General features: G+C 50.9%; 1 protein-coding gene across 8 annotated transcripts; it reads right to left on the reverse strand.

Annotated features, from left to right (window-relative positions):
• Window positions 1–752: 752 nt before the first annotated feature.
• On the reverse strand, window positions 753–117918 carry FHAD1 (forkhead associated phosphopeptide binding domain 1). 8 transcript variants are annotated; one of them, XM_037045173.1, is made up of 35 exons: window positions 117785–117918; window positions 115837–115943; window positions 95592–95798; window positions 87237–87495; window positions 79747–79856; window positions 76647–76880; window positions 71808–71931; window positions 70178–70308; window positions 67564–67653; window positions 66401–66505; window positions 63358–63465; window positions 60364–60447; window positions 59470–59616; window positions 58420–58615; window positions 48721–48791; window positions 46357–46509; window positions 42549–42656; window positions 42200–42307; window positions 38915–39019; window positions 35351–35458; window positions 30762–30935; window positions 29534–29759; window positions 27864–27948; window positions 25797–25903; window positions 24739–24898; window positions 23267–23399; window positions 20406–20535; window positions 19435–19559; window positions 16861–16944; window positions 16220–16440; window positions 15536–15701; window positions 12242–12322; window positions 9783–9836; window positions 5820–5969; window positions 753–928 (listed from the first exon to the last, which is right to left on the reverse strand). In XM_037045173.1, the coding sequence occupies exons 2-34, from the start codon at window positions 115927–115929 to the stop codon at window positions 5853–5855; spliced, it is 4404 nt and encodes a 1467-aa protein (XP_036901068.1). In that variant the 5' UTR covers window positions 115930–115943; window positions 117785–117918; the 3' UTR covers window positions 753–928; window positions 5820–5852. The 8 variants fall into 8 exon arrangements, with proteins under 8 accessions (XP_036901068.1, XP_036901069.1, XP_036901073.1 ...); XM_037045174.1 differs by having other exon boundaries at window positions 753–933; XM_037045178.1 differs by lacking the exon at window positions 63358–63465.
• Window positions 117919–121144: the final 3226 nt, after the last annotated feature.

Below are 121144 nucleotides of genomic sequence, written 5' to 3' on the forward strand. Positions count from 1 at the left end.
CCAAGGGCAGACATTGGAACTGGCTTTCCCAAGGAAAAACACCTAGGAGCCAGAAAGTGATCAGGATCAGCCGGACTGCATTCAGTTGCAAATACAGGGGCGTGGGTAGATTGTAAAACTTTGGTGCCCCTCCCACACAGACTCTGGCCACGTGACTTGCTCTGTCTGATGGGATAGTAACAAACCTGAGGCAAAACAGAAGTGTCTGTGCTTTGGGGCTCCATCTCTCCTGCTGTGTGGAGGAACCTGTGCCCCGCCCGCAGGAAAGAGCCTGGTCTCTAGGCAGCTGGGTGATGAGAGGCCGCGCCAAGCAGGGACAGACTGTCCCCGGTGATGCCCCTGCAGACTGGGGTTTCTCACTCTTGCTACTGCTGACATTTTGGATCACATAAGTCTTTGTTGTGGGGAGCACGGTGCACCGTGGGGTGCTCAGCAGCATCCCTGGCCCCTACTCATAGATGATAGTAGCACCTCCTTGCACCCCTCTCCCAAATGTGACAACAAACGCTGTGTCCAGAAGTTGCCAGATGTCCCCTGGGGGGCAAAATCGCCCCTGACTGAGAACCTCTGACCTACCAGTGACCAGGCATGGAGAGGAGGCCATCCTTACAGCCTGGCCCAGCCAAGCTAGCCCAGCCTAGACAAGTGCCCAGCATGGCCCACGCAATCATGAGAGATCATTGGATCATTTTCAGTCACTAGGTTTTGAGTAGTTCATCCGGAAGCACAGACAGGTTCACCGGACTATAGTGACTTAAACAGGAAGAAATTTATTTGTCTTCCACAACAAGAAGTACAGAGGTAGGCAGTTCAGGCACGGTGCCGGGCACAGGCCCTTCTCATCTTTCCATTCCATTGTCCTTGGAGGTGGGCTTTGGCCTCTGGCATGTGGCCTGGTGATCCCCGAATGGCTGCTCCAGCTCCAACTCTGAGCTCCAGGAGACAGAAAAGAGACAAGGTAATGGGACAAAGGGCAAAAAGCTCTCTCTAGCAACGACTTGCCTTTTACTGTAGAAGAGAAGCCCTCCTCGGGGGCCTTCACTCACATATTATTGGTCAGAACTGAACATCATAGCCAGCTCTAGCTGCAAGGGAGGCTGGAAAATCAACGTGGTCAGCTTATATAATAGAAGGAGACAATGACTAAGGGGCTGGTGGGGAGTATCTGCTGTACTCTGCTGTACTTAGTCTCTCTGGGAGTCTTGGTTTCTTGTCTCTCCTTGTTGCATATCTACCCCAGCCTTCTCTCTCTGAAGACTGGCTTTGTTTCTCCAAACACAAGGTAGGTAGTGCCCACCCAGCTTTGGAACTGTATCAGACTCTGAGCTCCAGCACCACTAGTGACTGGTGTGGCATCCCAGAGCCTACTTCCAAACACTAAAAATACAGATGCTGATTGGCTCAGTTTCAGTTAGAAGAGAAACCTGATTGGTCTGGCTTGGGTAGGATATCTATCACTTGGCCAACCAGCTATGGTTAAGAGAGAAGCATTAGGTCGGGCTAACCTGATGTGGGGGGAGATGGGGAGATGCATTCTCAGGGAAAGGGGTGGGTGGCCGTGGAGACACCCCAAAAGCTACCTAGTTGAGAGAATGCAGAAATGAAATTGCCAACATGGATTGCAATGTTCATATGATAAAAGTTAACGCATCCTGACTTTTGGCCAACATGGAGGCATAGGTGGAAACACTGTGCCCCCTCCCACAACTAAATTTAAAGACAGTGAAGTTTTAGAAACAAAAATGCAGCCAAAACAGTGAAAATTGAACTGTACAGAAGTCCGACAACAATGAACCACTCAGTCAGACCGGTAAGAGGGGCGGAGTCAGCAGCGGAGCAGGGTCGGGCTGAAAAGTTCCTTTGGTCCAACCGACCCAGGAGCGGAGGTGGAGGTGGTTGGTGGATCCCAGGTGTGGGGTGGGGATGGGCAGACCCAGTGAGGGTGCAAGGCAGCTGGCTGACCATGGTGCAGCCAGCCGCCCTGCATACATTCGCGTGCAGATAAACCAAGAGAAGGAGCGAACAGTGAGACAGACCACTCAGGCTAGGGCCCCAGCGATGGGAATTAGAGCCTGAAAGCACCAACTGGAAAGACTTTCTTGGGGTCAAGGGGCCAGGAGAGGCTCCCAGGCTGACAGAGAGTTTGTTGGAGAGACCCACAGGGTCCTGGAGAGTACATGGGCCCCCACACCCTGGGAACTAGCACCAGAGGGGCCCAATCTGCTTGTGGGAAGCCGCAGAGGGGACAGAAATCTAAGAGAGAGCAGAGCAAAGCAAAGTGCCATTTTTTCCCTCTCTGACCCCGCCCCCACATACAGCATCACAACCCAGGGACCTGGGTGGCCCCACCCTGGTGAACACCTAAGGCTCTGTCCCTCATACATAACAGGTGCAAACAGACCAAAATATGGCTCAAGAACAGCTCAAAGCCCCAGAGCCTATAATTCTAAGTAACCAAGAAATAGCCAACCTTTCAGATGCACAGTTCAAAATACTGGTGATCAGTATGCTCACTGAACAAATTAGAGGAACATATGAAGGCTAAACTGATTGAAATGAAGGGAAACGCACAGGAAACCAATAGTGATGGAAGGGAAACTGGGACTCAAATCACGGGAGTGGACCAGAAGGAAAAAGAAATAACCAAACAAAAGAATGAAGAAACAAGAATTCAAAAAAAATGAGGAGAGGCTTAGGAACCTCCAGGACATCTTTAAACGTTCCAACATCCAAATTATAGGGATACCAGAAGGGGAAGAGGAACAGCCACAAGTAGAACACTTATTTGAACAAATAATAAAGGAGAACTTCTCCAGTCTGGCAAAGGCCATAGACTTCCAGGAAATCCAGGAAGCTCAGAGAGTCCCAAAGAAGTGGGACCCAAGAAGGAACACACCAAGGCACATCATCATTACATTAGCCAAGATGAAAATGAAGGAGAGAATGCTAGAAGCAGCAAGAGATAAGGGGACAGTCACCTACAAAGGAGTGCCCATCAGACTGTCAGCTGATTTCTCAAAAGAGACCTTCCAGGCAAGAAGGGGCTGGAAAGAAGTATTCCAAGTCATGAAATCCAAAGATCTACAGCCAAGATTGCTCTATCCAGCAAAGCTTTCATTTAGAATGGAAGGACGGATAAAGTGCTTCTCAGATAAGGTCAAATTCAAGGAGTTCATCATCACCAAGCCCTTATTATATGAAATATTAAAGGGACTTATATAAGAAAAAAGAAGATGAAAAATATGAATGGTGAAAGGACAGCAAATTCACAGTTATTAACAACCACACCTAAAACAAAAGCAAACCAAGAGGACAGCTAGATCAGGAGTGGAACCATAGAAATGAAGAACACATGAGGGGTTAGCAATATGGGAGTGGGAGGAGGAGAAGGAGGGAGAAGATACAGAAAATAGCATAGACAGTAGGTAGAAAATAGACAGGGGGGAGGGCAAGAATAGTAGGGGAAATTTAGAATCTAAAGAACTTGAGCCCTGGCTGGTGTAGCTCAGTGGATTGAGTGCGGGCCTGCGAACCACATGATCGCGGTTCGATTCCCAGTCAGGGCACATGCCTGGGTTGCAGGCCAGTTCCCAGCAGGGGACACATGAGAGGCAACCATACATTGATATTTCACTCCTTCCCTCCCCCTCTAAAGATAAATAAATAAAATATTTAAAAAAAAGAACTTGAGACATGTGGTCATAAACTAAAGGGGGAGAATGGTGGGGGAGGGGGTGTGAAGGGTGGAGAGGAATGAAGGGGGGAATAGAACAACTATAATGGTATAATCAATAAAATATATCTAAAAATAATTTTTAAAATTAAAAAAATAGAATGGAAGGGCAGATAAAGTGCTTCTCAGATAAGGTCAAATTGAAGGAGTTCATCATCACCAAGCCCTTATTATATGAAATGTTAAAGGGACTTATCTAAGAAAAAGAAGATGGAAGTATGAACAGTGAAAGGACAGCAAATTCACATTATTAACAACCACATCTAAGGATACATGGACAACTAAGAAGGGTGGAAATGGGAGGGAGGAGGGGAGCATGGGGGTGGGTGGGATGGGATGGGAGTAATAGACAGAAAACTGTACTTGAAAAATAATTAAATAAATTAAAAAATGCACATTAAAAAAAAACCCACCTAAAACAAAAGCAAACTAAAAGGACAGCTTAGTTTGGGGGCGGAACCATAGAAATGGAGATCACATGGAGGGTTAGCAACAGGGGAGTGGGAGGAGGAGAAGGGGGGAAAAGGCACAGAAAATAGCATAGACGGTAGGTAGAAAACAGATGGGGGGAGGGCAGGAATACTATGGGAAATACAGAATCTAAAGAACTTGTGACACGTGGACATGAATGAAAGCGGGGGAGAGGTGGGGGAGGGGTGTGGAGGGGAATGAAGGAGGGGAATGGGACAACTGTAATGGCATAATCAATAAAATATATTAAAAACAAAACAAAACAAGAAAAAAGTTAACACATCCTTTGAAAGACCTAAAACATAGCGGAGTCATACAGACATTACATTTAACTTACATAAATTCAAATATACATGTTCAACCAACAAACAACATTTTTTCCCCACAAGATTTCGCTCCCACACATGAGCTAGCTGCTTGAATGCCTTACTGCCTAACCAAGTGACCTCTGATGCTGCAGAAAAAACTTGTTGTTTTGGACTTTTAGGATGTGGTACAGAATGAACAATATGGTAGAAAAAAATTCCCGGAATCTTCAAGAGTATTTTTAAGATCCGGTAATGCTCACCTTTCTCACTGACTTCAGGTCCTCACCCCTGTGTAGGATGGCCCTTCAGTGGAAGGTCGCACGAAGAAAATCTATTTCCTTCTCATTTTAATCAGTATAAAGAATGTGTTTGTCTTTGAACTATGGAAATATTTTTATTGTGGCTTTTGAAAGAGAAAAAAGAAAATGATATTCTGGATCTTCTTCCCATTTTGCTTGGTGGTCCTGGCCATACCAGAGAGGCAGTGAGAACACAGCTGGCCGGAGAGAGGGCAGAACACGGGAGATGAGGGCCTCCCTACACCCCATGAAAGGGGGGTGTCTGCCTGGGCAGCGTGTGCTCTTTGGTGACGGGGCACTTGGTCTGTCCTGATGGCCTGGGTCTTGTGCTCCTGGGCCAGCGTGGTGTAGCAGAATGGGCAGTGTGAAATGCAAGTCGAAACCTGCGTTCCAGACCCAACTCTCGAATTTGCCAGCTGTTTGATTTTAGACAGGCCACTTACCCTCTCTGGGCCTCAGCTTCCTCATCTGTTAAACAGAGAACATAGCACTCTGCACCCCCCAGGGCTTGGGCGAGGGTTAGATGAGGGGTGTTTTGGAGACTGCAGAGTGCCACGTAAGGGCTAATCATTATGATGGAAGTGATAAACCTGATTGGCGCTCTAGGTGTGTTATCACGATCTCAGGTAGAGGTGCACTGCTCCATAGACCCACCATCGCTGAGGTTACCATTCTGTCCTGTGGCCCCGGGGATCAGTGTTGGGTTTTCTTAACTGTGGGTTTCTTGGGGCTCCTTGGTGGTGACAGTGGGTATGGCATGACTCAAATGTGGAACCACGTAAATGTATCTACCAGACCCAGGAGTCTGCATCTCAAACCTGCACTCTTCCTGTGGCCAAGTCTGTATACATTATTAAGTATTTTTTTAAAAGAACCCCTCAGGCCCCACAATCCAAAATACAGCGCCGTGCAAAACCTTAGTCTAGGAGCACCATGCTGGGGTGACAGCCTTGCGAGTCCTACAAAAGCATCTCAGGATTTTGACACAGAGGAGTCACACTGACTCACAGTGGATCGTGCAAGGCCGGCGGGATGACCTTGCTAGCTCCTTCCACCAGGCTTAGAGAGCAGAAGATTCTGGCTGGATTTGCTGGAAGGATCTCTCTTCAGCGTCTGTCCTTCTTGGTCCATCTTCGGGGTGGCCTTTCTGGCTGCCACCTGCAACGAGCAAGGGAAACAAATGTACAAACTCTACAATGGCAGTGGAATCCCCAGACATTCCACTCAAACGTTTTTTTAACTCCAAATAAAACTTTTCTTGAAAAAAGTATAGTATTGTAGAGATAGACATCGATATAAGCAAAAGGAAGCTCACATGATCCACCGTTATCACACTCCCCAAGGTACTCATTGTGGAGATTTTTAGGGTCCACCCTTCCAGACACAAAATCTTCCTTTCTTATATTTGTGTCTTTGGAACCAGGGGCTTCTTAGAATGGGCACATTCTTTGTGATAGAGTATGTTTCTCTTGAAAAGCCGTTACCGAACTGCATGTGTCTTATGTCTCTGATGTCATGGGAGGGAAAATGCAGGGTATTGGAGGGGGTCTGTCTGTCCCACCCCCGCCTCCTGGAAGCCATGTGTGCAACCCTAGCCCTGGTCTAGTTGATTGGACCCTTGGCACAAGCTAGGCTTTTAAGATGACCACTCCCAGCATTTGGAGTTAATGGGCTCTGAGCGGTTACTCCCTTCCTGGGCTGGCCCTTTGAACCGGGTGACCTTCATGTCACCCCTTCCTGTCACAAAACTGGAGAGAGATCAGCAGAGGTACAGAGAGGGACAGACAGGAGATGTACAATGTGTGCGTGTAAAAGCCATGATGCCTGGGGTCCCACAGCTTACCCCTTCCCTCTGGAGGCCAGACTCCCTCTCTGCTCTGCGTTTCTGTGAGATACTCACTCTGGTGTCCTTATAAAAGCCCCCTCCCTCTGTGCGAATAGGTTTGTATTAATTGCAACCCAAGCATCTCTGTCGCTCCCAGTTCTGCACCTACTGCAGGTAGATTGTAACTTGCAAGTTTCACAACAGGCTTCAAATTCCAGCCCTGCTTCCACAGGTTTTGACTCCAAGGTGAGGATGGCGAGGACGCACACCCTGGGGGAAGAGGGCTACGGGGAGTCGAATTTCAGCTCTGCCACACGCTAACCACATGACCTCAGGTTCCTTATCTGTCGAATAGAGCCCAGGATATCTCCTGTCTTCCTCCACTGCCCCCCAAGAGGAGGTTCCGGTGGATTTCAATGGATGGGCTGTTGGACCGTCTCGTGGTTTCAAACATCCCTTCCTGAGGTCTGGGCAGGAGCCTTGCAAGTGTCTTGAGATGGCCTTCAAAGTCATTCCAGGGTGAGAGGGCAAACGCCTCTGCACCAGCCCACAAAGTGTACCTTGGTCGGAGTGCCAGGGAAAATGAAAACAGACAGCAAATGCTGGAAACCTTGCCCCCCCCCCCCCGAAACCACCCCTCCTTTTTAGCCCTTTCGATTTGGTTTTCNACCCCCCCCCCCCGAAATCGCCCCTCCTTTTTAGCCCTTTCGATTTGGTTTTCAATGAAATTGCTGGCTGTGGGTGGTTCCCCAATGCCAGGGCCCTGACTGGGTGTGCGGCTGGCTGTCGGAATCAGAGGCAGGGAGTTAGTTAAGCTAAGACTCCTCAGTCCAGGTTCCCCGATCCCAGATCTGCCAGGAGCCTGGAGGTTTGGTCTGCTTTATGAAGTGACAAGGGCGGGGCCGCAGAAGGCAGTCAGGATGGGTGACCAGGAAGAGGAAGAGAAGTAAAACATTTGAAAATGCAAATGAGGGCTGGAAGGACAGGGAAAAGGTGACTGGGTCTAGCTTGGGGGGTTTGGAGGCATGTGGCTCACCCTTAGAATGAAAAGGCGTGGATGGAAGCCAGTCATTTACACAGCGACACCCAGGTGGACATTAGCTCAGCACCCTGGAGGGGGACTCCAGGCGGCTTCCAGCACTGGGCTCTGGAGAGACCCCAGGCTGTCCCACGCCAGCTCAGGTCTCCAGTCCAACGGCCCTCCTTCTGGGCGGCCTCTCCCGGCCCCCGGACTGGGCGGGTCCCCGTGGATACACTCAGTCTGCTGGCCCTTGCCCTTCAAACATTTTGTACAAAGTAATTATTTCATCATTACTTTTTTTTAAAGTGACCCAAGAATATAAGCCAGAAAGGCAGGCAGTTTTGTGTGTCTTCATTGGTCTATCTTGGGGTGTCTCACGCCCTTTTTTCCCCATTATGGTCCTTCCTTAAACAGCCTTAGACATTTTTGCCTCATCGTTCCCACACCCATGAGATGTTAACATCACAGACGGCACAGTATGTATGTCTATGCTTGACACATTTTTATAAAGGCGTTTTTGCCCCCCTCAGGCGTGACACTGCCCCCGCTGGGAATTCGTGATTGAATCCCAGCACCTTGGGCAGCACCTGACAACGTGTCCGTGTAAATGGTTGTGGGATGAATGGGGGCTGGGAGAGTATCTCTTTGTTTGCTTTTCCATCCCCAGGGCCCCCGCACAGCGTGGGGCCTGCACCAGGTACTCAATGAATATCTGTTAACTGGAAGATTTTCCTCATTAGCCTACAACTGACACATCATTATAAAAGACTGTTAGCGGCAAGGAAAATAACACGAATGAATGGCATTATGGAGGGCAGAAAAGCAAACCGCACAGGACCTTAAAAAGGAAGGAGCTGCCAGTTCCGAAGCTGGCTGGCATGGAGACTGCTTTATGGATGGGCAGGACCAAAAGATCAGATTTCACATGCCACGTCGTTTTCAAGGTGGCCACGGTGACTTCATGCCCATAAGGACTCAAGGCACGCTGAGGGGGGAGGAGACCCCAAGCCACACTTGCAAGGAATCTGGAGGAAAACCTTGCTGTCCCGAAGGGGTTCTAGACGCCAAGTCCCTAAGTGTGGGCTGGAGGGTTGGAAGAAGGGGGAGCTCAGTCTTTGCTCTAAGCTGAAGCGCCACTATCTATCCTCATGGTCTACCCATGTTCTGTTAAGCCCAGAGGTGGCCTGAAACTCCAGGAGGCTTCACATTGCAGAGAAGTACATGTTCCAACAAGGTCCGAGGTATCGGCCCATTCCAATGTCACCTCGGTCGTGTCACATCCCCAGGCGGTCCTGGAGGGCGGTTTCTGCCTCCTCCGGCTTCACCATACACATGCGTGAGTATAAGTGACTACGCTCCCTCTCTTCCCACTTTGCAGGGTGGCAAAGGTCTCAGATGTAGGGGGACCCTCGGGATGCTCTCTGTCCTCCTAACCTCCTGCTCTGGGTAGTAACCACCCTCTAGTCCTAAAACCAGGGTCAAGAAGAGGCTTTTGTTTTCCAAAAATGTCCCTTACTTAGAATCTTTTTTTCCCAACGATCATTTTGTTTCAGAATAATTGTGGCCTTTTATCAAACTCAAATATATCTTCTCTCTCTTATCCAACTAAAACACGCTTGCATTGAAGCTTCCTGAGCTCGTGCTTCTAGGCTCCTCAAAGTGGGAAAGTGGGCTGGGTCGATTCCAGTTCCTGGGCTGAACTGTGAATGGCAATGTTTCAGCACGTTTAAGATTTCAGAGTCTTGATTCTCAACTCAAGAGTGTTCTAGAGGGTGCTTCCTTGAAATTCAAGAGAAATGCCACCTGAAATGTACCAGGTTTATTACCTGGACGTTTCTTATCTCAAAGAGAGCAAGCAGCGCTCACTTGGGTGTTTGTTGGCATTGAGTTCCGGCTCTCCTCCTTAGCTGTGTGGCTCTGGACAAATTACTTCAGTCTCTGAGCCTTAGCCACCTCATGTGATAACTGGGGATAATAATAACACCCAGTGCATAGGGTTGTGGTAGGGATTAAGCGAGCCGACCTTTAGTTCTGTGCCTGGCACGTACGGAGGGCTCAGGACAGCACTGACACCCGGGTTCCCTGCTGACCTCCTCCTGATTCCCCTCTGCTCCTGCCGGCTCACCTGGGAGTTCGAGGTCTGCATCTTGTTCTTCACCGTCTCCACAAATATTCGTCTCTTAAACACAGAAAGAACAGTGGTACCATTTAGCTTATGTCCTTCTTTGACTTCTGCGTCAAAGAAAAACGGATTTTTCTCAACATTCGGCTGCCACCCATTTGGATGGAATGTTGGGCGTTCCCAGGGACAGGTCTGGGGAAGGGGATGTGGCTTTGGGGAGTGCTGCACTGCCTGCTGCGTCCCTTAGGGACCTGTGTTCCAGATTCCGGAGGGGGGGGGCCGGGGGCGCGCGGGGGGGGGGGGGAGGCTGGTCAGCCGAGGGTCAGCCAGCTGAGGGCCCTGGGGAAACCAGTCTGCTTTAGCTAGAAGCAGAGCCTCTCAGATCCTAGGAAGTGGCTGCAGACGTACAGTGGATTTCCACCCAGGTGTCCCAGGACCCAAACAGGGCCACGGCAGCCTTCTTCCTGTCGGGGACAAACCTGGAGCTTCCCCTGGGGTGTGATTATTATCGCTGGCCCTCGTCTCCTCAAGAACCCCAAATCTCAGGGACAGTTCGCTGAGGAAAAGGCATCCCCTAGGTGCTGGGGCTCAACAGTGAGAGAGAGCTGGGGCCTTCCTCCCAGCATGACAATCCAGCAGATGACTCTGCAGGGGCACTGGGAAATGGGACGGGGGATGTTCTCAGAGAGCCCTGAGCATGCACTGGGGTGCCTGACCTGCTGCCTACGGGGGCCAGGGTTCGAAGTGAAGTGAGCTGGGTGGGGATGTCTGCCAACCCCCACGCCCAGCACTTTTCTAAGGGGCCCAGAAGGTGGTGGCCGTGGCACCATGGGCCTCAAGTTGCCACATCTTCCAAGTTTCCCAGAGAATTCCAAAATTCAGGGTATTCCATGAAAGTGCTGCATTTTGCAATGTTACTTAAAAAAAAAAAACATCCCACGAATTAAAGGAAACAATCTGTGGGCTGCCATCTCTCAGCATCTACTTCAGAGCCCACCCCCTCGAAGGCTGGTCGGTGAGCAGTAAAGATTTGCAGGTGCCCAGTTCAATCTGAATTTTGGAATGAAACCAAAGAATTGTTTTGGCCTAGGTAGGTCCTGGGCAATATTTGGATTATTTGTTTGAAATGCAGATTTTGCTGGGCATCCTGTTTTGTTTTAATTCTGGCAGCCCTATTAGACGTCCACAAAACTCAAGGAGGAAGGCAGGCCACCCTTTGGGATGGGGCACAGCTTCCACTCTCAGGGAAGGGTGCAAACTCCGCCCTCTGAGCCACCTTCTCTGCAAGCTGAAGGGCCTGCATTTAACTGACGGTTGCCCTCCAGGCATTTTTGTGGCGAAGGCCTTGAGCCTGCTGCCACTCAGTGTTTATCACAAACTTAGGTGAGAGGAACTAAGCCCAGAAGACAGCCACCAGCCAAATTCCCAGATATTATAAAGCAGTACTTGTAAACCTGTAACCTTCTTCCCTCCTCTTTTGTGTTTTTGGCAGGAGAACTCTTCACCCAAGCAAAATCTCTTGAAGAACATGGCATATAAAACAGATGATGCAGAGCTTCTCTCGTGGAAGCGAGGTGTGTGGGTGTGTGCGTGTGAAACCACATCCTACCATGGAACCCACCAGCCCCAGGGAACCCCGGTTGGAACATCGCTCCAAAACATCTCCCTGGATTAGAGCTGATCGGCGGACAGCTGAGGGCGGAAGAGCAGAGTCTGGCCCCCGCACAGCTGCTTCTCCTGGACTCCCTGGGACGTGCGATGACATCAGTCTGTCTCCAAAGCTGTTCTCAGACAGGGCTCGGCCAATGTTTCACTGCTATTCTTAGGGATGTTGTTCATTCTGTCACACAATGTCCTCTCTGGGGAAAAGCTGGTATTGTCTTTGTTCTAGGACACTTTTGAGCATCACATCTGTCCTATCTCATGGATACAGTGACCTCTGGACCGTGCTGGGTTTCCCATTTCCCATTGGCCACCAGAAAGCCCACCGTTGAATGAGGCTTGCCCTTTGCCAGGTGATGAGGTGGTAACAGTGGGCACTTTCATCTTTATTCCTGGCTTTTTTGTACCCACTTCTTCCTTCCTTTCAACCACTTCATTCTGCGGGCAGGGGCTCCCGGGGCTCCCCACTCTTCTTCTCTTACGATCTTGACTCCAAGTGTCCAGATCACTTAGAGAGTAAAATGGTTGTCCCGCCAGCCAAAACCACACTTGCACTTCCCCTCTGTCTCTGTCCCCCGCCAGAAACTGGGTTAGATGGTTGCTTGTCTCTCAGGTCACTCGTTCAGGTAGCCGGCAGGGGTGGGGCGGGGTCTGGGCTGGGGGAAGGGGAGGGAGAGGAGGTGTGTCGCTGCTCCTTGGGCAGCAGGTACACACTGGCACCGACACCCCATAAGCTCTCACCCGTGAAAACACTACATTGACTTTGAGTCTGGCCGCAAGGTCAGAAAATCCCTCCGTACCTGCCTCTCTTTCTCTTTGAAGGGACAGTTGCAAAGTGTTGATTCTTTGGCATTTTTCTGTTCACGGTCCTCTAAACGTTCCTGGGTGAAAATACCGGGTGGACGAGAGAGTGTTTAGTGTGTCCTAACCTGCCCCATTCTGGGACCTACCTCTGAGACTTCTAGGAGATGGCGGGGATTCAAGAGTGGGTGGGCAGGGTCTTTTTCTTCATCTTCTACCCACACACTGGGCCACCCTAAGCACGTCTTACTTTTCCAGTGTGGGCCAGAGGGCACCACTGCCAACCCCTCCCCCGTCCCATTCTCATCCTACCAATTCCTGCTCCGTGGTCAACAACACACGAGTGGCACCGAGGGAACCAGGATCTGGCGACTGCCTAGGCCCAAGAAAATCTCGGGAAACAGTTGAGTAAAAGAATAGTGATGACAGTGAGGACGGTACGACAGCATCTATCGGGTGGTCAGTTCTGTGCTAAGGGTTATGGACACACGCTCTCACGGAATTGAATGCTATGCGTTAAGTGCCATTTTAATTTTCATTTTAAAGATGAGGAAGCTGAGCTAATCAAGCGGAGGAAAAATTAGGGCCTCCGGAGTCACGGAGACCACCTGGTGAGGCATGTGGGCACGCCCCTTGGCCAGGATTTGATTGGCTGGAGATTTGATTGGCAGGCGAGCGGAGCCGAAGCAGCCAGTGCCCTTGAGCCTCTCTCATGGGAGCCCGAATGAACAAGGCTGGCGTGCTTCCCGAATGGCCACTTCTGTGCATTTCAAATTTCCTGATTAAAAATTCCAGCCTCAACCTAAGTCACAAAAAGTATCTGGGCCTTTCCTTGGCCGTAGCCCTAGCTGTATTCACCAAATAGAAAAAGAGGTTCACAAAAGAGCTGCCGGCTTTGGCGGGGCGGGAAAGCTGGAAAGGGGCTCCAGGCCTGCGGAGCAGACAGCGAGCAGGAAGCTCTCTGGGGGGAAGACAGGGCCCCACCCCCCTACCAGGTGTTAGTTGCCTTTTCTCTCCCAGGTGGTCACCGCGCATCCAATCATTGAACCCACCCAGTGTCCCCGAAGTCGATTCTGCTACCGTTTTGGGTTGTTTTTGTTGGCGACCCTGAAACACAGACTTAAGCCACTTACTCAGGGGTCACTCAGGGGTCACTCAGGGGCAGAGGTGGGGCTTGAACCCTCTTTGTTTGACCCCAAAGTCCACCTGCGAACGCTGACACACACTGCCACCTTCTCTAGTGATGTGGGGCGTGGACTAGACTGAGTGAAGCCTGGGCCACTGTCGTTGTCACTCGGTCCCCTGGATGGAGCTGAAGGCCCAGGGCATTCTAGAAGCATCTGGAGGCCAGTGACCACAGGGCTGTCCGGGAATGCCCCCCACTGAGGTTTCCTCAGTGTTTTATATCAAGTGTCATTTTCACAAAGGCGTTAGTATAGAAGCATGACTTGGCTCTGGACTTTCGATGCCTCTGGAAAGTTCTGCTTGGTGAAGAGATGCTCAAACATCAAAGCTACAAACAACATTTGGGGGGAGACGAGGGTGGTAGTTCTGAAGCTCAGGGTGAGTAATTCATTTCATTTCCCAGTGCTTCGACTAGGCCACTTCTCTGAATGGGTGAAATTTTATACAGGGGACCGAAAAAAATATGACTCTCTGTGGAAATATTAGGAGTTAAAGCTTACGACAAAAAGGAATTCTATGCTCCTGTAATTTCCATATTAAAAATGAATACATACTCCTTGGAAGAAACCGATGTCAAGATGGATGTCTACAAGTTCCCTTCAGAATCCAGCAAAACTTCAAACATTTATTATTATTTTTTCCTGACAAACAGGAATTCCCGACAACATATTAGTAGCCAACCTTAAGTGCAAAGCCAAGCGCTGGCGTGAAAGCCCAGGAGCAGCGGTCAGTGAGTGGAGGGTGAGGGGGTGCCCTGGGGGGGTGGGTGGGGAGGAATGAGTGGGGTAAAGTGACCTGGGCTGGGGAGGGCAGCCGGTGTGCCTGGGAGCCCTGTCTCTCTCTGCGCTGAGCGGCCAGGTGACGGGACCCTCTGCTGTCCCAGTGTGCCCTTCTCAGACGGGCTGACACCTGCCAGTGTTCCGTGCAGGGCTGATGGGACACAGGAAGCATGTGCCATGCGGAGCGGTGACTGCCACTCCGTAAGCGCTCGATACATAATGCCACCAGTGTCGCTGCCACGCTCACGGCTCTAGTTCTTAGACATCTTCCCCTAGGCTGTGAAGGCCATAAACTTGAAAGTTCCCATACACTAACTCTTCTGGGGTCCAAGTCACGGGGTCAACTTGGCCATTTCAGATCCTTCTCCACGGACGGATGTCTAATGCCCAGCAGGTGGGCACAGCCCCTGCATTTGTGTATGAACGGGCAGCACATGAATAATGCATGTGAAGCCTGATTATGTAAATCCTCAGGCTTTCTTACACTTTCAGCCAGTACATGACAATGGCCTTCTTTGGGCCCTCTGCTGTCCCACTCTGTGGTCTGGTGTCTCCAATTTGGGGCCTAGCCTGCCATGCCTTGGTGGGGGTGGGGGGGTTCGCCTCAGAAGGGGTGAGCTCTCCAGAGGGCGCATTAAAGGACAAGTCAGAGCTCTGTCGCTGGCTCAGCTCTCCCTGGCATTGCTTGGTGTGACGCATGCAGACAGGGGTCTGTGAGGCTTAACTCAAGAGTGGTGAACGCTAGAAACGCCTCACTGGTGCTCCCTGAGAGCAGGGCGCCCCATTCCTTCCTGGGGCTACCAGCCAGGGAGCCTGCAGGTTTGGGGGACAGAGGGCAGACTCCTGCCGGGCACTCATCTGAGTCAGCTCTTTACCTGTGTGCTCTGCACGAAAGAATATGTTCTTCAGGGACATCCATCCGTCCCCATCGACCTGTCCATCCATCCTTACATCCTTCCACCAAATACATATATAAATATGTATATTTATACATATACATGTTTATATACATACAGGAGACATGAGTGTTTCCGCTGTTCTGGGCGATCAGCATAGTGAAACCAAATCTTTTATTCTCTGGGAGCTTACTCATCTATGCATCCCCAAGACTTGGCAGAATAATAAAAATATGAGTAAGAGCCACCATTAAGAAAAACATAGATGAGTTTCTGAGGGGTTAAGAAACCCGAGATCACACGGCGATAGGCAGAGCGAGCGTCTAAACGTGGCTCTGTCTGATGTAAAAACTGTTCTGCCGCCTTCCAGGGCCCGGCTTCCCCCAGGCGTGGAGGGGCGGCCTGGAGCCCTGCTCGGAGCCGGGCCTCTCACCTTGTGCTGCCTCATGGCCCGGTTGAGCCTCTTCTCCTGGTGCAGCTGCCGCTCCGTGCGCTCCAGGGCCTCCTTCAGCAGCGCCCTCTCTTCGGTCCCCTTGTACACGTCGTCCTCCAGCTTTGTCACCTGGGACTGGTACATCTGAACGGACACTTTGCCCTGCCTGAGCGTGTGAGAGACACAAAGCCTCTTTTCCCCTCATCCTTCTCACTCACCGTCAATGTCCCCGACCCGGGAGGTTCTGCAAACCCTCCCCGATACCGCTAACTTAGTGTTTTCATTACACGCAGGAGAGCACAGGGCAGGACAAATAGCAAACCAGCTGAATCAGGGAAGTGTGAGGAGGGCAAAGGCTGTGTGGCCGGCCCCTCCCAACTTCCCAGAGCAGGTTGGGAGACCAGCGGCCACTGAAAATGCAATGGAGCTACCGAAAGTTCGCAAGGGCTGAAACGCAGGACAAATCCATAAAAGGTGCAGCGTATTCATTGGCGGAGAGGAGTGAATGGAGGGCCCTGCGCTCTTCCTTCCCCGGCTGCTGTCTCACTGAGAGACTTGTCACTACCAGCTCTGGTCAATGTCCTCGTATTTTTGTTATTCCACACCCCAGTCTGTGTCCCCCTGCCCTGAGGCTTAGCCGGGGGAGTGGAGGTCAGGGCCTTTCTGCGGGCACACGGGTGATACCTGAGCTGCTCAATGTCCTTTTCATATCCTCTCAAAAGCTCCTCCTTCCTCTCCAGCCGGCTCTTGAGTTGGGTGATCTTATCGAACACCAGGTCGAGGTCCCTCTGTCGAAGCTGGTTGACCCTCTCCCTCTCTTTGGGTGAGAGGTGTTTCATGGACACGTGACCTGCCATGTCCTTGATGTTCATCAGACTCCCGAGCGTTTTGCTCATATCCATGTACTACAAGGAAGGTGTTGTGCAGGTAAGAGGCCTGGCCTGAGGCCAATGGTGGCAACTTTGCGGAGGCAAATGCCTAATTCTGATGCATTCGTGTTTGGCACTTGCCATGGTAAACACAGGTTTTGAAAAGGAGTGCAATCGGCATTTTTGGTGTAATGTTCATCTCCCCACACACATTTCTACAGTGCCTTTTTGAGAATCGGGCTGGGGGGATGACAACAGAAATAAACATTCATTCTTACTCTGCAGCCTTTCGAGGAGGCTGGTTATGCCGCGCCTGACCCATGCTGGGGCAGTAGACGGGTCTTGCAGAGCCATTGTGACAACCAAATCCGTATGTGGGGGCGGTGTTTAGACTACCCTGCGGTTCACACTGACTGCCGGGAACCCACGCTGGGACGGGAGGCTGTCTGTACATACCAGCTTTTCACTGAGGTCCAAAGCCTCCACCACGTCCATTTTCCCCGGCTTCTCGGTGGCCGGGTTGGCAAGGCCATTCTGAGCCTGACATAAAAAGAGAACGAAGAACTCTTGGTGTTCCACGGTGAATTTCTGCATCCAGAAGTTAGAACGCTGTGCAGTTACCAAAGACTAACTCGGGAGAGCTGGTTTTCATTTCAGTTCCTGACCTGCTGGTCTGATTCCTTTGTCAGCTGCTTTCTTGTACCTGTGTCCCTACCTTGCAGAGGGCGCCTCTCTTTGAAATGACACATCACTTGTCTTATTCTTTGTTCACCGTCTTTCGTCTAGACCAGCCCTCATCCCTCCCCTAGATGTTTAGCCTGGGCACATTGGGTTGTTGAGACTGGGGGTGGTGGGTACTATTGGCATCCAGTGGGTAGAGGGCAGGGGCGCTGCTGCACATTCCACAGTGCGCAGGACGGCCCCCCGAACAGAGAATTATCTGGCCCAAAATATCGGTAGCACTGAGTCGGGGAGCCCTGGTCTGGATGGCACGCTCCCCAAACACGGAAACCACGTTGCTTTTGCTCATTATCCTGCTTCTTGTGCCTACCATGGCACCGGGCACAGAGTGGCATGGGCTGGGCATGTTTGCTGAATGAATAAATAAAGGTTAAATAGAAAATAGCCCCCCTTTTTATGAAAGGAATCTGATTTTTTGTGCAGTGGAGACTGCACCCTCACAAAATTCGGCCCGACCTTCTCCCAGTTCTAGACCCTGGTGGGTGAGCGTCCCCCAGACCCTTCCCAGAGACGCCGCAGGACGGTGTTTAGAGCTGGGCACTTGCTAAGACCCAGAGCAGCCAGCTGGCTGCTGAATGTCCCCGCCGACCGCATGGAAAAGCCACCAGACCGATCAGGAAATCCGAAGGACCGCAAACGGCCAATAAATCTCTTTAAAAACTCAGTCGGGCTTTCAGGGCTTGCTGTGTAGCGCCCCTTAACCCACAGCACTTGTGGGCACTATGCTGTGAACCTCCGAGATGTAAACAAAAACCCAAACCCCAAAGTGCAGAGGCCCCGAAAGTGACTGTGATCTATGAGTGGACATTTGTTATACACTTACAGAGATGAGACTAAGAGAGGTTATTTGAACATGACAATGAACTGGGCAGATCTGCCACCCAAAAACCCTGAAATGCGTCTCAGTGTCTTCACCTCCCAGAGCTGTGTCCTCTGTACCCCTCTTTTCCCAAGGGAGGGTCACCTAAGGAAGGGTCTGCGCTACAGGGTTCAATTTCATAGGCCCCAGCCCCTTTTTTGCAGGGTAGCAGGGCGCTAAACACAGCCTTCCAGGGATGCAGTCTTGGCTCTATAACTTATTATTCTGTGACCTTGAGTGAGGCACTTGACCTCTGGGAGGCTTCAGTTTCCTTCTCTGTAAGCCAAGGATCATAATAGCAACTAGACACAGGCTGCTGTGAGGATTAAGTGAGATAATGTGTGTAGAGGGCTTAGCTCAATGGCCGGCACAAGTCAGCACTTAACAGATGCCAGCCATTCTTCCTCCTGCTCCTTCTCTTCCTTTAAGTACTGCCAACCTCGAAGGGCTGAGGCCTTCTGAGAGAGTTGGGAGGTTTGGTGTGCTGTGGTGTCAGCGGTGGGCTCAGGGGTCATTGCCAAAGGGAAGGAAAATCTCAGAAGCAGGGTCAGGGTATGACATCCAGCTGAACTTCCCACCTGGAGACGGTCCCCCAACTCCCAGCTGCAGCTGCAAGCCCCGCCCAGTGGCTCCTGTGATTGCCCCTGACCTGAGCTCTCCATTGTCATGGGTCAATTAAACATCCAATCAAACATCTATTTAGGGTACAGAGTACCTTCCACTGAACCATTGAAGTACTTCTGAAAATCCTGCTGGATAAAACTATGCCCCCGAACAAAGGAAGGCTTTCTTGACTAATGCTATTTAAATATTACTTAATAATAATAACAGCTATCATTTACTAAGTGTTCACTGCGAGTGAGGTGCTGGGGTAAGAACTTTACACAATTATCTCCTTCAATTTTTTCATCATCATTTTCCAACTGAGCCACAGAGTCCCAGGAAGGTGACAGCCTCCCCTAAAGTCATGAGGCTTTCAGTGCTCGGCTGCCAACACAGGTCTCCCTGCCTCCAGAACTGGTGTCCCCTTAACCGTGGCTGCCACTGCTGCCCTTCACATGTTCGTGTGTTTCAGTTTACAGCAAAAAGCGAACTTGAGGCCAACTCATGGCGTAATGTTATCAGGTAGTCTGTTGAGTATTTTCTGCACAATATAACCCCTGGTGTGCAAAGGAGGGTCCACCAGCGGTTGACCTGGCCCAACGTCAATGCAAAGATGTATCACACTGTGCACAAATGGAAGGCCACCCTTCTCTGGAACCCCTGGACCACAAGGCACTGACCAGTCAGTAAGGACAACAGCCCCTCCGGTAGGGCTGGGCCCTGAACCACTGGTGCGCACGGCCATGCCAAGGCACACAGCTAGTGTCTGCCCTCGGGCCCGCCCTCTCCACCTGTCAGTCATGCAGAGACGAACTAGATTTGGCTACCTCTTGGATCTCTAGTCTTGAGAGAGTTGGCCAAACGGGTTTTGCCTTCAATATTCTCTGGACGTTTTTCTCCATTCTGAGAGCCTTCACATCTAGACATGACTTATCCAGGTGGTCCTTATGATCTAGAAAAGAAATAACTTAGATTCGAAAGAATGGCTCAGGAAGAAGTTCCTGCACGTCATAATCACAGCGACTACTTACTGGGCCTGCGCAAGGTTCCATAGCTAATGTGAGGCTGCAGGAACGGGGACGGGACTTGAACCTGGGCTGCTGGGTCCTGGCCCAGTGCTCCACCAGCAGTGAGCTCAGTGCCCGGAGAGCGTAACCCCCTACACCGGTACCCAAGGGGGTTCCCCAAGGCGGACCCTTGCAGAGTGTTGCTCCATGAGAAACTTTCCACCAGACCACAGCGGAATAAGAAAAAGTAGGACAAAGTATGGGGTTTTCACGAAATCCTATTTATTTAATAGCAAGTTCTGCACTTGACTACCCATATTTTTTTTTTTGGTGCTACAACATCCTCTTGGTTGTGAAATTAGAGGAGGAGCAGTCGGTGGTCCTGGCAAAGCGGTCTGTTCCCACAGTGAACCCCAGAGTCGGAGGCCGACTGGGAAGGAGNCCTGGCCCAGTGCTCCACCAGCAGTGAGCTCAGTGCCCGGAGAGGGTAACCCCCTACACCGGTACCCAAGGGGGTTCCCCAAGGCGGACCCTTGCAGAGTGTTGCTCCATGAGAAACTTTCCACCAGACCACATCGGAATAAGAAAAAGTAGGACAAAGTATAGGGTTTTCACGAAATCCTATTTATTTAATAGCAAGTTCTGCACTTGACTACCCATATTTTTTTTTGGTGCTACAACATCCTCTTGGTTGTGAAATTAGAGGAGGAGCAGTCGGTGGTCCTGGCAAAGCGGTCTGTTCCCACAGTGAACCCCAGAGTCGGAGGCCGACTGGGAAGGAAGAAACTTACTGGACGAGCAGGCTTTCTCCAGTTCCTTGATTCGCACCCGAAGTTCCGATAAGGCCTTTTTCTGACGCTGAATGACTTCCTCGTGTCGGGACCCTTTGCACTTGACCCCCAGATCACTGAAGGACTGCGCCTGCGGCCAGAATGGTACAGACAGCAGCTTTACTGGGGGCGAGGCTTCTCTTACCTTCAAAGGAGCATGAACGATACATGTACAGCCGAAACCTGTCTCTGAGCTCTGGGAGATATTGTGAAGGGGCGTCAGCAGGGAAGGAGTTTAAAATTTTCACTTCTAACATGAAGTCCCATCCGGGAAGATTTCCAACTTATTTCCTACCTATTTAGCATAACTACAAACAAATAGCAGAGCCATAAGCCAAAGATCCCCCCATTGTTTCCTCCCCTCGTTTCGTTTCTATCTCATCTAAGCTGAGGATTCCATTTGTTGTCATTCCATCTCCTCTAGAGAAAGGGACGTTTTTTAGGTGAGCACTGTGATATGTGCTTCCTGACTGATAATAAGGATGGCTGTTTAACACTTGCTGGGGGGGTGGCTGGCTGGGACCAGGGCTCAGCAGTGGAGAGAAGGGGTGGTGCACCCCGGCTGCACTTAGTAGGACCTCACTGAATCCTGTCCCTGGCTCTGGCCCACTCACAGGATGTACAGCCGGACCACTTCCCGGCTGGTTCTATGCCAGCCTCATTCTCTTTGAGGGTGTGTGTTTGCCCTGGGGGTAAATACCTGAAGTGTCCAGCGTGTGTGCGTGTGTGTGCATGTGCCTATGGTGTGTGGTGGTGGTGGGGGGGGTGGCAAGAGATACTGACCGCGGGGTTGGACAGTTTGGCAGTGAGCTCGGTGACAGCTTTTCCTCCACATGAAGAGCACGCCTGAGCCCGACGTGACCCTGAACTCACAGCCCTTCTGGGAACTTGTTTATTTAGAGAAGATGCAGATTCTTTCTCATACAACTCTTAAGCCCTCTGACCCACTTTGGCTTAGAAAGCAGGAAGTGGCCTGAGTGTGGAAACCATTCTGAGAGGGAAAAATCCTTTTTTCCTTTCATCTCTCAGCCGCCCTCCTCCTCTGCTAATCCTGCCTCGGAGCGGAACCAAACCATCCTGGCGAGCAGCTGGCAGTCCATGCCAGCCAACACGTGCGGAGCTGGAGGGGGTCTGGGGTGGGCGGAGACCCTGTGCACCCTCCTCTGCACCCAGCACAGGACCTGGCATACAGCAGGCACTCAATAGTTGTTGAATGAGTGAGTGAATACGGGTCAGGTCTTGCACCAAGAGTCGGGATTCCAGCAGGAGCGAGACCGTTCTGTGCCCTGCGGAGCTCAGCTGTCTGGACCGGCTGCAGCCCCAGCTCCAGGCCACCCTGTGCAGCAAGAAGACACTTCTGTGAAGTGCTCTGGACAGCGATCGGTGCCAAGGACAGCTGCTGGGCCGCCGAGCCCTTTCGTTAGAGCTGTGTGCGGCCCTGGCTCACTGCTGTTTGGCAGGAGTGAAGCGTCTTTGAGGAAGCAGGAAGGCAGGCTGACACTTTTGGCTCGGTTTCCAAGTGAAAATCCGAAGCCCATTACTGAACCGCCCTGCTCTCTAGTTTCATAAAGCAAAGGGGGGAAGTGACATCCCGGGACTCCAGGAAACCCGAGCCCTCCGGGGAGCACTGTGCCCACGGTCAGCAACCATGGACAACAGGAGCCTTGCCTGCAGGGGCAGAACGTGAGTGACACCTTCAAGGGTGGCACAATGAAGGCTGTTCTCACTCAGACACACTCTGTGTTGGCTGCGCAGCTGGGACTTCAGACACACAAAGGCTTCTGGGCAGGCACCCGAGAGAAGTCGCCACGGAGCATAAATGGTGCTGCTCTTTGGGAAGGCAGCTTTGGCCCCCCCAAGCACCATTGAGGATGTCCTCTGGACCCGGCAATTTCACACCTCGGTCTTTGTTCTATACACGTAAAAGGATACTGACTCAGGAATGTGTGAAAGCCGAAACCACCTAAATGTCCATCCACGGGGGATGCTTGGACAGAAGGGACGCGGCGGAATTCCATGCAGCCATTTAAAAGAAGGAGGTAGATCTTATGTACTTACTTGAAAAGATGCCCCTTAAATAGTGCTATATGGAGGCCCTGGCTGGTGTAGCTCAGTGGATTGAGTGCGGGCCTGTGAACCAGAGAGCTGTGGTTCGATTCCTAGTCAGAGCATACGCCTTGGTTGCAGGCCAGTTCCCAGCAGGGGATGCACAAGAGGCAACCATCCATTGATATTTCTCTCCCTCTCTCTTTCCTTTCCCCTCTAAAGATAAATAAATTTAAAAAAATAGTGCAATATAGGGGAAAATTTATAGAATGCACATGGCTTGATGCTACTATTTTGGGGGAAAAAACAAGCTATGAAATAAATTCAAATAAATAAATAAATAAATAAATAAATAAATGTTTGTGTGTGTTTGTGTTTATAAATAAACTTTATTTCTCAACAACCCCATGAGGTGATTAGTGACTGTCCTTTCTCCCATTTTCAGGGCGAGGGGATTGGCTCACAGTGACCTGAGGTCACGGTTTCTGAGGGGAGGATCCCAGCAGCCGGAATCCAGGCCAGGTCTTAACTGCCGCACAGACTGACTGTGTAAGGATGCACAAGGTCTGGTGGAGCACGTGCAGACCTCTGACAGCTGTCTGGTGACGGCAATGGGAGAGGCAGGGCTTCTGCTTTTTTACTTTTGCATCGCACAGAAGCAAGTGCTATTTTGGGAACTCAGAATGAGAATGTTTTCAAAGGCGGAGAAAGCCACTGTTGGGCTTTCTCTTCCTTAGTGAGTCCCTCCAGGCTCCCGGGACTGGCCTGGCACTCACCTCCTGGCTGCTCGCAAAAACACCAGTGTGGACCGGCTCTATCTGCACCGAGATGTCGCACATCTGGGCCGTGTTCCTGGGCTTCTGTTGCTTGTCCTTGTGCAGCTGGACTTTGTGTTCCTCTCGGGAGGCCCTAGGGCAGAGCAGATGAGTCATGGGGCTGTGCAAGTTTCCGGGAACCACGGACTCCCTTTGAGCCTCCGCTAGAATAGGAGAAGGAACTCCATTTTCAAGTCTCCTGCCCACAGATTCTGGAGAATTCAGTTGCAGTGGCCTTCCAGGGGAAGTCAGCACCCTCCTGCCCTTGCCGTCCCACCTGGGTCTGTGGGACGCCTGCAGTGCCCCTCACAGGGCATTGGCTGTACTACTTCTTACTTGTTTTAGAGGTTGGCCTGTCCCTTTCTCATAAACGCCCCATGAACTGGGGACTGAGTGTGATGGTGGAAATGCCTGGCTTTGAACCCAGACAGCCTGGGTCTTGAGTCTGTTCTTTCTTTCTTTCTTTCTTTCTTTCTTTCTTTCTTTCTTTCTAATCCTCACTAGAAGTTATGTTTATTGGTCTTTAGAGAAAGAGGAAAGGGGAGAGAGAGAGGAAGAGAGAAACACTGGTGTGAGAGACAGATACATCGATCGGTTGCCTCCTGTCCAAGTCCGAAACTGGCATTGAACCCACAACCTCGGTATGTGCCCTGACCAGGAATTGAATCAGCAACTTTTGGTGTACAGGATGGTGCTTCAGTCACCGATCCACCAGCTAGGGCTGGAGCCTGTTTTTCTAACCACAGTGTGAATCTGCTTTGGCTCTGAGCCATGAGATACAAGAAGCCACAGTGTGTACACAAGACATCAATTTTACACAAACTCTCTTGGGGAAAATATTATATTTATGTCAAAATATGGATAAGTTATGGATGAAAATGCAAACTCACATAGATTTTTTTATACAAATCCACGGGACAGGGATAGTTTATATTTATTTTAAGCTGATCTCTGACACCTCCAGTTTATACAATTGTTCAATAAATATTTACTAATTTCCATATATGCTAGGTACCACGTGAATGCTGGGAGGCAATTCTGGGCAAGGTCAATACAGACTCTATTATCACGGGGAAGGCAGACAATTAAACAGGCAACTAAACACAGCTTGAATGAGGGACCCCAGGCAGAGCAGGAACCCTTGTCGGTTTGGGGAGGGTGAGAGACTGAGGACTTCCTGGAGGAAGTGGCATTCAAGCCCATTATCATCTGGAATAGTGGGCAGGAATGTTTGAGAAGCACAGAACTAAGCAAAGCTCTGTTTCAATAGATGAGGTTGTGAAACAACAAAATACATCATCCATCCATCCACCCATCTATCCACTCACCCATCTCTTCAATCAGCACTCCCCAGGCCCCTTCTCTCTGTGCACGGTTCCCCAGGCACTTGGGTGCGCCTGCGCTCCCCACTCCACACAGACCTTCCCACGCACCTGAATGCCTCCTTGAGCACCTGCAACTCTCTGTCCTTCCTCTCCACCAGGCTGGTCATCTGCGCCATCTTTTCCTTGAGCGCACTCAGCTCATTCTTTTGTTGTTGGACCAGAGCCACGTTCCTCTCCAGTTCCATCTTTTGCTTCTCGCTAAGCTCCCCTGGGGGTGACATAAAAGCTGGTGGGGGGGTGTCCTGCCTTGGGTCTCCGCTAGGGACACAGCAGATCTGCCAGGGTAGGAGAACCAGGGGAGGGTCTGCCCTCCAGGAATTCTCTGGGGGCTTCAGCAGTAGCCAAGAGGTTTGCTTTCATCTTAGCAAACACCAGCAAAATAGCACATGAGTGTACCTCTAGTGAGCGCTGGCTCTGTGAGGACTGGGTGCTCTGGTCTCACCCAGTGTCACCCCGGCAGAGGCTGCCTGTCCCCATCTGTGTACCTGTGGCATTGTAGGGCACTCTTTCTGCTGCCTGCTTCTGCAGCTGTGTGTCTAAGGGTGCTCTAAGGCCTCCGGAATCTGCTCAGCTCAGCTGTCCGCCAGGTGCAGCAGCCTCCATTCAATGATGGGTGGAGACGAGTACACAGCTCAGCTCCCCCTCAGGTGGGCACCCCGAAGGTTTGAGCTTAGAGCTCCTTCAACCCATGGTAGGTGGCCCCACTGTGCACATCGACCCTTGGGAGCAGGTAAGTCGCAGGTGATTTTGCATCAGAGGGAGAGACCTCAGAGAAGACACCTGTCCCTAGGTCCCGAAGCCGGGGAGTGCTGGGGCTTGTACATGTTGCCCTGCCCCCAGAGACAGATTCTCCGTGGTAAAAGGAGATTCTCCCCGAAAGGGAAAGCTGCATTTCATTGCAGAGGCCCAGAGCCCTCTGCAGGACGCTCCCCGTGTACCCCTGATACGAGGTCAGTGCCACAGCCGGGATGCAGCTTTGGCTGACCCAGTGCCAAGTGCAGCCCAGGAAAGCAGATCGAGTGGGATTTTTAATGCCACACTTTCCCACTCTCCAGCTCTGGTTATCCCCTTTCTCCAAGTGAGCCAGGAAGCCAAGGCACACGGACCTCTCAGATCTGACATTCGGCCATGGGCGTCGGACAGGTTTTTCCTTAAGCTCATGATGACTTCCTGCTGAGACAAGATTTCTTTCTGGGCCATCAGTAAGTCCTCTCTGAAATGCACAGAAACAGGCAAAGTCAGGCAACTCGGTCTCCGTGGTGCCTGGAAGGGGCCAAACACAAACGCAAAGCTATGCTCCATGGGTCACGGTCCATGCAATGCTGGTCCCAGCAAAGGAGAGAAGCACATGCATGAAGAATTCTCAAGACAAAGATTCATTTTGATGTATGGTCATTAAAAAGAAATACACGGAGAGAAAGGGTCCTGCATGGGATCTGTCTCAGGTTGAAATAGGACCTGCACAAGGGCGACACCTGTTCCTGGTCAAGCATCCGTCAGCAGAGCTGATGGGCTTGTGGACTTTGGACCCCCGGTGGAGAGAGGAGGGAAGCCTATTTTGGAGGGCAGGGCTCAGGGATTCTCTGAAGACGAGGAAGGAGATGGGGGGAGAGTACTGCTTCTACTCTCACGTCAGCTTTTTTTAGTTTCTAACGGAGACAAGTGGGGCTGGAAGCAAAAGAATGGGGTTTGTGGGACCCTTTGTGGAAGTGTGGGCTTTGGGACCCAGATAACCAGGGGGACACAGGCAGGGCGAGATGAGGACAGCTTCTTCCCCCACAACACCTAGCAGGGCAGGCCATCTCTGGTATCATGAGCTCAGCGTGGCTGAGGAATGGCTACACCCGGTGAGGGGTGTTCTGTGGGGAAGGGCCCTGTGTAGTAGGTGAGGGGCCTCGCTGGGGTTTAAGTGGGAAGAACACAGGGTGTATTTCTGAGCATGTGTGAGACCCCTTGGCCCTGAGGGGGTGCACATGTGTGCACACGCATGCATGCATGTGTATACACGAGACTGTGCTGGGGGAAGGGTTGAGGTCTAGCATGTTTCAGTGGGGGTTAAGAGCCCTTGGGTGGGAATTTATGTCATTTCATTTGAGTTCACAGGCTTTTAAAATTCAGGCTCTTCTTATATAGATATCTGAAGGAACAGCGTGTGTATGTTATGGACTAGAGCAAAATACTGGCAGGTTGCATGTCAAAGTAAAAAGATTGGTGAAACAGAAACAACTATATATACACAAGCATACATATGTGTGTATGTGTCTGCCATATATCTCTATCTATTACCTACCTATTATCTATCTATCATCTATCTATCTATCTAGTTATACATCTATCTATATAATCTCCTTGGCTATAAGTCTTTCCACTTGAGGATGAAACTTTAAGACCCAAGGGTGTTCAGGAGCTGATGCAGTGAGACAGGAGCAATGTGGTTGCTGACTCTCCTCCTGCCCCACCTGCTGGTGTCCTCAGAGACTAGGTGGAGGCGGGGTGTCTTTGCCTTTTGGGGCTTAAAACCCTGATGACATTAGACTCCGGTAACTGGAATTTGGTGCAAGGATCCGGCTGGTGGTTTGCCTTCTTTCAGAGCCTTCCTGAATCCTCCCGAAAGCACGAGAGCACCTTTTCTCGTTTCTGTGCTGCTTGGCGATGGCTTTGCCAACCACGGGTTTTGTTTCTCTGGAAATTGTCAGTTCCTGGAGGCTCAAGGCGCAGACTTTGGGGTTGGGAGGGATCTTCAAGGTCATTCCGTCCAACCTCTTAACCCTCCCTAGGACCTTTCCACCAAGTGGTCTCCACTGTGTGAAACCTGCATGGCCTGCTTGTCTCCAGCAGGTACTTGGGAAACGGCTCACCATTGTATTACTAGCATTCACGTGCTCGGCACACACTTCCTTACTACACAAGCCAGGAAGCTAAGGTCTAGCAAGGTGATGTGACTTGCCCAGGGTCACACAACTGGAGACGGCTGAGCTGGGGTATGGACACAGAGCCACCCACGTTCTTTCATGACGCCATCCTGACTTGCTAAATGAACCGAGTGATTCCAATGACAGCAAGAAGAACACGGACTCGAATCCTTGTCAGGAGCCAGAGTTTGGTGGGTTGTCCTTGCTCACGTGCACACCAGGGAGGGAGCTCTGGTGCCGACACGTCCTCCGGGTACTCACATCAAGTGGTCAGACACGGTGTCTTTGGCCCTGGTCTCCAGCGGGGGCCCTGCCGGACGGTCTTGCTGTGCCTCCTTCTCCTGCGCTGGACCGGAGGGACAAGTGAACGTTACCACAGTCCCGCAACCCATGCCTTCCTTGCCCGAGGCTCATTAACTTACCGACACACCTGCGTCTTTCCATTTTATAAACTCTCCCAACACTCGCAGCCCTCCCCGCCTAAGGGGACTCACCATGTGTTCCGGGGCATGGGCTGAGGACCCTCTCCCCCCATGAGAAGCTCGTGAGATTGTTCCAGCTACTCTGTAAGGCACAGGTCATGAACTTCTTACAGATGAGGAAATGGGCACAGGCCTGACGGAACCCCTGTCCACCAGCAGGCTGGTGGGAGGTGGAGCCTTAACCACCAGGCCACACCTCCTGCCCCATTTCCTCCTCTCCACCCAGACAAGGGCCATGTCCTGTCCTCATCTTCCACTTACTCCTCAGCCCACCAGAAGCCTCTGGCTTGCCCCCTGACCACTCAGTCACACGCTCACTCACACACGCACTCACTCAACAGTTCTCATGGCATGTCTGCTTTAAGGTAGGCTCCCGTCTAAGTGTGGGGTGACAAAGATGTGTCACCCCTCAGGTCCCAGCTTCAGCATCCTCTGACCTGGACCTGGGGTGGGAAACTGAGTCTCGCTCCGTGTCCTCACCATGGTGCCCTGTCCATCCCGAGTCACCTGTCATGGCTGTAATTTGCTTCACTGCAGGGACCCTGCCTTCTTGCCGGTCACCGAATCCTCAGTGCCCACAATGAACTTGCAACGTGACAGATGCTCGATGAAGCGTGGTGAGTGGATGAATGCATGGGGCGAGCCCTGACACCTCGTCAGCTGGCCTGAGACTGGGACCGTGGTTTCAGCCAGGAGTGAGTTTGCTGCCCCTGGGGGACACCTGTCAATGCCTGCAGACATTTTAGGTTGTCACACTGAGGTGGGGGGTGCTACTGTCATCTAGTGGATAGAGGCCAGGGATGGTGCTCAACGCCCTACAGAGCACAGGATGCCCCCTCCCCTCCCGGCCCCCGCCACCACCAAAGAATTACCCCGTCCCAGATGTCAATAGTGCCGAGATCCAGAACCCCTCTCTGAGTGAGTGGAGTCAGTAGTTGAAGGGCCTCCCCAAGCCGCTGGCATCTTTGCACTAAGACACGCTGCCTTGACTGTTTAGGGCAGGTACATACTCACTGCTCTGAGTTCTGTTGTAGCCTCTTCTGGGTGTCTCTTTTAAGAAACAAACCCTGCCCTGTTACGGAAGTGCTTTAGACAAAGTCACCAATTGCTGCTGGTGAAGGGAAGCCTTTGCGAGGCCCCAGCCCGGGAGGTTTCCGTGTAGAAAAGGCGACCCCTGCCAGGCTGTCCCCAGGGAGACAGCCTGGGCCTCTCCGGGCTGGCTGGCTGGCTCGGCACAAAGGACGTCCACACTCGTCCTTGTTACCCCTGTAACCAGGCGCCCTGAGGGTCCCCAACCTTGTTGTGTAACAAGAACAAAAGGGGCTCCAGGAATGAGTGAGCTTCTCAAGGGGCGGAGACCTTTTCTTACCCATCAGCCTATAGGGACCCCCACAGGACGATCCAAACCTGCCCGATACTAAGATGTCCTTGTGGTCCCTTGGGACCTACCCGAGTCATTGTCCTTCAAAGTGGCGATCTCTCCTTCTATTTTCTTATGGTGTTCAGTCACTTTTCTGAGTCTCTGTTCTAGACTCACGATCGTCTGGGAGTGCTGTTTGATCTGCTCCTTGTATTCCACGATTTCCTCTTCGAACCCGCGTTTCTGGGATTCTTGTTCTTCCTGGAGGGCCTTGATCGTCTGCTGTTGCAGCTGTACCCGCCCTTCCATCATGACCTGGGGGAAGAGAAGCGGTTCCCACAACCCCGGGAGCCTGGTCAGACGACAGCAACAGGAGAACCAGGGCCCCTTTGCTTCCCCAGGCACCAGGCGCAGTCCCACCACAGTGCCTTTGCATGCGTTGTTCCCGCTGCGTGGTACACTGCTCTCCCTGCTCCTTGCACGGCTGGCTCCTCGTGTTTCAGGGCTCAGCTCCAGTGCCACCTCCTCAGAGAGGCCCTCCCTGACTACCTAACTGGAGGAGCAGCCTGAGACACTTTGTATCCCGTCACCTGTTTTGTTTTCTCTGAGGTGCTTACCACCCTGTGAATGATCTATTTCTCTATTTCTCACACCCACTAGAACCAAGCTCCAGGACAGCAGGTACTTTTCTCTCCTTATTTACCCCCACACCCCCCAGTGTCAGTCAGTGCCTAGGATCCCTGTCACTGCACGGGACCTAGATGCTCAGTAGTCACTGAATGAACGAACACTTTTATAAGAAAAAAGTGGGTGGATTTGTATCTCTTAAGAACCAGAAATTACCAGTGGCCCCCAGATAGTGAATCGGACCCTCTCCCGTGTCTGCCCCGTCCTTCCCGCAGCTCTCCCCGGGCGCTGCTGTCTGGGCCTTGTCCTCACCCTCGCCCTGCTCTCTGCCTAGCCTTCTCCTGCACTCAGGTCACCCCCTTCTCCTGCTTCCTGTTCCCATTACACGCTGGGCCCCCACGTTCCCTTTCCTCCCGATGCACGTTCTTTGCCTGAAGAACTCACACGCATTGGGCAAAGTCTGAAGACATTTTTGGTTGTTATAATGGGGTGGGGGTGGGGTGCCACTGGCATCCAGTGGGTAGAGACCAGGGATGTTGCTAAACATCCCACAGTGCACCGGATGTTCCCCCCACTCCCACGCACACACACCCCAGGAAAGCGTCCTCGGACCCAGAACGCCAGCAGCGCCCAGGCCGAGAACCCGCCGGCCGAAACCCCATGTTCTCACGGTGCTCTCCTGTCTCTCACCATTTTCGTCCTGGCGGTTTCCAGTTCAGTTAATGTTTCACTTAGTTTCATGCCGAGGCTCTCTGCTTTCAGACTCTCAGCCACCTTTGTTTTCTGAGTCTCTTCTACCACGGCCAGTGCGTCATTTAATTTGTTATTTAAAACATCTTCTTTTTGCACTTTTAAATCGATTTCCTGGATGAACAACACACACCGGATTAACAGAGATTCAGGAATACATTTACCCTAGCCTCTCCCTTCCCTGTTCTCAGACAGTGGGGAACTCCATTCTGTTATTGTTCTGCTGATTCTCAGTCCGAAGTCTCTGGAAGGTTCCAGGTATTATAGAACTCTCTTATATGTTCAGCTGACATCTGTTTCCTTGTGATTTCTGGTCTCTGAGCTCAGTTCTGTCACCTGGAGCTCACTGAGTTTTATTTCTTTTTAATGAGCGAGCCCTTTAAATATTTGAGGCAAGCTGTTGTGTCTCTCTCTCCATCTATTTTCCAGGATAAATGTGCCAAGCTATTTTACGCCCCCGCACAACGCCCCGTCACAGGACTTGCCTCAGGACACTCCTCCACTGTCCTCCTCGGCTTTGGTGCCTGGGTGACTCCCCCTCCCCCGTGGGCCCCCGCCAGACTGGACTCCGGTCACCATGTCCTTGTACATCCTGTCCTTCCTCCCGCAGCCCATGCCTCCAACCTTCAGCTGTCACTGCTGTAGCCAACCCGAGGCCCTCCTCAAACAGTGTGATGGGGCTTCAGGACAGGCACTGGGCCAGCCGCTTGACAAACTTCAGTTGCTTATTTGACTTTATGATTATTTTTAGGACAGTTTTAGGTTTACAGCAAAATCGAGGGGAAGGTGCCGAGGGGTCCCACACAAACCCGCGCGCACCCCCCCCCCCCCATGCACAACCTCCCTGATTGGTGACATCCCCAACTGGGCAGTCTGTTTGTTACAGTTCATGAGTCTGCATGGACCCGGCATCATCACCCACGTCCTCAGGTGACGAGAGGGTTCACACCCGGTGCACACCCTGTGGGTTTGGGCCAGTGTGCAAGGACACGTGTCCACTGGTATAGTGTCACATGGAGAATATTCGCCGCCCTAAAAACCCTCTGTGCTCCTCTTGTCCTCGCCCCCGCCCCATCCCTGATCCTTTTACCGCCTCCCTAATGTCTTTTCCAGAATGCCATGTCGTTGGAATGAAACAGCACGGAGACTTCTCACAATCCTTACCTACCCCAACCTTAAAATATATTCTTGAGACGTGGTGCTGGGCGCTCTGTTGGTGGCAATATAACCTGGCATGACCTTTTGGGGGGTCATTTGGGGGCCCCTTTTGGGGGGAACATGTACTGTGAGCCTGAAAATGTGCACACCCCATGACCCAGTAGCTCTATTTTTGGGAGTTTATCAGAAGCACCTACCCCGCCCATGCACCAAGACTGACGCCCAGGGGCCCCCCCACGCATCCTTCGCTCTCGAGGAGGGAGAAGCTGTCCTGGTGCCGGACCACAGAGGAGGGGAGGTGCATCACGGTCCACCGGACACAGTGTAGACCTGCGCTGCCCTCCAACGGCAGGCTGTGGGGGGAAGTTCAATGTCATGGAGACGCTTTTACAGCACGCCACGTCCCAACCAGTGCGCGCAATTTTAAGAGCACAGTCTCTACTCGCGGTAGGTTGATGTATTTGTAAATGTCCGAGCTCATCACCAACACACAGACGGGCTGGAGGGAGTCCCATCCGAATGTCACCAGCGGTAGCTCTGTTCAGGGAAGTCATGGGCGGCCTTTATTTTCTTCAAAGTGACTTTCTGTGTGTGGCAAATTTTCAAGAGCAAATCAGCGCTCCTTTCATAATTGGGAAAGGAAACTGATTTTTTTTTAATGAAAAACAAACAAAATCCTCCGCCACCCAACACCATTTTCATCATGTTGTGCCCTCACCAGAGAGTTGCCTCATTCTCTTAGTACTACCACTGAACTCCTGATTCTTTTTGGGGGTCTTACATCGCTGTTGCTGTTGAGAAATCCTAGTGTGACGATGTGTGGACCTGGCCTAAGGGGATGCTCATGGGGGACCCTGGCAGCCATCCCTCAGAGCAGCGTCACCGCAGCTCACAGGGAGCCCTCCAAGGTGTCCCAGAGATGGTGCCTCTGAAGGGCCACGAAGCTAAAGGTCACACTGGCAGGTGCCTTTGGTCTTCGTCAGCTACTCAAGGACAGGAGAACAAGGTTCACTGTTCCCATGAGTCTGAGTTGACTTTTCTTCTCCGGTTTCTCCTCTTTCTTTTATGTAAATCTTAGTTCTGCCCGTGCAGATGAAATTAGTCTTTCCATTGCTCTTCTGTGGATACAGCTCAATCAGCATTCAAATAAGCAACTCTGTATGAGTGTGACTTTGACCTTGTACTTCCTCGATCTCTGCTGGTAAGTGGGGAGTTGCTGCTGTGCAGTCCTGTCTCCCCTTGTCTGGTATGATGCCACCAGCCTGCCTGGACTATTGTCATAAGGCCACGCCCTCTGATGTCACTGTTGTTCTGCTGCGGTTGTTCCAGACACTGTTGGCTGCACACCAGAGGCCTCTATACCAGGATCCTCAGGAAGGAACATTGTCTGGGACTGGTTTGGTTTGGTCTGGCGAATGTGACTCAGCCCTGTTCAGAAAACCTACAGAAGCAAGGTGGTGGGCAGGAGTCAGACCTTCAAACCAAGTGTTCCCGTGGGAATCAGGCCTAGAAAACGCATACAGACTGTTATGGCTTGCTCTTGCTAAAACTCCATCACCCTGGTCTAAAACAACAAATGTGTACTGTCTGTCTTCAAGGTAATTTCCAAAGCCTGTATAAACTTTCCCAAAGACAGAGCTAATCAGCTCATTGCCCCTCCCCTCTGCATGTTATTTCCATTTCCTTGAGTGTACCTAAACTGTAGACAATAATATTCTATGTAATAGATACTAAATCTTTCTCTGATGTAAGACCCGAGGAAAACAATAAAAGCCTGTCTGGGCGAGGGTCGAGGTGCTCTCCCCTTGAGAGAGTAGCCACCCGTTTCCTTTTTCTCCACAGGATTTCTGTCGCCTGTGCATTTATTCTCGTTGTTGTCAGCCACAACAGGTGGACTCTGCTGGCCGGAGTCCGCCACAGAACATTCTCTCTGAGTCGAGTACCAAGGACGGTCCAACTTTCAAGAGCAATGACTCCATTTGCATCTATGAAGTGCACAGCCACCCGGGCCTCCCCTTTCACTGGAACCGTTAGAATAAAAACTGCGACTCCTTCATTGATTTCATGGTCCGCACTTTTTTGCATTAGTCTCATTCCTGATTTATTTTCTGCCCCAACGAATCTACTTAGGAGGTTTAATTTCTCCTTTTCTCGTAGCCCCAAGTGATACTATGGAAGGTCCCATGGTAAGTCATCTGGGGAATCGGGCCTGCTTTCCTGGGCTCCCTCTCAGCCTGCGGTATCGTGCCTGTGTGTTGGGGGTTCTCCGGAAGCTGGCAAGTCCGAGTCACCTCCCCCACTCTGGTCTGCCTTCTCTGGACTTTTACAAAGTGCCCGGGGTGGACCTGTAACCCGGATGTGCTTCGCTGACTCCTATCTCAAGACGTGATGCTCCAGGTGCACCAGCACCCCTTGGGCCACTTGTTAAAAATGCAGATCCCTGGGCCCACACTCTGACAGTGAGTCAGAATCCCTGGGGGCAGCAGGGTCCCAGAAATGGGCACTTAAATTACCTGTGATTCTATACATGCTGATGTTTGGGAAACTTTCTTTGCAGAAAATGATCCAAGACTGATGCGAATACACTTTTTTCAGTCCCGTCTGGTCTTGGAAACCTTTTGAATTGTGTTTACCTGCATGTAACTTTACCCTACCATTGTCAGGCTGTGTGTCAGGCATTGGTTGCTTTGACTTTCCAAATGCTGGCCTCCGTGTGTGTGTGTGTGTCCCCGTTCCGTTGGGACCCAGGCGGAGTGAATTGCGTCCTGCAGCGTGGAGGTGCCCAAGGCAGGGTCACATGCCAACCTCCCCTCTACTGCGTCTGCCACTCCCGATAATAATCATAAATGCGGTTTGATATGAAGGTGATGGTAATGATGACGACAGCTTTTGGTGGAGAAGCGACGTCCAGGGGACCAGAAGTTGAGGTGCCATATCCCTACACCCCTCTGTTACCCCGGGGCCGCCAAGCGCGCACAGAGCTCCAGAACGGCAGAGAGAGGAGGAGTGATGGCAACGGGCTCTGGGGTCCTGCGGCCCTGGGTTTGATTCTGCCCCTCCGTGTCCCTGCTGTGAGCTCATCCTCATCATCATTGTAAAAGCTGCCAACACGCACAGCGTGCATGGAGTGCCAGGTACTTTTCTACATGTTTTATGGGCACGTTAACCATTGAGCCTTACAGCGCAATGATTCCTCTTTTGGTATCATCATGTTCCCTGTGTGGGGAAACCAAGGCACAGAGATGGCGAATAACTTGCCTACAGCCCCGCAGCCAGAGAGCGGCGGGGGTGGGACTGAACCTGGACCGCCCGCCTCCCAGGCCTGCTTTGAACCATGCCGTCTCCTTGGTGTTCCTCGCTGGGACCCGTACCTCTTTCTGCTTGGTTAGGCGGTTCTCCAGATCTTGCACCCTTCTCTTTTCCTTCTCGATGGCCTCCTTCGCTTTTTGTTTCTCATAGGCGATGCTGCTTTCTAAAATCTGGAAGTCAAGGTCAAGTGCTTTGAGGGCATGCTCATGAGAAAGAAAGGAAAACGGGTTAGTAGTGAGTTGCTGAAACCAGTGAGTCAGGGTTCAGGAAAAAGAGTTTAAGGAACAGGATGCCCACCAGGGAGAGATGAAAACCTGGAAGTCACGTCTTGGCTAGTCACGCACGTAAAAGGGAGGGTTATTCATCATTCAGGATTTCGGGGCTCGTGTTTAGGAAGTGACATGCTGGTGAGTGTTCAGCTCCAGGCGTCTGGCACTGAGCCACAGAGTAAGCTGCTGTGTGCTGGCACCAATGCGGGCCTTCTTTGGAGGTACCTGGCTTCTTGGGAGGCGGGGCATGAGGGCCAGGGAGACAGACGCCTTCTGTCTCAGCAGGCCAGATACCTGTGGCTTCAAAGGACACTGGCCGTCTCAATTCAGTTTACAAAGGCTTGAGTCCAAAAACTGACATCCTGGACGGTTTGGAACTGAGAACATATACCCCGCATAGGTCTGCTATTGGGTCGGAGACTGGCGCCCAGCCTCCGCCACAGGAGCCCTGGGAGGGACACAGCCAGAGTCGGGCTGGAAGTCTCCATTTCCAGCTGTTGGGGTGCTAGCAGTTGTGCCCCCATAGAAACATCAAGTTCACAAGAAAAATGTTTTACACACACACACACGTAGACAAAAGACTGGAGAGATATGTGCCAAGTGATAAACATGGTTGTAGGGGACCTGGATTAGAGATACAGTGTGGCTGCAAAAGCAAAGGCCTCTGGGAAGTGCTGGACTCTGTTGCGCCTTCGGTGACCGCTTCACTCTCTGCAGCTTTAGGCTTGGCTGACTACCCAGAAAGCTAGGTGCTATGTGGCCCAAAGACAAACCTCATGCCCCCGGGAGGGAGGTTAATGCACGTGGAGTATGACAACTGCCCGATGCTATCTGTTAACTTAAGAATACGTAGCTTTTTCTGGTGGTCTAGGGACTACTCACTATGGCTTTACTGTGAAGCCCCTGTGAAAGAGACCCTGTCCGGGGAGGGGGTGAGGATTCTTCCCGCCTGCCACCACTGGGGGCAGCGGCTTTGCCCGTGTGTGTAATTTCTCCTATGAAATCTCTTAAGAATTTGAAGAACGACCTGTTGGTTCTTTGAAACTGACCCTGAATTTAGACTTTAGGGGCTTCCCCCCAGTAGGTTATTTCAGGGGAGTTAGGATTATAGAAAGTTACATTTTCTTCTTTTTACTAGTCTGTATCTTCTCAATTTTCTTTCGTGAACACGCATTATTTAGCAAAAAAACTGCTGGGGGTGGGATGAGATTGGGGGTGCGTGGCCCCGGAGGAGGGGAGACCACCTTCCCGCAGCCCTGCTGGTTTGGCCCGGTGCCAGCGGCCTCTGCCCACCTGCCCTGCTCCACACATGGGCCTCCCCACACTCCAGGGCTCTGACCCCACCTGTCTGCCAGGGCTTGGTGTCTCCCTATTCTAAGTCTGACTGAGAAGGTCGAGACCCCACCCTGCCATCCGACGTCCCTGCAGACGTCCCTGGGTCGGGGGGGTTCCTTCCCTTTTTACCCACCGCTCGGCACGTTACAGTGGGGAGACTGAGCTGTGTTTGCAACGTGCTGCCGGATGCCATGCGCTGCATGGATCAGTGCATCTAACCTGCAACCCCCTCCCCTGGGATCGTCTGCCCCGTCACCCATCCCCATTTTACCGGTGAGGACACGGAGGCTGCAGGGGAGGCAGTGAGAGGACAGGTGAAGTGCCGAGGTCACACGCCAGGATGCAGTGTATAGGCCCGGGCACCAGCGCCTTCCCCTAACCACTCTGACACCGGCCCCACCTGTTCTGATTCAAACCCCACCTACCGGAGGCAGGAGATATGCTTGTGTGTTCACACGGGGGCTGGTACAGAGCTGGGTACACGGCTCAACACCCCACCCCAGCCCATGTGTGAGCGGGACGACCAGGGGACAGCTGCTGACCGGAGTGTGGGTCCGACACCTCAGGAGGCCTGCCGTGTGGGGCGCTCCCTCCGCCGCCTGGACTCTGGCCCCAGTTCCCTGCATCGCCTAGCAACGTCCCACAGCCAAGGCCTTCGCTCAACGATGCACTCCCCACCCCTGCTCCCCCTGCACCCTGCTGGGCTCACTACCCTCCCTGCCCCACCTGGACTCTGACCTCACCTGGGCAGGTGCTTCACAATGAATGCATTGACTGACACCTCACAACAGACCTCTGTCACTACACCCACATCACAGACGAGGGCACCGAGAGGACAAGGGCTTGCCTAGGGTCACACAGGGCGTTCGGGCAGGGCTGGGATTGGAACTGGAATGGACACAGCCCATTTGCCAGGCCTCACTTCACACTCTCCGAGTCTCCCTCCCGCATTCTTCCCCTGCCCTGGTTTGGCTCCCATCGCGTCCCAGCTTCCATTCTGTTCCTTATGCCCCAGTCCCTGTCACTCTGGCTAACTTGGGTCCCTGTCCTTTGCACTCGGCCACTTTATCTGGTGACATTCTCTTCCCCCAGGTGCTCCCAGGGTTTTCCCTATCTCCTCCCATCTCAAAGGTCGCCTCCTCAGGGAGGCCCCCCTTACCTGCAGGCTGCTCTCCAACCCGCCTTGGTGGAGTCACCCTGGGGATTTATTCAGATGGTTGTTTGTCCCTCTGCCCCAGGGTGGACACTCTGGGAAGGCATGGCCGGGTCCGCCTGGCACCTTGAGGCTTGCCTTTCCTAGCGGCCCCGGGCCCAGGCCCAGGCTGAGTGGGGAGGCTGGGCAAGGGTGAGTCCAGCTCTGAGGGGCCTGCTGCTCAGACACCCCTGCCCCTCCCTCTTGTCCCCTTCTCCTTTTCATCCACGGCAGCAGGTGCTGGGCACCTGGTCTTTTGCTGCGACCGCTGTGAGAGTACGATAGGTCCCTATCGACTCTGTGTGTCTTGTTGTTCCTTATGGGGGGTGGGGCACAGTTAGCTCACTGGTCTCACGAAATCAGGAGGCTGGAGCCAGCGGGAGCTTTTCTCCGGCACCTGAGCTAGATTGCATCACAAACACTCTCCAGTGATGTTGTGGAGGGTGTGGCTGCAGGATCGACCCTCACTCCACCCCAGGGCTGGCTCCCTAAGATCACCCCTCTTCCAAGGTGGTCACCCCTGAGGGCACTGCACAGTTCCAAGTATGTTACGCCTATTCACTTATTGAAGCCTGTGAGGCAGGGGATGTCACCCCCCACTTTATAGATGAGGAAACTGAGGCATAGGAGGTTGAATGATCCGGGCTAGGTTTCCCAGCCAGTAAGCTGTAAGAGGTGACACTGGCCAAGGTGACCAGCACTGCCCTGCATCTGCCCACTTGCCCACCACACGCCATCAGGACAGAGAAACGACCTCACGTCTGGCTTCAGGGACCCTTCCACAGGTGGGGGGGCTGCCGCAGCCCACCCAATGTCTCTGTCACGCTTACCTCTTTCTGCTGGGTTAAGCGGTTCTCCAGGTCTTGAACTTTCCTCTTTTCTGCCTCTAAGGCTTCCTTCGCTTTCCTCTCACGGGTCACGCTGCTCTCCAAAACCTGGAAATCAGTGGCCCATCTTGCTGACTGCCCGCACATTCGGGGGCAAGGAGCTCATTCTGACAATGCTGAGAACAATGGCGGTAGCCACGATGCTGGGGGTGGTCTTACATGCCAGGGGCCCACGGCCAGCACCTCACACAGTCCACTCCCTCAGCAGTGTTACTGGAGAAGTTGGTGGTGCCACTCTTTACACAAGGAAACTGAGGGACAGAAAGTGGGTGTGAGCCCCAGGTTCATGCAGTTGGTTGGCAGTGAGGCGGGGATTTGAACCCTGCCCCAAAGAAAGCTGCCCGCACTCAGGGGCCCTCAGGAGGCAGCAGGCGTGTAGAGGGAGGCAGGCCTGTCTTATTTCAGAGCCTGAGTTCTCATCACCATGCCAGGCAGCCTCCCTGATGAGAAGAAGAATCTCATTAATAATGGAATGTCCCATTATTGAAATAAATCTCTTAAAAAGAATCAGGTCTCCAGAGGAGCGAGGAGCATTGAATGAATGGGCCACAATATACCAGTTTCTGGAAGGGGTGGGGCTGGACCTGGCCAGCAGAGTTCTGACCAGGAAGAAAGTATGGTCAGGTGCTTGTTATCAAGGTATCTTACTTAGGAAGCTATTGGCTGAGAAGCTGTTCAGATAAATGGCTTTGGGCGAATCACTGAGGGATACACGTAGTCACTGCGGGAAAGGGCACCTCAGTTTTGCAAAGGGCGGCCTGGCAGAAGTCTGGAACTTGGAACAGGGCTTCCGCCTTTGGTGGCAGTTAGGGTCCCAGGTTGGCCCGCAGAAAGCGTTCAATCCATAACATGGAAGAAATGCTGCACGGTTAGCAGTGCGGAGTCATTGGAGAACGCCTGCACTCAGCCATCCCACCAGAGCAGAGCCGCAGTAACTTCCCAGGGCGGGGGGCGGGTGCCACATTTATTTTGAGAGTTTGCAGTGGGTTTTGGAGTGAGGCACTCTCCTATCATTTGCGAAGGACACTTTGGGGCACTTTCCAGTGGCTTGGGGTCGGGTCCGGTGTACCTGACCTCAGGTCTGCACTTGGGGCTTCCCGCCCGGTGGCTCCCTGCGTGCCTCGCAGGCAGGACCTGTCCCCTCAGCCACTTTGGGCTCCTGGGCAGGTCATGGGCATTAACCTTTAATGTTACCTTAAACCCACATTATGACCTAGGTGGGGATTTCTTGTCCTTAAAGATTCGTCTGAAAATGTGGTGAAAGGTCTAACAAAAACGAAAACTCAAATAGTCGTTGGGTTGATGGACATCTGTGTCTGGGACTTTTCTCTCAGATTCCCCTGTCAAGACGCCACAGGAGGACCTCCTGGTGGGGTGGGGGTGGGGGGACTGGCTGACATTTCGCAGGCCTAGGGTGACCTGGCAACAGCTCCTTCCTGCCACGAGAATGTCCCCCAACAAGCCTTCCCTAAGTCTCTTTCCTGAGGGCCCCAATGACCTCAAAATCTCTACATTCGGGTGACCTTGGAGTGGCCTTTGGTCCCAGCGAGCCCTCGTGAGACCCTCCTCCTGGTCACAGTGAGCCCTCGTGAGACTCTCCTCCTGGTCACCACCCCTGGAGGAAGAACTCAGGACCGGCCTCTGTGACACGGTTTGCAGAGGACCGCAGAGCACAGCCGCACGCAGACCCTGGTGGGGAGGCCCCAACGTGGGGGCACCGCCCCTCTCCGGAGCAGGTGCCCTCTCTTCCCAGCCTCTGCCCAGTGCCTCCTTCTTCCTGTCTTAAGGGTGGGTGGCCAGGATTTGGCTGGGAGAGTGAGGGTGGGCGGGACTTGGAGACAAGGAGGGTCTAAACAGAGGAAGAAGTAACAGTAAGGACAATAGTAGCTACCACTCATGGAGCCATCATCCGGGTCAAACTGTCTTGGTAGGTTACTCTACTCCTCCCAGCCACCCTTTGACAAGGCAGGTCCTGAGAGACCCCCTGCAGCCAGGAAGCCACCAGGGGGGGTGTGAACCTGTGTCTCCTTCGGCTGCGAATCCTGCTCTCCTCACTCCTCTGTGCTGCCCCAGGGTCCAAGAGCTGATGAAAGCACCGTGTGGAAGAGACTCAGGGACCCGAGGGTGACCATGGGGAGACGAGAGAGCACCGTGTGATAGAGCTTCCCCCAGGGCTAGACTGGGCACATCAGCAGGAGCATGACGCCTTCAGCCAGGGAGAGGGGGCCCTGACCGAGGCCACGGCCCTGGCTCCCCGGCTTCAGGAAGAAGGTAGACGCCGGGCTAGAGACTGGGGTGCCTGCAGAGACTGGACAGACAGTGCGGGGGGGTGGGCTGCAGTCAGTGCCGCAGGGGACGGCCACAGGGGACGGCGGGGACCGTGTCGACTGCTTCTGCTTTGTTCATTCACTTCACTCTGGCCAAGTGGAAATGAAAGCCAGGTTTTTCTGACCTTCGCGAGAGGATGGAAATCTGTATTTTTAGGTGAATTTTATGAATTCAAAATAAAACATGCTAGGGCCAAACATTACATGTCCTCGGGCCCCTTCAGCCAAGGAGCTGCCCGTCCGTGACTTCTGGAGAGCAGGGCAGGTCACAGGGGGAGACCAGGGCCAGGCTCCTGTCCCAAGAGGCACACAAGGAGACGCGAAGGCATTCGGGTCTACAGAGGAGCCCTCGCCTCTGTTTTCTGGCATCTGAAGGATGATTACGTGGATGAGGAAGTGGGCAGGTCTTATAGGAGGGGAGCAGGTGGAGGGCTGATACGCTCCTGGGAGGAAGAGTGACTGGACTCTACCTCAAGGAAGAACCTTCTGCCGGCCCGAGGCATCGGCCCTGGGCCGGGCTACCCGGGGCTGTAACGTTCCCTCAAGGTGCCTACTGGGGGCCGGATGGCTTTAGGATGTCATTGGAGAGCTGGCCCAGCCCTGGAGTCCCAGAGTCTGTAACTCCTCCATGTCCAGCCCTAGCTTCTCTCCCGAGCCCTGCCTACAACTATATTTTATGCTGTTGACAATGTTTCCAACTGGTTGTCAAGGTTACAACTCTAGGGTTCTCTCCTCCAGTCAGTCCCCCACGCTTCTCCCCAAAGTAGCTGAGCTCTCCCAAGGGCAGATTACTCTAGGAAAGTGCCACCATGCTCTACCCACTGTCACCTGTGGTTCTGAACTCACTTGTGTGACCCTCAAACCAGGTTAGGGCTCGAGCCCCTCCCCGCGAGGTGCGTACCTCCTTCTGGTGGGTTAAGCGATTCTCCAGCTCTTGGACTCTGGTCTGTTCTTCTTCTAATGCTTCCTTCACTCTGCTTTTCTCTTGAATAAAGTTTTCTTCCAAAGCCTGAGAGCCAAGGACCACTGTTTAATGGACCCAGTTACCACGGCAGGAATCTGGACTCTGTGTCAGGTTAGTGTTTCACGACTCACAACAACCGCAGGGGACAGGGTGGGCAGCTAAGAGCCTGGGATTGGAGGGCGGGAGGCGTGGGGGAGGGGCCCAAATCAGAGCCCCAGGCCAGTACCTCCCAGTTTCGTGGCCTCAGTTGGGGCCCAGACTGCCTCTGCCTCCCCGAGCTGTGTACCTTCTTCTGGTGGGCTAAGCGATTCTCCAGCTCCTGGACTCTCCTCTGGTCTTCCTCTAATGCTTCTTTCGCTCTGTTTTTCTCTTGAGTAATTCTTTCCTCCAAAACCTGAAAGCCAACGACTGTTGTAAATAGGCCTGGTCACCACGGCAGGAACGTGGACCCTGTGCCAGGCCCCACGTGGGTCAGTACTCCACAAGTCGCAGAACCCGGTCTCTACTGGGCAGGCTCACATCAGAGCTCCATCCTTTCTAGGTGGACGACCTTGGGCAAGTGAGAAGCTACCGAAGCCTCAGTTTCCCTGTCTGTACACTGGGCACAGCGACAGTGCTTCCCACATTGGGTTGGTGTGAGATGATGAACACGAAATGCTGGGCACAGGAGAGCCTTTCCATGGTGAGGGTCGCCATGTCTCCCGACCTCTCTACTTCACAGAGGAAGGAGGAGGACAGAGAGAATAAGGAATCTGCCTGTGTCTCTAGTAAATCACACGAGCAGGGATTCAGATGCTGGTCCCCGTGACTCTACAGCCTGTGCTATAAACCATAGGTTGGCCAACTCTGGCCTGTGGGCCGAAGCCGGCCCTCTGCCTAGTCCTGTAAATAAAGTTTTATTGAGACCCGCTGGGTTCATTGTTTGTACGTTGCCTGTGACTGCCTTTATAGCATAATGACAGAGCTGAGCGGTCACGACAGACCACATGGCCCGCCAAGCTGAAAACACGTGTGATCTGGCTCTTTATGGAAAAAGCTTGCTGACCCGACCTAAACCATTAGCGTGTGCAGAAATAGGTGCACGCGGTTCATAGATAATAAAAGAGAATGGGAGCTTGATAAAGGAACTAAAGTTTCTTACCATTGAAAGAGACCTCACACAGGTGCGGATTCATGAGAAGCTTAATGAATGAATTTTGACACATGTGTTTTCAGAGAGGGTGGGGGTGGTGGGGTCGTATGGGATGAAAAAGGCACATTTAAAATTGGGGGACCTGGTGCTACAGGCTGGGACGACAGTCGCCTGGGGTCAAGCCGGTCATCATCAGGTGTCTGGGGAGTGATGACCCTTGATGGGACAGTAGTGACCGTGTGCGGTGTCACCTTCTGTCTGGGTGGGCGCCTGGTTGCTGCCCCCTCTGTGGAGATTGGTTGTATTTAAACAGGGGTTGAAGCCAGTGGCCCTCGCAGCCCTGTCTGTCTGTCGGGGTCGGTGTGGGAAGCGGGCATCCAGGAGGCCAGGCTGATGCCCATGGCAGTGAGGACCCTGGTGGGGCTGAGATGCTATGCACCCACGGTGGAGGAAGTCAACCCCAAATGAGAGATAATAAAACAAGACATATGGAGAGGGCGAAGTTAATCAGAGAGGAGTGAGGAAGCAGGGGGAGAGTTAGCTCTTCGAGGGGAAGATTTATTATTTTTTTTCTGGTTTTATTTTCCTCTCTATTGAGTGATGCTGGCTTTTTGTGTGTCTAATCCCCCTTCCACGTGGCCCCACCTTAATTCAAGTCTATTGCTAATATTGCATCGATCAGATGTGATTTGGGTCAGACGGTTCTTCCTTTTCAAACTTTTATTCCACAAAAGGCAGAAAGGCAGAGAAAGAGGCAAAGAGAAGAAGAGAGAGAGGAAGGGGAGAGACTGGGCACGGACTGGAGGGATGACACGGAACAGGCAGCGGTCCCTGCCTCTCAGAGGAGTCTGCAGCGGGGGGTGTGTGTGACCGAGAACAGACTGAGTCAGAAGCCACTGAGCTTCCACTGGTGAAAGGTGGAGGCAGCGGCAGGTCCAGTCCCGCTGGGGGAAGAAGGGAGGTGCTGGGGAAGGGTGGGGGGGGAGTCCAGGGGATCTGGTGCTGCCCTCTGGAGGGGAGTGCTCACAGATCCCAGGGCCCCTGCCTCACCCCAATTCCACCAGAACCTGGAGGTGGGGGAGAGGGCAGAGCATCCTTATTTTTAATCTCCTGAACGACAAAAGGGTGGCCAAAGTCATGAGCCACTGATCCAAGGTGAGGGCAATGAGGTGGCTAAATCCATGGCAGTCCCTGAATGTCAAAAAGAGATGAGAATGGGGCCCTTAAATGCTGTTTCCTGGCCTTCTCCAGAGATTTTAATTCAGCAGGTCTGGGCCGGGGCCCAGGAATCTGTGTTTTTAACCATCGTCCCCGTGGTTCTGATTGGGCAGCTTCGGGAGAACCTTCCTCTGAGGCTGCCCTGCTGAAGACGTGGCCTGCAGACCTGTGCTGTCGCATCTGCTGGGCGCTCGTCAGAAATGCAGAAGCCCAGGCTCCACCCCAGACCTGCTGAGGCAGAGTCCGCATTTTAACAAGATCCCCAGGTGAGCCTCAGGCACCTAGAAGCTTGACAGGGGCCACCACTGAGCATCCTCTAATTGGCTTGGTTTCTAGAAAAGTGAGTAGCAATTTTGGCCATTTGTTTTCCCTGACATGTGTACAGGAAAAGCAAAAGACTGAATCAAACATGTATAAAGAGAAAGCAAAAGATTGAAATAATATGAAGTTGGTTTTGCATACCCTCAGAAACAGCCTGTCAGTTATAAACTGGGACCCGCAGTGACGGCTCAAATTTGTGAAATCGACCGCAGTATATAAACAGATTCGGCCCTGTTACAGTAGGTAGTTCACTGGTTATTAAATAGAGCGAAGGGAATTAGACTGTGAGCTTAATAAACTGGGGAGCGTAATAAGTCTGCTTGCTTGGCCAGGAAGCTGTAGCACTTACAGAGTCACTCACACACTCCAGGGGACGGGAGCCCGGGAGACTTGGTCCTCAGAGCACAGGAAATCTCCCTCGGAGCATTGTCTGCCCTCTGGTACCGGATTGCTGGGAGGGGCGCGGGGCGTGGTAGCGGGGAGGCGCTTGACCACAGAGGCCTGTCAGTCTAACTAGGGGGTGGGTCTATCATAAACCCTCGAAATCTCTGGAAGTTGATTGGTTATTTTGAAAAAGCTCCTGGTTATAACCCTAGGGGGACAAAGAAGTTCATTCTCCCTGTCTGTCTGTCTGTCTGTCTATCTATCTATCTCTATCTCTCAGTGACCTGCACTCACCCCGTGTGTCTCTCTTGCCTGGGAGCAGGAGGCCATGCGGGTCTAGCAGTCACTGGGGCCTGCAGCAGATGGCATGGCCTCCGAAGGACCAAGATTTAACCTGAAGCGGGAGCTCTGGACACTTTGCTGTGGCCTTGCTGAGGACAAGGTTGGGCTTTTGCAAGGCAGGACAGACAGAGATGGGACCCTGCAAACCCAGGGGCAGATTTTCACCCGAATAAACTTCGCCACATCACAGTCTCCCGTGTATGGGTCCTTGGAATGCTTCCCTTGCCATCCCAGGAAGAGCCTGCTTTCCACTGACAACAAGACCAGTTTCAGGAATGTCAATAACCTCTCCTTCTCAAGTTCATTTTGCTCTGAGTTTTAGAATTCAGCCTCCAGGTTAATTCCTCCAACATCATTCATGAATTTAAATAATTTAGTTCTATACACGAAACGAGGAATTGATGCGATTTCTCCGTCTGAGTACATGCTTTTAATTTCTCGAAGAAAAGGCCATTTCATTAGCTTTCAGGAATAAAGAAAATGACAGGTGGGCCTGCGAACCAAAGGACTGCAGTTCGATTCCCAGTCAGGGCACATGCCTGGGTTGCTGGCCAGTTCCCAGTGTGGGATGCATGAGAGACAACCATACATTGATATTTCTCTCCCTCTCTCCTTCCCTTCCCCTCTAAAGATAAATAAATAAAATCTTAAAAAAAAAAAGAAAGAGATAAAAAAAAGAAAATGACAGGGACCTTACCGCCTTTTCTTCCATCAGCCACTTGACGTTGGCTGTCAGCTTCTCCTCTTGCTGTAGCCTTTCCTCTTTCAGCTTCTCCTTCTCTTTCAGATGCTCCCGCAGCTTTTCTTGCAGCAAGGACTTCTGGGTTTCCTGAGAACTGCTGATCTTGGCCTGAAATGAGAGGAAAGCTGATGGGGGACAGGGCAGACTAAGGACAGGAACCACTTCTACTTTTTAATACGTTGTTGACCTTTGTGGTGTTTGCGAAAAAGGAACTGCGTACCAAACCTGACAAACTCAGAGACCTAAAGTAACCACACAGGATGGTCTGAAATGAACACTTTCCAGCTAAAAGCAGGTCATGGCAGGTGGTCATGTCCTAGGCTAGTGTTTTCCCCTGACACATACTAGGGAAAATACTTTCACAGCCTGTCTGTTGTCTTTTTGACTCTAAGATAACACACCTTGGGAAGGTCAGAGTAATCCCTTTTTTCCAGACCCCTCAGGGCACGGTCTCCCACCAGGGAGCACCCCCCCCAGTTTTTATTATTAGCATGTTCATTGTTAACTGTTAGCTATCTTATACCCACCTGTGTAAAGGAAAACTGCCCACTCCTTTCACTTTTCATCCAATCCCAGGAATTTACGGGCTGTGCTCTTTCCTGCCTGCCTGATCAATCACCGGTGAATTTCAGGGAACCCCTTACGTCCTCCCCTTTGGTTCTGTCGTATAAAATAAGTGGTTAAACTGCCGTTCTCTGGGACATATTCTCAATCCTTTGAGATTTTATGTCCCAGCAGTTGTTGACAGTGTGGCTCAAATAAACTCATACAAATTCTTACACGTTTGGACATTTCTTGTGCTGACAGTGGGAAGGACAAAGGTGTATACAAAACTTTCTAAAAACAGAGAAAAATCTACGCTTAGTCTGGTTACCAGTAAGAAAGCAGTGCAGCAGTTAAGAGCTCAGACTCTGAATCTAGAGAGGATCTTAGGTCTAGTTTTTTCTAGATGCTTCTTCATTTAGAAGATGTGGTGAACAACAGCATCTACCTCTTAGAGTTTTAAGGGTCAAATGAGATAATGATGGAAAGCAGTAAGCACATAGTTGGTGCATATTAAATGGTAGCTAGAATCATCAGTTATTATTGGCTGAGTGTAGGAGAAAAAGCAGTGAGCCAGGGTCAGAAGGCCTAAATTTCTGTCTTCATTTTTCCACTCACTAGCTGTGTGATGTTGAAATAGTCACCCAGCCTCTGAACTTTGGGTCCGTATCTGTAAAGTAAAGAGAATGGACTAGAGCTGATGAACTACTGTCTCCAGGCCTAAAATCTGGTCCACCACCTGTTTTTGTAAGTAAAGTTTTATTAAAACAGGGCTACGCCCATCATAATCATTCATTTATGTGTTTTCTATGACTTCTTTTGTTGCTCTACAGCAGCAGAGTCGAATGAGTGTGACAGAGATGGTATGACCCGCAAAGCCATCTGCAAAGTCACCTGCAAAGCCATATTTACCATCTGGCCCTTTACAGAAAAAGTTTGCTGACCCCTGGACAAGACAGTCTCTGCGGCTGACCACAGTAGTGGTCCCAACACTCCACCCTTCTGGGTCTTGGGCTACGTAACCTTCAGTGCCCACTCTGTCCTGCCCCCTGGCACTGAACTCAGCCACGTGACTTGCTCTGGCCAATGAGATGTTGCAGACATAACACAAACAGAGGATGATTGCAAAGTGCTCCACGATTGGTCCTGCTGTCTCTCTCCCCTCCACTAACCATGAGTGTGCTCCGGCCAGCCTGCTGGAGGACCGAAGACACACTGGGTGGAGCAGAGCTGCTCCAGCTGAGGCCAGCCAAGATCAGCCAAGGGCAGGCCAACACACAGACACGGGAGTGAACCCATCCAGGGTCAGCGGATCCCCCTAGCGGCAGACTCCAGGCAGTGAGCGCTGACTGGGGAATGCCACTCAGGTGTTGTGGGTGTTTATCACACGGCGTGATTAGGGCAATAACTACCAGGGGGATACAATCCCTGAGGTCATTTTGTCTCTAGAATGTTGACATTATATAACTTTTGGTAATTCTGCTTCCTGGACTCTGGCCAGCTATACTTCTTCCTCTGCATTTGAACACAATTTTCAAGATCTGATGGCGTTTAAGCCTTTCTGGTTTCCGATAGAGGGAAACAAGTGCATGCCCTTGCCCTCCTGGCTGATCCCAGCCACCCTGTCTGAATCTCTTTATGTGCAAATGGAGATCTCGGTTCCCCTCTTGGAGGATGCAGACTGGCCAGATCACAGAGGAAACGGGGTTAGGTGCGCAGCCCTGTGTAAACGCCCAGGAGGGGCCGAACCGAACCTTCCAAAAGCTGAAAGATTACCTGAAGTTCCTGGGTCCGAATCGTGATTTTTTTATAATGTTCCAGGAGATATTTCAGATACAAAGACAATCCTTAAAAAAAAGAGAGAAGAAAGAAGATCGTAAGGATTTGATTCACCTCCTTTGCTTTCCAAATAATGTCTGACAGCACTTGCCTATGGCTGGGCCAGGGTGACACTACCCCCACCTCCCCCGCACCCCCCCCCCCCATACATCAGGAGAGCGCGAGCGGCCGCCCAAACTGGTGCTTTCAAAATGGTTGATCAGCTTGGCTGGGCCCAAAGCCCAGCTTCTTTCTGGAGGTGGAAGATGAAAAGCAGAACATCAACGGAACTCCTATTGACTAAGCACCCACTGTGCGCGGAGCCGTGAGCTGAGTGTGGGGGGATGTTCGGGCACTTGCAGTTCAGCCCGAGAGGCAAGGTCTAAATGCCTGAAAGGGAACACGCGCTGTCTCCAGACAGCACGTCTGCCAGTGCTGAAGGCGGTTGCGGGAGGAGTGCGAGTCTCAGAAGAGGCGAGATCAGAGACGGCTTCTTGGCCAGGAGCCGCTGGGTGTGGGCAGAATTCAGAATGGAGGATGTGGGGGGCTGAGTGATGACCTCAAAGACACCTGAGGCCCCATCCCCGCAGCCGTGAGTGATACCTTCCGGGGCAGAAGGTGCTGTGCAGATGCGATGAAGCTAAGGATCCTGAGAGGAGAGGATGGGATTGTCCTGGATTGGCAGGGTCGACCTAGTACAAACATGTGGGTTCTTAGAAGAGGGAGGGGGAGGGGGACAGACAGAGGAGAAGGTGATAAGACAGAAGCAGAGATGTTTGATGATGCTCCACTCCTGGCTGTGAGGCAGGGGGACCACAAGCCAAGAGGAGCAGAGGATGAAGCCCTGGAGACTGAAAAGGGCAAGGAAGCGGGTTCTTTCCTGGAGTCTCCAGCCCGGTGGCTTGGACTGAGGCTTGGACTTCTGGCCTCCAGAACTCTACGGGAATGAGTAGGTGCCGTGCGAAGCCACTGAGCTGCTGGCAACTTGTTACAGCAGCTGTGAGAGAGCCACAGGGGCGAGGAAAGCAGGTGGGGTGGGGGCGACGCAGAGCATGTCCCAGACAGCACTGGGCCGCATCAGATGATCAGAGGTGGAGGAGCTGAAGGTGGAGGGGGACTGGAAGGCTGCGGTCCATGTGAGGCAGGCCTGGAGCAGTGGCATAAAACATGTAAACTCGATGTAGACACCATTGAAATGTACAGAGCACGTCCTTTGCACTCGGCCCTCGGTTAGGCAATCTGCACATCGCCCTACGATACCGCCTGGTCACTGCTCCACGTTTCAGAGGAAGCACCTGAAGGCGGTGCAGGGAGGGGTGTGAGAGTCTCAGAAGGGCAAAGATCGGAGAAGGCTCCTTGGTCAGGAGCTGCTGGGTGAGGGCAGAATTCAGAATGAAGGACGTGGTGGGCTGAGTGACATCGCGGCTGCTGAACGCCACACTGCTGGCCGGTGGCTGAGCCTGGACGTGGGCTCAAGATAATGCAATTCCATGCTCTGAGTCACTGCTATTTCAGCTGCAGATGGAGCAGTGAATGGGCTTGATGGAGAGTGTCCTCCCACCCCTTGCAAGATAACTGGGGTGTGTTAGAGAGGAAGGAGTGAGCAGAGTTTCCGAACCACAGCACCATTGACAAGCTGGCCCAGGCCACCTGTTGTTGTGGGGCCGTTCCACGCACTTTGGGGTGGTCAGCGGCATCGCCGGCTCCTTCTCATCAATGCCAGGAGCACCCCCTCCCAAGCTGTGATCATAAAAAATGTCTCCAGCCCTGGCTGGTGTAGCTCAGTGGATTGAGCACGGGCTTGCGAACCAGACGATCGAGGTTTGATTCCCAGTCAGGGCACATGCCTGGGTTGCAGGCCAGTTCCCAGCAGGGGATGCACGAGAAACAACCATGCATTGATATTTCTCTCCTTCTCTCCTTCCTTTCCCCTCTAAAAATAAATAAATAAAGTCTTTTTAAAAAATTTAAAAAAATGTCTCCAGACATTGCCAGGTGTCTCCTAGTGGTGAAACCCCCTCCTCTGGGTTAGAGGTGGAAACTTGGCTAAGAGCCCCAGACATGCCCAGGTCTTTGGTGCTGATGTGCTAAACCAGGGTGGGAGAAACAGGTATAAGAAAAAAGGATGAGAGAGAGCCCTTTTTTTAGGAGAATAGTGGCCCCATCGTGAGACAGAGGAGGAGACAGGTTGGGGTGATGTGGGGGCCTGGGGAGCGGGGAGGAGTGGCCACGCTCAGTGCCAGACATACTGTGTTTGGGGCACTGGAGGGGCTCTCAGGGCAGGCGGCCAGCAGAGAGCAGGGCATGCTCAGCTGGCGAGCCCCGCCCAGCTCACCCAGAGTCTTCATGTGAATTAGGGAAGCGCACCCTTCCCCCTGGTGGACGTGGCCCAGGCCAGGGCCCCCGCCTGCCACCTCAGCAGGGTTCCCTTAGGTGGCAACAGCCTGCACTGCTGTGCCCGGCAGCCCGGCTGCCCGGCCGTCCCTGCAGGGGGGTGGCTATTGAAGCCCATGGAGCAGAGGGTTTCTTCGTGAGAAAGGAGATGAGGGCGGAGGACCAAGAAGGAAACACTCAGGTGGGGACAGAAATTGGGGAAAGGGGCAGCTGAGAAGACCCTCAGGAGAGAGGCAGCGTGTGCCAGGCCTGGGGGTGCCCAGGGGTGAGAGGGTTCTGAGACAGAACCAAGAGTGCAGAGGGAACACGGACTGGGGCGGGAGGGCTGGCCAGCTGGTGCAGGACAGCTCCATGTTGGTTACTCAGCAGGGGCAAAGAGGTGACGGCAAAGTAGGACAATGGCAGTGAAGACAGAGGGTGCACTGCACTCAGTCAAGGTCATCGGGGAGAGAGGAGGGCGGGTAGCAGAAAAGGAGCTGCAGCGCAGTGGGTCCGGGTGAAAAATTACCGTCCTGAAGCGCAGGTCCAATGGTACCGAGGGGAGAAAGGCTGCAGACGGAGGTCCTCATTCAGGGCCTTGTGCAGAGTTCTCCGGGAGGGGCGAGGCGGGGGACACAGGGAGGGGGACATAGTGGGGATGATGGAGGGAAGGGAGGAAACGTGGATACTGAGAGAGGAGGGGAGGGGAACACCCTGGTGTCCGTGACCCAGATCTCTGGCAATGCAACCTTCTGAGAACTTCCATCAGGGAAGAGTGAGAATAATATAATAATAGCTATCAAGTATTAAACACCTGCTATATACCAGGCACCAATATTTTCTTGTCATTATAAACAACCCAGCAAGGAAATGTGTTTGTCTTTATAGGGGAGACAACGGAAGCTCGGCAAGGTTAGGCTACAGGTCTGGGAAGTGGTAGGATTGGAATTCAGACCTTGGTCTGAAATTCTTTTTGAAAAGAGACTGGAGGCTCCAGAGTAAAGGGCTGGGTTGGCTCAGCCCTTTGCTCAGCCTGTGACATGTGTGTGGGGACAGGTGCACTGGGAGGCCACCGAGGTGGCAGGGAGGCGAGATGGTGGGAGTGCGGGGGAGGGTTGGCTTGGGCTGTGAGAACCAGGCAGGAGCGTGGATTTGAGGCTGAATTGGGATGGGTCTAGGACTCAGCTCACTGCAGCCTGTGACCCAGCAACCCAAGGGGAAGGATGTAGAGAGGGTTGGGGACAGATGGGAGTCAAGGATGTTGAAGGGGAAGAGGGAATGAATGATTGTTTCTAGATTCGAGGATGAACAATAATCATAACGAGATTTCTCTCTTCTGGGAGAAGGGGCAATTCTTCCTTCTATTTCTGGTTACAAAAGTTGTGAGTGCCTATTACAAAAATTCAAACATTATAAAAATCCGCATGTGAAAAGTGTTCACTGCTGTATCTTCAGTGGCCGCACATAGTAGGCCCGCAGTAAACAGTTGTGGAATGAATGCATGCAAGTAAAGGCCCCAGACGCTGGGATAATGCTCTCAATAGGTTTATGTCTTTTCTCCAGATTTTTCTTTTGATCACACAGTAACATTTTTAAAAGCCAAAAATGGGAGTATACTCTGCATTGTATTACAACTGGACGTTTTTCACTGAAAATTACTGCCTATTCGGGTTATCAGAGAAAGAGTGATTTTCTACGTATGCAGAAAAGCCTTTTGTTTGTGACAAACTTTTGCAGAAACAGACACAAAAACTGAGCTTGCGAAGATAAATGTGGAGCCCATTCTTATCGTGGGAGCTGGGAAACCAGGCGGGAGGCGTGGGAGCTCAGTTTCAAGGTCGAGGCTCAGAGGTTTCCCATCTCCCCAGCTGGACCATGCAGCCAAGCCTTCACCCACCAGACCCCCCAGGGGCGGCTCCAGCCTCTGCACCTCTCGTGATGGAGCCAAGCAGCGCAGGTGGCTTCCCTCCCTTTCGACTGGACCTGATCTCCTGGGGAACTCACTTCGGGATTTACAAACCTGGCTCGTTAGGTGTGTTTTATCTCCGAGGACAACATTCTGAAAGGCAGGCAGTGTGTGACTAAGGGCAGGGGCTTTGAGAGCAGAAGGACCTGGATGGAGTCCCAGCTTCACCACCTGGCAGCTGGGACGCACGGCCTGTTCCCACGGCTCCGGAAGGTGGCCAGGAAAGGGCCCTGGTTGACACCCGCACTGAGGCCACATTAAGTGGACAGGTACTGGAGGCAGATGATAGTGGCAGACCATGCTCTCTAAGGCCCCGCGACCCAGGCTCTGTGACCTGTGTGTTCAGCAAGAAAGTCCGCAGTGAGAGGCAAAGCCTGGCTGGTCCCCAAAGCCCAGACTCCGGGCCATTCTGCCCTAACGTGAATGGGCTTTCCTTGGGCACGGCTCATCGTGGGAACTCAAACACCAGGTTCTGTCTCTGCTCAGTTAATGCCAGAACCTGCCACCTAGAACTGGGCGTGTACCCGGGTCCCCTCTGGATCCTCAGAGGGAGTGTGGGGCCCCAGAAAAGCCACGGGCATTAGGACTGCGATGACTTCCGTTGGGGTCCTGACTCTATCATCCACCAGCTGTGTGACCTTGAGCAAGTTTCTTAATGTCGTTGGAGACTCAGTCCCTGACCTGCAAAGTAAAGGCATTCACAGCCCCTGGCTCATTGGGTCATGGGAGGATGAAAGCGCACACTGTGCGCACAACGTCTCCCACAGCTGCACGTTCCCCGGAGGGGCCGACTGAACCACGGCTCCTGTCCCCTCTCAGGAGCTGCGAGCACAGTGGGCTCCAGGGGCGTTTGTGGGAGGGGCTGAGTGACTGGGGACCCTGCTGGCCTCAGCAATGCGCAGAGCCTGAGTCACCTTATCGTGGTGAAATAGGCGCAAAACATTTCTTGAGCCAGTTTCTTCAATTCTAAAGTGAGGCTTCAGTACCTGCCTCATAGAGCTATTGGGAGGATGAAATGAGAGGATGCATGAAAAACGCTTAGAACAGCCATCAGAATGTAAGTGCTCAGTAATGAATGGTAACCACCGTCATCACCAGCGTCGTCACCGCCACCATTATCCTCCTCCTTGTCCTCCCCATCATCACCATCATCACCATTGTCACCACCATCCTTGGGTACAGGACTCTGTGCTAGGAATTCAGCACAGTAGTCCTTAATATAGAGAACATACGGAATCCTCTAGCTCACCTCTCTTTCTTTCTAATCTTTTGAGGTCTTGCCACACTGCTTGTACTGAGAGATAAATGCGTCTTACCATCAGCTTCCTCTCTGCTGAGTGGAGGAAGGATGGGCCCTGCTCACTGACCGTTCTGCTGGGGCCCTCCCTGCTTCTTCTCTGACTTCTTAGAACAAAGTAGCTGTCATCACAGAATCTGGTCTGCGTTTCCCCAACGGGTGGTCCATCGAGCGTCACCCCAGGAGGTGTTAGTTGGGGGAAGGGGCACTAAGAAACAAGTTTATTCTGGGAACACCATTCTTCGTCCCATCCTTACAGACCCCCAGTGCATGTTGGGATAAAAGGGATCTGCAGAGACCTGCTCAGTACTGCTCAGGCCCCCTGACACTGGGAAATGCTGCCTAAAGCGAGTCCTTCTGGAAGTGCTGGCCCAATGGCTTAACTTCACAGTCCGCATTTCCTTGTGGTAACATATGACCAGATTTAGACATAGGCTACAGTGTCTCTGGGAGGGGGCAGTCCGCACAGAGCTCGGCCCCACTGTGACTGTGGAGCGTGGTCCGTCTCTACTTTAGTTCAAATCTTGAGGAGCAGCTGGAAGTGCCGTCATGATCCCCCCGATTTCACGTGCCCACAGGAGCCTGGTGTGGTTGCAACCACAGTGAAACTGGGCTGGGCCCCTGGGGTGTTGGGAGAAACCCAGCCCCTGCTTTTCTGTGTTACATGCAAGGGGCAGGCGTTCATATAAAAGTTAATCTTATATTCTCCTTTTTTTTTATTTGGAAGAACGTTACACCACCTTCTGGATCACTTTGGAGACATCCTGACTGGGGGTGTAGAATCGCCAGAGTTGAAAAATCACCCCTCTATTCTCATTCATCGCCGTAAAAGTGTGAAATTCATGCAGACTCGCAGAAGGGCAATTTGGCAAGGAGCGTGAACAATCTTCAGAGTGTTAGAGGTCCTCAAGGTGTGGCCCTGGGCTCTTGCTTGTCACTCAGTACTTTCTTCCTGATACTATTCACACATATGGCTTTGGTCATCCACCTGTCTTCCATCCATCCATCTGTCCATCCGTCCACTCACTCATCATCCATATCCATCCACCATCCACCCATCCATCCACCCACCCATCTGTCATCCACCCATCACCCATCCACTATCCTCCCATCTACCCACCCATCCTCCATCCCACAGGTAACAAGCACCCACTGTGTGGCACATGTTCTTCTGGGTTCTGGGTTACATCACTAACATCTATTTCCAGACGAGGCATCCAGGGTGACAGCTGCGTCCTTGGCACCTCATCTTGGGTGTCTCACAGGCACCTCACACTCATCTTCGCCCTCAAACTGGTCCTCATGCAGCATTAATGCCTCACTCTGGATTTCGGTGAAGAAGCCACATCTGTCCTTTTGCAGCTGGAAACCTGGAGGCCTGTAGACCCCTTTCTCTCTATCACTTTCTTCCATCTGTATCCAACCCCACACTGAGGCCTGGGGCTACACTTCTTAAATACCCTGGGAATCGTCTCCCTTTCTCCATCCCCACCCCTGCTGTAGTGCTAGCCACCGTCATTGCTTGGGACAGCTCCTGACTGGTGTTCCGTGCTGGCCACCTTCCAGTGCATTTTCCCCTTGTGGCCAAGACGACTGTCTGCAATGCAAACTCCCCATCAGTTCTTTGCTTAAACCCTTTCATGGGCTTCTCGCTGCTCTTAGGATAAAGCAGAGCTTCTTACCAGGGCCCGGTAAGCGCNCACACTGAGGCCTGGGGCTACACTTCTTAAATACCCTGGGAATCGTCTCCCTTTCTCCATCCCCACCCCTGCTGTAGCGCTAGCCACCGTCATCGCTTGGGACAGCTCCTGACTGGTGTTCCGTGCTGGCCACCTTCCAGTGCATTTTCCCCTTGTGGCCAAGACGACTGTCTGCAATGCAAACTCCCCATCAGTTCTTTGCTTAAACCCTTTCATGGGCTTCTCGCTGCTCTTAGGATAAAGCAGAGCTTCTTACCAGGGCCCGGTAAGCGCCCCCGTGACACAGCCCCCGCTGACCTCCCTGGCAGGCCCTGCTCTGCCCCCACACCTATTTCTAAATTCATCCCCTTGTGTATTCCATGCCCCCGCACTGTGCTCCCTTTACCCAGCGTGCTGTGTTGTCCCCTCCCCTCTTTGGGAAATAACTCCCATGCATCCTGCCCTTCCCAACCAGGACAGAGTCCTGCACTTCTCATTCATAGCAATCGTCACCATTAAAATGTTATGTGAGTGATTTTTCAGTGAATGCCCACCCTATGCCTCCCTGAGACTACATGTAAGACCTACAAGGGCAGGAGTAGTGCCTATTTTTCTTCCCTAATATTTTATTATAAAACATTTAAAATGCAAAGTGGGAGGAATTTTGTAGTCAACGCCCCACGACCCAGATTCTACCTGTTTCTGACCCCATCAGGTTTCTGCCTTGCAGGGTGCCCGGTGTCTGGGAGGCCTGTGATAAATCTTTGTTGAGTGGAAGCAGTCCACGTCCTGCCACCTCTGGGATGATAAAGGCGTGCAGGTACCAGAATGTGCAAGGATGTTTATTTCAGCATTATCCATAAGCGTGGAAAACCGTGGAGGACTGGCGAACTACACTGCCATCGTACATGATGGGATTCCTCGCTGTCAGTGACAAGGGTGACGAGGACCTGTGAGCACTGACAGAAGAGGGTGCTCCTGGTGTGCCATTCGGAAGACAATGAATTCGAATGGCTGTAACACTATCTTTTGTAAAATTAAAGAATTGGCAAACACAGGGCTGGTGCCTACTCTACACCAGGTGCTTTACATCCATCTCTGCATGTAAACCTCATGGCAACCCTACAAGTGGAAGGGCGAGTGATCCTTGTCAGTCCCATTAGCAGGCAAGGGAACCAAGGCGCAGGGTAAGTGACTTGCCTAGAATCGCACAGCTATCTCCATGGGAAAAGGCCTTGGGCGCCACACATAGACTATAATAGCGGTGACGATGCCAAACACTGGCGAGGATGCAGAGCAGTGGGAACTCTCCCTCACTGTTGGGGGAAATGCAAACACGGTCCAGCCACTTTGGTGGTCTCTTTAAAACCCGAATATGCTCTTACCGCGAGATCCAGCAATCACGCCCCTTGATAGTTATGCTACGGAGTCAGAAACTTATTCTACACAGCAGCCTGCACGTGGGTGTTCGGGGCAGCTTCATTCCCAGCTGCCCAGACGTGGACGCCACCAGAACGCCCCTGGGCAGCAGAATACACAGTGGGGCCTGCAGATAGTGTTTAGGACTTAGCACTGCAGGGGAAGGAGCTATCAAGCCCCGAAAAGGCGTGGAGGAAACGGAAACGCGTGTCACTAAGTGAGAGAAGCCAATCTGATGGGCTGCATCGGTACCGTACAATTCCAACGCCGTGACATTCGGGAAAAGGCAAAACCGTGGAGACCGTAGGAAGACCAGGGGCAGCGGTGGGTGGGGGCGGGATGGATAAGTAGGCGGAGCACAGAGGGTTGTTAGGGTGGTGGAAATACTCCGTATGACATACATTGGCAGGCATCTGTCATTACAGAGTTGTGCGAACCCAGAGAATGTCCAACACCGAGAGTGAACCCTGACCTCAACTGTGGACTCAGGACGATAACGAGGCGTTGCTGTGGGTTTGTCAATTGCAGTGAATGTATCTCTCTGGTGCCTGTGTAGGCGCAAGGGGCCGACAGGAAATCTCTGTCCTTTTTCCTCTTAATTTTGTAGGGAACTGAAAACTACCCCGAAGAAGCCTATTCGAAATAAATATAACTGTAGCTACTGCTGAGAGATAAGATTGGGTACAATTTTGATGTAATTTTCCTTTGGCCTGTGTCTTGTCTCATTTTTCTTCGGGGATCTTATCTCACGTGTTTTCTCCAAGGAAGAGCGTTTCTCCAGGGGAAGAGGAAAGGAAGTCTAGACAAGGGGATACCTGGCCGCACGCCCAAGAAGCCTTCCTGAACAGATGTCTCACCGTGACAAGGCTCAACGCGACATTTTAGAGCTATGCAGCTAAGTGAGAGAAAGAAGTTCCGGTAACCTTTGTCGGAGCCGGAGAGCTGGATCCCGACGTCGCGGAGGAGCTGCTCGGTGTCCTCCAGCCAGGACTGCAGCAGGCGCAGCGTGTCCAGCGCCACCTTCTGGAGCCCGGAGATAGGCGGGCTCACCTGCAGGCACTGGAGGCGGTCCACCTCCTTCTTCAGGTCCTTGCTGCCGAAAGGCATTTGCATGCAAGCCTGCAAAGAGACACGACCCTGAGCAGCCCAGACATTGTGGCCACAAACAGTACCTGGCCTAACCCGTGAAGAACAATGCTCTTGACTTTTGCCACGAGGGCAGCAGGCCCACGTGTCTGCTGCCCTGGGAAGGCCTGTCAGTTTTATTTGCTTTTATTTTGGAGGAGGGGAGGGGGGTGTTGGGGGGGAGCTTTTATTTCTTTGTGCTTTAACTTGGACTTTTGGTGGTCAAAGAGACCCTGCTGAGGTCTCTTCGATTTCAAAGCCGGATTACCAAGGACAATTGGCTGAAGTGGGAACCGAATTTGGCTATTTTTACTTGTCGAAGTTCCTGCTGACATCAACAGGCACGCTGGTCAGAAAGTGCGGTTTCCTGATTAGGAAGAGCTGACAAGCCCACATTTGCACGATCTCCCCAAACAGTAGCTGCTGATTTCCAGAGAAGCAGAAGCAGCTGCCTGCTCTGATATGCAGGGTCCCTGGTGTGGGGCCTGTGGGGGCTTGGCCAGACCCCTGGCCCTGGCCCCTCTACCATCAAAGGCAGGGGTCCCACACTGGGCCAGAGAGAAAGTGCAGATAAGCAGCAGGGATGTTTCTTTGGTTTCTCTGGAAATAGCGCTGGGCTCTTCCTGCCCCTGGGGCAGGATTTAGGCCCCTCCCCCTTGGTGACACCAAGTTCACCTGGGGGCAGATTTTGAGGTCCTTTCAGTGCTCAAACAAGCTTCTCCAACAATAGAAAGGTATGCAAAGAAGCAGAGCTTTCTGCCTGACCTCCTCCACCGAGGGCTGGCCGGTTTCCTAAGGAGCAGAGCAAATTTAGACAGAGGGGACAGGTGTGAAAGCCGAGGGGCCACCTGGCAGCTGTCGAGCGCCCTCTGCAGCTTCTCAGCATTCTCTGTGATGTCCTGCTTGCAGCTGCTGAGCTGCAGCTCCTGCAGGCTCCATTTTCTCTGCTGGAAGTTGATGCTGTCCTCAGTGACCTGGGTAATCTTCTCTAGTAACTGGTGATCAAGAGGAAAAAAAAAAAAGAGATATAAAATACAGGGCGACTCTGGGAGGAGGGGACTGGGGAGCGTCACCCAGTCTCTGTGGGTGGGGACGGAGGGCCTGACAGGTTTTAGCAATGGCTCTGGATGGAGGAGGCCATCAGCTCTGTCAGCAAGACACGTTTCCTGGGATTGGAGATAGTTTTTAAGATCCCAAGGTCTGTCTGGTTGCCATTCATTTGTTCTAGATTTTTCTGCCTCCGAGGAGTGATTCATAACACAACCCGATGCCGTGGGCTCACGGAGAGGAGCTCAGGGTGTCCTGTGGCCAAGCAGAGGCAGGGGTCCTCGGGCGCACATCGACACGGAGGGTGGGAGAGGATTACTGGAGGGTGAACAAGGCCGACCCTCCAGCCAGAAGTGTGTCCTTGCTGCCATCCTTCCTCTTCAAAAGGAAGGAGCCAGACACATCACCTGGGGGAAGGTGGCCCTTCCTCCCAGGACTAACGACGGTTACATGTGCGTGTCTGGTGACCAGAAATACCATGAGTGATTTAACTGGATGTTCACAGAAACACTTCAAGGGAGTTGAACTGGCTTTTACCTTGAAAATAAAACAAATCAATAATCCTATAAAATCAAAATAAATCTTTATGGTGTAGCAACAGTGTGAGAAATGCCACCGACAAAAAACAGGGGCATGTGCTCCCAGTGTCTGCAGGCCCAGGTCCCCGAAGAAGCCAGCACACCAGCTGGACCAACCTGTTGGTCGGTGACGGGTTTGTCCTGGAACGGCTTTGCTCGCCCGTAGGTGGCCTTGATGACCTGACTCCGGAAGTGCTCCAGCTGCGGCATAAAGTGAGGGAACTAGGTCAGCGGGGCAGCCGGAGCCCAGTGGGGGGGGGGGGCTGTGTGTGCAGGGGGGGCCTTGCCATCGAGGGGCCTGGGGGACTCAGTGAGAAGGGTCTGAGCCCTGGTTAATGGTCATTCAAGGTTATTAGAGTTGCCCCGTCTCTCTCTGGGAGGGGCAGTGCCCACAGGAGGGAAGGCAGCAGCAGGTTTTAATTACTCCTTCGACCTGCCTGCCTGCCTGCTGCCTGCCCGCCTCGCCCCGCTGATGCGTGTGGCGCACACGTCTCGAGCCCTCAGAAGAGCCGCTTGCTGCCAATTATCCAGTGGGAAGCCTGGGGCCGGGAATGCTCGGCTGTAATTGCTAAGCTGGCATCAGGCTGTGAAAGAAATATTGAGGCTGTCAGCCCAAGGAAACCGTGTAATCAGCAAGGGTGCCTGTGGGCAGGGGGACTGGCTCCCTTCTGCCAAAATGTGCCTCACGCCAGACGTGTCCCGGAGACTCCGTCTACCGCAGTCCCCTTTGTGTCCCCAGGGACCGGTACAGTGCCGGGCACAGAGCAGACACTCGGTAAATATTCACCGAACGCTTCTGAACAGAAACATCCATCAGAGGCAGGGTCCTCAACTTCGGTTCAACCCGAGTCCAAGTGCCTCCCTGGTGCTGGTGTCTTCAGATTGCAGGTGACGAGGTAGCACAGTTAAATTAAATCGGGCGTGCGGATTTGCAAGTTCAAGGTTCCATGAGGAGAGGTGGAGGAGCCTAAGTTTATCTGGGAATTTACCAGCATGGTGGCCCCTGGCCTGAGTTTTTGGTTCACGGGCAAAACGTGGTCATTAAAGACTCTAAAATTGGAGTTCTGAAGGGACCCCAGGGGCCAGCGAATCAGCTTAAAAGGCAGTTGGTTCCAAGATGTGGGAGTTTACCGCATGGAGTTCAGGGACCCGAGCCGTGTAGCGATGACTCGCCTAAGGACGTCCCTGCGGCCAGCCCGCCAGAAGCTGATGGGGGTGCTGCAGCCAAGGGGGGCACTGACTCCTTCAAAGATGATGTTACGCGGAGCGGGCGCTGTGAGAGACGGCCCCCTTACCACTGCAGACACTGATAACTGTGCTCAGAGGTGGAGAGACAGGTTCCCTTGGACGATGGGTTCAGTCTTGGGGTCACTAGCCTGGGGGAGGGTGAATTTCGATAGAGAGCAGAACCACAGACACAAGGTACTGGGGTGGGATAGTCCTGGGATGGACAGGGGGCTTGTCCTCTCTCTCTCTCTTGAGTCTAGACCTGAAGGACTCTCACAGTCTCTGAGGGCCCCTCCAACGTGACTTCATCCTGGGCGCTACCTTGGCCACTCAGGCAGGTGGCGCAGGTTACGCCCTCAAGTCAGGTGTGTGCTGGGGAGTGCGGAGTGCAGGGGAGGTGCGGGGTGGCCCCAACGGCTGGCTCCCTGCCCTTGCTAAGAGGTCAGCAGAGAGCAGGAGCAATGACCCCGGGGTGATGGTGGTGGACGTCTGCTGAAGGAGTTGTAAAATCTGCCCAGCACTCAGCCCCCTTATTCAACCGGCGTGTGCCTCTGACAAAGATGGGTCACTCTGCTGGGTCAGGCTCAGACACTGCTGAGTGGGAGGGCTTTGGGGGCGGGGCTGGGTGGGATGGAAGGACACTTAGGAATGGAGTTCTTAGCCTTTTTTTGGTGGTTCACAGATCCCTCTGAGTATCCACAGAGCGGCACATTGGACCCACATTCCCACACAAAAAAGCACAAACACACATACAGATGCCCCAGAGCTGGGGTTGTCAGAAGAGGCCAAGGTGAGCTGCCCTTGGTGACCCTTATTCTGGAGGGTTAGTGCCCCCATCCTGGCTTCCCATTTGCCCTCCCCAAGCCTTTGGTGAAGTCTCGTGTGCGCGCTGCGGCCCTCGCATCTGTGCCATGTGCGAGAGGAGGGGCCCTGGGCCACCCTAGGTCAGAGCATTAGACAAAATTGCACACCGGACCAGTCGGGTCAGGCCTGCTCTCCTCCCTACCCAGAGATTCTCCATCTTTCATGAGTTTTGGCATTCTGGGGTTTTACTTTAAAAGCAGCATTTCGCCCTGGTGTGGCTCAGTGGATTGAGCGCTGGCCTGTGAATCAAAAGGTTGCCAGTTCAATTCCCAGTCAGGGCACATGCCTTGCAGGTGTGCGAGAAGCAACCGATCGATGTATCTCTTGCACATCAATGTTTCTCGCCCTTTCTTTCTCCCTCCCCTCTCTAAAAATAAATAAGATCTTAAAAAAATTAAAAGTGAGGAAAGAAAAGTGGCATTTTCTTGGGGGCCCCAAGGAGGGAAGACAGTGATAAATGTCAGAATGAAAAATGTTAGGGAGCCCTGGCTGGTGTGCATCAGTGGATTGAGTGCCAGCCTGTGAATCAAAGGGTCGCTGGTTCGATTCCCAGTCCCGGCACATGCCTGGGTTGTGGGCCAGGTCTCCAGCTGGGGGATGCTTGAGAGGCAACCACACACTGAAGTTTCTTTCCCTCTCTAAAACTAAATAAATAAAATCTTGGGGAAAAAAGGGAAAATATTAGGGAGAAAGTACTAGAAACACTATTCAGGTCAAGAGGCTCAAACCCTCCCCAAGCGGGAACAGCAGGTCTGGTTAAGTGGGGCAGGGATTGAGGAGGGGCTGATCGGTCAGGGTCCCGGGCAATAGCGAACCACCAGCGCGGGCAGCTCCCCAGCAGAAAAAGGCTCTCTGGGGACTTCCATTGGGATGCAGAGGCCACTCAAAGCTCCTGCCCAGCCACAGCTGGGAATCCAAGCGCAGCTGCCGTCCTCCTCGCTCACCCGCCAGCCACCTGGGTGCAGAACCCCCACGGGGAATGTGGGCCGACGAAGGGGGCTCTGGAGCTCGCCCGCCTACCTGACCTACTGCCCTTTCCAAATTGACTTTAATGAGGTTCTCTCTGCTCCCCATTTCTTGCAGCTGAAGCAATTTCCTCCTGGAATCCTCCTGAAGCTTCTCTTCAACCTGAAAGGACGATGAAAGCAGGCGCTTGCTGCTAATGTGACCATAACGCAGGCTGGGGAGATCCCTCCGGGAGGTCTAATGGCCCGGGGAGTCCCGGCGGGGCAGGGACAGCTGCAGCCCGTGTGGCAGGGTCATGGGCGTGCATGACGCAGGCTCCGATCCCAGTGCGGTCCTTCACAAGCCCTAAGGCCCCGGGAGAGTTATTGCCCTGTGACAGTGTTCTCATCTGTCACGTAGGAAGGACGCTACTAGTACTGCCTCGTAGAGATACCGTGGGGACTCAAGATGTTTAGACCAGTGCAGTACTTCTTAAGCGGGCTCTGGAACCCACTCTGGAGGCTTGCTAAGTGATGAATCACAGGCTGGAAGGGCTTTCGGATTTCTTCCCCCTCCTTTGGGCAACAGTGAGCTCAGGAGTGCTCGCTGCTACCCTCTGCTGGCCTTCACAGGACCCTGAAGCTGCTCCATTCATTTCTCAACAACAAACATTTTGGGAGCTTGTGTTGAGCCCAGGGCCCTGGCGTTATCAGGAAGAGGGGCGAACTCTCGTAAATAAATGACAGGATTTGATATTGAAACAACTTCACCAGCTGTTTACTAGGGAGCTGCAGTGGGGGAGGGTTACACAGATGTGATCAAAGCCCAGAAAAGCCCTTTCCAGCTCACTTCTGGGCAGTGCGGAAGCCTCCAACCGGCCACATTGCCTTGGAAAAGCCAGCCAACCTCTCTGGGCCTGGTTTCCTCCATAAACAATCCTCCCAGGTCTAAACGGGCTCTGACTCCTATTTTGGCAGACTTTTCCACATCCTTCGAAAGTGAAGTCCAGACCTGGTCTCTGCCCTTAATTCCGTAATGGACAGCACCCCACCCCCCGACCCCAAGCTGCCCCCCTTCTCCATCCTGTCACCCCAGTCCCCCTCACATCCACTCCATTTCTCTGCTCCTGCCCTGGACAAGGCCTCGGCGAGGGCACTGAGAACCCTTGGCCTGTGGAAACTGGCCTCCTTGCCTCTATGTTCATTTCCTTCTAGAACATTCTTCATGGTATTGTGAGAGTTACCAAGCTGTAGAGCAGCTCTGACAGAACTCGTTGCTACGATGGACGTGTCCCATGTCTCTGTCTCCAACAGGGCAGCCGCTGGCCACGTCTGGCCATCGAGCCCTTGAGAGGTGCCTGGTGTGACTGAGGAACCTAATTTTAAGTTTTTCTGAATTTTCATAAATTTCAGCGTGAACAGTCACAGGTGCCCAGTGGCCACGCTGCCATCATCGGTATCAGACCAGCCTGGCTCCCAGCCTGGCCTTCGCTGCTCACAGACTTTGGGCTGTTCGCTGTCTTAGCAACTAGTAGCCCTGATTCCCTCATCTGAAAACCGATTTCTAGGAAAGGACAACTTCTAGGTAGAGCTGTTGTGAGGATGCAGAGAGATACCATGTTGGGCACAGTGCACGAGAACTTACAGCTATCACTGTGGCCGTCGCCATTAATCACACAGGAAACCCATGAGTCCCCCGTGCAGGGCCCACACACAGCTGATGCAGAGCACCAAGCCAAAGGTTCAGGAAGCCCTATGCACGCCAAACAAGGTAAGTAAACATAAATCCACACCTAGGTAAATCACAGTAAAACTGCCGGAAACCAAGGGAAAAGAACATCTTAAAAGCAGCCCTGGGGAAAAACGCCTCCCCCCTCCCAAGAGATTATGCAAAGGTATATTAGTTAGGCTTGACAATGACTTCAAACAGAATCAGCAGGAACCAAAAGACACTGGAAGGATGTGCCTGTTGCCACCTGTGAACGGCTGAGAGAAAATAATCACCAACGTGGAATTCAGCACTGAGTCAACCTGCGTTCTGAGAACAAAGGTTAAGTGTACGTTTTCAGACACACACGCACAGACATTATCTGAGAGAGTTTGTCACCAGCAGGAATGTGCCGAAGGGAAACTCAAGGCTGTTCTTCAGAGAGAAGGAAATGACACTGTGTGAGTCTGGAGGCGTAAGTGAGGTTGAAGCGTTCCCAAGTCATTGCACGGTCAAGGACAAGGGCAGGGTAATCAACCCACGTCAGATCTTGGTAAGTCAGGAATGCACGTCAGCGTCTTTAGGATGAGCACCGAGGAAGTGGAAAACTCGGTGAATACCGGGTTTCGGTAAGTCAAGGGTGAAAGCTATTGTCTTACTATTCTTAAAAGTACAGTTAAAGAGAGAAACATTTCCAAGCTACCAGAAACAAAAAATGGAATGATAGGAAGTCATCAAGTCAAAGGAACACAAGAAAGGAGAGGAAAAAAACACAGTGCAGAAATATACTTCAACTGACAGTGAGCAAGAAGGTAAAGTTAAAACTCAATGTGTCAGTGATTGCATTTTATATGAATGGGCTAAAAGACAAAGTTTGTCAGACCGGATTTTACAAAAATGACATGCTGTTTAGAGGGAGAAAAACTGACTTACAGAAAAATTATTAAAAAGGTATCATAGGTGTATTCCCCCAATGGGAAGTATTAAAATTCCAAATTTATATGTACCTAGTAACACAGCCTGCCTGCCTAACCTTGCTGATGCGTGTGGTCAGCACACCCACAGACAGGAAAATCACTAAGAACATTTAAGTTCGAACAACATCAAACTTGGGGAACCTTGATTTAATGGGTCAGTTCTTTCCTGGGTAGTTTTATAGTTAAGATTGGAAAGCAGTCTAGGGTGGTAGTTACACACAGCCACCTTGGAGGCAGGCAGACCTGGGTTCAAGTTCTGCCACAACCACTTTATCTGAGTGAACTTGGGTAACTTCCTTCACCCTTGTGGGCCTCTGTCTTCCCAACTGTGAAGTGGGGTTAACATCAGGGTCGTCCACACGGGCTCACAGAGACCATGCGTGTGGAGCGCCTGGCCTGGAGGGGTCACTGGGCCGACACCGCCCTGGCCGTACCTTGCTCTTCTCTCGAAGCGTCTTAGAGATCATGGTCTGCTCAGCACTGCTCTTCTTCAGCTCCTCCCTGAGCTTCTTCATTTCCTTCTCCATGTCTTGGATTTGCTGGAAGAGTTTCAACGAAAGTCAGCTTCCCTGATGGCACGCGGGACCTGCCTTTTGGGTTGGAAGGGCTGAAGCTCCGTAACGCATTGCATCTGGTTCATTAGGGCGGACGCCTTAGTCTGGTGTGAGCTAAACCCCACCCCCGGGGGGGGGAAATTCTACATCTGTGGGGCAAAGTAGACTTTTTTCAATGGGTATATATGGAAGGTGCTGGGTCAAGGAAAATGATTAGTTTCTTTTGAAGATCGGCATGTACCCTGGATTAAACGGTACAAGATACCTATGGACTTGTTAGGATCTCTTCTCTTGGGACACATATTTGAGACCAGTTTAAATAAGGGGCGTTTGGAAGAACAAAACAATGTAAATGTTCTCTCCCCACTGGGGGTGGAGAGCAGGACTGGCCCTGACCTGGGGGAGTGTGTGTCCACGGCGCATGCGGAAGGCGCTGCGCTTCCCAGCAGGTGGAAACTGTGCACCTGCTGCTGGGGATGCGGATTCCCTTGGCCCAGGAACGAGCATTTTCATTTTAACAATCCTATCCTCCCTGTATTGTTTCATAGTCACCTTGTATATAAGACAGATGATGCCTTTTTGTGTTTGAGTCGGTATGAAGTTGACGTGTTTAAATAAAATTACTAAAGGAAGACGCTGGGTCAGTAAGAGTGCCCACGGCTATGATGAAAGTGGGACAGTGGGACGTAACACTTTGGACATCACAGGTCCAGGGCAGGGACCACAGTGAAGGTCAGGCAGCACGTGGTGGCCACCTGGCCATCTCCCATCCCCGTCCCCATCCCAAGCCCAGCCCAGCCCTAAGGGAAGCCCGGTGCGGGGGCTGGAGCCAACACCCAGGGAATCCTGGGAAGGTGTGTTTGTCACCCTCTTTCTGCCCTCCCAGGGCAGCAGATCGAAGTGTTATGAGACAGCCCCCACACGCCATCGTAAAGCCCCAGACCTTGTGCTACCTATCGAATGGGCCAAGGACCCTCACCAACACCCCCAGGTCAAAGTCTAGCCTCTTTGTGGATACCTGGCCACGAGGAAGGTCAACTCACGGATTTGCAGAGTTTTAACTCTTTCTCTTGGGCTTCCTGGTGCTCCCTCTGAGCATCTTCCTTTTTCAGCTCCTCTTTGAGCGCAGAGCACTGTGGGGGGAGAAAAGGCAACACGGTCACGTGGGTGGTGTGGGGTCCCAAGTCCCTGTGTTGGCCTCTCAGAGCCTTCCCTGTTGCTTAATCCAACACCCCCCAGATGCCGAGAGGTGAGACCGTTGGTGTCTGACGAATGCATGGGGTCCTGCAGCAGCTCCTAGCGCTCCCTGCTCAAGAGTTCCGAGGAAGAAGATGTCTAAATCCTCTTTCAAAAGCCAGGGAGCCACATCACGGGCAAGTCCTGGCTTTGTCGAGTCTGGGGGCTTGGGCGCCGGAGTGGCTGAGTGCACTCAGCTGAGCACGGCTTTCCGGAGCATGTGCATGGGGCGGACTTGGTCATGAACGCAGAGGGCTCTCAGTGCTTTGTGTGGTTTCACGTGAAAGACACAACCGCCCCGCTGTGCGAGGGTAAGTGGGACAGCCTTTCCGGGGCGCAGCTCAGCCACGGGCAGGAAAGCATAAAGACGCGCCTTCTTTCCGACCCAGAGATTCCCACTTTCGGAATGTGTCCTAAGGCCAGCGACCGGAGAAACCAGTGTGTCTATAGATTCAAGGATGTGCTTCTCAGCAGTGCCAGCAACATTAAAAAAAACACCAAAACCTAAGTGCCCAACAACAGGAGACCGCTTTAACGGTGTCATGTACACCTGGGAAAGTATTACGTAGCTTTTTGGACCCACGATAAACACTTGTATTTAATTATGTGGGAAAACGGTAAGCGTTTAAGATTTTAAAATATGCACAGTATAAATTCACTGTGAGATAGAAATACTTAATTTATTTACTTCTGGGTAATATATAAAAACAAGACTAGAAGAATATACATTAAAATATTAACATGGAGCCCTGGCTGGTGTGGCTCAGTGGATTGAATGCCAGCCTGTGAACCAAAAGGTCGCTAGTTCAATTCCCAGTCAGGGCACATGCCTGGGTTTTGGGCCAGGTCCCCAGTAGAGGGCATGCAAGAGGCAAACACACATTGATGTTTCTCTCCCTCTCTTTCTCCTTCCTTTCCCCTCTCTCTAAAAATAAATAAATAAATAAATAAATAAATAAATAAATAAATTTTACTGAAAAATCCAGTGCATATGTGATAAAGATTTCTTAAATGTTAAAAAATCTATTAATGATTTCTTGGGGTAGCATTTCCTCTCTCTTTTTAATTTTGATTTTTTAATGCCATCTACTTATTTTTCTAAAATCCACACCATGACATACATTACTTTTAAAAAGAGGGGCCCCAAATATTCAAGAAACAATACTCCTGGTGGGGAGGAGCCTGTGTGCCGACGGGACAGCCCAGACTGGAGAAGAAGGCAGACTTCTCACATCAAGGTCAAGGAGGAAGGGAAAATGGGAGAAAAAGAATCCAATCGCACTTCAGGAGGTAGAATAGCTTAATAGGCACTCTTTTCCTGTATTTCTCCCACTCAGCAGCAACTGTGTGTGTGTGTCTCTCTCTCACATGCACACACACACACACACACACACACAGGGCCACTGCAAAACTGACTGCAGGAACCTAGGATGTCAACCTGCTCGGGAGAAAGGAAGGCAGAGAGCTTGGTGAGGGGGCCGGCCAGGGGCAGAGGTAAAGGAACACAATCACGACCAGCTCACTCCTTAGGAGACGATTTTCATTCCCATTGCACAGAGGGAGAAATGGAGGCCACACAGGTCCTGACAGCAGCAAGCTCTGGGGTTGGCCGCTGGTCTGTCTGACACCAGAGCCTGGTCAGGCTCTGCCTTCGCCCAGCTCCACTCAGGGTCTCATCCTGAGCGCCAGACGTTGCTTCTGCCTTTCCTTTGGAACGTCACGGTCAGCTCCCACCAGGGCACCCACTCAGACAGCCAGCCGATAGATCAGGCAGCCCTGGTGAATCCAAGTTGCCACCTGAGATGAAGCTATTGGGTTTTGCCTGGACTCATCGACACAGATGAATCATACAAACACGAAGAAATCTTACCCCACCGGAGCAGGATTCTAAAGTCAGGACTGAAGGAAAAGTTTGTACGCAAAGTTACATTTCGAAGGCTCTCACCTCGCCTGCCAGGCTCACTTTACCCAGAGGGATTTGCACACGTGCCGAAGTCTCAGGGCAGAGGCGAGAGTCGCACGTCTGCGTCTGGACCCTCTGCCGTGGGAACCCCTGGCGACCACAGAGGATCCTCCTCCTCTGCCTTAACATTCAGCCTCACAGTGGCAAGACAGGCTCATCACGTGCTTGTTCGGGGACCAGACAAACTTATAAGAGGTGCAGGAAAACCTTTGCTGGATTTGGATATGCCTCTTGCTTATTCTGAGCCACCTGTGGGCTGTTTTTCGGAAAAGCTGCAAAGAACTTGGCCCCCTGCGTTTGGTCTGTCCAGGTGACCCGCCCAGCAGCTATGCTGCCTGTGCCCTTGGGCTTAGCCTCCTCCCAGCAAGGTGTCAGAGGAGGCGGGAGCACTTGGGCCCAAGGTCAGTGAGAGGAGCCAGTGCCCTTGGCCAGACAGCTTCTGCAACCGCGACACTCACTCTGGAGCTGAGGGCTTCCAGCTGGTGGTCCTTTTCTTTGTTCTCGCTTTTGAGCTGGTTCACCTCCTGTTGGAGTTGTTGAACTTGTTCCTCCTTCGCTAACATGGTTTTTTGCAAAGAGGACACCATCCCTGTTTAAAAAAAAAAAAAAGACTCACTGAGATCCAAGAGGCAATAAAGATCACTGCCATCATCACTGAGGGCGGGGGCGGGGCCTGCTTGTTACTGGAGCGTAACCCAGCCCTGTGCTTGGGTTATGAACTTGGATGTGCATACAGAGCGCCTGGGTTCCTGCTGATGTGCGGGAGGTCTGGGCTGGGGCCTGAGACTCGGGGAGTGACCCAGAAAATGCCGATGCTGGTGGTGGGGGGGGCGGGGGGGGCGGGCAGGGGGTGGATCAAACAAAGTGGTATCGGAGACTGGCTTGGAGCATGGATGAGAGTTGGAGGAGCAGATGTTGGGAAGGAAGGCAAGGGCCCAGTGAGTTCATCCTTGTGTTTGTAGGGCCCAGAGCAGTGCCTGGTCTGCAGGGGTGCCTGGCCCGCAGGGGTGCTCAGCAAAAACCTGAGGGTATTCCAAGTTAGAGAGGAACACAAGCAGAGGCCTGCCGAGGTGGGTGGGCTGGGGTGGAGGAAGCAGGGGTGTGATTCTTCCACCCCCATGGCTTCCCATCACCCTCAGAATCAGACCCAGGCTCCTCCCTGGGAGCTAGGCCCTGCCTCCCCCACCCGTTCTGCCTGTCCGGGCGCACAGTCCCTTGTCCCGACCACACCAGCCCATGGGCCTTCGGCTCCTCCCACACAGCCAGCTTGCTCTAGTGCCAGGGCCTGTGCCCTGGTGCTCTCTCTGCTCTTCCCTTTCTGCTCCTTAGAGACCCATCCTTGCCCATCCTCTCTCTAGTCTCCCTTTGCTCCCCCCGCCCAGCACTTTGCCTCCACGTTGCCCAGCTTTGTCTGAAAGAGGCTTAAGCAAGCCCCTGTGTACTTCGTCTGTTTACTTACTTTTGTCCATCACCCACTCCCAAATGTGAGCCCTGTGCGTTCAGAGGTCTCTCTTGCTCAGGGTTCTCTCCCCTGCACCTGGAACAGGACCAGACACCTAGCAGGTGCTCGCTAAACATGAAGGAATGAAGACGTCCAGGCCGTGCCCTGGACCAGGTGTTGGCTGCCCTTCCTCCACCTCAGCTCTTTGGTGTGGAACAACCTCTGCTGGGCAAGTAGAAAAGCGTTTTCCCTGGGCCCACCTGCACTAGGGTGAAACGGGTCGGACAGCGGGTGCCTTGAAGCGGAGACCCTGTTTAGTTCCCATTGTGGTTTGTGTTCACAGCAAGTTGGTGTGTGGAACTACCCAAGCCACACGGCACCCTGCATTCTCCTGGCGAGGCCATGCTCAGAGGACCTTCTAGCTGAGAGATAGCATTCACTCACATATTTAGCAGGCCCTGCCCCCACAACTGGAAGGCAAGAAGCCCCCCTTAAGGGCAAACTCTAGTTCACTGACCCCAGCTCCCCGATGGCTGCTGGGCGACCTCTGAGGCCACACCCCAGCCCAGGGGCAAAGGGGACCTGGGCCTGAGTGCTGGAATGAGCCTGACGGTGACAGCCTTAGCCTGACTCTGGAGACAGCCCACCTGCCGTGACAGCGTTGTCCCTCCGTAAGTTCTCGCCCTCGGTCTTCAGGGACGTGATTTCCATGTTCCTCTCCGACAGGGTCTGGCACAGCACCTGGCTGTAGCCTTTCTGTAGGGCGCTGACCTGCGGGCGGAGGCAGCACAGTCAGAGGGGGCCAGCTCAGGTCTGCAAGATACACCGCTACGTCTCCAAGGTGGGACTGATCTTGGGGGGAGGTGGGGAAACCAAGCTTTTCAGTTGACACTAGTGGAAGGGACAGGAGAGGGCCCAGTCCTTCAGTGACCACTATTTTACCCGTAATCAAAACATGAAGCTTATCCTCGTGCCTACACAGGGGCTTGGGCACAGCTGATCCCTGATCCCTTATGACCTCTGAACCTATGACCTCTGAACTCTCAGCCATAAATAGACCAGCCCGTAGTCCCAGATCAGCCAGCACCACTGGATGCAGAGAAAAGTTCAAGAGGGGAGCAGGTCATAAAATTAACTACCTTGGATGATAATAACTATCACTTATGCCTCCTAGAACCTGCAGAGCTGGCAGAGCCCATTCACAGATGCCACGTCCTCCGCAGCTCATCACAGTGTCACTGAGGGCTGAAGTTCCCATCACTGTCAAACCCAGTTTTCAGTTGCCTGGTTCCCGTTCTGTCCACCCTGCCCACTGCACAGGGGTGGGGTGGGGGGTAGGGACCGGTGTTAAAACCTGGAGGCCATAAAGCCTGGCGTGGGCTCGGGAGCCAGACCGGGACCTTTGGACTTGGCCTCTGCCCCATCCAGGCCGTGGGAACTGGGGAAACTGGTCTCAAATCCTGCCCGGCACATGGCTGTGACTTCCGTTTGATTGGCTACCCACCCCATGTTTTTGCTTCAGCTTCTCTCGTCTGTCTCTGGGGAGGGTAGATTGGTAATACTTCTGTGTGCCTTTGGAAGCCCTATCTAGGCTCATTTAAACCCCGTTGTGATTGTTGTAAAGAGGAAATACGGGAATCCTGGTAACCCACATAATTCCCTGGTAACCCACATAGCGTGTTGTAGGCATAGCATAAAAAATGATGGGGGCGGGGCATGCTCACAGACTGTGGATAAGGGCCTCGCCACCAGATGGCGCTCATGACCTTTGCTCCTGGTTTTTGTCCCAGAAAGTTTTGTTGTTACTCAGGTAGAATGAACAGAATCATCAAGGTTTCATTTCCTTTTCTGACCCATTCCCTGCACTACCATGATTCATATTCTATGACATTTGGGGCCACTACATTCACTACATCCCCGGGGCATCTGAGACATGTGGGGTGTAAGTGCTAGAAGGTGGGGGAGGCAAAGGTCACAGTCCTCACCTTCCCCAGGGCTGTGCTTTTGCACGTTTGTGCTTTGGAAAATGAGTGAAAAATTTTCTTGTACCTTTTACTGTTCTCTGTGGGGTAAATGCAACTTTTCCACGAAAGGGTCTTGGAGTAATTCTTTAAAAATGTTTCTATCTTTCCTCAGCTTAATGCTTTTATTTGCACGGTACCAGAGGCACAGCAGAAACTTCCAGAAGGGATGGGAAACCCCCGCACCCCAAAGACTCCAGGGCTCCTGACAGATATACAACATTTCCATCGAAGTGTCAGTTTTAGGGTTTCAGATCGCGGGAAAACTCCAGTCTCCAAGCCCCTTCATTTCTTTCACCGCCAGAATAAACGTCCATATTGTCCCTGGCTGGCGTAAATACCAACAAGTTCAGCGCCCGTTCTGCTGTGTAATAAAGTAGGCACTGAATGGTAAGACAGTTAACAGTGTGAGGTGGGGTGATGGCTTTGAATCAGTGCTTCGGCTGCTGGTCAGCGCAGGCGCACCAGGGCCCGGGGGGGTCAACACTGTCTAGTGGTACCCGGGTGAAGGTCTCCAAGGGCCAACCATTATGCACATACTACAGGGAGGGGGGTGGGGGCAGGGAGAACAGATAAAATAATATGACTTGTTATAGTATATTCTCCTTCAGGCACAAGTGGAGACCAAGGGATGGAGCGAGGCGATGAGTCAGTATAATCATTTCTAGATAATTCCTTCATAAAACCCCCTTCCCAGACATCACCAGCCACTTTATTTATTTATTTTGGGGGGGTGGTGATTTTTTCTTTTTAAAATATATTTTATTGATTATGCCATTACAATTGTCCCATTCCCCCCTTCATTCCCCTCCACCCTGCACACCCCCTCCCCCACCATCCCCCTTTAATTTACGTCCACGTGTCTCAAGTTCTTTAGATTCTATATTTCCCATACTATTCTTGCCCTCCCCCTGTCTATTTTCTCCCCACCATCTATGCTATTTATTTTCTGTACCTTCTCCCCCCTCTCCTCCTCCCACTCCCCTGTTGCTAACCCTCCATGTGATCTCCATTTCTATGGTTCTGCTCCTGATCTGGCTGTCTGCTTAGTTTGCTTTTGTTTTAGGTGTGATTGTTAATAACTGTGAGTTTGCTGCCCTTTCACTCACTGTTCATATTTTTTATCTTCTTTTTCTTAGCTAAGTCCCTTTAACATTTCATATAATAAGGACTTGGTGATGATGAACTCCTTGAACTTGACCTTATCTGAGAAGCACTTTATATACCCTTCCATTCTAAATGAAAGCTTTGCTGGATAGAGCAATCTTGGTTGTAGGTCTTTGGATTTCATGACTTGGAATACTTCTTTCCAGCCCCTGCTTGCCTGTAAGGTCTCTTTTGAGAAATCAGCTGACAGTCTGATGGGAACTCCTTTGTAGGTGACTGTCCCCTTATCTGTTACTGCTTCTAGAATTCTCTCCTTCATTTTAATCTTGGCTAATGTAATTATGATGTGCCTTGGTGTGTTCCTCTTTGGGACTCTCTGACAGGCAGACTTGTGGGAATCGCACAGAGTTGTGTGTCGGATACATTTCAACAAAAAATGGTGTGTGGGGAATTGTCACCTCATCCATGCACCTGCGCAGGGCGTGTCCCTTCTGCTCCGGGAGGCCGTGCGTGAAGTGGAAGAATAACTAGAAGGGATATTTCTCCATCCCGTGGCCCAAGGGGATTCAGAGAAGAAGAGGACGCTCACCAAGGACTCAGTTGCCCATCTCGGCAGCTGCCTGTCTTAGCAGTTCCTACAGGACAAGTTACTCCCATTGTGTTTTCAAAAGTGGGTCTGAAGGGGAGGCATCTGTTCGTTTAAATTCTAGAGCACATATTCATTTACTTGGTCATTGTCCCCTCATTGGAACGCAGTCGGGACACAAGGTAGGAACCCCTACAAACACCGATTTGAATCAGTGGACACTCGGGTGGATGAACAAAGGAACAGACACGTCCTGGCTGATGGGGGGGACCATGGAAGGGAACTGGGTCTCGTCTTGGCCCGCAGGGAGCTCCCAGGCTCCTGGTGGAATCTCCTAGGCTCACCACGCACACCTTATGTCCCTTTTAGGGCCCCACGTCTGGGATGGGGACTGTGCATCTTGAATTGGTTATAGAAGGGAAAGGCGGTAATGGAACCGAAGAACAGAGGCCCCAGGCCTGACCAAGGTTTTCAGCGGCGCTGTGCACCGAGGCCAACATTCATCAGTGGCCAGTTTCTTTTTTTCATCAACTCGGTTGAGCTATAATTTATGTACATGATCTATAGCCAATTTTAAAGTAGTTCTTTAAAAAAAAAAACATTGGATCTCGTTTTCAAGAGGAAGAACAGAAATTCACTAATTTCTGGTAAGTGCAGAAACCCTGGGTGGAGGATTTTGTTTGATGAAATTCCTCATGAATGCGACGGCAGCTGCCTTCGGGGTACGGTAAAGGCCTCGGTATTGGGAACATGGGGGGGGCCGTCTCCCCTCTGCAGTGAACCACCCATGGCTCTTTCTGGCCGGGGGTGGGGGGTTGGTGTGGTCACCGTAGCGACAGAGGTGGGTAGAAATATTAAAGTGGGCTGAGAGCGTGGGGTTGGCGTGGGGCTCAGGTTGTACTGCCATCACCGACCAGCTGAGTGGGCTGCAAGCCATTCCTGGGCGTCTCGAGCCCGCCTCAGTCTCCTCATCTGCAGAATGTGCGTGTCGGAGGATGAGGAAGGTCAAACAAACTAACGCATCTAAAGCACTCTCACCAGCTCCTGCACACTTCATCAGGGTTCTTATTGTTCCCACTGGGCTAGGAGCCCGTCAGGTCTCTGACCCCGGGGCTGGGTGCTCTGACCCACCATGCTGTGCTGACCACTCCTTTCTGGCTGTCTGGGCGGCTCCCCCCAGGTCTCCTCGGGCTCCGCCTGAGACCTGTCCCCCTGGGTCATCACTCCAAGGCCTCCGTCAACTTGTCTCAGGGTCCTACCTGGCTTTTCAGGTTCTGGATCTCTCTCTGTGGGTCATCAATGCCTTCGCCCGGACNGGGGGTGGGGGGTTGGTGTGGTCACCGTAGCGACAGAGGTGGGTAGAAATACTAAAGTGGGCTTAGAGCGTGGGGTTGGCGTGGGGCTCAGGTTGTACTGCCATCACTGACCAGCTGAGTGGGCTGCAAGCCATTCCTGGGCGTCTCGAGCCCGCCTCAGTCTCCTCATCTGCAGAATGTGCGTGTCGGAGGACAAGGAAGGTCAAACAAACTAACGCATCTAAAGCACTCTCACCAGCTCCTGCACACTTCATCAGGGTTCTTATTGTTCCCACTGGGCTAGGAGCCCGTCAGGTCTCTGACCCCGGGGCTGGGTGCTCTGACCCACCATGCTGTGCTGACCACTCCTTTCTGGCTGTCTGGGCGGCTCCCCCCAGGTCTCCTCGGGCTCCGCCTGAGACCTGTCCCCCTGGGTCATCACTCCAAGGCCTCCGTCAACTTGTCTCAGGGTCCTACCTGGCTTTTCAGGTTCTGGATCTCTCTCTGTGGGTCATCAATGCCTTCGCCCGGACCCGGAAACTTCTGCGAGGTCACCTGCTCGCTCCTGGAGGTGGTTGCGTCCAACAGCTTCTGACTCAGGCTGGCCAGTTCGTTCTGCAGGTTTATGATCACGGCGTCTTTGTACTTGGATTCAAGTTCAAAATCTGAGAGACGGGTGATTTCTTTTCCCAGCAGCAGAATTATTTCGTCCTGCATGGAGGCCGGGTGGGAAGTTTACTAGGTGTGGGCCTGGGGGCAAGGCGAAGCCCATTCTCTCTCTCTCTCTCACACACACACACACACACACACACACACACGGGAAGAGTGGTGCCATTGTTTTTGGAAAGTGAGGGCAGGCGGGGGAGTGGGGAGGCAGGCACTCAAGGCTCTCTTTGTCACTTGGAAAACCTCGTGGAGACAAGAGTTTGGTCAAAATGATCTTGTGTCTGGACTCCTGTGAACGGATGCTTTATTCCTCACAGGTACTAAAACTTTCCTTTCTCCTAAAAATAATACACTCATACTGAGAACACCATCCTGTTGGGAACTCCTCTTGCTAGAAAGTTTATTTATCATTTTTTAAAACTTATAATATTCAGCCCAGTACACTGGGGACCTAGGAAAGGTAATTAGAAAAACGACATTCTATTCGACCACGTTCTGCTTACAATGAAGGCTATTTTTTAACTTCAAAAAACTTAATATATTCTGAAATATTTACTGTCTCTTTCCACTCTCCTGGCACTCTCTGGCTCTTTTGGTTATTCACGTAAAAATTTATTCAGGAAACTGGATCTGGAAGGTACATGAGGCAGGAATGATGATTTATTCATGTGGGCTCATGTAAACTCTGGGTGGAAAAAGAATCGCTGGCCGCCGTTACCCACAGGTCTAATCAACCCAGTCCTCCATCCCTCTGAAAGAAAACATTCTACAGCCCAAGAACTTGTGAGGTTGTTCCCCAGAGGCAAGAAAGTGCCTACAACTTGTCACCAGAAGTCATCAATAAAATGTCCTAAAGACTGAAAAAAATATCCCCAGGTGCATTTTCAAATGCAGCTATAGAATTTCTGTTTTTAAAGGACTTTCTGCTCTTCCAACAATTTCCCGCTGGTTGGGAGGGGGAAGTGGGCAGTTTCCGGGCCAGCGCATTGCCATTCCCGGGCCGGGCCGCGGCCTGAGCAGCCACACCACCTTTCAGCTCCCTGACCCGGGGAAGGACAGGGTCATGGTGGAGAGCCTGTCTGGCACTGCCCACTGCTGCCAAGGGACGCATCACACGTTCCGTACTCCTGGGCAGACCCCCTTGTTTCACCCATGAGAAGGCACCCAAAGCCTCCCTGCTCAGCCAGGTGCTTATTAATTATTCATGCAACAAACATTTATTGAGCAGCTACTATGTGCCAGGCTGTGTGCTGGGCGCTGGAGTATAAGGAAGCCTGCAGGGTGTGGTGTCCAGCTGTGGTTTCTGGCTTTCTAGGGAGGACCTGCTCTTCCTCGAGGGACAGCTGCCCCTTCTATGTGGTCTTGGGAAGGCTGGGAATCCTGAGCCTGCTCCTTCCTGTCCCACTGCCCCATGTGCATGTGACTCAAGGGGGGGGGGGTGCTGATCAGAGTTTTCTCAGAGACATCACTTGTCGACTACAGAGGGAAAGGATCCGACTTCTTTTGGGTCGAAAACTTTAAATGTATCACCTTGGTTGCTTGACTTTGTCTTTTCCAGCCCATGAAGCCAGCCTGCTGTCAAAAGCCAAACTCAGGGCAACCGGGGAGAGGCTGGTAATGGGGACTGTTCTGAGGACATCATTCGAGCCCCTGGATCTAGCCATGCCTGAAGCTAGAAGGCTTTTACACTTTCCAATAAGAGGAGCCAGTAAGGGCTTTTATGTTTTTTTGGCTTAAGCTCATTTGTTCATTGTCACTTGTACTTGAAGGAGTCCTTGTAAGTCAGGGCATAAATGGCTCATACACAGAAAAAAAACGTAAGTGTGGTTACATTATATTTCCAGTTTAGCAGCTGGGGCGGGGGATGAAAAATGGCTACGAGTGTTTTTGCGGCTGTTGTCCTCCAGAGGTTGAGTCTTTCCCCACCCTCTGCACCTGGGTTGGCCCTGTGACTTCCTTGGAACAACTGATGTCAGGCACTCTCTGTGCAGGTTCTTAGGAGGCCGTCAGTTGACTGCAGTTCCATGAGTGAGGCCAGGGGACAGCAGAACCTTCCAGGTCAACCTGGGAAATAATAAAGTGCTGTTCTAAGGCCCTGGGTGCTGGGGTGGCTTGTTCTACAGCAGTAGGCAACAGCACCTGAGCCTGGCTTCTCACCTTACTGCCACATTTCTCCAAGTCTGGTCCCAGGGCACCTGTGTCAGAACCTCCTGTGTCTCCCCGGCACCACGGGCGGTTCCCCTCCTCACAGACTCCGAGCCCGGCTGCCGGCGCAGGCCCTGGGCCTTCGGGGAAAGCAAGACATCTCACGACTGCTCTTTCAGGATCACGTTCGGGCTGTGTCTGGGCGAGAAATCACCCTGGACTCTTCCCCAGATTCACCTGTTCTGGCTTCGATGCCGTTTCACGCACTGAACCTCTCTGGCTCGCTCTTCCCACTCAGTCCTCTCGGACCTCAGTGCTCACCTCTTCCTGCCAGGAAACGTGATTTGCCCCACCACCGTCCATCCCTCATGGCGGACCAGTTACTAGGTCTGAATTCCAACACTGCCCCTCACACTGTGCAACCTTGGGCAAGTTACTCAACCTCTCTGAGTGCCAGTTCCCTCATCTGTGAAGTGAGGGTGAAAAAAATCTATTTTGAAGATGGTGAAGATTTATGAGTTAACTGCAATGTCAAGTGCACAGGACACGGTCCAGCACACAGTAGGTGTTCAACACATTGTGGGTGCAGATGTTGTTCCTTGGGATAAAATGAGCAGTTCCCAAAGTTTTGGTTGATGTCCTGGCAGTAAGAGGTGGGTTTTTGGAAGCGGTACAAAGAGCACGTCTAGAACAAGAGTCAGTGGCAGTCCCTCCGTGGTCCTGCTTACTGCTGCTGCAGCTCTGTCCTTCCCCTGACACCCCTCACCTTGTCCTGCAGGCCCAGGTCCTGGTCCACATAAACCTCCACGGAAGGTGCTGTCCCGGGAAGGCCTCCGGGCACTGAAGGTTCCGACAGCTCTTCGGCGTTGGTCCACACTAATGAGAGATCAACAGAGAGTTGGGGGTGGGGGTGAATTTCCTCAGGTCCTAAGGAATCTTTTCAGATTAATTCATTAATTAATTCAGATTAATCTTTTCATTTTCTTATGCCTTATGTAATTGACATGTGACAAGGCAGTGTATCTGTTCATTGAAACACAGTGGAAGTAAGTATTACAGACACGTTGGAAGGGTAAGCACCGCCTCGTTCCTCTCTCCCAGTGTCAACTGGGCTGGTCCACTCCCACGTGTTGCTCTCCGTGCTTTTGTCTGTGCCTCATCAGAGCCGATGACCTGGGCAGGTCATTTACTCTCTCTAATCCTTAGTTTCCACGTATATAATTTAGGGGTGCTGTCAGTTCCTGTTATAAAGGGCTATTTGAGGATTTAATGAAATGATGAAGTAGAGGAGGCGTTGGCAAACTATGGACCTATGAATAAATCTGGCCCCTTGCCTGTTTTTGCAAATAAAGTTTTATTGGAACACTGCCACAGCTACTCATTTGCATATTGTCTGTGGCTGAATCTAGCTAGGGTGGTGGAGTTGAGTAGCAGTGACAAGGACCTGATGGCCCAAAGAGACCAAAATGTTCACTCCCTGGCTCCTCACCGAAGCAGTTTCCTGCCCTTGATCTAGCATTTAGCATGACATGTTAGCTATTTTTATTGCAATAAAACAAAAAAATGTGTTATTTTACAGAGATTTTCTCCGGCTTGCTTTTTCGCTTGACAATATATCAAAGATATCTTCCCACTGTCAGTACTGATCAGTATACTGCATTCTTTCAATAATGGCATTGTGGTCCTTTCACTGTACTGATGTCCCTAAATGTATTTAACTAGCATCTACTCGATAGATACTTGGTTTTGTTTTTTTCTGATTTCTTCATCCTCACCCCTGGACGGCCTTATTGATTTTAGAGAGAGGAAAAGGGAGGGAAAGAGAGAGGGGCAGAAACATTGACCTGAGAGAGAAACACCCACTGGTCGCCTCCCATACACGCTCTGACCGGGGATGGAACCTGCCACCGTGGCATGTGTCCTGACTTGGACTGGATCCCATGACCTTTCAGTTTACAGGCCGATGACGCTCCAACCAACTGAGCCACACCGGCCAGGGCTTCCTGATTTTTAAAGAAAATTTCCCCCAATATTCCAAGGGCTGTTTAAATGGCCTCTGGGGGCTCCGGCATCATTGTGTTTGGAGACCCCAGTGTATCTCACAGCAAATACATCCCGATGCATTCGCATCGATGCTGAATGGATTTTTTCTGGTGTAGAAACTTTGGAAGGCTTTCTGTACTTCTGCTTTTGAGCCCACTGGGCTCTGGGCGCTGTATTTTAAATTTCCAACCGACTGTGGTTCATGGGCGCGAGCTTGTCTTTTTGTGAAGTGAGAAATTGAACCAATTGTTTTCTAGGGTAAGGAAGCCTGATGAGCGTTAACATGAGCCGTTAATGACATGTACCCTGTCGCATTTGCGGGCATCTATTCAATTCTTCATTCGTCTTGATTCTACACTTTTTATTTAATGCAGGTCAGAGCCGGCGATTTCCCTCCAGGTTGGGATAAGCAGACCCTTCTCGGTTACCCCCAACGTGCTTTCCCTGTGGGGCAGGTGTATCCAAAGCCAGGCACCGCGTGGGGCAGCCGGACCTTGGGTCACCTCCCCTCCCTGCCTGACAGTGGCTGTCACTTCTCACTGCTCTTTTAAGGTGGTCTCGAGCCGGGTTCCTCTGGGAGCGCACCCTTCGGGGGCCGCACTTACCATTCCCTTGAACTCGCTCAGTCCCTCTCGTCACGTGCCACTCAAAGTCCCTTCCACGCTGTCCCCTCCCCCATGCACTTAGTGAATGTCACTTTCCTCTCAGTGCTCAGAGTGAGTGTCACTACCTCTGGAACAGCTTCCTGATCTCCCAGCCAAGTTGGGTCTGACAGCCATCAGCTCTTGGGGCACCGGGGACTCTCCTGCCTGGAGGTGTCACTTTACAGATGTTATGTGATGATTTTGTGAATGTCAGTCTCCCTGACTGTGTGGTAGGGGACCATGTCTCAGTCTGTGGCCCTTAAAATGACTGTATTAATCCTGTCTTACAGATGTGCAAACTGGGGCCACATTGAGAAAACCTCTGCCCAAGCTCACACAGCCGGAAGGAGGCCCCTCCCCACCGGTCTCCATTCTGTTCCGTGCGTATTGGTGGAGGAAGGTGCCAGGTAGTACTGAGAACGGAAGCGCAGTGCCTGGCTCACACTCGAAACTAGTAACGCATGGAAGGCTCACTGGCCCCAGTGCTTTCGTGGTGTAAATGCTGGCGTCATTACCAGCCCCCCGGCGACACTGGGAGGCCAGGTGCAGACACGTGGACTGAGGCCACCCAGCTGCGAAGGGGCACAGTCAGGGTCTGACCCAGACGGTCTGCGTCTGGAATCCGGGCACACAATCGTCACAGCAGTGGCAGGTCCCCCCAGTGCAGTGAACTGACGGATGAGGGAATAAATGCCTGGCAAAACGGTTAAGGTGACCAACTGTCCCGTGAACCAGGGCTCAGGGGCTTCCTGCGATGAGGGACTTCCAGCGTAAATGCCGGGAGAGTCCCAGGAAAAGGGGTAGGAGATGGTCTCCTAGAAATAGTTGAGAAGAGCAAGCACCCCACCCAGCCGCTTGCACCCCCACCATGGCAGGGGCCTGCAGCTCCGCCAGACAGCAGGACTGGAGGAGAATCCCTGTCGATGTCGGCGACACCAGGCTGCTTGCACCACGCTAACAATATGGCTCCACATTCGCTCAGCATCCTCCACTTGCCGGAGTGGAGTGGGAGTGTGAGTGGGGAGTGACTCTGGGGTCCAGAGCACCAAGATGGCGACTCCCTCACTGTCCTGCAGACACTCTGTTCTCCTTCTGTCTTCCTCCCCAGTCTCTGGAGACAGCCGCCTCTCAGGTGGCAGGAGGGGTAAGTGCTGAATAGGCTAAGGGGGCCACCGAAGGGCTTCCTGGGGAATCCCATGGACCTGTTCCCAGAGCCACGCGTGCTGCCCCTCCACTTCCCCAGCTAACTCCGCGATCAGAAGACGTGTATTTGAAGCTCATTCCCCCGCCTGCCTCTCCGGGGCCCCGAGCAGCTGGTCCCCAACTAAGGAGAGCGGCACTGTTTGGCAGAAAAACGCCAGCTACATCATGCAATTTTAATTTTTCCAGTAGTCACATAAAAAAAAGTAAAAAGGAGAGATGAAATAAACTTTAACAATATATTTTATTTAATGCAATATATAAATATTATTTCGCCCTGGCTGTTGTAGCTCAGTGGATTGAGCGCGGGCCTGCAAACCACACGATCATGGTTCAATTCCCAGTCAGGGCACATGCCTGGGTTGCAGGCCAGTTCCCAGCAGGGGACACACGAGAGGCAATCATATATTGATATTTCGCTCCTTCTCTCCTTCCCTTCTTCTCTAAAGATAAATAAAATCTTTTAAAAAATATTATTTCAACATGTAACCAAGACAAAAATATTGAGAGATTTTTATTTTTTTAATCCTCACATGAGGATATATTTACTGATTTTTTTTAGAGAGAGAGGAAAGCGGGGAGAGAGATACAGAGAAACACGGATGTGAAACAGAAACATCATTGGTTGCCTCCTGTATGTACCCTGATCGGGGGCTGAACCTGTAACCCAGGTGTGTGCCTTGACTGGGTATCAAATCCACAACCTTTTGGTGTACGGGGCAATGCTCCAACCAGCCGAGCCATAATGGCCAGGACAAAGAACCAAACTCTATTAAGGGAGGCAAGGATTTTCTTAGAACCCTAAAAACATAGGTGTTTTTTAAAAATCCAGAGCCAGTGTCGGGGACTGGAGCATCGAGTTTGCTCCAGAGCACGGGGTAGAGAGACCCTGAGTCTGACACTGGGGGATTCCCACTGTGCAAAGAAGAAGCCCTTCTCTGGGGTAGGCAGAGTCAGGGCAACGAGGGTGGGTTTGAAGACAGATGAGATGTGTGTGGGAGGCTGTAGTAATGAAGCCCAGGCAGATGCGAGGGCCTCTAAGCCTCAGGTCTCCTCTTGCTCTTCCTGGGGGAATGCACACCCCGTAGGGGAGCCCCAGGTTCCACATGGCGCTGGACGCACAGGTGGCGAAATCCACTGGTTGCAGTGGAAAAATGAAAATGGTTGAGTAAAGAAAGGGAAGGGGAAAAAAAGAGCTCATGAGTTCCACAATAAAGGAATGGATTAAAAAACCTCTTTATAGGTTCATATAACAGGGACGGATAAAAGAACAAATTAAAAAGGATCAAAATAAAAACGAACAGACTCCAAATACGGAGAAAAGAAAAGAATGAATCTCAAAAATATTGTACTGAGTGAAAAAGGCCTTTCAAACAAGAACACATACTACATGAGTCTCTTTTTTTGAGATTCCAGAACAGGAATATCTACCACAGTGCAAAAAGAGTTCAGAAGAAACGTGTGGGCCTGGCTTTTGCCCAAGAGCGTGAACCCCAGTAGGAACCACTGCCAACGGGACTGACAGAGACGGGCTCATAAAAGCAAAAGGAGCTTTTGGACTCCCAAGTCCCTGCAGGCGGGAAGCAGGGGACAACCCTGTGCAGCTGTGGACACGCGACACCTTTCACAGAAAAGGCAGGACGGCTCTGAGGGCGGAACTAAGGGACCAGAGTGCAGAGCCAAGAGCCACGGTCAGTCACTTCTGGGCGCGTGTAGGGCGGAAGCCTAATCAAGAAACTGCTAACATTTTCCTGGCTGGATTTCAGAACTGCTTTGGGCCAGTGACTCCTACGTGTTTCCTGTTTCTCCCCTTTTGGAACAAGAGGGGTGACTGCAGTGGTTCGCAATGTCTGTCCCTTCGATGCACGTTGGGTGTGAGGGACGGGCAACTTGCCTCCGTGGGTCACAGGTCTTCAGGTTGCCAGGAATGGAATTTGAGCTGAACTTAAGAAAACTACACCCATGAGCCCCGTCTCTACCTGGACTTGATGTAGAGGAGACTCTGGGATTGGAGCCGGAGCCGTAATGTGGTGAGACTTCCCAGGGCCTTGGGAGAGGCTGGGATGGGGGTGAGTCACTGAGCACCAGAGGGCAGAGTGTGGCAGCCAGCCTCCAAGAGGACTGCCAGTAGCTCTCGCCTGCTGGTACTCAGGCCCATGCGTCATCTTCTCCCATGCTGGGTACCGTGGACTACGTAACCCACGGGATTTGCAGAAGGGACAGAGAGTGACTTGTGAGGCTTGGTCATGAGAGATGTTGCAGTTTCATCTTGGCGTCTTGGATCACTTGCTCAGGGGGAGCCGACTGCTGAGTCACGAGGATACTCTAGCAGCTTTCCGGAGACGTCCACGGGGTGCGAGACCGGGGTCTCCTGCTGGCAGCCGTGTGAGTGCTCTGTCTTGGAAGCAGGTGCTCCAGCCTCAGACGAGCCTTCAGATGCTTCAGTCCAGGCCAACAGCTTGACTGCAAACTGACGAGAGACTGTGCGACACAGCCACCCCCTAAGATGCCCCTAAATTCCTGACCTGCAGAAACTATATAATGTTGGGGACCACTCTGTGCATGGTTTTGGAGACTGCAGCCCGTGAGAGCAGGCCCTGAAAGAGACCAGTAAGTCTCCCTGGAAAACCAGGTCACGCAGGTGGCAGACATGACCCGACTCTCACGCTGAGGGTTCCCATGGGAATCAGGCCTGGTAACTACATTGTATCCCTTGAAGCCTGCTCTGCTTTGTTTTGTATGGCCCTGGTGATATAAACCGAATGTTTAAGTTCAGGGCATAAGGAGTGAAACTCCTTATCTCATGAAACTTGTCTTAAAGACCCTCTGGCATCAGCATGACTCACAGACCCTGACCTGAGGCAGATCTCTGTGTTCCTTCCACTGTTACCTATAGATGACACCTGTGTTTGTATGACTATAGGCTTTTGACATTGATTGATGAGCTATGTGTGTAAACACCTACACATACCATCCCCAATAAAAGCCATTTCGGAGAAGGGGATCAGGGCGTTCCCCACTAGAGGGAATCACCACCCCCTTTCCCACCAGAACAGCAAGACTGTCCAGGACAACTTAATTTCCCATCCGAGGTGGACGGAAGGATTCTGTGGGCCGGAGTTCCTCCCACAATATAAAACTTTTTTTTTTTTTTTACTTTAGGCTGCTACATTTTGGGAGAATTTTTATGCAGCAATTGATAACTAATATATGTTGCATATTAATTTGACATAAAAAAGACAAAAACTGTTGAACTCTAGTTGATGGTATACACGCTCAAATATTTAGGGAGAAGACTACAGATGTGTGCAATTTATTTTGAAAAGTATCAAAAAATAAGAAGGATTAAAGACTGAATAAAAGAATGGCGAGACAGATGTGATGAAGGGTACAGAAACATGTGAACGGTAGAATTAGATGGGTTCTCTGAAAAACTCTTTTTGCTTTGCTCTATGTTTGAGAATTTTCATACTGAAATATTAGGGGATGTGGCCGAGTAATTTCTTGACTCGCAGATACACGAGGGTCCATCTGATGGTGGTGATGGTGTAAAGTGTAGAGATACACGTCATTTACTTCTTCGTCTGTGTATTTTGCAGTAATAACTGTTATTTGCATGGCTGAGGAATGTGAGAAGGTGAATGTTCCTGAGTGACCTGGGGACCCAGAAGGGTCCAGGGCTGGGACTCAAAGACAGAGGATGGGACCTCGACTCCAGGAGCCATGGAGAAAACCTGGGAACCATGCCAGGGACTAAGCCAACCTAGCTACTCTGCCAGTGACACTGGTGAGGCCGAGACAGTGACAGACAGAAGGCCTCGTCCCCAGATGCCATGGGGCCTTCTGGGGGAGGGCATGGGGGAAGGGACCTTGAAGGCTGTGTGTCCCCAAAGTGACCAGGCTCTGACTGACAATCACTAGCATAACCAGCCTTAAATCGAATGGAAAAATGTTAGGTTAGATGGAATTTGTCACCTCTGGGGAAGGAATTTTCCTCCATAATCCTCAGCTCCTCTCACCTGTAAAACGGTGGTAAAACATTTAAAAACCTCCTAAGGCAAAGGTATTTCTGCACCTCTGAGTTGAAGCATGTCAATTCACATCCTGCTATACACGTGCTTGTATGGACACACACGCACACATCCCACAGAGGTACCGACGTGAGCACATGGGCGGAGCACAAAGCCCAGAGGGATTTGCACCCAAAAGCCCACAGTGGGAATCAGGTGACTGTTTTCTTACCATTTTTTCACAACTGACCATGTCCTACTTTAGAATCAGAGAAAATAAGCAAACAGGCAGACCTGTCCCCAAGGCTGGCCTTGAGTAAGCCCCTCCCCACGCCACCAGTGGACGCGCCTGCGAATACCTTGTTTGATGATGGGCGACGGGTAGGCGCTGTCCACCACGAAGGAGAACATCTTCCCACTGGCACTCACTGGCCGCTTGTGGGAGGCAGGCGGGACCTGGGTGGGCCTGGGGAAGCCCTGGGACCAGCTCTTCTGCACTGGCGTTGGCCGGTGGAAGGGCATCTGTGGCGGAAAGGGTGACTGGTTGGGCTGCTGTGTGGCCTTAGGTGGCTGCGGCCTTGGCCAAGGTGCTGGGCCTCTCACCCACGGGAAGGAGACCTGCAAGGGTAGACAAGAGGGTCAGGGGAGGTTGCAATCAGCTGGGGTGGTCTCCACCCCTGTGTCCCAGCCACATAATTGCTGCCCTAGGTCTCAGCTAATAAGTCACTTCCCTCAGGAAGCCCTGCCTGACTCTCCCCACGTTTGGGGCAGAGGTCCCTGCTGTGGGTCACACCGCACACTACGGCACCACATTTACTGGGTGTGGCCTCTGTGCCAGGCACCCTGCCGAGAGGTCCCGATGCATGACCTCTTGTCATTCACCTGACCTCTGTGATGAGACTGAGGCTGAGGAAGACCCGGTGACCTTCCCATGCTGCTAGATTTGCTCGTGAGCTGCTGAGCTGGCAGAATGTCCCCTGTGGGAGGACAAGGCCTTTTGGTCCATCTTGCTCACTGAACATCCTCAGCACCCAGAACAAATGCCTGGCACTCACAAACAGGCCCTCAAGTGCCGGATGGAGACATGAATGACAAAGCCCTGTGACGGCAGCCCAGTTTGCCGGAACCCCACAGCCCGAGTTCCTTCCATCCACACTGCCTGTGTCTCCGGACCTCTAACCCATCCATCCCCGAAGCTGAGAGTTCTGGGACGGCAGGGACCCCGACTGTCTCTTCACCTTTGACCCTCAGCGCCCACAACTTCTGATTCTTGGCAGATGCTCAGTCAATATCTAGCCAGGGATGCTCTCTTTGTCTGACCCTGGGGGAAATGTTTGTAGCTACTCAGGATGGAGAGCACATCAAAATCCATCTAACTGGGCAGAGGCGGAGGCCGGTGCCAAGTGAGAGGTGCTGACACCTGACTTTTGTCTTGGTTTGATGCTTAGTGGTGGTTTCTCCCTGTGTCTAGTGGTTAAACCGTAACATCAGTGATTGCTATCATTTATTATCATGTATCACATTTTACTATCTACCCCTCACCATAGGCCTTTGGGGCAGGTCTTTTTTTTTTTTTAAAGTATTTTATTTATTTATTTTTAGAGGGGAAGGGAAGGAGAGAAGGAGAGAAATATCAATGTATGGTTGCCTCTCCTGGGTCCCCTACTGGGAACTGGCCTGCAACCCAGGCATGTGCCCTGACTGGGAATCGAACCATGATTGTGTGGTTCGCAGGCCCGCGCTCAATCCACTGAGCTACACCAGCCAGGGTGGGGCAGGTCTTCTTATCTCTGTTTTACAGTGAGGCTAAGAGAGGGGATGGGGGTCAAGGTCTGATGACCTCTCTCTCCCCATCTCCGACTCTCTTCTTTTTCTCTCCTTTCAGTCTCTCTTGTCTCTGTCTCTTTCTCTCCCCTCCTCTCTCTCCCAATGCTCTTAGCAGAAAAAACACAGTTCCAAATTGGAAGCTAGGTTCCAAGGCTTGCTGTTTATGTAGCGCCAGCTAGCCATTCTCCCCAGGGTCACGTCTCTCTCCTTCTGCAGATGGGAGAGCATATGAGCTCAGAGACACACAGTGAGAAACAGGACAGAGCGCTTCTGTAGTAGGCGCGCTGGTGGACAGGACTTCCTGCACCTTCCCGGAAAGGACCTCCACTCACTCGGGCCCCTGACCCATCCCTTAGCAACGCTCTTTCTCAGGCAAGTCAAGAGTCCCCTTGAAGACCCTTTTGGAGACAATGGGAATAGTGTTGAGGGAAGTCAAGCTCCAGCTTCCTTGGGACATCTGTCCCAGCCTTCAGTGACACTGGCCCACTTTAAATCTGTCTCAGGAGTGGACCCGGCCGTGTTCCGGGACGCTGTGACCTTCCTGCTGTTTTGAATTTCTCTCCGTGTTCACGTCGCAGGCTCTCCGCCTGTGCGTTCTTCCTTCCTTGACTCTCAGAACCTGCTCCTGGCCTTCTCCATCCATGCTGCCCCTCCCTACCCCTCCTCTGGGGCTGTCTTGCCTCAATCATTCCCAGAACCTTTTCCCATTGGTTTGGCAAAGATTGACGGAATGAATGGGCTGGAGGCGATGAGGGGCAAATTCTAATGTGTTTTACCCCAGCCTGCGAGAAAGCAGCCCTGGAGACTACTGGTAGGGTGGAGGAAATCCCTGTCATGCTGGGCGCTCAGGTCAATGTGCCTCGCCCTCAATTAACGGCAAAGGCGCTACAGGGAGGGGTCGTGTCCCATGCCTCAGGGGCTCCACTTGCATAGTGCACAGGCTGGTACCCACTCAGCTCTTGGGAGATTCTGGGGAACCGACCTCGCTCTCTCAACTCATTGTTGTGGGTGGGGCTGAGCAATCAGCCAATCACATTCTCTGGCCATAGTGATGGGTTCAGCAGTGGAACATGGGATCCAATGAGAGCCAAGGAGATCCGGAGAGACTTGGCTGGATACCAGGGTCTGGAGTGACCTTGTGGGACTTGAGAAGGTCACCAGCGTGAGGGAGTGGAACTGAGACGTGGGGAGAGGGGAGCTGTTTGCTGTGGTAAATAATAAATAATATACGTCTTAGCATTTTAGCCATTTTTAAGTACTGTAGGTAGTTCGGTAGTGCTGGATGACAGATCTCCAGAATGTTTTCATCTTGCAAAATTGAAACTCGATTCCCATGGAACAACCCCCATTTCCCCTCCCGCAGCTCCTGGTAATCACCACTCTGCCAGCCTGTCTCTAGGAACTTGACTACCCTAGGTGCCTCAGATCCTCGGACTTACACAGTGTTCGTCCGTCCGTGACAATGCACACTGTCCTTGAGGTTCATCTGTGTTGTAACCTGTGTCAGAACGTCTTTTTAAGGCTGAACAATACTCTGCAGTGAGCATGCACCGCCCTCTGTTTATTCTGTCCGTTCAGCAACTATCCACACTTGGGGCGTTTCCCCCTCTTCGCTGCTGTGAACGGGCTGCTGTGAACCTGGGGGAGCAAATAAGGAAGCTGGTTCTGAGCTCTGGCTGGGGTTCCACCCTGAACCGCTCAGCCCGGTTAGGCTGGCGAGAGCCCGTGGCTTGGACGGTGATGCACGGAACTCTAACAATGGGGTCCCTAAAGGGGAAGGTACCAAAGCTGTGTAAATGCCACAGAGATTCCCAAGGGTAACTTGGGTTCCAAAATTAAAAATAAAGTTTAGTTTTCCTCTAAAGCTTGTTGATTGAGGGTGGCTTTAGTTGGAAGGTTAAACTTGGTGTTCTTTAGTCAGCAGGCCTACTCTGTCATAGGCAAGCCAGGTCAAGGTTTCCTCGGACATTACTCTTGGTAACTACAAGGAGACAGGGAGGGGGAAGAGAAAACCAGAGTCACATTGCAAGCTATGTTTGGCCTGTGCTCCCATTAGGGTGGAGCCCGGGGTCAAGATCAGTTACTGACAAGTCTGTTTTTTAGAAACTTGAGTTAAAATGGAACAGACTGACAGCTGTCGGAGGGCAGAGGGGAGGGGGGACTGGATGAAAGAAGGTGAAGGGTTAGCCAGGGAACCCATATGCGGGACCCACGGACACAGACAACAGTGTGGTGGCGGCTGAAGAGAAGGGGCGTGGGGGCTGGGTGGAGGCGGGCAAAGGGGACATCTGCAGTAGTGTCAACAATAAAAATAAAGGAAAAAAAACACGCTAATGCCCTTTCTTCTCTCTCCCCCCGCCTTCTGTTATCTGTGGTATATTGTGTGGCTGGTTTTTATGGTGTGTTTTTGTGGGAACACATGTTACGTTCCTGATTTCCTCCACGCCATCTGTAAAATAGCAGGTTGTCAAACACCTGAATCAACTGTGACCATCCCCACTGCTGAGTCTGTATCAGCTTGAACAAACACAGGTCAGTCAGTGATTTACTCAACAAGTCACAATTCATTTTCATCAGATTATCTCTGTGTTCTTTGTGTTATCACTCCGACATCTGCGTCTAACCCTGTGAAGGGCGTGTCGAGGGAGACACCCTAAAGAAATCAAGGTGGTTAGCGCCCAGGGTGCCCGCAGACACTTGCAATTTGCTGGGAAGCCCCAGGGGCTGTGTGGAGGAAGGTGGGGCAGCAGACACTGCCCTCGGAGAGCTGGTCACGTGGTCTGCTCTTTGTGAGAAATTGCTGATACGTCACAGCCGTGAACCGCCATGCAGCGAAGGCACATGGACGCCAGAGACTGTGCTGTGTGCTTAACATACGTGGCTTCACCTGTCACCAATATAACCATGGAGTGGGGGGAGCACTTTTACCCCCATATTGCGGAGTGAGAAAGTGAAGCTCAGAGAGGTTAAGGGACTGGCCCAGGGTCCCACAGCCCGGAAGTGGTCATATTGTTTACCTCCCAATAAAAGGATGGAGACATTCAAAGGACACAGCAACCAACCTGGAACGTGTCTGGGTCAGCAGGAAATGGACTTTATAGGAAGGTGTTGCTGTCACAGGCTGCCCTCATCCAGGGCCCACAAAGGACCCCTCCATTAATGAGAGCTTAGAGGGTGTGTGCACCAACGTCTCTCAACACAGGGACACCCAAGAGCACTTTTGGGGTTGGGGAGAGTCCTGCAGGGAAAGCCCTTCCCTGGAAAGGCTTGGGGGGCGGTGACGTGCCCTGGGCACAGGCCAAGGGAACATTTGTGCAGCTGCCTGCAGTCACTCGGGGAAAGAAATGTGATGCTACTACGTGTAGAAGTTAGTGTTCAAGAAATTTGTGTATATTCAAGTGACCACGAAAGAGTGCTTTGCTCTATCTGCAAACCGGCCAGTGATACCACCCTCGTAAGCCTCAGACTAAATGGTTTTCTCCCTTCCTTTATCTGCAAGTCAGAACAGGGCTGAATTCCATCGACTAGGACTTAGCCCTCTCTGAGTCATGGATTCCTTGTCTGTGAAGCGGGGACCGTGAGGGAATCCACCTCCTAGGTTATTGTAAGCGTGGAATGAGGAAAAGCAGGTGAACCACTCAGCACAGTGTCGTCAACGTCTGGGATCTCTCCCGTAACCCCACTGATCTCTCTTCGAGAAGCGTCCTCTTCCTCTCTCGTCAAGGTCAGGCTCTTAGACACGCTTCCCACACTTTCCTGATGGAAGATGCGCCTCTTAAAATGAAGTGCCCCTCCCATATCTGTTTGCCCATTTCGATAACAATCTGATTCGCAATGATTAAAAGGTGGAAGCAACTGAAATGTCCATGGATGAATGGGTGACGAACAAGTGTCAGCTGTCCATACAGTGGAATATTATTGGGCCTTCAAAGGAAGGAAAGTCTGACCAAGCTACGGCACAGGTGACCCTCGAGGACGCTATGCTAAGTCGAATAAGATGGTCACATCCACAGACAGACAAATACCGTCAGAGCTCCCTTCCGGGAGGTTCCTGGAGCAGTCAGATTTATAGAGGCGGAAAGGACAGTGGGTGGTGGTGGCGAAGGAAGAGGCAAAGTTTTAATTTAATGGGCACAAAGTTTCAGTTTGGAAAGGTAAAAATAAATTGAGATGATCGAATAACAAGTGAATGTACTTACTGCCACTGAAGTCTATGCTTTAACGGTCAAGGTGGTAAATGTCATGTGTATTTTACCACAATGAAAGAAATTAAAAACAGAAGGCCCCCCCGTCCCCCAAGTGCCTGCCAGGCCTCACTGTGGGGGCTGGCGTGGATGGACAGGTTCCGGAAGGGACGGCGCTGAGGGCCGCAGGGCTTGGTAAATGCACCGACGCTGACTGAGCCGCACGCTGAAAGTGGGCGAAGGCTGTACCGTATCAATTTACCTTGGCGAAGCTGCTAATAGCAAACGAACAAATGCCACGTCCACGGGGAGACTGTGGGGACAACAGACGTGTCCCCAGGTGCACACACATGTTGCAGCCTATCCAATGACACACTCAAACACGTGCAGTTTACTGTATGCTGGTTCTGTCTTGATGAAGCCATTTTTAAAAAGAGTGCACAGCAGTCCCTCTGGGAATGAACTCCTTATTATTTTATCAAGCAACACCCCTTTTGAATGGACATTTCCATTTCAAATTTTATGCTCCTGTAAATAATATTTCCATGACTATCTCTGTATAAAACATGTAGGTATTACTTGTCCCCCGCTAGAAAGCCACGAAGTCAGAGTTTCCCAGGGTGGGGGTCTGGGAACCGGTAAACCTACGGAACATTCCAGACAAATTCTTGTAATAGGGCACGTGAGAGAAACATTGACCCAAACCTCCCACACTTGGATTCACAGACGTTGGTTCCCAAGCAAACCTGTGAATGGGCCACACAACCCATGCAAACTGGGCTTCCCTCCTGTCGGGACGGGCTGAGTCGGGAGTGCTGGGGAGCGGGTGGGAATTTGTGTTCCTGGGCCCTGATCCCGGTGTGGGGGGATGAGTAGGGTCACCAGATTTGTATAAATAAGCACACGAATAGATAGATATAGAAATAAAGTAGATATTAAATCTGAATTTCAGACAAACACCCAATATTTTTTTATAGCATAACTGGTCCCTTGCAATATTTGGGACATACAGGGTCTGGTAGAAGTAATGCCTGCTTGAGTGTGGATGGTAGGGTAATAATATGGGTGTAATAACTTATAGTTTTAATTTGAACATTTCACCTAAAATCTCACATGGTGTGCTTGGGTGTGATATTATTATGTTGCAGAATTACATGCTTATGATTTTATAATAAAAGATTCTATAACAAAAAGGCGGCTTCATTTGTGCCAGACCCTGTACTATTATATTAAGCAATTATTCGCTGCTTATCCAAAATTCAAGTTTAACTGGGTGGCCTGTGTTTTATCTGGCAACCCCAAATCCTTGGGCCTGGGGTGAGCCAGGGACCTGCATTGTTGGTCTGCTCTGAGCGTGGTTATGATGTGGGGGTCCTTAGAACCTGTGTTAAGAACCCCTGATTGGGTCTACCCCTTTCTGGGTCAGGATCCCCTCCTCAGGACTGCTTGCATACCCCAGTGCACCCCAGGAGCAAACATGCTTTAACATTGGCCCAAGCAGGAAAAGGCAGCTGAGGAGCAGCAGGAAAAACTGCCCCAGATTCGCAAAGCCAAGCGTGACGGATGTGGTGCCACGGCCCACGTGGCCTGAGGGATGCAGGTGACCTTCCTGGAGTCTCTGTCTAGGGCTGCCTATCAGCCCTGCACCCCAGGACTCTGTCCAGATTCTCTAAATTTTACTTATTTATACTCAGCCTCATTCCAGAAAGAATTGTAAGCCTCAGAGGTCTCAGTTCATGCAGCATTCTTGGTGGTGGGGAGGGAGTCTCTGGGACACAGGCGACAGGCATTAATTGTGCGTTTGCCATGAATGGGCACTGTGCAGGGAGTGTTACAGTGATAACCATCTCATCTAGCCCTTGGGATTTGCCTGCAAGGTCATTGCTGTCACAGCTCCATTTTGTAGGCAAGGAAACTGAAGTTCTGAGGGGTCCAATGGCTTGCTCAAGGGCACACGGAGTAAGCAAGCAGCTGAGCTGGGATTCTGACCCAAGCCTGTGTCACCAAAAGCCCATGTCACCAACCACTGAGCTACCCCGCCTCCCTGTGGCACCTCCCGTATGTCCCTTGTGACTGAGCTTTCATGGGCGAGTTTTGCATTACATTCTGCTTGAACTGGGGCCACACTTTAGGCCCTGGTCCCAGGAACATGTCTGATCTGGGTCACAATGACAGCTGCCATGTGTTGAGTGTGTGCTCAAGGCTGGACACAGCTTTACAGGCAGATCATTCTCGATACCCCACACTCTTCGGAAGGCCAGGCACACAGAGAACCCTGGCTGAGGTCACAAAGCTAGGAAGCTGCAGGGTGCCACCTGTCTGAAAAGGAATCATCCCCCTCTGAGTTTCCAAAAGCACACACCTGCTTTCCATCCGTCCTCCGCAAGCTTCACCTTTTCAGGAAAACTCCTGGAGTTCTGCATTGGCCACTATAAAACTCTTGTATGTAATTCCACAAATGCCCAGAAGAGGGCGTGAGGATTCGCTCCTCGCAGGACCCACGGGAATGCGTCTGAACTTCACAGAACCGCATCCCAGCTGACACTTCTGTGCGCAGCTCGGGCAGAGTAACGTGCACTGAACCGTCTCCACCTCTGGCTCTGTCTGGGCCTCGGGCGCACGATAAGCAACACAGCACGGCACCCCTGCCCACCCTCCCCTCCCCACCCCACCCCCACTCCCATCCGACTCCACTGGACTCACCGAGGGTGAGTTTTCAATGACGAGTTCGTAGGTCGGCCCTCCAGACCCAAACCTCAGGAGGTCTCCGGGCAACAGCTTCACAGCCACGTTCTGAATGTGGCACTCGTTGACGAAGGTGCCGTGGAGGGAATTGAAGTCCTGGAGAACGAAGCTGCCCTCGGCCTCATTATATTCAATGAGCGCGTGATGGTTGTCGATGTCCGCAGACTGCAAAGGAGGAGGGGGGTAGTCAGAGCCAGAAAAAGGAGAGTAACCTCGAGGCCAAACAGTTACTGTGCCACTGGGCTCCAGGATGTGCCAAGAGCCTCACCTGGCTGAATGCTCACCACAAAGCTCATTTTACAATGAAATGCTGAGGGTCAGAGAAATTAAGTGACTTGCCCAAGGTCACACAGCGAGTACGTGATAAAGCTGGGACGTGTGCTCTCTCTGACTCCGCCCGGAACAGACACCCAAGTGTGCTGGGTGGGGAATCAGGCAAATCCGAGGCAAAGGGACCTCAGAGGAGTCTGAATGGGCACGTGTTCTGTTTCCCCCACTCCACACATGTGAGTAATGATTTCCTATGTGGTTAGTTATTTCTATTAGCTCTTAAAGGCCTGTCAAAATGTACCTAACTAAAGGGCTCTGGCACACTCTGAACTGTGAAGTCCTCTACCTTCTCTGGATGCTGCCTGTGAGGCGCCCACCCACAGCCTGTGTCTACGTGATTATTTTCTAAGTTTACTTTCTCACAGAGCCTCATTTAATTTTCTTTAAAAAAAAGATTTTATTCATTTATTTTTAGAAAGAGGGGAAGGGAAGGAGAAAGAGAGGGAGAGACACATCAATGTGTGGTTGCCTCTCGCCCCCTACTGGGGACCTGGCTTGCAACCCAGGCATGTGCCCTGACTGGGAATGGAACCAGCAACCCTTTGGTTCACAGGCCCGTGCTCAATCCACTGAGCTACACCAGCCAGGGCTCACCTAACTCTCATAGAAAGACTACTTGCAATTCCAAATCTATACTGAAGTCCCATAACATATTAATAAAGATCTTATATTAATATAATAGCTTATATGACATAGCTTTATCATAGTATTGTGTAATAACATAATAGCTTATCTTAATAGAAAATAATTAAACATTGCATGGCAGAAAATTTGCTGGGTGCTTCATTGCATCATCCTGTTTCATTTCCACAATAATCCAAAGGGATAGTTCCTCATTTTATGGATGAGGAAACTGAGACACAGAATTATATTAAATTTGCCCAAAGTCATTCAGATTGACTAGCCTCGCTTGTACCCAGATTTACCTGATTCAATGTCTGTGCCCTTACTCACTTTGCAAATTTCTGCCAAATACTTTGGCAGTCAAAATATTGAAACACAGCCCTGGCTGGTGTAGCTCAGTGGATTGAGCGCGGGCCTGCAAACCAAAGGATTGAGGTTCAATTCCCAGTCAGGGCACATGCCTGGGTTGCAGGCCAGTTCCCAGCAGGGGATGCACAAGAGGCAACCATACATTGATATTTCTCTCCCTCTCTCCTTCCTTTCCCCTCTAAAAGATAAATAAATAAAATCTTAAAAAAAAAACCAAAAATGTTTAAGATTGGTTTAAAAAAATATATTGAAACACAGACTTCCAGCCAAGATGGAGGCATAGGCGGAAATATGGTACCTCCTCACACAATCAAATTTAAGAACAACAAAGATTTAGAATCAAACACAACCAGAACAGACAGAAAATTGAACTGTATGGAAGTCTGACAGCAATGAACCATTCATCCAGACCGGTAAGAGGGGCAGAGTCGGCGGCCATTGGAGAGGGGTCCCAGTAGGAAAAAGCAGTGGTAGGCAGACCCTGGGCACGGGGAGGAAACAACAGACCCAGTGAGGTGTGCAAGGTGGCTGGCTGACTACGGACACAAATTCAAGCACAGATAAACTAGGCAAAAAATGGGCAGTGAGACAGACCACGCAACCCAGGGCCCCAACAATGGGAAATAAAGCCTAAAAGCACCGATTGAAAAAACTTTGGGGGGTTGAGGTGTTAGGAGAGACTCCCAGCCTCACAGGAGAGTTCGTTGGAGAGACCCACAGAGTCCTAGAATGCACACAAGCCCACCCACCTGGGAACCAGCACCAGAAGGGCCCAATTTGCTTGTGGGAACTGGCAGAGGGGACTGAAATATGAGAGAAAGCAGAGCAAGCCGCATTGGTCCCTCTCTGACCCCGCCCCCACATACAGCATCATAACCCAGCCACTGGGTTGCCCCACCCTGGTGAACACCTAAGGCTCTGCCCCTCATACATAACAGGTGCAAACAGACCAAAACGTTATGGCTCAAGCAGAAAAACAGCTCAAAGCCCCAGAGCCAACACTTCTAAGCAACCAAGAGATAGCCAGTCTATCAGATGCACAGTTCAAAATACTGGTGATCAGGATGCTCACAGAACTGGTTGATTTTGGTTGCAAATTAGATGAAAAAATGAAGGCTAGACTAAGTGAAATGAAGCAAAATGCAAAGGGAACCAATAGTGATGGAAAGAAAACTGGGACTCAAATCAATGGAAGAAAGAAGGAAGGAAGAAACAACCAAACAGAACAGAATGAAGAAACAAGAATTCAAAAAAACGAGGAGAGGCTTAGGAACCTCCAGGACATCTTTAAATGTTCCAACATCTGAATTATAGGGGTACCAGAAGGGGGAAGAGCAACAAGTAAAAAACTTATTTGAACAAATAATAAAGGAGAATTTCCCCAATCTGGCAAAGGAAATAGATTTCTAGGAAGTCCAGGAAACTCAGAGAGTCCCAAAGAAGTTGGACCCAAAGAGGAACACACCAAGGCACATCCTGATTACATTAGCCAAGATGAAAATGAAGGAGGGAATCCTAGAAGCAGCAAGAGATAAGGGGACAGTCACCTACAAAGGAGTTCCCATCAGACTGTCAGCTGATTTCTCAAAAGAGACCTTACAGGCAAGAAGGGGCTGGAAAGAAGTATTTCAAGTCATGAAATCCAAAGAACTCCATCCAAGATTGCTCTATTCAGCAAAGCTTTCATTTAGAATGGAAGGGCAGATAAAGTGCTTATCAGATAAGGTCAAGTTCAAGGAGTTCATCATCACCAAGCCCTTATTATATGAAATAGTAAAGGAACTCATCTAAGAAAGAAGATAAAAACTATGAACAGTGAAAGGACAGCAAACTCAGTTATTAACAACTACTCCTAAAACAAAAGCAAACTAAGAGGACAGCTAGATTGGGAGCAGAAACATAGAAATGGAGATCACATGGAGGGTTAGCAACAGGGGAGTGGGAGGAGCAGAAGGGGGGAGAAGGTACAGAGAATAAGTAACATAGATGGTGGGGAGAAAACAGACAAGGGGAGGGCAAGAGTAGTATGGGAAATGTAGAAGCTAAAGAAGAATTTATGACACATGGACATGAACTAAAGGTAGGGGAAGTGGGGGTAGTGTGTATGCAGGGTAGAGGGGAATGAAGGGGGGGAATAGGACAACTGTAATGGCATAATCAATAAAATATATTTTTAAGCCCTGGCTGGTATAGCTCAGTGGATAGAGCGCGGGCCTGCAAACCACACGATCGCGGTTCGATTCCCAGTCAGGGCACGTGCCTGGATTGCAGGCCAGTTCCCAGCACAGGACTCACGAGAGGCAACCATACATCGATATTTCTCTCCTTCTCTCCTTCCCTTCCCCTCTAAAGATAAATAAATAAAATCTTAAAAAAAAAGAAGTAGTAACAGTAATTTCTATATATATATATATATATTTTTTTTTTTTTTTAAATATTGAAACACAAACAGAAAAAGCAGGAGTAGCTATACTGATTTCAGAAAGGGCAGACTCCAGAGAAAGGAACGTTATCAGGGATGCAGATGGGTGTTTCATACCAATAAAGGAGCCCATTCTCCAGGAAGACACAGCAATCCTTAATGTGTACGTACTGAACAACAGAGCGTCAAACTACATGAGGCGAAAACTCATGGAACCACGAGGAGAAGCAGACGGATCTGTTTGGATGGTTAGAGACGTCAGCGTCCCGCCACCAGGAGCAGATCCAGNGATATTTTTCTCCTTCTCTCCTTCCCTTCCCCTCTAAAGATAAATAAATAAAATCTTTAAAAAAAGAAGTAGTAACAGTAATTTCAATATATATATATATTTAAATATTGAAACACACACAGAAAAAGCAGGAGTAGCTATACTGATTTCAGAAAGGGCAGACTCCAGAGAAAGGAACGTTATCAGGGATGCAGATGGGTGTTTCATACCAATAAAGGAGCCCATTCTCCAGGAAGACACAGCAATCCTTAATGTGTACGTACCGAACAACAGAGCGTCAAACTACATGAGGCGAAAACTCATGGAACCACGAGGAGAAGCAGACGGATCTGTTTGGATGGTTAGAGACGTCAGCGTCCCGCCACCAGGAGCAGATCCAGCGGACAGAAAGTTAGTGCGGATAAGGTCGAACTGCACAGTGCCGTCGGCCGGAGGTGACTGACATTTACACACTGTGTTACTGAACGGCAACAGGGTACGCATTCTTTTCAAGTCCACATGGAACTTGACAAAGACAGACTGCCTTCTGCTCCACAAAACGTACCTCAATAAATTGAAACAAATGGAAATTATGCAAAGTGTTCTCTTAGATCGCAATGGTGTGAAATCAACAGCAGAAAGATAGCTGGAAAATACCAGACTGTTTGGAGATTAAACAACATACTTCTCAATAGCATATGGGTCAAAGAAGATGTCTCAAGAGAAATAAAGATGATCTTGAACTAAGAAAAGGAAAATACAACTTATCAGAATGTGTGGGATGCAGCAAAAGCAGTGCTTACAAGGAAACTTATAAAATTGAATGCATCTATCAGAAGAGAAAGGTCTAAGAATCAACAATCTAAGCTTTCATTTTAGGAAACTAGAATAAAAAGAGCAACATAAACCTGGCACAGGTCGTGGGTTTGGTCCCCGGTCGGGGCACGTGTAGGAGGCAATCAATTGGTGTTTCTCTCTCACACACATATTTCTCTTCCTCCTTAGGTGAAGGTAAAAAGGAAAAAAGAAAAAAAAATCTGACGCAAGGAGAAGAAAAGAAATAAAAATTATACCAGAAATGAGTGAAATAAAAAACAGGAAAACAACAGATAAAAATCAATTATACCAAAAGCTGGTTCCTTGCAAAGATCAATAAAAGTGGGAAGTCTCTAGCAGGCTAACCGAGAAAAGAGAATGGCTTACCTTGGCTCCTGCTTCACAACTTCCTAAATCCTCTCATATAAGCAACAGGTGGCCTTTGAGTCCCCAGCCCCCATACCCCTTGTTAAGTGGCCCCAGGCCTGGCAATAGCAGCAACCAGCCTAGACTCACAGCTTGGCTTTGCCTGGAATCTCCAAGTCCAGCTAAGTAGCAGTCGTCTCAGACTGCTTTACAGCTCAGGCTGGGTGGCCCCAGGCAGTACGCAGATGGCGGCTGACCTTGGCCTGCACCACCCAGGAAATCCCAGAGCCTGTGCACCCAGTAGACAGCTACAGACCACACTGGAGCACCACCACCCTGCCCTTGCCTAGCTTATCCTCCACAGAGGGCAGAGGTTGGTGGTCAGTGGTCACAGCCAATCCTTGCAGCTGACTGGCCTGGGTAAATCCCTCCCATTAATCTGCCAACAGCAACCAACGCTTAACTATAAGAGGACAGAGTACTCAGGCTTAAAACACTGGTTACAAGGATGCTCAAGGAACTTAGTGAGGACCTCAGCAGCATAAAAAAGGATTCAGTCAGAAATGAAGGAGACACTAACTGAAATAAAGAACAATTCACAGGAAACAACAGTAGAGTGGATGAAGCTGAGAATCAAATCAATGATTCGGAGCATAAATAAATAAAAAACAACGAATCAGAACAAGAAGAAAAAAGAATAAAAAATATGAGGATAGTGTAAGTAGCCTGTGGGACAACTTTAAATGCTCAAACATTCACATCATAGGAATGCCAGAAGAAGAAGAGAAAGAGCATGAAATTAGAAATCTATTTGAAAAAATAGTGAAAGAAAACTTCTCTAATTTGGAGAGGAAATAGACATGCAAGTCCAGGAAGCACAGAGAGTCCCAAACAGGATGGATGCAAAGAGGCCCACTCCAAGACACAACATAATTAAAATGCCAAAGGTTAAAGATAAAATGAATCTTAAAAGCAGCAAGAGAAAAGCAGTTAGTTACCTACAGGGGAGTTCCCATAAGATGACAGCTGATTTTTCAAAAGAAACTTTGTATGTTAGAAGGGATTGGCAAGAAATATTCAAAGTCATGAAAAGCAGCGCCTATAGTCAACCTACAACCAAGATTGCTCTTCCCAGCAAAGATATCATTTAGAATCAAAAGGCAGATAAAGAGCTTCCCAGGGAAGAAAAAACTGAAAGAGTTCATCATCACCAAACCATTATTCTATGAAATATAAAAGGGAACTTACTTAAAAAAAGAGAAGAACATCAAAACTATGAACAATCACATGGCAATAAATACATACCTATCAACAACTGAATCTAAAAAACAGACTAAGCAAACAAGAAGAACAGAGACAGAATCATAGATCCAGAGAGTGTTTTGATGGTTGCCAGATGGGACGGGAGTGTGGGGAATGGGTGAAGAGGTGAAGGAATTAAGAAGTACCAATCGGTAGGTACAGAATAGCCATGGGGATGTAAAGTGCAGTATAGGAAATGGAGAAGCCAAAGGACTTACACACATGATCCATGGACATGAACAATGGTGTGGGGATGGCCTGAGGGAGTGGAGGGGAGTTGGGTGGAGGGGGGCAAAGAGGGAAAAATTGGGGAGGCAATTTTTGGAGGGAAGGCAAACTGGGACAATTGTAATAGCGAAATCAATTTTTAAAAAAGTCACTTGCTTTCCTATATACCAGCGATGAACAGCTGAAATTTGAAATAAAAAACACAACATCATTTACATTATTATCAAAACCATGAAGTACTTAAATGTAAATCCAACAACATATGTACAAGGTCTACACGAAGAAAACTACAAAATATTGAGGAAAGAAATCAAAGATCTGAATAAACGAAGAGACATTCTGTATTTTATTTGCAATTCCATCATGATATCTGATGCTTAGTGTTTTCTCATGTTTATTTGCCACCTGTACCTCTTCTTCAGTGAGGTGTCTGCTCAGATTGTTTGGATAGTTTGCCCATTTTTAAATAGTTTTTTTAAAATTATTGAGTTTTAGGACTCATTTATTTTGGAAACATGTTTATAGCATCTTTGTTTATAATTACCCCAAACTGGAAGCTGCCAAGATGCCCTTTAAAAGGTGACGGAATAAACACATCTGATGCATCCCCCTAATGAAATACAGTCAGTGATCAGAAGAAATAAATTATCAGGCCACAAAAACACAGGCAGGAATATCAAACGCATATTGCTTAGTGCAAGATGTCCATCTGCAAAGGCATGTACTGTTCCCTTCTAACTACAGGACGTGCTGGAAAAAGTAAAACTAGAGACAATGGTTGCCAGGGTGCAGGTGGGAAGGGGCGGGCTGCACGGGCGGCGTGCGGGGATCTGGGGCAGTGAACGCTCTGTGTGGTGCTCTCGTGCTGGGTACAAGCCATCGTGCATTTGTCCAAACCCACAGGATGCACGGCACAAAGAACGAGCCCTAACCTGAACTAGGGGCGTTAGTTAATAATAATACACCCATACTGGCTGTGACAAATGTGCCGCACTAACACAAGACACTGGTAACAGGGGAAACTGTGTGAGTTTTGGGTCAGGGGTTATCTGGGAACTTTCTGGACCATCTGCTCCGTTTCCCGTAAACCTAAAACAGTTCTAAAAAGATTTTTAGAAACATTACAACTTAACAGTTTTGGGGGAAGTGCCACCCACGCCGTCTTCACCACTATTCCCATGGACCTTTGTGCCCCAGGAATCCATGGTACCCTGCCAAAGAGAGAAATTCTCTGTGTTGCATTTTGGTTTTTCTCTTCCCAGGCCTGATTACTTTCAGTTCCTTAAAAGCCGTCAAGCCATTATTAAGAAATCAAAGGCAGCAGAAAGTTTTGAATGACTTTGCAAAAGGGACTGTGGTGCCCCCACGGGAGGCCCAGCTAGAGCTTCCCGGTTCTGCCGGGGGAAGATCCCTGCCTCCCTCCTCGTTCACAGACAACTGCAGCCAGCTGCTGTCGGGCAGAGTCCTGCTCCCATACAGGCCGATGTGCAAGCTCTGTCCTGCGGAGCTGCCCCGCCAGGAGAGAAACGTTTCTAGTCTTATTATCGTCACCAGTAGCTAATGCCTTCTGAGAGCTTCCGGTGAGCTGGGCTCTACTGAAGCACTTTGAGTGCATTCTCTTATTTAATCTGCACAACAGCCCTGTAGAGAGGGGGTTCTATTATTATTCCCAGTTTATAGAGGAAGAAGCTGAGACTCAAAAAAGGTGAAGTGGGAGACTAGCATCACCTTGATACCAACGCCAGACAAAGGCACGGCAGGAGAAGAAAACTATATAGCAACATTGCTCAGGATATGAACATGGATACAAAAATCCTCAACAAAATTCCAGCAGACTGAATTCAACAGCACATCAGAAAGAACACACACACACACACACACACACACACACACAATGGAATATTATTCCATGGAATATTGTTGTTGCAATCTTGCCATTTGCAACAACATGGATGGACCTTGAGGGCGTTATGCTGGGTAAACAAAGTCAGGCAGCTGAAGACAAATGCTGTATGATCTCGCTTGTATGTGGAATCTTAAAACAAACAACTAAGTTTATAGACACAGAAAACAGATCATTGGTTTGTGTGACAGATGTTGCGGGGGCTGTCACGGGTGAAGAGGGTTCAAGAGGTATACATTCCCACTTATAAAATAAGTAAGTCCTGGCAAAGTAACATACAGCATGGCAACTCTAATTTGTAATATTGTACTGCATATTTAAAGGTTGCTAAGAGAGCCCTGGTGGGTGTGGCTCAGTGGATTGAGCGCCAGCCTGCAAGCTGAAGGGTCGCCAGTTCAATTCCCAGTCAGGGCACATGTCTGGGTCCCTGGCCAGGTCCCCATTTGGGGACAGGGGAGAAGCTGCTGATTGATGTATCTCTCAAACATCGATATTTCTCTCCCTCTCTTTCTCTCTCCCTTCCCTTCTCTCTAAAAATGAATAAATAAAATCTTCAAATAAAAGTTGCTAAGAGAATAAATCTTAAAAATCCTCATCAAAAGAAAAAACATTGTAACTATGTCTGGGGACAGATGTTAACTAAACTTACTCTGGTGATCGTTTTGCAACACATAAAGATAGCAAATCATTATTTTGTATACTTGAAGCTAACATAATATGTCAATAAGAATAAGCAATAAAATGAAAGGATTACATGCCATGACCAAGTGGAATTTATTCCTGGAATGGTTCAACATACAAAAATCCGCCAGTGAGATACATCACATGAGTAAGGAAAACGCCATGATCATCTCAACTGATGCATAAAAGCATTTAATAAAATGTAACACTTTCATGATAAGAAGCGCTCAACAAACTGGGATATTCCCTTGACATAATGAAGGCCAGGCGAGAAGCGCCCATGGCCAACATCACCCTCAATGGTGAAAGACCGGAAGCTTTTCCCTAGAGATCAAGGGCAGGACAAGGATACAGCTCTTGCCACTTCTATTCACCCCGGTACCTGAAGTCTCAGCCAGACCCATGAGGCAAGAGGAGAGAACGGTATCCCAATTGGAAAGAAAGAAAATGATCTGTGTTCAGAGACAACATGATCTTTCCTGTAGAAAGTCCTAAAGATTTACACACACACCCAAACCCTGTTAAAACTAATAAATTCAGTAGCAAAATTGTAGGTTACAAAATCAACACACAAATATTTGATATGTTTCTATACACTTACAACAAACAATCTGAAAAAGAAGTTAAGAAAACAATTTCATTTACAATAGCATGAAAAAAAACGTAGGAATAAACTTAACTAAGCTGGTAAAAGATGTGTACACAGAAAACTACAAAATGATGCTGAAAGAAATTAAAGACAAACAAATAAAATAAATAAAAACATCCTATGCTCATGGACTAGAAAGCTTAATCATGTTAAGATGCCATTACTACCCAGAAGGACCTGCGCATTTAATGCTGTACCTATCAAAATCCCAATGGTAATTTTTTTTTTTTTGCAAAAATAGAAAAACCCACCCTAAAATCCATAGGGATCTCAAGGCCCCCTGAATAGCTAAAACAATCTTGGAAAAGAACATAAAAGCTGGAGGCCTCATACTTGCTCATGTCAAAACTTGTCATAATCAAAGCAGCGTGGTAATGCCCTAAATTCAGATGTATAACCAGTGGAATAGAAGAGACAGCCCAGAAGAGAACCATTGCATGTACAGGGTGGGGCCTGATTATCCAGGTGGGGCTAACCCAATCCCATGAGCCCTTGCAAGCCGAGAACATTATCTGGCTGGACTGGAGAGATGAATCAGAGGGAGGTCAGAGAGATCTGGAGCCTGAGAAGGCCCCACTGCTGCTGGCTTTACGTGAGGGGGCCAGGGCATGCGGGTGGCCTCACGAGATTCAGAACGACCTGCAGCTGACAGCCAGAAAGAGACGGGGACCTCGGTCCATGACTGCACAGGCTGGATTCTGCCAGCCCCCCCGGATGGACCTGGAAGTGGATTTTTCCTGGAGACTCCGGATAAGAGCCAAGGCTGGCTGACGCCTTGATTTTGGCCTCATATGACCTGGGGTGGAGGAACCAGCCGAGTACACCCCAATGGACTGAGATAATACATTTCTATTGTTTTAGGTAGAAAAGAAAGACAATCATTCAAATTCATGGGGACATTCACCATCACCAGGCACTGTTCCAAGCCCTTTGCAGTAATTCAGCCTCGTAACATAGCCAGGCCCACTGCCTCCATCGCACATACACAGAAATAGCAACAGCGAATAGCCACGTAATTGCCCAGGCCTCACAGTTCACGAGGGCAGAGCCAGGCTCCCAGCCGGCCACCTGTCGCCCCCAGATGTGCACTTGGCCGCTTTGCTTGAGGGCCACTCTGCCTAATCGCCCACCCGAATAACAAAGATCACTAATTTCTTCCTACTTTAAAAGCCTTCTCAGAGGGAAGTTTCACCTTCAAACGAGTTAAATGCTGAATTTTTAGCCTCTCTTACATTTTACACTGTTGACGCAGGAACGGCCAGAGGTGTAGAGAGTTTTTACAGGAGTCTCTTTGAGTCAAAACGACATTATGCAGGGAGCAAGATCTCAAATTCGCTCCAGAGAGTAACAGTTTTGCAGTTTCTTTTATGCATTTGAGATTAGGAGGGAAGTAAGGAGGGTTACTGGAGGCGAGGCCAAGGCAAGGCAAGGATCAGATTACAGGACAGTTAACAAGATTAAGCGCTCTCTTGAGGGTTAGTGTCCCCTTGAAGGGGTGTCACTCCTGGTGTTTCAAAGGCCCTTAATCACAAGAACAAAGGACAGGCCGGCCTCAAACTTCTCACTAAAGAAGGTACAGGCCTGGGGCCTGACTACCCACCTTGACCTGCCCAGTTAGGTAGTTTCGATCAGATCGCCCTGGGAGGTCACGTTTCATTGGAGCTGCACCCCCACCCGCGCCCCTCATTTTTCCATCCACATGTTGCTGCCCCCTCCAGACTTCAGCCCACGCTGTTTCTTCAGTATCTAGGACACCCTTTCCTGCCTGCCCCGCCCAGCAAATCTTCAGGCTTCTCTTTCCAGAGGCAGCTCAAGCTCGGCCCAAGCTCGGCCCAAGCTCGGTGTATGCCGCGCCGTTTCCCGACCCCCAGACGGGATTCTTGCCGACCCTCCGTTTACAGCACCCACGATCTCCTCCTCTTGCTTGGAAAGCACCGGGCGAACATTTCCTCTTTACCGCAGGCCCCCAGTAGATGGCGCCGCCCTGTTTGTCGGATGAACTGGGATCACCAGAGGATTCATTTCACGGGTCACTGGCAACGCTCATTTAGGAGTCCACTTTATGAATTTCCCTAGCTGGGTCAACTACCTCACGATCTCCGTGAACTCCCGTGAAATGTCAGAGATTGAGATTTGTAGAGGTTCTCAAAAGCTACATTTACACCCAAAGAGGGAAGCTTCTTTCCTTAGAGGCTTTGAGTGGGCCTGGCATCTGAAACTGGGTCCCCCCTTCTCTGACAGGCGGTGTGACTCTGGGCAAGTTACTTAACTTTTCTGAGCCCTATTACCCCACCTTGAAATGAACATCAAAATGGTAACAGTAGTCCCCACTCCGCAGGCTCGTTTTGAGGATATAATTCTGTAAACACATACACTGAACACACCCAGAATATATATTAAAACATGCGAGGTGCACTAAGTTGTCTGTGGACGTGTGCTGCGGCTGTCTGTGTTATTTGTGCTTTGAAAAGATGATGAACTTCCACCTAACACCCATTAGAACGGCTGCTGTCTCTCTCTCTCTCACACACACACATATACGCACACACACACTTGCCACACCAGACCTCCAACACTGCTGAGCGCAGCCCTGGGCGCCACTGGTGGAAATGTACATTCGTGCAGCTGCTGTGTTGGTTCCTCAAAAAATCAAAAATAAAGTTATCATATGACCCAACAAGTTCATGTTCGGGTATCCCCCAAAGAACCGAAAGCAGGGACTGGGCAAGATACGTACACAGCCCTGTTCACAGCAGCGCCATCCGCAGCCCAAGCGCCCGTCGACAGATGAGTAGACGGGCGGAATGTGGGCCACGTAGAGGCAAGGGATTATCATTCAGCTTTGGAAGGAAGGAAATCTGGACAAATGCTGCAACGTGGGTGAACCTTCAGGACATCACTTGGAGCGAAAGAGGTGTCACAGAGAGGACAAACACTGGTTGGTTCTACTTCTGTGACACACCTAGACTCGTCATGCACGGGGACAGAAAGTGGAGTGGTGGCGGACCGGGGCTGGGGGTGGCGAGAACGGGGAGTCAGTGTGTGATGGGGACAGAGCTTCAGTTCTGCAAGATGGGAAAGTTCTGGGAGAGTAGGGGAGACGAGTGTACAACAATATAACGCACCTAATGCATCTGAACTGTGTACGCCTAAGAGCGGTTAGGGTGGTACATTTTATGTTAGGAGGATTTTACCACAAACAAGCAAACAACTCAAGAACAATGGTTACGATCTAGCCCTTTTCTCTGAACCTCTTCCTGTTGGAAGCCACCACCTGCGAGAGGGAAGTAGGCCCGTCATTGTGTTGGGAACTGACCAGTGGCATCAGCCCCCACTTCCAGCTGCCGGTTCTCCGACAGGGAAGAAAAATGTTCCCGAGGGGCTGATGCGATCAGAGGGGTGAATCCCCAGAGGATCAGTGCTCCGGGGGGCCGCCTGGGGTGGGGGGTGCAGTGTGGGAGCTGGGCCAGGCAGGAGGGCCAGCCGGAGAGAGTGACGGGAGGAGCCGGTAGCCGCGCCCCGGGCCTGTTTCTCTCTGAGGCTTTCTGTACAGAGACCGAGGGGGTGAGAATCCATATCCAGACCTTACGTCTCAAAATGTGGGGGTTCACGCATCGTGAGAGAAAAGCGAATTAAAATGACACAGGTGCCGTATTTCACCTCCCAGATCAGGGAAGACCCAGTAGTGAAGTCACCAGGAATGGACAGATGTCCGCTGCTGGCGAGGGACTAACTACATCTGGAAACCTCTGCAGGGCAGTGGGCAGCACCCGTCGGAGTTACGGGGGCCCGTGCCCTTTGCCACAGCACCGCACCTCCGTGAAATGATGCAAACAGGACTTCCCAGAAGCCTTGTCTTGTAATAATAAACGAGATTATGCCGCAGGCTCTGACAGTTCTTTTTGAAGAGGCAGCCCAGGCTGGCAGGTGCCAGGCACAGGGATGAGAGTTGTCTGGCTGTATGGCTTCTGGTGAGTTTGTGATATCAGTCTCGCTCCACACCCTTCAGAGTCCAGATGAGAAGGGACTGACACACGCGAGAGAGACGGTCCCGGCAACGAGAAAGGAGCCACTGGAAGGGCGCTGTCCACCAAGGGCGGGGGCACTGTCCGCCAAGGGCGGGGGCGCAGGCGTAAGGAATTCCTCCCTGTCATTCCTTCCTTGGTTTTTCTCCTCCACCTGCACTGTCTCAGCCACACCGCTGTGCTGATGGGGGCGGTCCGAGAGCTGAGCCTTCCAGGGGATCCTGAAAGCTCCCCAGGGTGGGGCCAGGTGAGTTTTGGGGGGAGGGTTAGGGTCAGTCAGCTGCCCACTGTTTAACCCTCCCTTCTCTTTTTCTCAAAGTTGGTTGACGTCGTACACACACACTCTCCAAACAGGAGCTCCCCACATCACAAAGGAAGAAGCCAGGTAGTCAGGGTGCGGGTCTCCAAGAGTGCCTCCGCCTGCCTGTGGAGATGCACAAATGTAAGGATTCCTAGGCTCACCCCAAACCCATGGGGTCCGAATGTCTAGGGGCTCCTGGTGAACGAGCACTTTCAGACACATGAAAGTTCAGCAACTGATATTTCTTCATCCTGGAAGAATGAAGCCCCTTTCTCAGCCGAGTTTAAGTAACAGCCGCATCCAACTCTAGAAATCACAGTGCACCAGGCACGTCAGATCGTGGAAATTATAATGTACAAGGATTGGCTCTGAAACGAGCCAGGGCGAGCCTTTCCAGCCCTGCTCTCCCTCTCCCACTTGACAGGGCTGCACAGGGCAGCCAGGATTGGCCGTTTCAAAATGCAGGTCTTCCCTTTGCTTAAAAATCCTGCAGCCCTGCCCTGGCCGGGTGGCTCAGTTGGTCAGAGCGCCGTCCCGATACGCCAAGGTTGCACTTCCATCCCCACTCACAGCACGTACAAGAATCCGTCCATGAATGCACGGATCCGTGAAACAACAAACTGATCTCTCTCTCCCTCTCCCCTCTTTCTCTCTCTAAAATCAATAAAATAATTAGAAAAACCCTTCAGTGCCTTCTTCCCAACCCTCTTCAGATAAAGATCCAAATTTTATGGTGGCACAGAGGAGACCCCCTCATCCCTCAGCCCACTTCCTTCCCCCTCTCACTCTAGACACACTGGTTTTCTCCCAGTCTCTTGGGCTCACAATACGCTCTTTCACCCCAGGACCTTTGCACATGCCGTCCCCTGCTTCCCTTGCCTAGTTAAGTCTTCCTTGTCCTCCACGTTTCTTTCCTTTGGCGCGCCAGTGTTGGCAGGGAACTACTCACGCCTCAGTGGGGTCTTCAACTTACAGCTCCTGTCTCCCAGCCGCTTCCTGGCTGTGGGGACTGTCCCCGATTTTGCTGCGTCCCCGGGACCATGCCAGTGCTGAGGCTGCAGGTGAATGTTTGTGGAATGAATGAGTGATGACAACGACAGCAGAACCTGGGCTGGCGAACACAGACTTGCAGTTGCTGCCAGGGAACCAAGCTCCTTACAGGATGTGGGAAAAAAGTCTGCAGGGCAAAACCCCACAAACAGGAATCACCCTACAACTATCAATATTGACTTTCTCTCAGCCAAATGATTACAAGTGAGTTTTCTTCCTCACACTTGGTTTTCCCTCATCTTTTAAAAATAATAAGCATGTGACTGACTACCTTCCATTGTCGGAAAAAGTAAACCATTTCAAAATACAGGGTGGGGCAAAAGTAGGTTTACAGTTGTTCGTCTGGAAGATAATACAATAATTAATAAATAATAGTGCAAGCGTAAACTCTGTTTTGTATACTCACAGCTGTAAGCCTCCTCTTACCCCGTCTTGTGTTATATACCAACAGTCAAAACAACAGGTCAGCCTCGCAAATGAGTTTATCATTTTTTAGAAGCATGACTGACTATTCTTTAGGATTTACTCATGTAAATAAAACAAACGTTTCTTTATCTGCTACATGTAACCTCTGGGTAATTTCAAGGACAACGTTTTGTTAATATTTCTCAACTTAGTGGCGTGACTTCTGGCGGCCATTGCAAACTGACTATTGAGTTATACGCTAGGGCGGCCCAGAACCAACCAGGACTGGTTCTTCCCAGCAGAAGGGCCCCGTGGAGTCAGCAGGGGGTGACAATTTTCACCTCGTCTTGTTCTGTAAACTGGAAAGTGCCGACATGTGTGCAGATTTCAGTTCTTCCAAAGGGACCTGCGACCCCACACCCCTTTTTAGGGCCAATCTCCTCTCCCAAGTCCACTTAAGCTTCGGGAAGAGGGTTTGTCTGAGAGAAGACAGATGTGCCCATCAAGTCTGTTGACAAAAACATTCGGCAATGCCCGTGTCATCCGTCCTCCAGGGAGCCAATATAAGCTTGCGCTTCTGGAAATGCAACGTATTTCTTCATAAGTCAACGTGACTGCCGCTGGCAGTGCTGACTTCTTAAGCGGAGTCCAAGGAGCGGTAAGCAGCCCATCATTTTTCACACAATGAGCGCAACTCGGTTTCTGTCTACAGAAGAACTGTCCTCATTAGCTCCCTTTTCCAGACAGCTTGTTAATATCGGCGGCTCCTCATCGCAGCCCCGGGTCCCTCTGAGGATTCTTCTCAGCCTCCATTTTACGAGACAATCATAACAATCTCGGTGTCATTCACTCACCAGCAGGTGCCAGGTGCTCTATGTGCATTTCTTTCTTAATCCTCACAAACCTGTGAGGTAGGTGGTTTGCAGACGAGGAAGATGAGCTTTGCGCAGAAGTAATCTGATTAATTCGCTTGGAGTCACACAGCAGGAAAGTGGCCTAATGAAATGTGATCCCAGGTCTGTCTATTTTCAAAGCCTGTGCTTTTGAAAATTACGGCAGTTTTCTAACATCATAGTCGGGTGCGAAACTGAGCTCTCTGTCTCAACTTTGGCCAGACAGGAAAGAAAGTGACCTGAAATCTATGCCTTGTTTTGATAAAGGAGAAACTGAAATTCTTTTTTTCTTTTTCTTTTTTATCTCCACTTTGTGCGCTGAACAGACTTTCTGTGTCATTGGGAGACCATGGCACGGATGAGAATATCAAGGGGAGGCCCTCTGAGTTATTCTTAAATCTGTTGAGTTTATAATAAACACTCTCAAAAAACTAGGAACAGAGGGGGGCACTTTCTTAACTTGTTAAGAGCCTTTGAAAAATCTACAGTTAATATTGCATGTACAGAGCAAGACAAAATGCTTTTCCCTCTGAGATCAGGAAAAGAAAACAGGATGATTTACACTGCACTTGTCACTCTTACTCACTAGAGGACTAGAAGTCATCGCCAGTGCAATGAAGCAAGAAAAGGAAATGAAGGCATTCAGATCTTCTTTTCTCAGAGGAGAAATAAAACTATTCTTATTTGCAGATGACATGATTATTTGTGTATCAAACCCTAAGAAATCTACAAAAAGCCTTCTAGGAAGTTCAGTTAAGGTTATAAGTTACCATATAAGCAAATAGAAATCCATTGTATTTCCTGTCCAATGACATGTGGACACCAACATTAAAAATGTAATAATACCATTTATAGTCAGCTAGACTGTAAATGGTATATGGGGACAACTGTAAATGGGGACAAGTGTAACTACAACAAAACATATATAGGACTTTTATGCTGAAAACTAGAGAACACTCGTGAAAGGAATCCAAAACCACCAGAATAAACGGAGAAATATACCACGCTCATGGATGGAAGAGAACATAGCAAAGATGTCGACTCTTCTCACACTGATATACAGGTTTAAAAATAATTCCCATCAAAATTGCAGCAAGATATTCTGTATAGACAGGCTTATTACTAAAATGTATATGGAAAGGCAAAAGAATTAGAATAGGTTAAAAGAGTTTAAGACAAGAATGAACTGGGAGGAACCACTGTACCTAATTTAAGATGCAGATAGCTACAGTAATCAAGATTATGTCATGTGGGAGAGGGATGGACACACAGATCCATGAAACAGTGTAGGGAACTCAGAAATGGCCACCTCCCCCCTACTGGCCCCAGTATGGCCACGTGATTTCTGACAAAGTCGCAAAAGCAACTCAATGGAGAAAGAATAGTTGTTTTAACAAGTGATTCTGGAGCAACTGAATATTCACATCTAATAAAAATACAACTTGACCTAAACCTTACATCATATATAAAAGTAAACTCAAAGAGGTTCCTGCATTTAAACATAAAACTACACAACTTAAAAAAAAAACCCTCAGGATCAAGGACTCAGTGATGTGTTAAAACCAGGATGTATAAAAGAGAAAAATGATAAACTGAACTTCATCAAAATTTAAAACTTCTGCTCTGTGAAATATTCTGTTGAGGGAATGAAAAGACAAACTCTGGATGGGAGAAAATACTTGCAGACCATATCTGACAGAGGACACATATCTAACAAACATAAAGAACTTTCAAAATTCAGTGGTAGAAAACCAAATAATCCGACCAGAAGTGGACAAAAGACAGGAGGAGACATTTCACCAAAGAGAACAAGCAGAAGGAGAGTAAGTACTACATGAAAAGATATTCAGCATCACCAGCCATTTTGGAAACGCAAATTAAAACCATGATCAGGTATCACTGCACACTAAAACAACTAAAATAAAAAGTGGTGATAATGCTAATTGCTGGTGAAGATGTGGAAAAACCATGTGTCGTACACTGCTGGTGGGGATGAAGAATGGCACAGTTGCTCTAGACACCAAACACGCACTCCATATGTGATCCAGCGATCACACTCCCGAGCATTTATTGGGAAAGTGAAAACTTCCAGTAAGTGAAAACTTCCGTTCTCACGAACCCCTGCACACAGATGTTGATAGTGGATTTATTTGCAACAGCCCCAAACTGAAAACAATGGAAATGCCCTTCCACACGTGAACAGTTAAACAGAGCCGGTGCATCTACACCACGGACTCTCACTCAGCCATGAAAGGGGCAGGCTAATCTGAATGGCTCTTAAGGACATTATGGTGGGACAAAAAACCCCAACCTCAACAGGCCGTACGTTATATGAGTCTGTTTATGGGATGTTCTCACAAAGATAAAAACTACGGAAACGGTGAACAGCGTAGTTGCCGTCAGGGCTCAGAGATGGGGGGCGGGCGCTGTGACGAGGAAGGAGTACCACAGGGGAGATGTCCAATGACAGAACACTTCCAGAGCCCAACGGCTGGCTGCACACGAATCCATGCATGTGACAAATGGCATAGAGCCTAACACACACTTTGTGCCCATGTCCATTTCCTGGTTTTGATATGGTCGTGGCTGGATAATAAGTAACCAATGAGGAGAAACTAGGCGAAGGGTGCCCAGGATCTCTCTACTGTTTTTGGAACTTCTTCCGAATCTATCATTATTTCAATATAAAAGCTAAAGGAAAATCTGTTGGGTGAGGTCTGAGAGAGGCAGGCCTTTCACAGTTTTAAAGGGGTTCCATTGTGTTCTCTTTCTGCTTCACTATTTTAACCCTTTCAATAGTTAAAAACGGCTCGAAGCCATTGCTTTTGTTATTCCTTTCCTTCTCCCAGTTTCCTTGGATGTCAAGGCGCTGAGGCTCTGGACCAAACCACAGCTAATTCAGAGAATGAAATGAAATGAGAAAATGCTGAGGCCACGCCCATGGTTTAAAACTTACTGCTTGGGGGTCCGTGGGCTCTGAGGAGCCCCCAGCTTCTCCAACCCTGGCAAGCACCATGACCGGTGTAGCCCAGGGGGTTGAGCATCATCCTACAAAACCAAAGGTCGCTGGTTCCATCCCTGGTCAGGGCACATGCCTGGGTTGTGGGCCTGGTCCCTGGTTAGGGCACATGCAACAAGCAACTTATCGGTGTTTTTCTCTCACACTGATGTTTCTCCCCTCTTTCTCCCTCTCTCCCCCCTCTCTAAAAATAAGTACTCAAAATTGCCCAGGCTGGGCACTCCAGAGGCTCTGGTTATCAGGCCCGAAGCAAGTGAAGGGGCCCTACTCTATGCCCAGCTTCCAAACCACCCCATCAGGCTGCTGGGGAGGGGACAATGCGGGGGACATCTGCAGACAGGTGCAGCCAAGGACAGAGGGCGCATGGGACTTGGCATTGTGCTCATTTTCACTGCATTTTCCAGGCAAATTCAGCATGTTTGGCAACTGGGTATTGGCTGCACATTAAGGGAAGGTGTGGCTGATAGCCAGAGGCTGGGCTTCAAGGGAGATTTGAGTCCACAAAACAGTTAGAGCCTTTGGAGGAGGGGTGGAGGGGGGAAGAGTTCTTACCTCTAAAACGAGGTCTGAGTCTTTGTGCCTTCCAATTGTAGTACTTTTATTCAGGATAAAGAAGCCTTCTGCGCTCTTTAGGTAGGCTTTCATCCTCTCTGCTTTCCCTATATAAGGTTTTCAGAAAAAACAATTTGTTAGAAAGATGTCGCCCTCTAATTACTCAGCACTGTGTTTAGAATGAACGAAATACATCGTCCAAAGGAGGAGTCAGCAGAGGCGGGAGTGGATGGATGGACTCACCGATGATCACAGTTACGATTTTGCACGTTCGAAAGACTATCTTGGGACAATGGAGACAAAGGAAAATGTCTCCTGCCATCAGGCCGTTTCAGCTACGTGATCTGCAGTTGCAGAAGACCGTGTTATCAAGCAACACATTCGAGCCTCGTTAATCTAAAGCATACATTTGTGCAAAGTGTCTCTTCTACAGGAATGCTGCTCGACTAACATCCCAAACTTGGGGGATGTGCATTTTTGCTTTTTAGCTCTCACCCCGGATGTGCCCGGGGCTGGTGCTGTCTCTCTGCTCAGCCGTCTCCCCTTAGTGGTGGCCATCTGACCACCCTGGCCATCTGACCACCCTGGCAAAAGGCACCCTCCAGTCCTGCCCCTCTCTAGCTAACACAGCTTCCTGCTGTTTCCCTCCTGGTACTTATCCTCCTCTGACATTTTCCCACCCTTTTATTGAGTTGGGTTTGCTGTGTGTTTCCCTTTCACTAAGATACATATTCCAGGACAGCCAGAACTGTGTTGTTTTTGTGGACATGATTCTTCGTGGGTTTCTCGAAGTTGTGCCACCTTCAGAGCAAAGGCATTGCACTGTCTCTCAAAGGATGTCTGTAGGGCAAACAGCCTGGGAGAATGCAGGTAATGCTTACAATGAAGATAACGCCTCTGTTGGGGGCGATGGTCAGGCAAATTTGCTAGCAGCCCCTTCCAAAGATAGGGGTTTCCTGAGCTTGGAGCTCCTTAGCCGGGATCCAGACCCAGGGTGTGCACAGCACCCACCTGCTGGGAATAATAAAGGCCTGTCTCTGGAACAGGTGTTTCCTGTCCTCCGCCAGCATCTATAAGAGGGGCAGGCATACACCTCAAACCCTTCGAAGTTCCTGACAGTTTTGTCCATTACCTCATATCTAACAGCTGGAGCAACACCTGATTCACAGTAGGTGCTCAGGAGATGCTTGCTGGATGAATGAGAATACAAAATCACACCTCGAAGTCATTAAAGCAGCCGGCTGGTTAGGAATCTTTGACAGTAACTACCTTCATTTGCCCTTCAGTACCTATCCTAGATGACTTTTTGGAAAACCTTAAAAATCTCTTTAGCTTTTGGGTTGGACAATATTTCTCCAGCTTAATCTTGCCCTGGGTAGTCATTTCCCTGCCTGGAAGCACTTTAGAAAGTCATTTGAAGGTGTTCAACTCTGTAAATTCGTCCTTAGGGCCACAGAGCGCCAGCCACAGTGAAGCACAGGCACCCCTCGACCCTTCATTGACTGGGTCAGGATGGGCCGCAGGAGCAACGTTTCTTCTGAGGGTTGCAGGTCTTCGGTGGCCTGGGAGCTGTAGAAGTTCCTCAAAGCAGAGGGCAGGTAAAAGGTAACTGGCCTCTGAGTGGTGGTGTCTGTAAATCCGGAAAACCTGGGGGCGCCCCTTCTAATCCCAGCTCTACCCCACGGGACTTGCCCGAATTGGTGTCAAGGAGGGTCCTAAGGATCCCGCGGGGGCTACCTCGGTTGGGGGCGCGGGCTGCACTTAGGAAGGAAGGGCTTGTGTTGGGGGACCTCCTCTGGGACTCTTCTGGAACGCTCAGGAGTCTGGATCAGAGAGGCGCTGGAGTGAGGCCGGGTCACTCCCCGCCATAACAGCCCTTGACCTCGCAGAGCGGACCTGTCAGGTCTCCGCCAGCCAGGGCTGTCGCCTCCTTCCGTGCCACACTCACCTGCCTGGAGGAAGAGGCCCACGCGCCGTCCTCCGCCGAGAGCCCCGCGGGCTCGCGAGGCGCCAGGCCTGCTCCGGGGCGAGGCCTCCGGGCCGCGCTCCAGCAGAGTCTCCAGCCGGAGGCCCGAACCCCCCAGCACCCGCCCGGCTTGTGTACGCGCGTCGCCAAGGCAACGCCGCCGGGCCGCGAGGGGGGTGGGGGCGTGGCCTGCGCCGCGGCGCAGCCGGGCAAGAGGCTGTGAGCCAGCGGAAGCCAGGAGGAGTACAGCCTGCCGCGGGGCCTCGAGACGTCCCCGACTCTCCACTTAGGGGTCCTCAGCCCGATTTCACACATGGGGAGGGGAGACAGGGGCTTAGGTTTACAGCAAGAAAAGAGCGGACTCAATCCTCTAGGCTGGGTGCGTTGGGGATTGGGGAGTAGGCGGGGGTGAGAGGGTGATGGAGTTGAATCAGGAGAAACTTGGAGGTTTGTACCTTGTGCCCCATCCAGATCCCCAGTGCTTCCTGTTGCAGATGAGAAAATAGAGTGAGCTAGAAGGACCACCACTTCTGGGGGTGGGAGTGAGGATGGGAGAGGGATGGGGATGGAAGGAATAATATTGAAAGAAGGAGGGTTTCTTCCAAGTGCTGGGGAAAAGATATTTCTAAACCCACAACCCTGTCCTTCCTCGTCAAAACTGGAATTTATTCATTCATTTGTTCAATCTTTATCTCTGCCAACAGTCCCTGAGCCGTTGTAAGTGTCAGAGAGTAGCCTCGGAATTGACCTGGACCAGTCACTGTCCTTAGGAAGCCTGCACCCATGGGTGCTGCGGAGAAGCCCAACTCAAAAATGTCAGCAAAGATCATTATTTCTATTACATCACTCGAGCTTCGCAGGAAAATAAGTCTCAGAGACATGGAGGAACGCCCCCAAATTTGCAGGGCTGGAAAATATGGCAGCATTTGAATCTGGTCGGGTGTGGCAAGGAAGGCCCTCCCAACTCCCCAGGGACTACAGGTGACAGCTGTCACAACCACAATCCCCAGATGCTTTCCTTCATCTCTGAATCGGCTGGGCTCCTGTCTGTCTCGAAGGCCTGGCTGTGCTTGAGGCCAGGAGGGAAAGGGGTCCTAGACTAAGGCAGGGAATCCCAGTTCAGCTGCCAGACACTGGGCTTCCTTCCTGTGGAACCTCTGCCCCCATTAAATTTTATCCACCCTAGGCACCTTCCCTGGGTGTTTCCTGATTAGAGCGAGCACACCTACTGTGTCTGCTCCTCAGATCTACCTGCTGTTTTTCCTGTTGGCCCTGGCAATCCAAGAAGAAATGAATGCTGGCCTTGGGCCCCAGCCCACCTGCTGGGAGAAGCAGGGAGGCTTGCCCAGCTTCTAGCGGGCAGATGAGAAAGAGCGGGAATAGGAGCAAGGGCGGGCAAAGGCTAGAAGAGAGCATGACCGGCAGGAAGTAGCCAAGCTATTAGTAGGATGCCAGATGGGAGAGCCAAGGGCCTACCAGGGGCTCCGCAGCCCATGAATAACCTGCTCCTAAAGGCTTAGGAAATGCAGGTTTTTATATACGTACACACACAGGTGTAAGAAAAGAAATTCAAACCACAGAAAGAACAAACAGTGACTGAGGCCTTCCACAGCTGTCCTCACCCCCGCCCCTGGCGGAAAATGAGAACACGCCCAGGTTTTCCTCAAAGGGACTCTTCTATTGCTGATTTGGAGCATTCATTTCTATTGTAGATCAGTCTCAGTGTCAGTGGGTTCCCTGGGCTTTGCGGCAGGAGCCCTTCTGTACCTTCTGTTTGAAACCTGCAGACGAAGCATGCTGATGCCCCTTCGAGGGGCCTGTTGTTCTGTCGCTCGCTGTCGAGACCTCACCTGTAAAATGGAGATAATGAGAGCCCTAACCAGTGAGGGTGAAGTGAACCGGTACATGCAAAGCACTAAATTGTGACTGGTCCCGTAGAATCGTTTGCAATCGTGTCTTTTGTTTTCTGATGATCTGGGAGGGCAGCCCGATCTCAACCTGGGTCACAAGCACCCCCGGGGAAAATGTTGCTGTGAGTCAAGGCTCAGCCCTGACCCAGAGCAGACCTGACTTTTCGAACACTCCCCAACTCTTTGCCCATTGCTCTGGGATCTTTCTGGGTATGCATGTCAGAGACAGCATGTCTGCGCTTCCCCGACTGGGACCCCCCAGAGGGGGTTCCTGAGAGCCCAGCTGGTGTCTGGGGTGGCACCTGGCACATTTGTTAATTAATGGATTAATTAACAAATCCATTAATTCTACTTCCGGGCATTGCGCAAACAAACCTTCATTGTTATTATTTCTTTTGCAAGTAACAATGAACCTTTATGAATGTGGTTAACGAAACCAGGTAATATTTATCAAGCTTTCTTAGGTACCAGCTACCATGCTTTGCACAGTTTTATTTAATTCTTAGCCCAGCTGCTAAGAACTGAGGCAGAGAGAAGGCAAGTAACTTGCCCAGGTACAAGTCTTGTAAGTGGTGGGTTCAGGATTTGAACCCTGGCTGTTTAACTCCAGAGTGCTATATTTTTTTGTAAGCTTTTTTTTTTTTACCAAAAAAAGGAACACCATAGTGAAAGTGAACATATCGTAAGTGTACATTTGATGCATTTGCACAAAGTTTTGCACCTACTTTACCAGAACCCAGATCAATGCAGAATGACCCTGCCCCCGCACCCCCGAGTCTCTCTGTGCTCCCTTTTAGTCATTGCCTTCCCACGCCTCTGACTTCCAATATCCCAGATAATTAGTTCTACTTGTTTCTGAACTTCGTATGAATAGAATCATGCAGATGCCATTTTCTGCCTGGTTTCTTTCACTCAACATTTGGTGTGTGAGAGTCAGCCATGCTGTTCGATGTTTTATTCATTCTCATTCCTGGCTCACATTCCATTGTATTAGTGATCTCTTCCTGCGTAACAAATTATGGTAAACTTAGTGGCTCAAAACAACGTACACTTGTCGCTTCACGGTTTCAGTGGGTCAGGAGTCCCCCGCACTGGGTCTTATCCGCTGCAATCAGGAGTTGGCCAGGGCTGGGGTCTCATCTGAGGCACAACTGGGAAAGGATCCTCTTTCAGGCCATGCGGTTGTCGGAAAGATTCGGTTCTTTGAGGCTTGTAGACCAAGGGCCCCTCTGGTTCTTCGTAAGGACTTCTCTGTAGGGGAAGTCAATAGAATCCTGTAGCAAGATGGGTGTTACAATTTTATGTAATGCGATCATGGAAATGACATCCTGTGCCCCCCTTTTGCAGCCTTCTGTTGGTTAGGAGGAAGGTGTAGGTCCCGCCCACATTCCAGGGAAGGGGCTCTCACAGGGGTGTGAACGCCAGGGGTAAC

Source organism: Sturnira hondurensis, unplaced genomic scaffold (assembly GCF_014824575.4).
Source record: "Sturnira hondurensis isolate 20B ecotype Veracruz unplaced genomic scaffold, ASM1482457v3 Scaffold0004257, whole genome shotgun sequence".
In the NCBI taxonomy this organism is placed as follows: domain Eukaryota; kingdom Metazoa; phylum Chordata; class Mammalia; order Chiroptera; family Phyllostomidae; genus Sturnira; species Sturnira hondurensis.

What these genes read in the sequence shown, in the direction of transcription:
- FHAD1 (XM_037045173.1), bottom strand. Translation starts at nt 115,929, where the DNA reads ATGAAAGCCTACCTAAAGAGCGCAGAAGGCTTCTTTATCCTGAATAAA. An exon ending in TCATTGAAAACTCACCCTCG is followed by an intron (nt 87,496 to 95,591) that starts GTGAGTCCAGTG and finishes CTACCCTTGCAG; the next exon opens with GTCTCCTTCCCGTGGGTGAG. An exon ending in GCTTAACCCAGCAGAAAGAG is followed by an intron (nt 35,459 to 38,914) that starts GTAAGCGTGACA and finishes CTTGACTTCCAG; the next exon opens with ATTTTAGAAAGCAGCATCGC.